Below are 107,716 nucleotides of genomic sequence, written 5' to 3'. Positions count from 1 at the left end.
CCATTTTTAAAAACTTCCGGATTAACAAACCTTTGGAATAATGAACTGTAACCCTAAAATCTTATCAATGTGGACCTACTCTTGCAAAAAAAAGTATCATATTTCAAATGATGAAAACCTGTAAAACTTTTTAAAACCATTTTGAGTTTCTTCGTTGTTTAATGATTAGATAAAGTAATTATTAAAAAACGTTATTTTCATGAACGAATGAGAAAGGATTTCATTAAATGAACGGATTAAAATGTGGAAGAACCCGCACCATAATTGCTATTTGTTTATTCAGTTTAAAAAAAAAAAATGGGTGAGGGGAGGGGGAGGGTGGCGTTTTCCAGAAAGTCGAGATTGTCTGTGTGAACTATAACAAACCTTTTTCTGGTATAAAATTTAATCCACGACAATGGAAAATCTAGCGACGAAGGAATCAATGCTGGAGTGAGAGCCCCCCCCCCCCCCATCACACACACACACACACACACACACACACACACACACACACACACACACACACACACATACACACACACACACACACACACACACACACACACACACACACACACACACAGGGAACAAATGATATAAAATGTGGTGTTGTTTGTTTTCTAAATTGGCCTATAGGTCCGTCCCCGTCACACAGCTGCACCCCGCTGCACCCCGCAGCTGTATGTTGGCATTATCAACAGCGCCCTCTGCCATCAAAGTCTTCAGATTCTAAAGAAACAAAGCAGTTTGTCAGTATAATCGTTAAAAAGATATCATTTGCATTTTGTGTACTGTGGGAGGAAAAAACGGAAGAAGATAAAAATGCAAAAAGAAACAAAAGGTACGCCTGTAAAATGCTTAGAAAAACAGAAAATATCCGTTACTCAGTAAACCATTTCAAGGAATAAAGTTTCATAACTTTGATTTTGTTCTCCCATGGTTGCTTGATATGGTGTATAGGCCTATCAACATTTATTTGTTAAGTATACTAAGTACACTGTACTAAAATACACACACACAAACACATAAACGCGGCACAAACATTTGACTTATTGTCTTCTAATAATTTGTTGCTAGAACAGGAGGAGATTCTTGCAATTGATGCAGATCTTATACCGCAAATCTTTTCACGAAGTCGTACACACTGACGCTGGCACCATGCAGGAGGCATATGAAAGTAGAGCACCACATGCCATGAAGAGTACTGTTATTGTCAGTATGTTGGCTAAAAGTGTGCGATAGCAGAGCTACCAAGTCTCACGCATTTTGCGTGAGACTCAAGCATTTAGGGTCTGTCTCACGATCTCACGCATGGCACCCATTTTTCTCACGCATTTGGCGAAGTCTGCAACTTGAGCCTATATTTGGATATGGAGCATAGCTCAAAAGATTAAAGTGATACAGCTGTAGTTGCAATTGAGGGTATATTTCCCTTACGTCTTTCAAAATAAGTAGGGCTAAAAATTGAAAAAGCTCCCTACCGTGGGAGGCCACAGGGGGAAAAACCCCTCCTAAACCCTCGCTTGCGCGCACATTCGCGCGCGGAGATGCCGAGCGATGCAGAGTCATGAAAATCTCACTCATAAAAATTTTTTGAACTTGGCATCCCTGCGATAGCCAACAGCTGACTATGATCTAATAAAATGCCTAGAGCAGCGTTGATAATGATACTCTCGTTGTTGTAAATCTGTCACTGCCATTGGCTTCCTGAATGTATACAATGATGGAGCCAAATATAACTCTCATATAACATGATTTCATAGGTCCAAACTATATTTCCTTATTACATGTGTATTTCCTTAGTTTTGTCACCCATATTGTGAGAACCCTGATAAAATGTGAAAAGTTTGTTCGCAAAAACCGATAAGTCCATATCTGCCAAATGGAGATATTTGCGATTAAAGGTCAAGAAAAATAAAGAGAATAATAATTTTTTTTTTTGCTTCTTTTGACCATAACTTCAAAAATGTACCTTTATATGTAGTGACCAATATATCATTTAAAAGGTATCATTTTGTACTTTTTGACAGAGACCATACTTCAAAATCTTCAGAAATGGACTTATTGGTTTTTGCGAACAAACTCTTCATGTATAACATGGTAACTTTGAGGGTCCCATTCTGTTCCTTTTCATTCTTTTGTTTTAATCTCAAATATAACATGATACCCAATATAGAGATTAACAAGGGAGTTTCAGTGGTCCAAAGCAGTTTGTTAAAGGTTCCCTGGTAAAAATACTAATGTTTAATTGGTTATGTGGGGATTGCAAATTTGTGGCGACACATTTGCTCCTGCGACAATTGCTATAATGTTACTTTTTTCCCCCAAGGACTTTACAGGGTTAGGGTTGTGATAGGGTTTTAGGTTTAGTTTGATGTGAGGATTAGGACTAGGGCCAGGGTTATGTTTGTGGGGGTGGGTAGAATTTGTTTGGCATAGCATGCAAATATTTCATGGGATCAATGCAAAATATGCAAATGAAGAGTTTGTTCGCAAAAACCGATAAGTCCATTTTTGAAGATTTTGAAGTACGATCTCTGTCATATAGTACAAAATAATACCTTTTCAATGATATATTGGTCACTACATATAAAGGTACATTTTTGAAGTTATGGTAAAAAAACCCAAAAATTTTCTTATTATTCTCTTTATTTTTCTCGACCTTTAATCGCAAATATCTCCATTTGGCAAATATGGACTTATCGGTTTTTGCAAACAAACTCTTCAAATGCAAATGTCAGCAAACCGCAAATTACAAGCCAATCTTGCAGTCCCTTCCTTTTCCAACAACTTTTCTTTGACATAATTACATGTCTGTACAGTAATGTCACAATATATGATTGTATTTCCTTAACAAATATTTTCCTTTATCATAATTATGTTATGAGCTGGATTGATTTCATATGATTATGTATGTAAATGCTTTACTGTAATTATATTCTTGTTGGGAATGAAATAAATGAAATGAAATGAAATGTCAATGGGGTTTCAGCAATACAATAGTCTTGAGAATGTAAATATTAAGTGTGTAGCTTAAAAAGCTTGATGTGTCAAAACATGATACAACTGAAAAGAATAAAAAAGGCTTGCACACACTGCTGAATGCTTGTTTGAAATCAGGGCTTTATTGAAGAACCATAAAACATACCATTCCTAATTTCAAAGATACTCACAGTAACTTTAAAGGGTAGAATCTTGCTAATCTTCACAAACACATGTAGTACCAGCACAACATTGGAATACCATTAAATGATTTCTCTTCACAGTATAATGATTGGAATTTGCACGTCATCAATGAATACTGATATACACTACTGTGCAGCACAATGTTATTGTATAACAATACTGCAATTGAGGCTAGAGGAATGGCCTACCTCCTGTACCTGCCAACTAATCCTGCTGAAAAACATCTGACAAACATTTGCATGTCTCAGTACCGTATGTCCAAAAAAAATTACAACAGGACCCTTCACAATGATAACTTTAAAAATGAAGAGTTTGTTCGCAAAAACCGATAAGTCCATTTTTAAAGATTTTGAACTACGGTCTCTGTCATAAAGTACAACATAATACCTTTTAAATGATATATTGGTCACTACATATAAAGGTACATTTTTGAAGCTATGGTCAAAAGAAGCAAAAATTTTCTTATTATTCTCTTTATTTTTCTTGACCTTTAATTGCAAATATCTCCATTTGGCAAATATGGACTTATCGGTTTTTGCGAACAAACTCTTCAAATAGTGAATCAATCCAAATACAATTCCAGGGTATGAAACTACAAGTCATTGCCCACATCTTGCACAAAACCCCAGTCAATTTGCTTCAGTGGTCAAAGAGAAATGAGGAATTTTGTAGAGGATGTGAGGAATCTCTTCCCTCGAAGTTCTGTCTATTGTTTTCACACAGTAATATGCAGTTTCAAGTACTAAACTTGGAAGAATCAGACTTATGACATGCTTTACAATAGTCCATATTTCTCTGTGACCGCTTAACCAAATTGAATGGGGTTTTCTGCAAAATGGAGCTAAGATGTTATATTTTAAGACCCTGAAGTAGCATTTGGACAATTAAATCAGATTGGGTGTTATCAATGCGAAAATCCGATTGTAATTTTTTTGGGGGACATACTGTACTATACATTGTCTCTGAAACACTCACCAGAGTATATACATTTGAAAAGATCTAAAACACTGCACATAAAACCTACTTTATGCGTAGATATTGACTGAGAGAGAGAGAGAATAAAAATGTATACACATAGTCAACCTCACCTTAATTGAATCCAAGGGAACTGGAGAAAACTGATCGACATACATGTACACGAATTTCAGCTTGGAATTAAAACAAGTTCATATCCATCCGCATTCAAATTTCTCTTTGACTAAGCCAATCTTTTGACGTGTGTGAGGTCAGTGTCGGCAGTTGACTGGATAATCTATAATATTATTCATTACACACATTCCCATCATTACTGAAGAAAATGACATCATTGAATTATCCTCTTTTGTAGTACATCCAATTTCCAGTCAGAGAAAAGGTCAATCAAAACTAACAGATAAAAGTTTAACCCCTCTGTTTTTGCTCTTGTTGATGCGATAATAATTTACATTTTACAGCTGTGCAGCTTAACAGCAATGGCACTAAAAGTAATCACTGCAATGTACACATGTTGATTACAATCTAACCCAACAGTAGAATCATCAAGCCAATGCCAACATACAGTATGTTTTAAAAACCCTGAATTCCACATGTCTCATTTCATTAAATCCGAATTTCACTTCCCTTTGTTTCAAGGGAAGAATACAATCAGTTAAAATGGACATACAAAATTGAAATCACAATTTGATGGCCTATTAAATTGCAGTTAAAACCTGTAGCTGACTTCAGATTCAAGTCGATTAATAGGTATTTAAATGCAGTAAGGTAGGACCCTCACTGACATACATTTCTACATCCACTTTGATAACGAAGCTCAGGAATATTCTCTCAAAAAGCATATACACAGCATTAAGTTATTTTCCATCTTAAGTCATTTCCTGAAGTAAAATGCCACAAAAATACTGTGTATTTCCCGCATTGATACTGAGAGACTGTAATCAAGTGATGTAAATTCAGCATTCTGTAATGTCATATGCCCTGAGTTTTGTATGTACCTGTCATAAGTGTGCACTATACTACAATGGACTACCACAACAAAATCAGCATATTTTTGAAAGCTAAAACTTCTGTGGATTACTCCTAATGCTCTTTTTTTTGTTTATTATAGATTCAGGATATCATCACTGAAAGGGAAAAATGAATGCATTATACTGAGAAATTGAAAACCCAATTACAAAAGCGTAAGACTATGAGCTTGTGACATTAACCCGTTGAGGACAGTTTGATTTTGCTACAACATGTATTTCCAACAGATACCTGTCAGAGTACACTCGGGACTCGTCCTCAATGGGTTAAAGGGGAAGGCTAGTAACTGATCAGTGGGAATCAGTGGAAATGTTGGGAGATGATTGTTCCAATCCTTATGGGATTCATTCAAGAGTTCATTGTATATCTATTATTGTGTGAAAATGATTTGCTTCAGAACGGTCTCATATTCAAGTAATGTGCAGTTTAATGCCCCGTCACTGTACAGGCATGCTAACCTGGAAACATTAAACTGCACATTACTTGAAGATGAGACCATTCTGAAGCAAATCATTTTCACACAATAATAGATATACAATGAACTCTTGAATGAATCCCATAAGGATTGGAACAATCATCTCCCAGCATTTCCACTGATTCCCACTGATCAGTTACCATCGTACTAGCCTTCCCCTTTAAGATAGCATATCTTTAGTGACAAGGTGTTTCACGAAGATTCTACATGTGAGTATACATTTTTGAAGTACTGATATTTGCTGATTGTGTACTGCGACAATGAGAAGACTTTGTCCTTTAGAACCTTAGGGCAGTATTCCCCACAGGAAAAGGTAACTTTTTTTTCTCCTTTTCTTTAACACCAGTTAGGTGCTAGGTTAAAAACCATGATAGGCTTCTGCATGGCATTGCATTGAGTTGCACATTTACAATGATCGTTAGGTAGCACCCTCAGCATACTTGTTTGTGTGTATGTGTGTGTGTAATTTCTAGAGGTAACATTGTTTCTTCAAAAACACAAATATTTCATACACTATATCATATGCCTTCCACAGCTGCAACATTGTATTCTTGACAAAACAAAACAAAACAACAAAACATGACATGGCAAAGTTTCATTCACTACCTTCTTGCATTCAATGATCTGGCATTCATTCAGGAATGATTTTAGGAAGTACTTACTACACATGTACACGTACATACAAACATTCACTCTATACATAAGTAAAAAGAGATAATTGCAAAGTTGAGTTAGAACACGAACAAAATGCAGGCATGGATGCCTTGTTGAAGAATGGATGCTCAAGTTATCTCTGGAATGATTTTTATTTTTATTATTATTTTTTTTACTGCTTCCAAAGTTGACAACTGCTTTCAAAGCCATAGGTTCACAAAAATTAACTCGAGCTTCACACACTTTTAAAACCTGGGCAGATAAAATTCTCAAATGGCATCAGTAAAACCGTTATTCTCGAATTATGCATGCTGTATTTAGAATGAGTCATAAGTTCAATGCAGCATTTTACCACAGGAAATTTACTGCTGCATGGATATGCGCATATATACCAACAGAACAGAGACCCCTCCCCCCCCCCACCAAAAAAAAAAAAAGAGGAGGGGAATGACTGATGCATAGCTCAACAATGTAACTATATTTCCCCATTCAATTTGCACAAAATACTCTTACATGGCAATCTGCTGATCAGATTGCAAAGATTCCATGACCAATATCATAATTGATACCAATCTTTAAGATTCTTTTTCACTCTCCATTGCATAACAATCACTGTATCCTTTCAGTTATTCTAAGTTTCCTTTAACCCATTGAGGACGAGTCCCGAGTACACTCGGGCAAGCGTCTATGGGAAATGCATGTTGTTGCAAAATCAAACCGTCCTCAATGGGTTAAATATTGATTTCAACATATGAAATTTCAAGTATTACACAGGGAGTAAACATCAATGAATGACTGAAATTCACATCGCACACGATTAATACTGCCCATCTAGCTTTTTCAGTGAGGGATGTACATGTATATTAAAGTAAAATCACACCTTCACCTTCATGTGTTTATGATCTCATTTTACAGTGGGGCTAAGTCCAGCACTCTATACAAGAACTCAAGGTACATATTGTATGTACTTGTAAACTCACCAAGAATCATTACACATAATCAACATGACAATTAGAGCAGAACAAAACATACCAATTCCTAAATCATACTTGGAAAAACACTCTGTACGTCTGACATACTCCATTGCATCAACAGTTATATTGGCATTCATTTCAAAGTACGAAGTCATACATACCATTTGCTAAAATATTATTCTAATATACATTGCATAAAGTACATTTATCACTAAACAAGTTATAAAAGATGTTGACAAAATAATCTTATATACTACATGTATATAATGTGTACGCCAAATATTTTGTGAGGTTTTTATTTCCGTGAATTTTGCAAGTCGGGTGCCATTCTTACTCCATGTACCCAAAACCAATAGTAGAGCGGGGGACAATGCTTTTGTGACGGCTGCACCGCGATTGTGGAACGATCTACCTCGGTTCGTCCGCATTTCCCCATCTCTTGATGTCTTCAAAAAGAATCTTACGGCTTTCCTTTTCAATGCTAATCCGTGAATGAATTTTGTTGTGAAGTGCTGCGAAACCAGTCATTGACTGTGTAAGGGCGCTATATAAATGATCTGATTGTATTGTATTGTATTCGCAACATTACCATAAAAACACACAAAAATATCAACTCTCATGCTGACATGAATGTGACGCCCACGCATACATTTCTCCATTCAGTACTGTACTCCACAATCGTGAATTTAACCATTCGCGAAATTGTCGGGAAATCCTCATTCGTGAAAAACTAGACTCGCTATAAAAAATATATGGCATATGCAGTACACAGGAGGATGGCATCTATGACAACGTATACAGGGAAACTTGTTGAATGAGGACCTAAAAACTATGATAATTACCTCATTATAAATCAGGTTTCTCACTACATGTATATCAAAGGACAAAAACAAAGACATATAAAGAGTTGGGACTGCAAAATTACCTTGTTAAATGAGTGTGGTGTTATATCCCCCCCCCCCCCTCTCTGTAACAAGGTTCTACTGTATTCCCTTTGTGTGACCTTGTATCACAAAATCTTGAAAAAGTCACAAATGTTGATATTGCAGCAAAACCCCCAAAATGTCTTTTGAGCCAAAACTCTGCTGATTTCGGGTATGGGGCATTTTCAGACAGAGTTACCCATTTCATTTATCCAAATTCAAAGTTTGGAAGCATTTACGTTGTGTGATTTTAACAATTTATCTAGACCCATTGTTCCGGGTTTCTAGTTGATTTTTCTCCAATTTCAACCAATAAGGTGGATGAAAATACACAGGCGACCTAACAGAAACTAAAAGATAAACACCTAATATGAAGCAACTTTGATACTTTGATATAATCATACTTACTACATAAAGTATGCAAACATGATTCTGCTTCACAAACAATCAAGGGTGACTGTGCACTTATGCAGATCTTTAGTAGAATTCCCTGAAGTTTATTTTTTTCCCCCATAATTCATCTTTGGAGGGAAAGGATCATTCAATTCTGGTGAGTTACAAATCATATCTTAATCTGAGAAACTCCTCTCTAAAACAAATTAGAGGTACTTCAAAGACTGCATCTGGCCTGGTGACTTTTCATGGATTTTGTGATGTAGTGTCACATACTATAGGCCTACACGTTAAAATACTATATGCATTTGCAGTACATTAATTTGAGTGTACTTCGCACTGGCTAGTGCAGAGACTCCAACCCCAAGCACCTTCTGATCTGGAGATTCTCCCGCCTGAAACCCCTAGCAAACGGGAAACTCCAACTTGCGCGAGCGCAAAGTCCCTTGTGGTCTAGGGTTCTAGAGGCTCTCTCGCGCTATTTAAGGCTTATTTTTCAACATAAAATGAAATTAAGTAAGAAATCATTTCAAGCGGGAGAATTAAATCTCAAGCGGGAGAACAGGAGATTCTGCAAAAATGGGCTTTCGGCAGGAGATCTCCCGTGGAAAGCGGGAGAGTTGGAGTCTCTGCTAGTGCATTGATATCTTTACAATTTTCCCTGTATATATTGAACAGGCTAAACCATGACCTTCATTAGTGATGCCTCCCCAGTACATGTATGTATGTAGTATATGTAGTATGTGTGTATGTGTGAAAGTGTCCTGGTTAGTAGATGTATTCATTTGAACGCATGTGTGTACTGGTATGCTAGTACAATGAACATGTACTATGCAGGCTTTACATTTGAATCGCTGAGACAATGCATCAATTTTCATGCAGGGATCTTTTTTTTTGTGTGTGTGAATTGCATAAAAACATACAAGTATTCAATTGCACAGCAAGAATTCAAGAACCCACAAATACAATGTATGTCTTTGAGCCACTCAGCATGAAAAATGTTCATGTACACAACTTTGCTATCATATAATTCAGTACAATCAAAGCAGGTACATGTATGTACCGTAATGTGCAGAAAATGCAGCAGGAATATCGTACGCTACAGTGTCATTGATTTTTCTAGAAACCTCTAGGTGCATTCCACAATTTTTGTCATGCACTGAAATAACTATGCAAGTCTTATTTGTAGTCAGAATTTTTACCTAATTCCACATAAGTCTGGCTCTAATACTACACTCTTCCTCAGATCATACACCTGTATGTTGTAGTTAATAGAAATTGAGTAAAGATCTCATCCAGTGCTACTAAAGGCACTCAGTATCCAGTGCCAACCACATTTGCTTGCAGACTTGTGCTAAGGAACAGCAGTTTGCTCCAGAAAAAAAAAAATAGCGAAGGCTGTTCCTGACAGCTGGAACGATTGCCTGAGGTTTTCGCAACACAAAAGCAGCTAATGTGTGAACGTCAATCTGAGTACTGAATTGTATTTGGTAACAACAAGTGATTTGAATAGCTTGTTATTACACTCGACTGTAGTAGGTCAGCCAGCGAAAATTGTGCATAAATTTGAATACGTTAGTAACCACTAGTACTTTGCAAACTTGTTATTCTACCTCAAGATCCTCACTCTGTTGGCGCTTGGTAAATATTTAATAATTTGGACCAACAATTCTTTATTAAGTGGCTAAAGCATACAAAAGTAACTCATAAATGTTAAGGTGATATTATTAGTGATCTGTTGCACTGCTCGCTAAATAATATGAATATATAACAAGATTTTGCCAACACACAATTTAAAACTTTATATGATACACTGTAAGAAGTGAATATATAATATAATCTTATAAATCTGAAAACTCTTTGAATAAACAAAATATTGCAATCTTATTACTTGAACTAATTCTAATAGTACCCTTGAACAATATTGCATAATTGATATGGACACACATAAATCTATGCAAGAATGATCAATATTTACAGAAATTTGCTGAACCTATTTAATAGCATTTTACCTGTATACTTGTATTTACAACAGTCAATTAAACAGTCAAAATCCTGAATATAACAAGAAAAAATTGATAGCGCAAAATAATTGATCTTTTCGACGTTGTTCCTGACGATGTTTGACTCTGCACGCTGCTGCCGCCACACACATCTGAAGATTTTATTGATTTGTTGGTGCAGTAGATCCCACTGTGCAAAACACTGTGTATAAATATGGTGCTAAAAAAACTATGTGTAAAACACTGTGTATCACACAGTGCAGAGTTCCCTGTGCATGACATAGTACACCATATGACACCAAAGAACAGTGGAATCCACGTACTGCCATACACCCTGTGTTACTCTGTCTTTGTCGTGTCTGGTGTCCATCTCTCGAGGAAGGCACGGCGGATGCTGCCAGGAATCTGCTGGTGGGTCTTGATCAGGCTTTCCACTCCTTCCCGCGCCTGTCAAAGGTCAGAGTTGAAAGGTTAAAACTATTAAGGCCTTTGGGTAATTTCACTCCAGAAGAGGTTATCATCTTGTCATCAATATACATAAAACTACTACAACTTGTACCTTCTGGTTCAACAGAAGATTTTTAAAGATTCCTTATGTTGGGGGGGGGGGGGGGAGTTTGGGCCCCCTTGGGCCCCCCAGGTGGGGCATGGTGCCCATTTGAACAACTTGAGATCCTATCCCCCGAGGGATGCTACCTGCCAAGTTTGGTGAAAATCGGTCATGGGGTTTTCAAGAAGAAGATGAAAGTGTAAAAATTTTACACACAACGCACACCGGATGCCGGACGAAGAGCGATCGCAATAGCTCACTTGAGCCTTTGGCTCAGGTGAGCTAAAAAGGCTTGGTACAGTAAGTTGCCTAGGCACATAAAAGGTTAACCGTTGAGGACGGACTGACCTTGCTATAACACACATTTCCCATAGACACCTGCCCGAGTATTCTCGGGACTCATCTTACAGGTGATAAGGCAGGGGAAATCCCTGTTGCTGTACTGTGCATTCTTTGGGATATACAATGTACAAGTAATAATGTGTATTTACAGTAAACAAACACCCAATACTCCTCTTTTCTTACTCACTTTCTGCACAATGTCGTCTACACTCATGTCAGATGTCACCTTAATGGGAGCTCCAATGTACGTCCTGAGGAAAAAAAAATAACCAAATTGAAAATTTGTCGTATCTCTCATAATATTTTGTAAACCTGTAGTCTCAGTTCACTACTACTGAATAGGAAAACCTTAAAGGGATTGTACAGTTTTGGTTGAGACCTAATTTCAGGTTTCTAACATTTTTTTTTGGTGAAATGAGAAAGCTCTTATGAAATATGACAGAGCATGTAATTCTATGAGGAATTCAACGTTTATTTGATGAAAATTGGTTTTGAAATGGCTGAGATATCCAGAAAGAGCAATTATAATAAAGTGTGGGACCCACACTTTATTACGATCGCTTTGTTTTACTTTGTTTTTGGATGTTTCAGTCATTCCAAACCCGATTTTCATCAAATAAACTTTGAATTCCTCTTAAAATGGTATGCTCTGTACTATATCATAAGTGTTTTCTTGGTATCTCTTAAATAGTTAAAAGCCCAATTATCATGTTCACCAATACTGTACCATCCCTTTAATTAATACATTATATTAGAAGTTGGAAACACAATTATAGTACAGCAGATGGAATTACTATCAATGAGCAGGTTACGATGTACATCAAGATAGCTTATCTATAGTGACAAGGCATTTCTTTTTGTTTGTCTGCCTCTCCGTCTCTTTCTCCTTGTTGAAATATTAAATTTTACTTACCTGAGCTTGACCGGAAATCCCCCATAGATTGGAACCAGTGGGGCCCTAGTCTTCTCATACAGCCACCTGAGAATGCCCCGGCCCAGCCTGGGTGTGCGGAATGCTTCGCGGCAGTTTTGAGTAAAGACTGGAATGATAGGCTAGCCGGCAAAGAGAAGAAGGATGCACATTCTAAATTATGTGTGTGGTGAATTTTTCTGCAGCAATTAATTACAACTACAAAGTACAATGTAGGTTACATTCAAGAATGGATTAATGTCATATACGTCATATATTTCGCGAATTTTGCGAGTCAGATGCTATTCTTGAAAATAACAAAATGCAAAAATATCAACTTTGATCCTGACATTCAGTGTAATGCATGCCTAAATTTCTTCATCCACTGCTGTAATCCAGAAAATGTAAATTTAGTCACTCGCTATTAAAATATTGGGAAGTCCCAATTCACCAAAAAAAAAAAAAATTAACTTGTTAATAATGTGGCATATACAGTACTACCTGCTGATGAAAGAGCTTAGCAAGTTGAGACAAGTACTTGGGCACGCAAAGGGTTAATCTATATGGCAAGGATTAATTCAGTTCTTATACCACACTTATGAGGAATACTATAGGACATTACACACAACACCACATGCAAAAGATATCACTGATGAATTGGCAAGCAGTGGTATACATGACTTTCAAATGGAGGTCCCGAGTTCAAATCCCCTTTGGTGCCCAAGTTTTTGAAAAAGGTGTTCTCACCCACCATGACATGTCCCTTTTGACCCAGGTGTATAAATAGGTACCTGGCGATGCAAGGGTAATGAAAAATGGCAGGGCCCTCTCGTAGTGCAGTGGAAAACCTGAAGAGACTACCCTTGATAAAGAAGACCTTACATGTATATCAATTATCACTATACTCTTACCACTTGAGATTCCTTGGCAACGATGGCAAAACCTTTCCTTTGGTACCACAAGAGGGGGTAGTTGCTGTCACTGAAGTACGCCTCCCTCGTTCCGCCAGGAGCTATCGCCATGAGGTTACCTTCCTTCAGAATGCGTACACACTCCTCTCGGCTTCCGGTTGTCACGGCAAAGATTCGCCATAGCAACTTCAATCCTGCAAATGTGTAGATCTTATTTTTTATTCACTTTTTTAAGAAAAGGAGGAAATGATTTTGAATTTTGTTACGCCTGACACATTCACTACACGTACAACAAGGAAACGTAGAAATTACGCATTTTGTAGCAAAATGTACAATATAGGTCAAAAATCAAGGTCAAAGGTCAAAGAAGTCAAAGGTCAAAATTCTGCGTAGAAGTTTTGAAGCCCTTACCTAGTGCCATCACATAAAGCAAACGGAATCAAAATCGGGTTAGAAATGGCGGAGTAGCATTTTGTAGCAAAATGTACAATATAGGTCAAAGGTCAAGGTCAAAGGTCACAACTGAAATTCTGTGTAGAAGTTTCAAAGCTCCCATGTAGTGCTATCACATAAAGCAAACAGAATCAAAATTGGCTCATAAATGACAGAGAAGTAGCAAATTGAACATTTTGATCACACACGGACGCACACACGGACGGACGGACACACGGACGGACGCACGGACACACACACGTACGGAGCCCGTTTCATAGTCCCCTGCTCGAACTCGTTCGGCGGGGACAATAAAACTTATCATAAACCTAAACTTTCATTGACATGTTAAAAACATTAGTGAGAGAGCAGTATTTTTTACAAGGTATGACATAGCCAACACTTACGTATATATTGGCTATGCCTATGTGTGTGGGTGCGTGTGTGTGTGTGTGTGTGTGTGTGTGTGTGTGTGTGTGTGTGTGTACAACCGTGTATGTGTGCAGGTATTGCCCACACAATACACAATTTAGTACCAAGGTAGTCAACAACCCTTGAACAATCTGCTTACCACTGGTTCTTAATCCCCATAAAATACTGTCTTGCTGACTGACAAATTTGTGGTAGGCCTACAAGCCGAAATATGGACACATGTAATACACTTGTAGTAATTATTGACTGATAAATCACAGAATTTGCATTCATCACTGAAGAAGGGGAAAAAACAACAGCAACTCATCCATGGCCAGCCTGTGTGCAAAATATCAACCCCTGTATGTTGTGACTGCCTAGAATCCTTGGACTGCCTACTCTACTTCAAACAGCAAAAGCACAGATTACAGATAAGTGCTCGCTCCATCCAAAGTCCTTTGGCGTGTATGTATAGCAATTAAACATTGCAAACAACAAGGAATGCAGATATACATGTTTATAGTGCACAGCCACACCCCCGCAGGAGACCAACATGCCCGAAGTACCGGTATGTCAAATTTGTTTATGTTCAACATGCACTTTGTCAAGACATGCACACAGTGGTACTCTTTTATCAATGAGTATTCTTGGGCATGTATATTCTCACTGCAACACTGTTCATCATAACCTCCTCATGTAAAAACAAGAGAAGGTGTAGGATATATTTCTATATGGGGGAAAGAAACAATAAACAGTGTTACTTTGAGGTGTCAATTCAATTTTTCACATGAAATATACACAAGGGCAACCAGGTTTCTGCAAGTCTCCTAGCTGCAGCTGTTGCCCTCCTCTAGAGGCAAGGCCTCCTCCCCGGTCTAGTCCCTTGGAGGGAACTTAAGCCATAGGTTACTTGCATACCATAGGCCTACACTGCTTTATTAGTGGCCACATACAATATGCTGTAAAATAAATCACGATACAAGATACAGTGTCCTACAAAAATGATAAGACTACCACCCAGCGCTTTTACAATTTATAACATAATACTGTGAATGCCATATATTTAGCGTCTAATTTTTCTCGAACTGGGGATTTGCATCAATTTTGTGAGTGGTTAGATTTGTGATAGTGGGGTAAAGCAATGAATGGAGAAATGTACTCGTGCAAGTCACATTCATGCTTGGATCAGAGTAAATATGTTCATGTGTTGCTATAAATCTAAGCACCTACTTTTCTTTTGGCTTGTTTCATTGTAAGGATATCTGAAAATGAGTAGCACCCTAAATAGTGAATCCAGTTTTTGATTTATGCTTGTAATTTCACACATACATGTTGAAGGACAACAATACTACTTTCTTTATTCTGATTTAAAGCACTAAATTGATCTGTAGAAGACCATTATTACCGATTCAACTTCCAACAAGGAGCAATACTGAGACCACAGAAAATTATAAATACAGAAGAATAAAATGTTGGGCTTCTTGCCAAAACCTTTGCAAGTTAATAATAATCTAATCAGATTCTTGTTGTACAAATTGTATGAGAGTCCTTGTCATAATTAAGACACAAGCTAAGTTAACAAGCTACAGAATAACAGAGCATTAATAATTAATCAACTTTAAAGGCAAAGATCAAGTTGTCTATGCCTTGACTGTCTGAGGTCAGAATGACCTGATAATATTTTGGCAACTGCGGGCTTAGCATCACTGACACATAAGAACACGGTCTTGGTCAAAACAGTTTTTTTCTTAATTTTGAAAATTAAAAACCAAAACAAATCTTGACATAAAGAGGGCATAGTAGGGTCCAAAAAAATTGGGGGTCCTATAAATGTCAACTTTAGCTTTGTTGAATGCACATGATGATTTCATCCTATGATTTTCATACCCTGCCATGACCTCCAATCATATTTATATAATTCATATCTCAATGTGGTCTTATCTATCAGACCACCATTCACCCTGATCTGCAAGGCACAATAATTTCCCGTCCGTAGGTTTGTGTGCGATATTGTGCTCATCTGACTTATTGACACAGAAAGGGTTAAAGGAAATGTTGAGCTAATGCACCGAGTAAGCTATACCTTATGCTTTGTAGGTATGATATTTTGTGAAATGGGACTTAGAAGACAATTTGTAGTGAAGTTGGCAATTGAGAACCACAACGAAACCAAAATGAAAAAGAAATATTATCAGTTTTCAAGAGAAAAATGTAAATAGCAATTTTCCACCACTGTGAAGATTTGCGGAAAAGATACAGCGAAGTACACTAGCTGTATTGAATATGAAGTGAGGATACCTGGTCCATTAATCTGGTTCTACCAAGTAAAGCTACTGAAGATGAACATCTTGGTTCATATAGACATAGAGCCTCTATATACAGGTGGCCACTAAGACAGGTTTGGCTGTACAAGTACTGACAGTATGTTCTCTGATACCAGTCGTGATTGATTGGACCTCTATATTGAAACCAATAATGACTACATGACCAACAAGCTACTGAGGTTTTCATTTGGACTTTTGCTAATATATGGCCTGGCCACAGTTTCAAGAAACTTTCTGTGAACCCAGCAGTGCTTTGCCAACATCATCTAATCTCACAAAGTAGTAGTGGCTTATAAAACATATGTGACCTGCTACAACAAAAGGATCCGAAAGTCGAGGGAGGTCGGTCTTCTAGAAATGACATGACAATATTCCCTTTGCACTCTTCCGCTTAAATTTCATATATATAACACCACTCCTAAGGAACTCGGTTGAGGAAATATTGATGATTTTATGAGAGCATGCTGAATGGTCTAGGAAATCAGTGCTTCCAGAAAACCGCCTTCAAAGTTTTCTTTCCGACGCGATCATGATCAAGGAGAGGTAAGACAGTTTTCACCTCTTGACAATACAAGGTCCACTCATAGCAAACTCCACGATGTTCATTCAAGCTTGGCGCCAGCAGTCTACGCACGACCAATCAGTAACAAGGATGCCATGCACTGACCAATAAGATCACTCCCTCGTTGCTAGGAGCCGAGCCTACCTGCGGCACTAAATCCAAATCTTCGGACATGTTTCTGTTCCATTGAAAGACAGAAATCATGGCCAAGAAAAATGCTTATTTCTTTCCTTTCCTTTGATCATTTAGCTTTGAAATTTTGGCAGATGATAGACAAAACATTAGGTCTACTACAACATTATACCAACAACAGAAATTTGATGGTTTTGACCGACTTTGATGATCTGACTTCAAACTTGATTTTCTCGGCTCAGCCATCAGCGACTTTCGGATCCTGTTGTTGCAGCGGGTCACATATGCAGTGATAAGGGGTCCTCATTCCAAATCCATCCTGGCCTGTGGATCCTTTGGTACTCAAGCACTCACCATGCAGTTTGTATACGAACCGATCAGCGACCGTGTAGACAGCTCGATGGTGCCAGATCCTGATCTTGGAAATGATGAAGTACACGTCGATGGGGATGGTGCCATGGTAGTAGGCGAGGATGGCCCCGCCCTCTTTGGGGAGATTCTGGGTACCATGCAGCTCAAAACCTGAAAACGATACAGCGTATTAAACAGGGATGATAGTTAGAATGAAAGAGAGGGCCTGGAATATATCTACATGACGCTACTTTGTACACCAAAGGGCCAGAACTTTGATACTATTCGGACCTAAATCCAGGTTTGGCCTGAATAGTGGCATCCCTGAATACACAAAGAAGGAAATTTATGAATTAAAATTGGTGAAAAGCAGAACAGGAGCTCAGTACTTAATGGAGGCTGGGCACTGGGTGAGTACAAATCAAGTTATGACAATTCATTAACCCTATTCTAACTGGGGGGTCAAATTGACCCCCCCCTCGACATTTCGCGCCACGATTCCGCAATGCGCAAAGATTTTGCCGCGTCGTTTCATGACTTTTTTCATTGAAGTCTTCCGCATATTTTGAGACCAAATTTGCGACGTCCAGGTACACTGTTCTTAAGTTACGCAATATTTTGCATATGCATGTCAACCCAAAAACAGCTCAAATTCATGATTTCGTGTGCAAATCCAATGCAAATTGTGTTTTTTTTGTTTAATTGATATAGGGTGCGTTCGAGCGCTCTCCTAAAGCGAACTGTACCGTACCGTACCCGCGCCAGAGGAGCGTTCGAACGCTCCTAAAGTGTACCGTACCGTACTGTACCGAGCCAAAAGTGGACCACTTCCCGATGTGCTCCAAAAGCGTACCAAAGCGTACCAAAAGTTTGTTGTAAAGCATGCGCGTATCAAGCGCATACGTCACAATGCAAAAACATCATTCTCTTTGTTCGGGACAGCTGTAAGTAGTTCAAGCGAGAGGTGAATGACATTCTTGCTGTAAACAAGCGTGACCTTTTCTAAAAATAACTCGTGAGGTACGCTTTCTCCACAGAGCGCTCGAACGCACCAAAATTGGCATGGTACGGTACGGTACGCTTTAGTTCAATTCGCTTTGGTTCGCTTTAGAGCGCTCGAACGCACCCATAGATTAGATTATTTCAACTTTTGAACATTGAAATTAATCAATTCTAATGTAGATAAGCTTGAAAAAGTGCCTGCAACAAATTTTGGCAAAAAAACAATAGAAAACAAAAGGTCGAAAAAACAATAAAATACATAAGAAATTAACAAAACAATGAAAAACAAAAGAAATTGATTTTGATTGTGCTATTTTTTTACAAGAAAATTGTTTGATGTGTCTTGAGGAACTCTGACACAAAAATTTAGCAATCCTTCATTCTTTTTGATGGAGTTATAAGTGAAAACATGATTTCATGCGTAAATTTGCATAATTAATTTATTAAAAAATATAAAATCAACATTTTTCTATTGTATGACCATGTAATCTTTAGTTGACATCCGGCTCTATGTTCAGGCAAAATTTTGTGGCGATCGCGTGATCGCCTGCCGAGATCTGAAGGAGGGGGGGGGGGGGGGGGTTAAATTGACCCCCCCCCCCCCCCCCCCCCCCCAGTAAAAACTTGGTCTCAAATAGCCCAGTTAGAATAGGGTTAAAACTGAGTGGGTAAGGGTAGCTTTGAGAGTAGTAGCAGCAAAGAGATCCAAGGGGGACCTTTGAATTTGATATGAATTTCTATTCAGATTCAGATCCATTTTCTCTTTGTCCACACTTTTCTACAATTTGCCTTTCTCATATGAGAGTCAAATGATCAGGGGACACTACAGGGGATGTGATAAAATGCATATATCTCCTCAGCACATCAGAGTAGGGTAAATGCTATTAATCACATGCATAGAATACAGAAAGAGAATTTGAAGGAATACCTTGTAATTTGTAATACCATTTCAAAACTCAAAGACTAAATAGGAAAAGAGTAAAAGAAAAACAGGAATGGAGAGAGAGAGAGAGAGAGAGAGAGAGAGAGAGAGAGAAAGAGATAGATGGATAGATAGATAGATAGATAGATAGATAGATAGATAGATATATAATAGATATAGATAGATAGATAGATAGATAGATAGATAGATAGATAGATAGATAGATAGATGGAGAGAAAGAGAGGGGGTAGAAACACTTGGACAATGACAGTGCAGATACAGGTTAGGGACTGCAAAACTTGAGAAATCTTACAACATGCATTTCCAGAAGAGCACAGAAATCATATAATTTGTTCTTGTTTTTTTATCATTTTTGCTTATTGCCAAAGATATGGTCCTGTAAAGATGGTGAATACTTTGGGGTGTTTAGTGCCTTACAAGACAATTCATCCATTTGCGAGACTTTTCCCAATTTTCAACCTCGCTTACTGGCAGTAATTTGAATTCAAAGGGTCTACAGGAAATCCTTTAACTTATGTGAATGTTGACAGACAATATTATGTACACAAAGAATTGATATGTTTGTCTCCATCTGGATATAATTTTTCTTTGACTTAGCCAATTTTTCAACTTGTGCGAGATTGACATCATAGGCAAGGTTGTCTGTTTGTTGCTTTTGCATTTAGTGCCTATTCGACATGAGACATCCTCCTTTTCAGTGGGGTGGCTGTTCATATTGTTTTTGAATTGGAAAGTTAAGACACTCCACATAAATATTGAGCAGAACCTTCTGGGGGGACCTCTTGAAGAGGCCATTTTGGTTATCATGAACTTAACCATATGTGTACCCAAGAACTTTAAGAGCAGTTACTTGAGAAACTATTTCTTTAGCATTCACTTGATACCCTCCCCCCCCCCCCAAAAAAAAAAGCCATTAAGTATTAAAGTTTGATGAAAAACTCAGGCATAACAATGCCACACAGTCTCGTGAAGATCATAGTGATACAATGTGAGCTGGGAGGACCAGTGTAATTTCTACTCAATGATAGTCAGCGTTGGGGCAGGTGTGCAGATGTGCGTGATGAAAACAAACGGTCAGGTACGCCTTTTTTTTTGGGGGGGGGGGGGGGGGGGTCCAGGGGTGCACAGTCAGGGCTAACCCTCCCATTCTCATACAACAAATTGTTTGTGCACAACGCCAGCAGCACTACGAAGCGGTGGTACTAGAATGATTAATGAATTTACCAAACCAAATCTTTCCGAGCAGGTCCCACGCCCAGACGACGTTGTTCCGCGCCCTCTCGTAGACCTCTGCGGTGTAGACACCGGAGGTGTGGTCTTCATTGATCTTGTTCCAGAATTGGTAGAGGTGTACGTAGAAGGAGCTGATGTAGAGGAACCCAAGAACCAGCAGCGGTATGGTGTTCAGGACCACCACCACAAGGAGAGTTTTCAGAACTACCCAGTATATCAGCCACAGCGAGGTCAGGATGAGGTTGATAGCAAAGCCAAATCCCTCACCACTGCCAAGATGAATGAATTAGAGAAGGAAACTTGCGTTCAGGGCCCAAATGTTGTGAATTAAAGAGGAATTCTTATTCACAGAACAAATCATGTTATATACAGTAGGGCCCAATTTTTTTCTCTCTCTTCTTTCTTTAAAATACAAAAAAAAAAAAAAGTCAATTTCATCCGTGTTTACTACGAGACTTCCAGGAGACTCTTAAATTCCTAATAAAAGAGAAGACAATGGAATAAAGGTGGAGGCATTTGGGTACAGTGGAACCTTGTTATGAAGAGGTCAGTGTTTGTAACAAAATCCTCTTATAACACAGTGATTTTGTAGGTCCCAAATTTTCATATTCCTTTGTTTTTATACCCTGATATAGTGAAAAACCTGATACAACAAGGTACATATACATATGACATGTAATTGTCATGCTTTTATGGCCTCATTATAGTACGATTTCTCTGTATATATGTTTCCAGGACATCAGGTGGCATGCAATTAAAGGGAAAATAAAGACATCTTTTACATTCCTCTCTTAAATCTCACTGCTATGCTGATTTTATAAATTCACCTCCTGATGAAATTTCATGGAAATGCCAGCATAGTATAAAAACTGTTGATTACACCAGTAACAAAATCGTCAAAAATAAATGCCATAAAGACTGTAACACACTTGTTTATACAATGGGTTGAAACCATTTTAAAATATGTTTTCTCAGAATATTTTTGTGTAAAAGCAGGCCTTTGGTCATCAAAAAATATCTTTTGTGAATGTCACATAAAAACAGTTTTATCTTTTTATTGACCCCAAAATAAAATTAAATGCAAAGAAAAAGGAACTCTGGTATGAACACTTTTTGAGGAGTGATTGCTTGAACTAAAGGCAAGTTTTTTGGAGACCAATGACAACAAAAACTGGATGATCTCTGTTCAGAGATCAGCTTTACCTGGTTCCGTTCAAGACCAACTGGTCTGCATCCAAACTGCCACAACTGGTTTCAGAAGTGCATTGCTGCGAATCCATACTAGCACAGAGGCAAACTCTCAGGTGGTAGGCAGCTGCGCTTCACAGAGTATTCGATAAACTAAACAAACTGGTTCGGCCGCGACACCGTCGACTGGACTGGGCAACATAAAGGGAAGGGTTCTTCAATTTACTCCATTAAATCCCAGCACTTCACACACTTTGGCTGTCTCTGGCAAGCACTGCATACCATGTCGTTGCAAAACGCACTTGAATGCCACGGCGTTGCCTCACTGTATAGCAGTCTAAACAGTGCGAACTCTTGACACAGTGACTGCTACATTGTTGTGTTCTGGCAAAGTTAAAGCTTTCAAAGATCAGTCTGAGCTGATAAACAATCTCTTGATCCAGTCTGTGGACAATCCAGATACCATTTTGGGTATGTTGTTATCTGTAAAGGACAGACATGATAGCCTTATCAAAATCCACCTGTAGATTGTACAGTAGATTCAATAAACAAATCCTTATACTCATTAACATACACTGTAGGCTGATCCTTTGCGAGTTGCTACAGCTTTGGCAATGACAATCAGTTAATCTTTTAAACTTTGACGAAATGTTTGTTTAATTTGTCAAACAACATAAACTTTGACCATGCACCCTTCCCATGACGCCCTTTGCTTGTATCACTTTACTGACTAGAGGCTTTTATTATCACAGTTCCCAGCTCACAGCTACAGGTGAATGTGATAAGAGGAAGATATGGCACTGATTCTAGCAGTTCATGCAAGTGAGCACTTCCGTCTACCCAAACTCACTTCGACCAAACTCGTCTTAAAGTTTGTTCCACCATCTCTTTTGGTCAAAGGGGAATGCAACATGAACATAAAATATGTGGATTGAGCAATTGCAGAAATAGTAGTAGAATACATCAACTGAGTTTGAGGAAAATTGGACAAGCTGTTCAAAAGTTATGATTTTTTTAAAGTTATGAACTTTTTAAAGTTTTTGTACAGCCTGTGAGCCATTGCTGGATTAGAACAAGAAAACTAAAACAATTTGTGATGTCACAGTTTGATGAGAATATAAAGCGACATATAAATGTTCTAAGTAATCAAAGACAATCAACATATTTTCATTTTTAAGTATAACGAAAGAGCACTTGGCTTAGCTCTTTCAGAAGGTAGGGGGAATTTTATTATCTTCAACATATATCCCAACTGGTAACAAGTGGAAGGAATGTTTACTTTTCATAAAATATGATATTTTGTAAATTTTCAGTGTTTTTTTTTTTTGTGGTACAGTTGTCCGATATGACATCACATATTGCTGTAATCTTCTCATCCAGCAATTGTGGGACAGAAACTTTTAGAAATTCAAAATTTTTGAAAGTCCAATTTTCCTCAAACTTCATTTATGTGTAGACATTACAATAAGTGATTGCTGCATTCACTCAATCCACTGCATTTGGGTTTTAGTCCCCTTTAAATCCTGTAAAAGGAGTTCTGTACCTATGAAAAAAATATAACTTACACTGCAAGCAGATTTATCATGCCAAATGAATCACAGTAGGTCATACAAAATTGTAGGCAGCCTACCTCATGACAAGCCAATACATAATTCCACTTTGCACATGAGTAGAAAGAGATCTCTTGTAACAAGCATCTTCATTTTAACTGAGATTATAAGCATCTGTGATGCAATGGTTATTGTATGCCATGATTTTGAACATTTATATCTATCTGACAGCAAGGAAGTATCAATTAAACCCTAGTATCTGGCAATATTAATAGAAAAAGAAAGTTTGATAACGCATTCAATTAAAAACAATGAAGGTTTAACAAGCTGGGGTGGTTGTCCTGTAATATGGAGTGCTCTTAAAAATTCAGAAGGTAGAATGTTTAAATATCAACAGGTATAATTTGGCAGTTTAAATTTTCCGCCCACTGGCCATCCCCCTCCCCCTTTACATCTTTGGGGTCGCAGGGTCCACATGCACAGGAAAACACTACATCCAAAGGGAAGCACTGTTCCCTAAATCTTTGGTACAGGGGTTCTTTTCGCTTGACAAAATTCGGTCCAAGAACTGAAAAAAAAAAGACGGACGCACCATATTTGACTTTTCATAAAGAGGAAATCCGCCCCACAAATAAACTCTAAACGAAAGAGAGAAAAAAACAAATCTCTACAGAAGGTTCCAGAAATGACAAAAATAGGATTAAGAATAAGGAAGATATGACATTTTGAAATTTCACATTTTTTCAGAAAACATTTCTTGACCAGTCCTTATGAATATTCAAATATGGGTAAAGTGAGTTGATGTCGTACCCTCGTAATTTTTCATATATATAACATGAAGTTCAGAAAAAGTTGTTATTTTCACCTACAATATTTCAGGTAAAAGCATATTCCAATACCAAAGTATACCAGAGTTAACATTTGTTCCTTTTTATTTTGGGTGGTTTTAAGACAAGTTTTCGAGATACAGCTGAAATATGAGATTTTTATCATTTCCGTACATAAAAGGAAGAATAAGAAATTGTGAGAGCATGACAACATCAACTTGCTGATCTATTTGAATTATAGTGACTAGTCAAGAAGTGCTTTCCACAAAATTTTTGAATTTCAAAATGTCATAAGTTCCTTATTTTTATCTGATTTGATAATTTTTGCAGTGTTCTGCAGGGAATTTTATTCTCTTTCTTAAGAAGTTGATAAAATTCTGGAGTGAACCTATTCCTTTAACAGGTGGTGTTTTTCTATTACTCCTTTTCTCTTTTGTTTTGGAGACTTCTGAGAAATTTCAAAAGGGGGTCAAAACATTTGTTTCCTCAGACTCTACCCTTTGCCCCTTAATTTCAACCCATTTTAAGAAACAAATATGACACCTAGTTAAACTTGAGATACATTACTATATCATATAGCATCTTCAGTGTATTGGGGCTTACATTTATCAGGCTGCAAACTTTCAAATTGTCCTTCTAACAAGATTTACCAAATGTTAATAACAATTTATGTTACAAGATCTTCCCTTTTTGTTGCATGAGTTCTGAAATTCCATTTTGAATAACTCTTCATAACAGCTTACCTCATATGAGGGGGGGGGGGGGGTGGTGTCTTGTTAAGGGTTGGAATTAGAGCTCATGTGGCTCACCTGAAATAGGGGTCCATAGTGTTCCCGATTGGGGGTGGGGGGTTATATCTCAAAGGCAAGCAAAGCTATGAAAGGGAGGTTCAGAAATTTTTGGTACTCATCAAATAGCAGTCCTGAGATGGGGTGGTTTCAAAGGGCTGGAACGAACATTAAAGGGTGTGTACAGTTCTGGTCGAGGTGAGGATTTAGCATTTAACGTTTTGCGAGATATTCAGAAATCACTAGTATCTATGAGATGCCAAATCGCATGCAATTCTAAGGGGTATCAAAAGTTTAGTTGATGAAATTCGGTTTTGGAATGGCTGAGATATCCAAAAACAAGGTGAAACAAAGAGATCCTAATAAAAGGCGTGGCCTGTCGCCTTTTATTATTATAACTTTTTTTTGGGTATCTCAGCCATTTGAAAACCAATTTTCATCAAATAAATGTTGAATCCTTCTTGAAATCACATGCCCTTTCATATTTCATAGGAGATTTCTCATTATCTCACTTAGGAATGTTCAAAACATGAATCCACACCTCAACCAGTACCAGTACTGTACAGTCCCTTTTAAAAGACAAATTCTGGATTGAGTGAATAATGCAATATCAGTAAAACACATCAATAAAAGTTTGAGGAAAGTCAGACAATATGTTTCTGTGCAGTCACTACTTGATGAGAAGACTATCACAAAAATAACAGTTTATGATGTCACATGCCCAAGAATGATAAGAGAATTCCACAAATTGTCATTTTTGGAAAAAAAAGTACATATGTCATCAGCTTGTTACTGACGTATGTTTATATGGGTAACATTATTCCTCTTGCCTTCTGAAAGTGGCAAGTCAAGTGCTCTTTATCAACGTTTATCATGTGAGAAAAGTGAAAATATGTTGAATTTTCTGTATTTTCTTGTAGACTTTATATAATTCTACACATGTGAGTTTAATATTGTGACATCGCAAGTTGTAGCAGTCTCCCATCTATGTAGTGATGGTGGCACCGAAACTTCAAAAATTCCTAACACGAACAGTAAAACTGAAGGCTTTAGAGGTTATTACTTTCGGTCTACAAGGGTAATTTAGACCAGAGAGAGAGAGAGGGATGCCCTATATCGGATGCCCTCAGATGCAGACTCAGTCAGCTTCAGTAAGTCACTCACGCTCACGCCACCATGCCACACACACTGTCAATGCAGAATATATTGCGAGTGTCATCAAGCAACCATCCCCGCCCCGTAAACTGAATATGACCGGCTGCCGCAGTGGCCAGTGAGCCGCGGGTACATGCTACCATCTCCAGTTGTCTTGCGTGATGAAGCCGACGACGGGGCCCATGTCGACGTCGACCTCGCCCGCCGTGAAGTGCACCGCAATTGGTTGGTCCTGTTGTTGCTTCTTTTCGATGCGATGCGACGATCGATGAGGAGAAGAAGGCTACCGCATAACCTAGCTAGCTAGCTACATGTAGCTGAGCCGGAGCTACGCGCATGGATCTTGATCATTGAACATGCACAAGCGCAAGCAGAGGAGGATCCCGAGAAACAAAACAGCTGCTGTGAATTAGTCTTGTCGCATGTCCTGTCACTAAAAAAAAACATAGAGTAGACATCTATCTGATGGTGCTAATCCGATGTAAAATATACAATGATTTAAAATAATTTTATTGATCACTCCAAAACTATCAAAAATTTCCTTACTTTAAGGCCCATGATATTTCTAAAGGTATTCATGAATTAGAAGTATTTTCTGATATATCCTATTGTCCGTATCTAAGTCTAAGTTGTATATTTTTTTTTTCCTGCACCTCTCACTGCACTGTTCATGTTGTGGACTGAGCTGAGGACCACGCATACATCATGCACTGACTGGCGAATTTGTGATTGATCAAGTGAGTGGCGGCTCCGTACGCAGTCGACGCGCTTGTACACAGACGCATCATCGAACCTATGGCATGGTACGTGGTATGGATAATCGCTTCGCAATAATAAGATCGTATCGTACCGGGCCGCCGTGCGTTGAGATGATGTACGTGGTGTAACGGTGCCAAGTTATGGAAACCGACTTCAGGCAACTCTGTAAATTGCAAATTCCCCGGTAGCGGGAGCTCATATTGGATCCATAGGAGTTTCTTAGATGGGGCAGTGGTATGGAAGGAGGCAATCAGCAGCAGAAAAAGGTAATTCAGTCTTGAAAGCCCCAGAAGTTACCAGAATGCTAAACCACATTGCACGAAGACAATGCTTTACTTTGTTATCTCGCAACGGTGTGCTGTTTCGTCTCCCCGCCGCAACGTCCCCGCTCGTGTATCCATCCCTAGCCCAGTGCGCGCTGACTATCACAGCCAGTTACCGTATGTGCAAGGGTGAGAGCTACCTTGAAATCACGCCCACGTAGTAATTGCACTGTAAGATAGATTTCAAATTTTCATCGTGCATTACCAAGAATGATATCTTAGCTGTGCAATCTGATCATTTTTGGCAATTTTTGTAGGTCCAGCTTCTTAATCTAATCGACCACACCCATAGGTGTAGTTGCGATTTATTCCCATAGGAAAGTACGCGACGTTGCGAGATGGCCTAGTGGCCTGCTTGTGTGTGACGCTGATGATGTTGTACCTCGCTCGCACCACCGGTACCGTAGCTGTAGCTGGAGGTGGTAGCACGATGTTGTCCGGTGGTGGACTGCTGGTTGGTGCGTGATGATGTTGTTTTGTTTGATGTGATAAGTAGTCTGTGGGTGGGTGATATGAGGTACAGCTACAGTTGAGATGGTGCAACCTTGTAAAACATGTTGCAGAATTGTTAGTTGTGACTAGTGTAGTGCACATGTACTGGATGCATTCACTCAATTCAGCAAGAAAAAAAAAATAAATAAAGATTTGTCAAGAATTTCAGCATCTACCTGTATAGAAATTTTTGTCAAGTAGTATGTGCAAGATGGTCCACACATTGAAATGTGAGTAGGCCTACAACGTTATGTGGCAAACTCTGAATGTGAGATAACTATACACAGCCCAGTCGCTGTACATGGTACGTCGTAGCGTAACAGCGTCTGGTCGGGCTAAATGTGAGATACTGTAGTGGATATGTGCACAAAGCGCATATATATCACTTTATTAGGTGTGTAGGGCCTACTTTGTTACTTTGGTGTAGAGACGTAAAACATCTGTTTATGTGCCCCTTGTCACTGTTTGTCTCTAATATGGCTTTTATTTCAGTGGGGTGTGATATTTCGTGACTTGCGTCATGTTGTGCTGCTTATATTCAATGTTCTGTCTCATGTTTTACGTACAAATTTTCTTAGCAGTTTGATGAATCCATTCATTAAATTTAGCACTGTATGTCTTTCACATGTTTAAATACATTTTATTTCGAGCATGTCACCATCACCAGCTCTCGCGGATGTGGCATAGCATGTTGCTGGCTTTTGAGGATGTTGCACTTGAGAATTTGAGCATGTTACAGTCTCATGCTCAAACCCCTTGTGGACCACCTGTTCATGTGTTGCGTTCATCATGTGTAACCCGTTTACATACAGTTTGACCTTTGTAGAGCCATTCAGACCAATAGTGCAGTGCTACATACAATGTATGCTCATGTAGAATCTACCTCAAACAGCTGATAAAATTGCAGGTTATGTTTCAGGAAGAACTTAAGCCTTTATGTGCTTGTCTGATGCTGGGGGCATTTAGTTCAGTGGCTGTGGGAAAAGCCCCCTGACTATGTTCCTGATACTGTAAAAGTAGATATTTTCGCGCGACTAATTTTTCGCGCTTGGCCGGGTAAGAAATGTTTCGCGTGTTGTTAATTCCGCGTAATCAAGACATCACGCACAGGGACATGTGGCAAGCAGAAATATTTGTGTGCTTTTATTTTCGCGCTAGTTTCTGGTTGCGCGGAATGCGCGAAAAATTCAACACTGCGAAAATTTCCACTTTACAGTAGTGCATAATCGTACAGTAGATCTACATGCAGGTTTCCTATGCCTGCACACCCTGGGATGTTTTTTAAGTTGACTCCTTCTTTCACAGAGTTCCAGCCCAACCTGTGAACTGCCGTGGAGCCCCACTGTACCAGAGAACATACAATTTATGAGAAGTACTAGTAGTCATCTCTTATAGACAGATGTGCATGAGGAAAAAGAGCAGTAGTTATCTTCTGTCCTACTGTGTAGATACATCATACTCTTTTATTCTACAATATGTGCAGGAGTTTGCTCATATTACACAGCAATACACAATAAGGAAATGCTTCAAATCATGAGGATAGAATTATTAGACTTTATGAGAAAAGAAAAGGACTGGTTTCAAGTTTAGTGTTCTGTTCACGTGAAATGGGTGGAGACCACCAAGGTTACATCAAACTTAACAATTACTATTTATATTGGTAAGGGGATGATGGTATACATAATGTGTAGTGTTGGTTGAGATGGGGCTTTAGGTTTCCAACTTCTTTGGTGAGATTTATGAGAAACCTCTTATGAAATATGAAAGAGCATATATTTCTCTAAGAGGATTTCACAAGTTTATTTGATGACAATTGGTTTTGAAATGGCTGAGTTACCCTTTTACAGTACATACAAAGCAATCCTAATAAAAGGTGGGATCCACCTTTCATTAGAATTGCTTTGTTTCACTTTGTTTTTGGATATCTCAGCCATTTCAAAACCAATTTTCATCAAATAATCCTTGAATTCCTTTTATGCTCTTTTAAATAACATTTCATATATGGTTTCTACAGTATCTCGCAAAAAGTCAAAAGCTGAATCCTCATCTGAACAAGTACTTTACCATCCCCTTAAATGCAATTCAAATGACCCAGGGTCTTTCATGCCAAGGAATGTCCACAAATGGCGATATTTGTATTAAAAGAATTATTAACCCTTTGCAGCTGATGTGATATATTCTTTCTTCTGTTGCGCTGAGTCTACTGAATATGTGCATGTATCCTGCACAGTCATCTGATTGAAAACCGCCTTTTCTTTCACCGAGTACGAAATTTTGTTCCATTGCACGAGGAAAGACCATACGCTATTTGTTTTTAAATACAACACCTCAAACGTCAACAGATGTGGTCCACACAGATTCTTGAATTTAGCACAGAAATGGCAACCATTTTCCATGGAAGACGAATGAGTAGCCGAAAAGTCACAGTCACCATATACATACATGTACGTACGCGAAGCCGATCGGTTGAAGTTGTTTACAAAAATGAGTGACAGAAGTACAAATTGTATGTGCTGCGTGCTTGTAATTGTTGAGTGCGCACGGAAAATGTTTGTTTATTGTGACATCAGAGCCGTGCGATGGAGCAAAAACTTAAAATCAATCGTGAGTTTAACATGGGAGTCAATGGAAATTGGTGACGTCAGCCTTGCGCTATCCATTTTTGCTCAAGCAAAATTGCACGGCTGACAGCCACTGCATGTGATTGAACTTTTAACTAAATGTCACGTGATGGGCAATCGACCAATTGGATACATTCTTTCTGGGTGTTGTATACTGCATGTGATGTCGTGTGCAAGCATTTCAAAGTGCACCTGAGTGGGTAAATCTCACATATCTGGTCATTTTCAATTTTCCTCATTATTTAACGAAAATGAAATTCTGTGCCACGATTAGTCATGTGTGTCACAATAGAATATATTTACAAATTTATATTTGTCAATGATGATTTCATTTTGAAGCCACTTCTGCCTGTTGTAATTTTATGCAAAAGTTTTTACAAATGTACATTGTACCCTGGTAACTTTATGATTGTCTTTGTAACTTTATGATAGTCCTAGCATTCTTATGCCTCCGTCCGAAAGGTGCCGGAGGCATTATTTTATCATGTGGCTTTCAGGACAATGTAATGATATTATACACTGCCAAAAGAACAAAGGCTCACAAGACCTATTTGTACTTGTATTTTCCAGTGAAAGAAATACACAAGATTGAAAAGTACCGGGTTTGTACTCTGAGTGCGGGGTGCACGCTGAAGTATACTGGAGGTGGCATTTGCCTGTCTGAGAGAAACCAAACCTCTTGAATAGAAAATGTCATGAAGTGGCTAATCAGTGATCGTCGTAGCGCAATAGGGCAAGTAATGAAACAGTTGTGACCATGCATAAAGTCATTACTTAACAAATTTACTTATGGAACCCTTGATGTAGCGTACACATTTGTGCATAATGGTGTACAGAACTTGTACATTATGTTATCTTTTTATGCCCTTTATTCCATCCTTAATGGAAAATCCTTCACAACTGTTTCGCTTCATGCAATTTATGAAAAAAAGATACTTCATGGACCTCTCTTTGAAATGTACAAGTCAAGGAGCTATTATTCTTAATTGTAAAACAGGAAAAACACAAGATTAATAAAATGTACATAAAAAAAAAAGCTACAATGTACACAAAGTACACATGTACTTCAAGATCACAAAACAAGATGCACCTACAGTAACTGCACCTCTGTATTCAGCTATTCTGAAAATATTTTTTTTTTGCGGCATGAAATTATCGCGAATGGGAGTCGACGATGATTTTCATAACATTAAATTTTTGTGAGTTGCCGCTGACATTCATGACTTTTGTGCATTTTAAAGATAGCGAATTTTGGCTCTTGCAAAAGTCATGAAATTAAAATGCATATTAAATGTGCAAACATTTCTTGTTTTACAGTATCAGTCCACAGTTCAATACAGAAGGTAATCATGGGACAAGTTTGTGAAATAAAATGATTTTAATTGCTGTTCATAATTGTCAAAACGTTTGGAAAAAAAATCATGAAAATATTGTTATTGTATTTTGGTTAGAAAAAAAGAAGAAGAAGAAAAAACAAACAACAAAAAAGTAATTCTCCTTTACACCTTTCAGTAACTCTCTTGGCTAGGGCCAGGCCCGAACAAAGTCATAAAAATTTTGAGTTTATGAATGGGTCAGGCCAAAGTGGCCCGCACCAGGCTCGGGCTCGGACTATTTTGGCCCTGCTGTAAGCTACAGGTGTACATGTAGCACCAGGAGCGGGCCAGGCTCGATCCTGGCGCTGTTGGAAGAGTTTATGAACGATAGCAGCACCAGGCTCGGGCCAAAAATCCTTTGCACTGTCAAAGGTCACAATTACCTGGCCATGCCTCCACCAGAGCGCGCTTTCAGTTACCATGGTAGTTATCCCTTTCGTGGCCGACTACGTGAATTGGTCATCATAAAAGTAGCGCAGCTCTGCTACGTGTATATTTACTGAATGCAGTTTTTACTGCTTGGTGCAGACTAATTTGGTAGCTTGGGCCAGGAGCTGGCCAAAAATGCATGAGTTACTGAAAGGGGTATTACAGGGCTGAGTTGGCATTGGGATCACCCCTACAATTTGGCTGCCATGATGGCAGTGTGTAAGTGTACATCTCACAAACATGAGATGGCGCTATGCAACAGTGTACACCCAGGGGTATGACGATACCCTGGGGTACAGCGCGGTGTATCCTATTACCCCTGAGCTGATGTTTAAATAGTTTCAGTTTTCAAATCTGTTCATTCTTTTTTCTTTTTCTTTTTTTTTGTGTGTGTACATGTAAGTGTAAATTGAGAGGGACTTTCTCCTCCAGATATTCTGTATAAAATACAGTGGACTCCCGTTATAACAAAGTCCTCGCGACCAGCAGTTTTCTTTCGTTATATGGAACTTTTGTTATAACCGAACAAACAAACAATAAAACATTGGAGAGGATAATGTCGCGACCCTGATTTTTATTTTGTTGTAGCCGAAATTTCATCATAACCATGTTTGTTATAATGGGAGTACACTGTGTTGATCCAAATTGAGGTTTATTGCTGATGCTTTTGGATTTTCAAAATCTCTACTAAAACAGTAGATCACTTAAGTTTCAGTGCCGCCGTCGCTGGATGAGAAGACGCTACAACTTGTGATGTCACATGTGTAGAACGATACAAGGAAAATATAAAGAAAATTCAACATATTTTCACTTTTTTCACATAAAACTATATAGCACTTGACTTGCCTCTTTCAGAAGGCAGGGGGAATAGTTCATACTCTTAACTTACATCAGTAGCGAGTCGAGGGAATGTGTACCTTTTTCAAAAAATGAAATTTTATGGAATTCTCTTTTTATTTTCCCTATTTATATAGTTCTATGCATGTGACGTCATACACTGTACAATAACTTAGTCTTCTCATCCAGCAGTGACTGTGCAGAAATCTCAAAAATTCATAACTTTTGAATGGATTGTCCAATTTTTCTCAAACTTTCACTAATGTGTTCTACTTATATTGCTGTATTCACTCAATCCTTACGTGTTATGAAGGTGAACCTGTCCTTTAATCACATACTCTGTACATGACCAGGGAGAAAGCTCAACTGCTACGCCTAATTCTGTTGGTCGCCTTGACCAGTGGAATTGCTACTTGTAGACCTACAACTCACTCTGCCATCAATGCAAAATGTTTAAAATACATGTTTCACAGCAGCTTTTTCAAACAAAGCTCTACTGATTGATAAGAATGACTTTCACTACCAAATGTTGGATCATACATGTAGCAACACTTGAAAATGGAAAGATGCAAGTTTGAAGTTTGAATGGTTGTGTAATTCATGAGGTGCTCTTGCTGGGCCATGCATCTTGATGGTGGCTCAACTCTATATAATACACGATGACCTCCTCACTCTGTTTGCTTCTCTTGCAGAGCAATGTACAACAGCAAGAAGGCTGTTGAGACAGAGATAAATGTTAGTAATGAATATATTGAGCCTCAGGCTCTCATTTGCCTTGGTTTTCTTCCCATCCACACTCAACAGAACATAATCATGACATTTACAGTAAACGTCCCACAGTATGGATACATGTAGGTGTCAAAAAATGGGTTCCCTCCACACCCAGTTATGAGGGTAGCAAACGGAAATTATACCTCATTCAGCAAAATGTTAAGTGAGCATTTGCTCAGAGAAACAAATCAGCAATCATACCTGGACTGTGGAAATTATCATAAAACAAAGCAATATCTTTACACCGTGCCCCGGGAGATTTTCTATGTTGCGCGCTAAAAATTTCATGAGGTGAAACATGACGCTGTTGTCATAAAGTTTGCATTCGAGTATTAAAGCAATGCTCCAGAAGCAATGTGCCAGATTCCATCATGTCCTGCTACAGATTTAGGGTGTAAGGGATGGTATTGTTACATGTACAAAGGCTCAAGTGACTTGTATTGCGATCACTCTTTGTCTGGCATCTGGCGTCTGTCATCCGTCGTCCGTCGTGCCTCCTGCATTGTGCGTCTTGTAAACTTTTTACATTTTCATCTTCTTCTTGAAAACCCCATGATTGATTTTCATCAAACTTGGCAGGTAGCATCCCTAGGGGGATAGGATCTCAATTTGTTCAAATGGGCACCATGCCCTTCCTGGGGGCCCCAAGGGGGGCCCAACCCCCCCCCCCCCCCATTAAGGAATATTAAAAAATTCTCTTCTCTAGAACCAGAAGTGATAGAGCTATTAAAGTTGAAACTATAAATTAGTACATTGATGACTGTAGTTTCAAGTTTGTTCATGGCAGAATCAGGGGTGCCCCCCGCCCTTGGGACCCAGGGGAGGAGGTGGGGGTCCTAATGGGGCCTAAATTGTATATTTTCATCATTTTCTTGAAAACCCCATGATGAATTTTCACAAAACTTGGCATGTAGCATCCCTAGGGGGATAGAATCTATTCCATCAAATGGGCACCATGCCCCACCTTGGGGGTCCCAGGGGGCCCAATCCCCCCCCCCCCCAAGGAATCTAAAGATTTTCTCTATAGAACCAGAAGTGATTGAGAATACAATGAGTCAGTGTATTGATGACTGTTGTTTCAAGTTTGTTCATGGCAGAATTAGGGATGCCCCCCCCCCTTGTGACCCAAGGGAGTGGGGTGGGATGGGTCCAAATGGGGATGTAAATTGTACATAATTGTTGAAAACCCCTTGATGAATATTCACCAAACTTGACAGGTAGCATGCCAGGGGTTAAGATCTCAAATTGTTCAACAGGGCACCATAATTCTTCTCTAGAACCAGAAGTGATAACACAAGTTTGTTCATTGCAAATCCAAGGCTCCCCCCCCCCCGGAGTCGGGGGAGGTGGGGATCCAAATGGGGACCTAAATATTTATCTTCTTGCTCAAAACAGCGCAATGGATTTTCATCAAACTTGGCAAGTAGCATTCCTAGGGAGTTAGGATCTCAAAGTGTTTGAATGGGCACCATGCTTTCCTTGAGGGCCCCGGGGGACCAAACCTCCTAGTAATGAACAGTATTCAATAATATTGTTCTCGAGAATCAAAAGTGATAGGGCTTTAAGTCTTTTTTTTTTTCAAAACTGCATCTATAGTCCATAGTCCCCCTCCCCCCCACTCCAAGTGTCCAATGTTCTCAGGTAAGAGTCTACAAGAATGCATGGAAGGTGAACTTGCAATACTCAGGTGAGCTCGAGACCCCCCGGGTCTCTTGTTTTGGTTGAGATGGAGATTCAGGTTTTAACTTTTTTGAGGTGGGTCCCTCCTTTTATTAGGACCACTTTGATTTGCTTTGTGGATATTTCGGCCATTTCTAAACCGATTTTCATCAAATAAACTTTTAATCCCTCTTAATAGAATTGTATGCTCTATTAAAGTGGTCGCTAGTTATCATGCAAAAAGTTAAAACCTGAATCTCCATCTCAACCAAAACTATACCATCCCTTTAACGAGATGTTGGAGTATGTAGCTTTAATAATGAGTGATACAGAGACATACTGTATAAGTATTGAGTCAAAGTGTCCATTATTTGTTCCTCAATAATTTTTTTTTTTTTTTTTTTCATGGCCCATATGAAACTTTGATTCATGGTGACATGTTCTTGAAGGAAGGGTAAGTGTAATTTTACCCTTTTCAGGGTTCGAAATTGGCGATGGTCCGCTGGCTATTGGCCACCCAAAATCATGTCGGACTAGCTAAAAATCATAAAATTCTGAAGTAACTAGTTCGTCTGGCTAGCCAAAATATTGCTTCAGTGTCAAAATTGATTCTAAGTAGTCCGCCTGGCTAGTTAAAAAAAAAAGTTAAGTGCGACCCCTGCTTTTAGATTGTACTTTCATGGAAGGTTGGAAAGTTGGAATGTAGGGTGACTCTTTGAAAGTAAGGGAAAAAAAAACAATCACACCATACAGTGGGCTCTTTTACTCTAAAAGGAAATTCTCATTGTACTGTCATGCAGCAGATAGAATTGACAATTTACAGATGGTCCGCGCAGTGACAATACCAGGATGGTGGAGCAGTGACGAGTGCAGTGTAATGGTGGTGGGTCCTCTCATCTCTCGGTGTGGGCAGGAAGGTGTTGAAACCCTTCATTAAGTGATAACACCTACCCAATAAATTAACGATGATGGATAGGGAATGACTAGCGCCCCTCTCTGTGGCCCCATAATAACCTTGGACACACCCCTGACTGACTGACCGTTATGCCTCCCTCTCTAGTGCATCGGCTGTCACATACAGTACTGGCAGAAGATATATTGTTGATGATCACCTGCAAAAGTGTGTCAGCATTTTCCGTCCCCGGCTGCGTCTGCATCGTGTGTGCTGTGCGCGAGGTTGAAAATGAAGAAGGGAACACACCTGTGGTAGTTGCTGCAATAAAGTCAACTTTAGGAGTGACAGTATCGTTTTTCTTCGCTAACCCCTAGAGCTCACTGGCTGTCGTTTGGAATTTAGGTTGTTAAAGCCAGGTGGAGTCCCCCCTTCCCCCTTCTCCTGCGCAAGAAAGTACCGAGGTTAAAGCTCGGGCTTATTCTGCGAGATTGCAAGCCTTGTGCTTTAATGCACTTGTGCAGGTGCGGGCACACAACAGGAGTTTTAAGAGAGTTCTAACCCTGGGTCGTATCTAGAGAGCCTGAAGCTAAGAGCTCTCGGAGACTTGATCCACATGCTGCTTGCCAGGAAGCTGCCCATTTGCCACATTGCATTTGAGAGAGATTTGTCAGAGGGAAGCCCGCCTCTTGCTTGTCCCATTAGCTGCTTAGCCAGGTTTTTTTTTTGCTTACCACTTGAATGGGTGAAGATTTTCTCCATAAACCATGGAAAAGGTCATCATGTGTTACCAGGTGTCTATGGCATTGTACAAGGTAAGAATCGATGGATTAGGTGGCATTTCTCTTTACGAAAACCTATGCATGTAATATGATACTTAATATTTACGGCGTAACTATCAGAAAGAAAACTTGTACGTGTAGGCTTATTCCAAGTGCTAATCAATGTGTTTCTGTAATATCATTCCGATTAGGCCTATAATGTACACTGCTATAGAATAAAGTATTGACAACTACACTTTCACAATCAAATCATGTTTGAAATTGAATGTAACCTCAAAGGCATTTGTCTTGTGTACCATATGAATAGCTTGACTTCATTCTAATTTCATTTGCCCTGCTACGATGTAATGATGGCTGAATGTTTTTTGGTGATTACAATTCTATAATTTGAAGCTACAATATATGTGATATGTTTTTATGTTTTTTTGCAAACTGTTGTATACTGAAGATGTGCTGTCAATTTTTTTTTTCTTTCATTAAATGTGTTTGTATACACTGCAAAAATTCACAGAAAAAAAAAATGCATTTTATCAAGAGTAGAAATGATAAATGTGTCGGAACATTTGTAAATGTCCGTTTGGACTAACAGTGTTTCATGGAATTCATAGCTATTCTGGGCACATGTATTTAACCGTGGCATAAAGTTTGACTACAGACTGAAACCTTTGGTCTGGAGCTCTTATTCTTCACATTTGAATTTTTATACAAATGTAGATTTGACTAAAATAGGAAATGTGCTATTTGATAAACATGTTTCTGTTAATCTCTCTAAGAAATTGTTTACTGGGATCAGCATCCTGGGGAAAAGGCAAGCCCAGAATTAGCTGTTGTAATGTTTTTGCAACTTGTAGAAGTGGAGTTTATAAAGGGTTGAAATAAATGCGACAAATGCTGTTCAAATATTACTTTTCTTTCACAAATGCACCAGTACAAGTGCAATGCAAAGTTGTGTAAAATGAACAAGGATAAAAGCACCCTATTAAAGGAAAAGAAATTGACTATCACAGTTTAGATTGTATCTTTTTTCATAGAGAATGCAGTTGCCGCAGTCCAATGCAGGCATACTGCTATTGGTATAAAATGAAATATCTGTACTGTATTAGAAAAACAAGGAGATGGGACTTGATAGAAGACTACAGTGTAAAATATGTTTATAGTGGAATGGATACCCACATTGTTGAGTTTATAAGAAAGAAGATAGGAGGAAGGAAGATTGGAAGGAGAAAAAGAAGAGAAGAAGAAGGAGAGAAAGATGATGTAGAAGAAGGCAGATGAGAAGGGAGGAAGAGAAGGAGAAGGAAAAGAAGATGAGGAGGGGAAGAAGGAGCAGTAGAAAAGAGGAGGGAAAGAAGAAGTAGAAAAGAGGAGGGGAAGAAGGAGAAGTAGAAAAGAGGAGGGAAAGAAGGAGAAGTAGAAAAGAGGAGGGGAAGAAGGCGAAGTAGATAAGAGGAGGCAAAAAAAAAAAGAAGAGAAGAAAATGAAAAAGAAAGAGGAGAATGAGAAAATGAACAGAAGGAAGAATATAAAAGCAAGATGAAAGAAGATGAAGTGTAGTAGTCAACGAAAGATTCTTGGCTATGATCAGGCTGTATGAGGCAAGCGAAGTGAGGCGAGCTGTAAAGGGGGTGTGTCCCTTGTCCCTTGTCAGTCATCGAGAAGCAGTTACACCCAGGCAAGCCCAGTATTATCGGCCTCAATGAAACACGAAGGGAGACACCACAAACAATGCGACACGCTGCGAGTGACACACGCCGTAAGCCGCACTTATTAAGAAAGTAAACCCCTCGGAGATCCAGAGTGGAATCGACAGAGTGTGTTGAATAATTCGCTCTTAAAGGTGACTTTGTGTCAACAAGAAACAACACAAACAAACAAAAAATAGTTCGAGTAGAATGAGGACTAGGGAAGGAGCAACTACAATAGGATTTTATGGTTGACATTTACACTTTATAGCAGTCAGATTGTATGAATGTATGCATAATTATGTACACATTCCCCCTGCAAATATGAGCAGGTTAAAGGACAAGTTCACCTTCATAGACATGTGGGTTGAGTGAATGCAGCAATATTAGTAGAACACATCAGTGAGAGTTTGAGCAAAATCGGACAATCCGTTCAAAAGTTATGAATTTTTGAAGTTTCTGCTCACTCAAGGCTGGATGAGAAGACTACTATAGCTTGTGATGTCACATGAGTACAACGATATAAAGAAAGAATAAAGAAAATTCAACATATTCTAACTTTTCTCGCATAACAAAAGAACACTTGACTTCTCTCTTTCAGAAGGCAGGGGGAATAATATTACCCTTAACATATGTCAGTAACAAGTCGAAGAAATGTGCACTTAATTCAAAAAGTAAAGTTTTGTGAAATTCTCTTTTTATTTTCTTTATATGGTTGTACGCATATGACATCATACAATATAGTAGTCTTCTCATCCAGCAGTGACTACACAGATACTTTAAAAATTCATAACTGTTGAACGGATTGTCCGATTTTCCCCAAATCTTCACTGATGTGTTCTACTAATATTGCTGCATTCACTCAATCCACATGTATATGAAGGTGGACTTGTCCTTTAAAGGCATAATTTACCATTTGCAGATGAACCAAGAACCCAGCATTAGTGCTTCAAAATAGTTAAAATGTGAATTAGGGATAGAAACAACCAATGCAAAAATTGGAACCAGTATAATCAGTGTTAAGTATTGTTGAACAAAATGTGAACAATAGTTATAAAATTTTTTCCAGATTAAACCGTCTACAGTTATGGCTTAATGAGAAAAATAGTGATATCTCCTTATATTTCAGGCTTTATTGCAAATATTTTATATGGTAGGATGTTTTGTGATACAACTGACCTACACATACAGTTCGACCTGGATTATCCGGCCATGTTGGGACTGGCGCTCATCCGGATAAGTGAATTGGCCGGATATGGGAGACACAATGTTAATGTATGTACATAGCTGCCATCCAAGCTGCCGTCCCAGTGCACTGGCAGCTAGGCAGGTAGCGTACCCCGCAACGGTGGTTCTTATGGTGAATTTATAGATCATGACTGCTTACTTTTATGATGATAATGTGGTGTGAATTTATGTTTATAGTTCTGTCGGGAATATTGTAGGTAAATCGTGTGAGCTTTGTAGAAATTTTCATTGAGTTTAAAGTCACTGTTTTTTCTCAATTTTTGGATGAAAAAAAAAAGTCCTTCACTGCGTGAACGCATCCGGATGATAGAGATTTCCGGATAAAAGGAGGCCGGATAATCGAGGTCGAACTTTATATGCATCAAAAGTGATATCTTGAACATTTTTGAAATCACTGCTCCCAAAGGAAAACAGGACCTTTAAAGGAGACCTCTGGATAATTTTCAGACCTACATTTGAACAAAGTTCTATAAATTGATCACACTAGGTACAGAGTTTAAGAATTTATAGTGATTGAGATGAGGTATAAGAATGTTTTTAAAATTTATAACAAATCACAATAAACAAGGATGATGACATGGCAGCCTCACTGTAAGAATGCATGAGTGGGACTCAAGGAAGCAGAACAAAAGAAGAGAGCAATATTCTACACAGGTAAACTTGTTATGTAAAGCAAGTGGTATTGTATGGGAACTGAACACATTTCTGAAATATGTGAGCCTCCTGTGTCATCATCCTTGTTCAGTGTAATTTGTTTTTAGGTTTTTTTTTTCAGATTACTGGTTTTCTCTGCTCAAAAACCACAATCAATTCCACAAATCTATACAGGAAGCTGTTGATTTATGTAGGTACTGTATGATGTGAAATTATGAAAATCATCCACACGTCCCCTTTAAGGTTTCAGCCGTGATTTAAAAACAATATAATTTATAAACAATACCATGGTGTGTTTTGTGTTCCTGTCCATAAAAGATTTTTCATTTGGAGTAGAGTCATACCTAATGTTCAGTTTGCATCATGCAGCATTTTACCTGGAAAAAAAAACACACACAAAAAAAACACCCTGTACTTCATATTGTTCTGTCATACATATGTTAATGTATAAACATAAAGAGTAAAAAAAATTACAAATTGTGCATGTTATGGTAAAAGTTCTATAATTTTGAAATAAACATGTACAAATGTATTTAGTGTTACTATAGAAATAGGCCTATGATATGTGCCAGTGACTCTTGAGGTGATGAAGATTTCTTTTTTTTTTTTTAATTCATGTTTTAATATCGTCCGCCTTATGCCAAAAGGGCACTAATAGTGTACAAAGTCTATGGTGTTAAGGGCCTTTTGGCGTACAACATTATAAGGTCGACGATATACAGTACATGTATATTGTATGACAGTGATTAGGTGTTTCAGGAACGTGCTTACAAACAAGAACATTACGTGGTGTGAAAGCAGGCCATGTCATTGCATCCAAGGTAGGACTGCTACAGTAGCCTGCCATTTCAGGCATTTTTTTTTACACTAATAAATCACTGCTGTGGAAACACACAGCAATAAAGGCATGGTTGGGTGGTAATTGTGGAACACAAGGTTTAGAAAATCCCATTGGCTACCTGGTGATTCACACCAGCGCTGATTCTCTGCACTGTCAGTGGGTAATTCCCTACAGTCCATTTCACACGACAAAGGCTAACTGACCTAATGCCCACTTCACATCCACTTTTTTTACCCATTACTTTTTTCCCCCCTTTTCTTCTGCTCTGAAGGTGTGACTCTGGCCCTGTATGAAATCTAGCAAGGGAAAAACAAACCAAAAGATCACTCCACATTCCTGATTGACTGATAAGAATCAGTTTTTATGTAATTGTGAGTCTTCACCTGCAATATGGAAATTTTTATTGTGGTGACTAGAAAAAGAAATTGTTCTCTGAATCCCTTGACAGAATTACTGCAAGTCATCAGAAGCATATTAAAAAGTGAGATTTTTAAAAATTATGATGACAGGCGGAGGTTGGCAAATTTATGTAAACAGATGGTCACCCAAAGCAACTGATATTCAAATACAGTGTGTATGAATTTTCATCATGTATCTAAAGAAATGATGGCCACAGAGTCAAAACAGGCTGAAAACAATGTTACATGTTTAGTGGGCTGTAACTACTTGTATGTTGTATTCTCACAACATTTATTCATATGGTTTAATATACCTATGAATGTGTACTGTAGGCCTATGTGTATTTATAGCATAGTTGCAAATTGAGCTGCTATTGCCCCAACCTAAATCTAAGAAAAAATACAATCATTGAACAGTTCAAGAAAATACTGTAGGTACATCCTATAGACATTGTCCTAGGTGCATCCTTAGACAGATTGCAATACGTATAATGTAATGGTTAAGCAATTAGAGGTCAAATGTTTCATACACCATCAAGATACCAAGATCTGGGCCCTGTTTTATGAAGAGTTATAATTGATTATATAGTTGTTTCTAACATAAGACTATGGCAGCCTGTGTGTTATGGAAATTTATATAATCGATTTTATCTTTTGATAAAACGGGGCCTTGTAAACAGAGTCAGATGATGTAGATAGAATACAAAGCTTGCTTGACACAAATGTGAGATTCTGTTATGGCAGTTTCAACAGGGAGAATATAAGAGAGACTAAAACTCACTTTTGGGCAAGTAAACTGAATGTACAATTGCCAACTTAAAATGTACCCAGGGACTATGCCCTTAAATTTGCATTGGGGCAAGTAGGATATACATTGTACGATACCTCATATATTGTCACCTGTCCGGCAGAAGGACCCTAGCATGAAATTTTGACCTCCAAATCAATTTTTTTTTTGTGACGCACTGAAGTTCTACAGAGTTTTAAAAGGTCTTTCATACAATGTAGGATTTTTTTACTTTTTGAGCGTGCACACCTTTAGGCCCTTCTGCCAGGCAGGCAGCGATGTGAGGATGCCCTACAGTATATGAACCCAGAGCCTTTTGGGAACTCATGGGTAGATATAAAAGTACAGCTCTGGTTGAGGTGAGGATTTAGCTTTTAATGTTTTGCAAGATATTCAGAAACCACTCTATGAGATGTCAAAGAGCATGCAATTCTAAGGGGTATCAAAAGTTTATTTGATGAAAATTGGTTTTGAAATGGCTGAGATATCCAAAAAGAAGGTGAAACAAAGAGATCCTAATAACAGGCGTGGCCTGTCGCCTGTTGTCATCACTTTTTTGGATATCTCAGCCATTTGAAAATCAATTTTCATCAAATAAACGTTGGAATCTTCTTAGAATTACATGCTCTTTCATATTTCATAAGAGATTTCTCATTATCTCACTTAGAAATGTTATAAACCTGAATCCCCACCTCAACCAGTATAGTGCGGTCCCTTTAATATGGTTCCTTGATTAAAATCAGTCTTCATGCGCTGCCTACCACAGTATGTTTAAAAATCGCGACTCGTGCACGACTGGTAGAATAGAAAAGTCCATCTTCAAATATGGGCACTATGATAACAGACCTGGGAGGTGGAAGAGAGACTTCCACCTCCCAGGACAGACTAGGAGGTTGGTCAAAGAAGTCTTTTAGTGTTACAGCTTAAAATTCTTTTCTCGATTGATTGATTGATTGATTTTATTTCAAATTCAAACAGAGTAAAAAACGGAGATACCGTGTCATTACATGGAATTGGGTGGCTCGCAAGAGCCTGTCGTGTTAGCGTTTTCCAAAGCGTCGCAGGGTTTCCAGAATATATGCGGAGTTGTGCCAACCTTTGCAACAATACACACAGTCTTCCCCCGACAACGTCCCTTTAATTCGGATTCACCAGGTTGCACCTTTCCCTTCCCTTTCCCTCTTGTGGATGACTTGTTGGATGTGAAGTGTTGCAGCTGTGGATGGATGTTATCCAAGTTATTGGAATTGTGACAAATTACCGTAAACCCCACAGCAGTCTGAGTGCCAAGCATAATCCTCGTCATGTCACATAATCTCGAGAATCTCCCGGCCTGTTCACACTTTCCATCATTCTCGCCGAGTGGGCTATTAGAATGCATTTCGTAGCCCGTCTTCCTCCCTGCTGGAATGTCGCAACACGTACCCCAGAAAGAAAGTCAGTTTGCATACCAGCACTATTCATAGTAGCATCACCCCTTCGTGACACTGGCATAAACTTGTCTGACGTGCCTGACAGTTGGACAGTCATTTTTCATGCCACACTCTTTGGCTCGAATTCACGAAGGTGGTACAAATGAAACCATGGTTTAAACTATGGACATAAACTATGGAGTGCCAAGTGTCGCATGGAATATTTCGTTACGAAATTGGTCATTTCGTCGACAAAATGACCGTTTCGTTAACGAAATTATCATTTCATGGACGAATTGTTCATTTACTTACAAAATGTCATTTCGTTACAAAATAATCATTTCATCGACGAAATGACTGATTTCGTAACAAAATATTCCATGCGACACTTGGCGCTCCATGGTTTTTGTCCATGGTTTAAACCATGGTTTCATTTGTACCACCTTCGTGAATTCAGGCCTTTTCGTCTACTCTGTATTCCTGCTGGATGCTGTAAACTCACCTGCCCACCTACAAAACAATACAACTAAAAACTGGCTCTCCAGCAAGTAAACAAATGGGCACGCACCTCATAGAATATAGGGCCCTTGCCCAATTTCCCATTAAGCAAGTGACATGGGAAAATGTCTTTTCTAATGCCCTGCTCCGATTACCTTTCTGGTGATGACGATCAAGAAGATAAGAAACTGAGTGTACATTGTATGTATGAGATGATAGTATGACAAGAATCATGCAATCATCCCACACCCAAAATGGCACATTGTTTCACATTTTCTGAAAGGGCAAATTGAGTTCATTTTTAATTCATGTCGATAAACAGGGTAAAGTTGAAACAGACAGAATGCTGACAGTTTCACAAAATCTTGTATAAGAGCTGAAAGTTCTGAATGAGACAGGTCCTCATGTTTTTGATGTAGTGTTATTGGACCCTATCACATGCAAATCAGTCAGAATGAATGCTGTGGTGCTTTACCAAAAATTTTCACTTGTGTGTAATATTAAAGTATTAAAATAAAACAGTAGTATTTTTAAGTAATACCATGGAAAATCTCCTTAATTAAAAGGTCATTGAAACCCTTGATTCATGTGATGGGAAGCATGTATAACCTTTGTTTGAACCCAGTTATGAAAGAAAGAGTAGCAAAAACTGTAGCAGTGCGAGACATCGCTGTCCCATGAAAATAATATGACATTTTAGGGTTTGTCTAAACACGTTAACATTTGGACCTGAGACACTCAGATGGGTGACAAAGAGCGTGTTTCTACTGAGCGACGAAAATTCGAGGTGATGCCAGCCGATGTGTGGTGATACCGGCCGATGCCGGCCGATACCGGCCGATGCGTGGTGACACCTCGAATTTTTCCTCAGTAGAAACAGATCGGGTAGTGGCCGATGCCGGCTGATGCGAGGTGCTCCGTCGTCCATCTATTGAGGTGGTCGATGCGTGGTGACGCGAAGGACGATTCTCAGTAGAAACACACCGGGTAGCGAAATTCGTGGTGTATCGGACGTCTAGAATTTCTCCCCGCGCTTTTCAATCGGTTCATCGAACACACTCCTTCGACACATGTGTACAAAATACGTGTGTACACACAGCGACCGTGTTCGCATCATGCTTTGTTTTGTACCAACTCGCTTGTGTATGTGTTATAGGCCCTATACGTTACGTTACATGTGAATTGTGGCATTCATCGTCTATTGTTCGTGTGATTAACAGCCTAACTTATTGCATTACTAAGCCCTCATCCACTTACTTGATTTTACACCGCGTTATTTCATTTTATATTGTCTCGAATCGTGAGGGTACCACATTAGTATGTCGCAGCCTTGAGAAAATCTCAACTGGACCCTCGATCTCCAAAGATTTCTCATCAGTCAGTGGCAGGATACCAGTATAGTTCGGGGTATATTGGATGGGAAGACGAAGAGAAATGGCTTATCAAAAAATAGCCGACGCAGTTGTAGCAAAGCAGGCAGGGTTCGGATCGTATTAACAGGCAGTGCGCGCGTGACCCAAATCTGTGACTTAAAAATACCTGACTTCCGGAATCGCCGCATTTGCACGTCACCTTTTCATCACCTCGTATTTTATCGCTCAGTAGAAACAGCTCGAGTGGTCGTAAAATACGAGGTGCTGCGTTGGACAAAATTCGTGGCGATGCCAGGGATGTGAGGTGCTCTCAGTAGAAACACGCTCAAAAGCTCGTGATTCAGTCTTCCAGACGTATCTCACATTAAACTCTTCAGAATTTTTCTGTCATGAAATTAGCACTGGATTTAAATGCTTCCTTGATGAGCCCTTCCTTGCTGTCGTCTCTAATCGTGTAGGCAAACGACCACCACTTTTAAGTGAAAATCTGCAAGTTTAATAAAAAGAAATCTTTCAGATCAACATTACTTGGCATTATAAACATCAGAATATCGTCACTAAAATGCAGACTTGTTCATTCATCAATATACTTGTAAAAGCAACTTGGTATTTCAGCTGTCATTCAACCTTGGATCCCCCACGCAGACAAACAAATGTACAGACACAAGCAAAAGAAAAAAAATGGGTAGCATTTTTGCATCGTGAATATTTTTTTAACTGAGATATCACCGTGCCATCAAACCCCTACCCGGCATGAAGTCACAAAACCTGTTTCTGTGATGCTTAGAGGCAAGTGCAAATTTGCCAGCGTCTTGCGAGCTGTAATCGAGGGTGACAAATTGCTCTAACGCCCTAGAACAGTTGGGTGTGTGAGCCAGCATTTGGTTTCTCTTCATTTTTGCGCCCAAATCATGAACTATCTTGGCATGCAATTTTGCGATAATTTCCCCCAAGGAAATTGCTCGAAGCATGTCCTTATGTACGGAGCTGTGCAGCTCCCGCGTTGCACTTTCTTAACTGTACCTTCTATAAAGTCGTTGTTGTTTTTTCAGATACGTGCTCCTCTAGTCTTGTTAAAGGTAATAGTTTCCAGTTTATGATCCTTGACTTTTCAAACTTTATCTTCATTAGATATACAGCATGTATCAAATATTTCATCATGCTACAAAATGTATGAGGAGATGTACAATGTAGCTGTTACAATAAGAGAAATAAAGTAATGGTTTTCACCCCTCTCTTTACAGCCACAATTGCCTGTGTTTAGGGTATTTTCCACTACCATGCAAGAGAGAAGAGAGTCAGATTTGTGAATTGAACAATGTTATGACTGTGAATTCAATATGATGATGATATATTTTTGCACAACAATTGTCTTTCATTGGAAAGGAAGAACAAGAAACATATTCAAGACCTCCCACAATACTTTTGAACGAGGGAAAGTACTGCTGTAACAGTAGCTGTGTATGCTACAAGTTGCACAAAACGACTTTTATATTCTAAAACAAAATTTGTTATAGGTCAGAATAAGGTGATTTTTGTGAGAAGGTGAAAATATCAAAATTGAATCAACCTATGCTTGAATTGCTCAAGTTATTTAATAATGATTTTTGTTTTTGTCAAGATGGAGTCTATATCAATTGTGACCTTGCATTTCTAGAAATGTTCCTTCTCATGAAAGGTTCCCAGTGAGCTCATAAATAGCTTTAACAAAATACTTTGCAGAACAAATATGATTCTAGGACAGCAGAAAATGAAATACAGTATCAAGACAATAATAGGCCCTCTCATGCATCAAAATTGTCATCTGTCACAGTTGGTATTTTATGAAATATGTGTAGAAACTTGATTTGATTTTTGACATCCCTGACATTCCAGCCAGAAAACTTCAAAACTTAGAAAACATTAGAATTTCAATGAAAAAGAAGAGCAGCACATACATTGCATGTGTATGCTGTATACAGCAAGCAAAATCATTTCATGAACAGGATTATTAGATAAGACGAGGATTGGTTTAACAGGTACAAGCCATTTAAATTATATTAAAAAGCCTTGTAGTTCTCAAGAATGATTGTCTATAAAAGCATTGCTTCTCTGCGGCCCACTGGTGGGCTGCAAAGCTCTCGCAGGTATACATGTAGGCCGCAATGTTTGCCAAAAATGAAATGAAAAGAGATTCATATCTCATCTTTGAACCGGGCCTCCAAAATGTAGGAGCCATGAAAGTAGGTCTTGGGTTGAAAAAAGGTTGAGAAGCATACAGCTTCATGTCTAAAGCACTCTCGGTAGAGTGTCTTGTGTCGTAATATAGACTTCAGATTCTGCAATCTATTGGGATGGGGGAGGAAATTTTGACTTTTTGTGATTATTGAATGTTTGCATTCATTTTGTTACTGTCTGTCTGTCTGTTTGTCTGTCTGTCTGTCTCTGTTTCTTTCTCTCTATATTTTTCTCTCTTTTCTATACTGTTTCCCGTTGCATACATGCCCCATTTGTGCGTCAATTTGTAACGCTTGTCGTCCGTACCAGAAGTTGTATATCTCCGCTGCCCTAGTCCCAGTAGATCTCGGCAACCTGTATCTTTGATTCAAGCTGGCATGCCTTGGGACTAGTGGGAGGTACAATGGGAAGTCGAGGCTGAGATTAAAACAAAATGCCTCTCTCAGACACACCTTAATAATATCAGATTGGAACCATGTGTCTGCACTAGCCACGTAGGCCTACTGTACAGTACGACAGTGTTATGTCCAGCTCCTCGGCATTGGAAACATGTGAGAAATCACCTTTAAAAAAGTCTGTGTTGTTCGCATTGGCTTGCATGGACATTGAGTCATGAAACAACACAAGGCAAACATATCAAACCAAGACAGCAACAAAGTCCCCATCATGTCTAGACTGTGTTTGAGGCCAGTATGGGCAGTAACCCTCTTTTGCTAGCCCTTAAAGTTTTTTTTTGTTTGTTTGTTTTTTTTTCAAATTTAATAAAGATCTCTTTGATCCGGATTCTTGTAGGTCAATCAGTGTGTATGCATGACTACAAAGGGATTTTGAGAAGTGTTGAATGCAGACAACACACATGTATTTGAGTTCTTTCATCTTTACCTCCGTCCAGGACTTGTTTGTTTGTTTGTTTGTCTGTCTGTCTGTGTGCAAAATAACTCAAATTAGAAAAAAAAAGTTGTGAATGGCTTTAGATGGAACTTACAGGAAAAGTTGATAATGACCCAAGGAATAGATGAATAGATTTTGATATTGATCCGGATTTATACCATCTTGATCCAGGATACTTGATTATTATTGTTATTATTTTTTTTTTGCATCAAGGATTATCATTGCCAACAAACAGGGTCAAGGGAGTTCAAGCTGCACATTTTTGATGTGTGTATACAGGCACTGAGTGCGTGTACAAGGCAGAGCATGTAGTACAGTGTAAGCTGCTGATGAGGTAGACGCTTGATACCAAAGAGCTTTGATAATGAGTGGTGGTAAGAAAAAACTTCTTTGGCTCTTACTCAGTCTGAAACACAACAAAAAGCTTTATAAAAAGTAATCTATTATCATTGGAAAATAAGGGCAATTTTCAGCATGCGTGTATGCGGGTTGAAGTGAGCTGCTTGGCGGAGGTCTGTACTCTCCAGCGCTTTTCTAGTTTTAGATGTGCTTAACATGATTTCCAGGTTCCTCAAGAAAAGAAAAATATATATATATTTTTTTCTACTGAGCTCCTGTTTTATTTAACCTAAATACTGAACTATTATGACCAAAATCAAAGTGCCGCACTCAAAGCCTTTTTATATCCCCACCCACCAAGCTTTCCCTAAAAAAGGTGGTCATGATTTGTGGTCAAGGCCCAGATGTCCATCTGGCCATCCTGATGTCAAATACAAAAACGAGAGAGAATTCTCAAAATGTACACTTTGGGCCTCATTTGATAGAGGTTAGGGGTCAAAGGTAAAGGAAAAAATTTGAGATGGAATTGTCAACACAATAACTCTATGCGCAAGTGTAGTATTATCATAGTTCAATATTTTGCTCTCTACTGAGCTTTTCCTGATTAAAAAAAAAGCTTTTGGTGTAGGCCTATACATATGTGTAAATATTGTCTTTTATAGCTCTCCTACACAATTTACATGTGCTTTTACAATTTGTATATTTGTCTTTGTTCATTAACATGTTCTATTTAGTGAATCATATAATTTGACGTATGATTTTATCAATTAAGTTTATTTACTTAAAGTGCACAATTGTACTTTGTCTATGGGCACTGTGTGTGAAATGTTTAGTAGCAGTATTTTTTTTTGTCTATTTGTTTGCTTTTTTTCTTCTATTCATTGCTCCTGACATGCACTGTGCTGAATTTTTGATAATGCTTTGACAAGACTATTCAGTTTTGCAACCTTTTTGAGTTGCAATGAAAAAAAAGGGCATTTTTTTTTCATGAGAGTGAGAGCTGTGAGGTGTCTTCATTGAGGGTTTGTAATGGTTGTGAAAAGTGGAATTTTTGAATGACCATCACTTTCAGTGATTTTGGCCAAAGTAGACAAGCATTATTGGATAGGCCCTTTAATTATATATATATGGCATTTCATGTGGGAGTTCCACAGAAAATAAAATGAGGATATGATGTCCTCATCATAAGGTGATGTAAAACTAGAAATGTTTGTGTGCATAAAATTTTTGAGAAGTTTTGCTGAGAGAGAGAGAAATGAGGGTAAGATAGAAAAAAATAAAGAAAAGGAGAATATTAAAGCAAGGTTTGTTTTATTGCGATATGATCAGCCATCTGACATGTATTGTAGACTTGAGAGCATGAAGGGCGGTACCGCTAATACACGCTTGAATCACGGAACAGGTTTCTACGAATCTTGCAACCTGTTCACTGTTTACGAGACACCTGCTCTTTTGCAGGGTATGGCTCCTTGGATAGGACGCGTCTGACACCCCAGGTGTTAGCCTGCCCTCAAGGCTTTAGCCAGAAACTGGTTGTTGTCATCATATTTATTGTGATATAGCGTATAATGATGGGCCTGCTTTTCTTTCATGTGCGGTGGAACCGATACATCATGCACAGATTAATTGCCAGTGCACCTGTTTGGAATCATTTCACCCGGGGCCCCAGGTTGGGAGATGCCTGTACATTGAACTCCCAGGGGATGAATGTGACAGTGGGGACCTTGCTCATACACATGTGCCCAGCTTATCATGGCAGTACAATGCGGCCTGTCAAAATTATCTATGATATCAAACCAAGGGCATACAATGTACTTCTCCTACCATAGTTCCAATCAAAACTAGTAAGTGCCAGGGAGAAGACAAGATAATTCTGCACCTTCTCAGCTGTTTCCGGTTGAGATAAAGAGAAGGCAAGATGAGAGATCTTTTATCTTCTTGCCTTCTCTTGGGTTTTAGAAGTAGACAAGAAGACAATAGTTAGGTTCACATGCTGCTCCTAAACTTTAAGTTTAGGTCAATGACAATAGTTTGTAGTTTTAATAGCACTGTATGGACACACTCGAAAGTTAGCACTAGACATCTTTAAAGGATTTACGCTCTCTCCACGAGCCACCGGGGGAGGGGGGGGGGGGGGGGATATGGTCATCTAGCAAAGTCTCTGCACTTCCGTTGTATTCATCGTGTGAACCCGTGTCATAAATTCACGTGTGGAGCTACAGAACAATAATCATCGACAGTTAAGTTTTCGACCTAAACTTCAAGTTTGGCAACTGCGTGTGAACGTGACTAATATTTTGTAGATCTTTGTGTCTCCTTAACCTCTTGAGTCCGAGGAGGTGAGAAGGCGAGATATTTCATTTGTGGATTAAAGAACCTTCAGAATAATGAACCGTATTTCAATGTCAGATAAACAAACCTTCAGAATAACGAACATTGCCCATATTAAGAGACAAGATGATGCTAACAACGCTTCTGTTGTCTTTTTTTTCCTCCAGACTGGTTTCAAGCTCTTTCCAAGAAATAGAACCTCCACATCATCCAGAGAGAGTGTTGCCGCCACCAGCGCCCCCACAGGCCAGGCAGAGCCCAGGAGACAGCTGAAGACCCTTGAGCTCACACCGCCCGACTTCAAGGTGGATCGGCAGATCCTCATCGACAGCTACCTGGACATTGAAGTCAAGGTCAGCGGGGGTCAAAGACAAATGAAATCAAAGTCACATTTATACTTATATTCAGATCCATGTCGTACTTTAGAACCAGTACTGTCTTGTGATACACATCCTGATCCTTTTATAACAAGGACCTCTGTCATGTGAGTGATGTCCGTTTTTTACATCTTCATTTTGTGCTTTTGATTTTTTATAAACCTGAATAAATGGTAGGTTTGAAAAAATGTTGGCTGTTAATATCAATTTTCCATTATCTATGACATGCTCCTGTTAAATGGTAATGGCAGTGAACAAATGGAATGCTATATTGTTCATAGGGTGCCATGAACATGTAAACTTGTGTAATTGCTATTTTTTTTGTATTTAAGATAAAATTATACATTGCTGTTATTTACAATGTATGTCCCCAAAAGGAATATTAATGGTAATGATGTTTCCTAGACTAATCCAATTCAAGTACAATTTCACTTGAATTTTCCATGTCAGGAACATAGCAGTTGCTGTGAAACTTACAATGAAAAAGGCATAGACTTAAAGGTCTTGTTTACCTTTGGGAACAGTGATTTAAAAAATATTCAAGATATCACATTTGATTCATATGTGTTGGTCTGTTGTATCACAAGACATCGTACCATATAAAATTTTCGAAATAAATCCTAAAATATAAGGAGATTTCAGTATTTTTCTAAGCAAACCATAACTGTGGACGGTTAAGTCTGGCAACATTCTTATCTTATCTATTGTTCACATTTCTTCTATTTAACAATGCTTAACATTGATTATACCGATTCAAATTTTTACAGTGGTGGTTTATATCCCAAACTCACATTTTGGAACTATTTTAAAGCGTTTTTGCTGAGTTTTTGTTTCATCTGCAAATGGTTAATTATGCCTTTAATCAGCTTTCCTCAAGTAAACACAATTTCAGTAACAAATCATAATCAAGACCTTAAACATTTTTTTTTCAGTCAACCAAAAGATGAATAATTCAAACAAAACAAAACGAAAATATTTGAAAGACTGATGTATGGAAGGAAAACATGCCAGGGAGGATACAAAGACTATTAGTCTCTATTCTGAGTGTACAACAACTGGGTGGTGCCAATGTTTTGGGTTCATTGTGAGTAATAAAGCAAACTTGAGGTTCTTTTTGGGCGGAAAGGGAAAAAAAACATGTCTGTCCTTGGATATTGGTCATTGTTTGATCAATGGTAGCACTGCAGACATCTTGACTCATGTATATAGGAAGGCACTTCTTTTTTAATGGACAGATGACATCGTCTTTGCTTTCTTGAGCAATCGTGAGCATGGCTCGTGTACAGGAAACAGCAGTGTTCTTTCAAGAGCTTGCTTGGCAGGTATCAAACTGCGATGTTTTATTATTTAAGAGAAGAGAAGTCCTAATGTATGTGCAGACGCTTTTCTACGCCCTTGGCAAACATGGGGGGGGGGGGGGGTCTTGCAAGAACTGCCTGTAACATTTTGTATATGATGGCAAGGCATTTGATATGTGTGTCTGCATTGTATAACGAAAGTTAATAGTGTGTATATGATACCTGCCTTTGTGTGTTTAAAGGGGTCATGGCTTGTGAGGAAATTCTCTGTGTGAATTTCCTGATTGTACTCCATAGTTCACCTGGTGGAAAAATATATTTACAGACAAGGCAGGTAAAAAACAAAACAAACAAACAAACAAACAAAACAACAGCAGTGAAGAAAAGGCCGCTCGGTCCTGGCTAATTGGACATGTTTCTGTTGTTCATTACTTTTTCGCTGGCTGTTATTCCATTAGTAGGACCTTTTAAGAAAGCGATAAAACCTACATGTAGTGAAGTATTTTTTTATTATTATTTATAAAGCACAAATCTCTGCTACCATTTCTAGTGTTGAAAGTGCTGATATCATTTCACTTCCTGAGGAATGAAGAAGAAAATATTTGTAAAAAGCCACTGCATTTTCACTAAAAAAAAGAAAAGAAAATACCACTGCATATAAAATGAGAAGTGTAGGTAAATACAACCGTCATAGAAATTTAGACGTTAATTTTGATGACTGATATGAAGTTATAGTAATTGTATACTGGAGCTAAAAGATGCTTTGAAATTGTAAAGTGTCAGTGACACAGGGTCTTGAAATATACATCAATTTATCCACAACACACTCGTTATAAAATGGTGTGGTATTTGAATTTGGTATGACAGGTTTTCTTTTTAGTGTTAGGATGTGGTACTTTTGAGCAGATGCTACATGTACTCTGATACATAAAAAATCAAAAACTTTATCTGAACTTATTTAAATTTTCCTAAATATCACCTCACCTACTCCTCATACTGACTAGTAATCAAAATAATGGCACACAGATTTATGGACGAAGTTCCGTCAGATGTCGCCATGCTTTCTATATTATGCAGTTGTGTTGTAGTTTAGAGGGACATCGTTCAAGATGGAATATTGAATATTTGCACCCTAATCTTTATAACCAGTTTGATTAATTCACCAAAAAAACAATGTGCGCTGGTTAGGCATTTGTTTAGCTTCAAGGCTGAGATTGATATTATTGGAACAGCATAGAGAGGGGAAGAGGAATGTTGGCACAAGTTCAAACGCAGGATTAAAAGTCTAGGTCTGACTTGGATGTCGTTACACCCATTAGATAAGAGTAGGAAACTATTAATTATGCCGGGGGAAAGGTTGGATTTCTGTTGGTGTGAAAACAATGATGAATCATTGAAATGTAGCATTGAGCAGATGGCCAGGCTGCATTTTATTTGCATTGCATTGAAGTGTGTCTGAAGCAAGGAGTAAAACTGCATATTTCTGTCATTAGTGTAGCAGGGCTGCACACTAACCCATTTTTTTCTACTGGTCCGACCTGTCTGTTGGACCAGTAGGTACTGTAAAACATGATATTTTCACGGCATGAAATTTTTGCGAATTGGAGCCCACAGCCTTTTTCGCGAGTTGCCTCTAACATTCAATGCATATAGTGTAGACAAGAAGTTTCGCGTGCATTTTGATTTTGCAAATTTCGCGAGAGTCAAGGTTCACGAAATTGAAATGCACGCAAAATGTCCTCATTTTACAGTACTCAGTTTTTCTATTTTTCACTGGTCCATTCCAGAAAAAGTTACTGGTTCGATAGTGTTTTTTACTGGTCAGGGACCGTTTGACAGTGCCAGTGTGCAGCGTCGAGTATAGGCTGATATACTGCAAGTACTCTAAAAGGGGAAAACGATTGAAAAAATGAAATTAGAAAGATTAAGTCAGGTCAGTAGACAAGTATGCTTTTTTGATACTTGAGATAAGTGATCATTAAGTGCTGATTTACATTGTGTAAACATTAATTAAGGGTTGTACTGCATGGAGAATCTAGAAGACTCAAGGCCAAGTGATGGTTTGTAGTCCAGTATGAAAAATGATATTGAATAGTTTAAGAGAGAGAGAGAGACAGACAGACAGACAGACAGATTTTTTTTTTTTTTTTTTTGGGGGGGGGGGAGGGGTTACTTGTATACAGTATCATTGAACAGTCTTTTTTTTTTGAGGAGTTACAACAGTGCCCTCACCAAATATTGATTAATGACTGATAGGACAAATGTGAGTATACAAAAGCCGCATGAAATCATGGTAGGGTCCAACAAAAATAACTTTAAATGCATGAAGTTTCCACATTGTGTGACTGAGGTACAGAGTATCTAAAGGAAGAACAATTTGTCGTTAAAAAGGTGTACAAGAGGAGACTTGGATGTTTAATTTAAGAACTGGCCAGAGAAGAGGGGGCAAGCCCATCCTTTTCCTTGTAGGAGATGGAAGCATGACAGAAACTTTGCCTTGGATTCACTGAGAGAGAGGGCTCAGTACCCCCCCCCCCCCCCCCCCCCCCCCCCCCCCCCCCCCCCCCCCCAAAAAAAAAAAAAAAAAAATCTGTTTAGGGTGGGGGTGAGGGTCTTTCAACAAAAAGGAGGGAGTACTACACGTCTTCATTGAGAATACACTTTGAATAAATATTGTTGCCTGGTTCACTCGCTTGTTCAGCAAAAAAAAAAAAAAAAAAAAAAAAAAAAAAAAAAAAAAAAAAAAAAAAAAAAAAAAATGGTCTATACTGTAGCTGCCTAGCACCCTTCGTTTTGGTGATTATTCCGAAGATTCGTTAATCTGAAAAATGAAATAAGGTTTGTTATTCCAAGGGTTTATTATTCCAAAACATACTTTAATTCCATAAATACCTAGAAGCTTATTAATCTGAAAATCGGTTATATAGGGTTCATGAATCCAAACATTTGTGACATTATTCTGAAGATATATATTATTCCAAAAATTAAAATACAAACACACATTCTGTATTCCAAAGGTCCATTTATCTGAAATATCAAATAAGGTTCATTATTCTGAAGGCTTGGTAATTCAAAAATAAAATAATATTCGTACATCAGACAATGAAAAAAAATTGCGTACTAATAAACCTTTAGAATTATGAACCTTTAATACTTGTTTTGGAATTAACAAAGAACTTACCATTTAGCAAATATTTTTTTAATTTTTGGATTAACGAATCGTCGTAATATTAAACTGCATTTCAATTTAGGGGATTAGAAACCTAGAATAATGAGCCTTCAGGATAGTGAACCTTCAGAATAATGACACTTCAAAATGTTTGAATCATACAGAGGATATTCTCTTCTCCATTTATAAGTCAAAGTATTCTGAAGTATTCAATTTTGTATCCAGTGGTGGTAGACGATTTCTTCGTCTCCCATGGTCTTTTTGGTGCATTTTATAAACTCTCTGTTTCATCGACAATACCCAGTTTTATCAATTTAGAGGAATTCATATCTGCCAATGCGGAATATAGCCTTAAGTGAACAATTCTGTTCAGGGCAACGGTGCATTGCCTGTGATAGTGTATACTTGTGGATATTTGGTATGAGTATTGTCTGTCTACACTTAGCTACACTAGTAGGGGGAAAAAAAAGAAACTTCCCAAGTTAGCATCAAATATCTTTCTGGGAGCAGTCAATTAGCGCTCAACAAGAGGGGTCCTCTCTGGTGTCAGGGAAACCACTTAGAGGCGGTAGGAACAAGGGGTTTTGTAATTCCTGGGAAATTGAAAATGTTTCCTTTGAGGATATTGGAGAGATGGTTTGTATAATCAACCTGAGCTCTATACTGTAGATTGCCATGAGCTAGGGTGCATGCTGAAAGTGGGTGGGAAAGAGAAGTAATGTCTAATGAAGGCCCTGACCCATACAGATAGATTTAGAAATAGATTATTTTAAAGATGAATAGATAGATAGATAGATAGATAGATAGATAGATAGATAGAATAGAATAGAATATAGGTAGATATGATACATAGATAAATAGATCTATACTTCTATAGATAGATCTAGCTACTGTCAATAGATGGAAACCTCTTAGCATACATACATGTACTTGTAGATTGATAAAATGGCTGGACAGATAATTAGATGGATGGATGAAAAATAGTGTAGTAGCTATAACAAGTACAGTGTATGTTGCTACATTGTATGTTAAATATCTTGATATGAAGTTTCCGCTCATATGTACTAGTGAATTGTATGTCAAAGTATTTGTCTCTTGCGTCTTTCGAATTTAAACAAATTTGTGCAGTATACTGTCCTTTGATACAGATAGCTGGTACAGAAACTGATAAATGGAGGCAAAATGCAACTTGGATAAACTATGCCACCTATTTTGTCACACACATACGTACATAGAGACATTCTGGTAGATAAATAGGTAGAATGAAAGAGAATGCAAACAGACAGACAGATACAGTAATGTTTCTATGGACAGACAAAAGGGATGTGCAATACAGGCTTTTTAAAATGTTGGTCAAGTTGATTTGTACACTACTATAGTCTAAACAAAATAATGTGTATTAATAGTATACTACTCCACATACACTCGTAGTATTGATACTGTTGTGCAGATTGAAAAAAATACCACATTGTGTGTGTGTGTTTGTGTGTTTGTGCGTGTTTGCTTTGTATTGTAGTTAGCTATGACAAAGGACCTATTTTTTTTTCCATTCTTAAAGATGAATCATTATCGTTGTCTTAGCATGTATGACACGTCTTCGCTACAAATCAAATGTTACCAACCATGATCTGGCATTCCGGTTACACCTTATCTACTTCATTTCCCCTCACAGTTTCTTGGGGAGCTGACAGATATCCCTTTTGGGCTCGACCCGACGAAGCGCACCGAAATACTCAGGAATATAGATTCAGCAAGGGTGAGTCATAATGTGTTGAACTTCAGTATGTTACGTATTCACAATAACAGGCACCGCATCGCTTGTGTGCTATTCTTACCTGCTTCTCTGAAGAAATAATGGAATATGTAATGAAAATTTAAGTGCATTTCCCATGTAGTCAATTCTCATCTGTGTTTTTACAAATTCATGCAGGGCATACCAGGTATTCAACGGAAATAGATATAGCTTTAGAAAAAGGGATAAGGATTCAGTACTGCTGCTGGGAGTCCAAATGTACTTTATTTTTGGTTTAGATCAGTTTACTGAATAAGTCTACACAAGTGATGCCTTTGCAAAGAGTCTGAAGATGCATTTCTGCTAAATTGACATTGAAAATGACAAATGAATACCCTTCCAGCTATCAAATACATGTTTGTATTTTATGTCTCCCTTATTCAACTTCATTTACTTTTAATATTACAGCTTTGTTGCAGTTTTGTTATCAAATTGGAATTTGTTTAAGAATGTCTCCTGTCTGGATACATTTCTGTTTTTATCAGTCTTGATTCACATAGTAAATATATATTTAATGCATCTTACTCTCTCTCTCTTTCTATACCCTACATTTGTTGTAAGTGAAAATTGAACTCAGTTTTGTACTTTTTATTCTCTGATCTGTGAGAAGTGATGATGACAAAGCTGAGACCACTCTTTCACGATATTTCTCCATGCACTGCATTCAGTGTTTAAATGCATAACAGATAGGTCAACCCTAAGCCATGTGGGTGTGGGGCCAATTGAAGGGAAATGAGCAATTTCAGATGTTTCAGCCCAGATTTTTTAGGAGCCAGCGGGACTCTCCATCTTATATTTTACAAAAGGGGTGTTTTTATTACCAGAAGCCTCTTAGCCAGTGAATTCAAGCCCAATCTGCTCTCAAGTCCGAGAAGGTGAACACACTTTAAGCAGTAACAGCAAAGGGAAATACAACTATATATACTATGTACTCTCAAAGTCTGTGTGATTTGCAAGACTGTGTGTGTAATACTGTATACGCTATATATTTCGCGTGGGTTTTATTTTCGCGAATTTCGCGAGTTGGAAGCTATTCGCGAAATTAACAACACGCGAAAATATTGCCTTCCAAAATGAATCACTTGCCTTGATGATACAAACATTTCAGTACTAGTATACCATGTCACGGCTTACCGAACAGACCATACTGGCTAAGCTTGTTTACGCACGTCCACGTCTCTAATACGAATACTGTAGAGAGCCAATCCATTATCGCAAGGGGACCACTCGTCAGAAATCTAGCGCGATAGACTTAACCACTTCAAAAATGTTGAATTCTAACTTACTAGTTCGCAGAGTTTGGTAAGTTTTTTTCATGCAGTGTATAACTAGTATCATTCTTATTTGCTAGTAAGTTGAAAATTCACACTTTCTTTGCCACTTCATATTTTCTCTGGTCCCCCAATCGCGAATTTAACCACTCGCGAAAATGTGTGACAGCGGCAATTCGCGAAAATTTATGTACGCGAAAATTATAGCGTATACAGTATATTGTTGCCATTTATGGTTTTTATGTCATATGGAATCTCATTTCCAAGAATATGCTACATGTCAATTGTTGCCATGTATACAATCACCCTTCTTCAACTGGAAATGAAATTATACACGAGAAATTGAGATGGTACTGTAAAACGAGGAATATTCGCGTGCATTTTAATTTCGTGAATTTCGTGAGAGCCAAGATTCCCGAAATTAAAATGCACGCGAAAGTTCTTGTCTGCACTATATGCACTAGATGTTAGAGGTAACTCGCGAATATTTCATGCTGCGAAAAAGGCCGTCAGCTCCAATTCGCGGAAATTTCTTGCCGCAAATTTATCGTGTTTTACAGTATATACACAAGATTTGGGAAGATGGTGTTCATGTTACACTTTGATTCTCTTGTTCATATTGACAGGCCTAAACTCACATAGCTTTCAGAGTTCAATCAATGAATTTTCCTCATGTTTTGTTTTGTATGATGTGTGCTCCTATTCAGAAAAAGGGAATCTTACCATGGAACAGTCACTCGAGTCGTTACGATGCAATCATTCGGTTATCAGCCAGACAAATCAACGTTTTACGGAAAGACGAGGTACATGTGAGTACTACATTTGTACATTATGAGAAAAGGGAATAAAATGGCATGATAAAAAGATTAAGATCAATATTAAGTAAGGTACTGCCTTGTATTTTTGCCAACATACATTTCCAGTTATTCTGCCACAGGGCATGACCCCAGTGTAAGTTTGGTCATTCAACAAGGGGGAGGCAATTTGAAAAGTATACATGCAAACAACAATGGTAATAATTTTCAGAATAGCACAACCTCCCTCTCTACCTCTGAAATTTGTGGTGGAAAAAAGAAAATCAGTAGCATGTCTCGAGATTGTCCTGATATTTTATTTTCAATGAAAGGCTACCTTTTGATATAATCCCCAGCTTAATTTTGATAGCGGCAATGCACACCACACACTCTAAATCTGCACCAACCTTGATACCGAATAGTTCAACTCAGTTCATTTTATTTCGAGTAATACAAGTAGGGGGAAAAATCAACAGTATTGTACAGTGTACACTAGTGTGTGGTGTGTGTATGATATCATAAGCTCTAGAAATTGATGAATGCTCTATATCAAATAATGAGAGCATTCCAGATCAAATTGTACCAAAGGAATCTCTTTTGATATTTCTGCAATCATCGGGAAGATGGATTGAATTTCCAGTCATTAATTAGTTGATCCAGATTCCATTTGGGAATTGTCAAATGCTAGCTTTTATTTTGCCCAATGCATGAAATCATGACTGATCCTCTACTGTGTAGCTGGATAGACTGCTTACGTCTTATAATAATATGTCTCATAATCACTTGCCTTGAGCTTTTGTTTGTGTGTTTGTTTTTTGTTTCTTCTTCACATCTCAAGTCTTTTTCCCTTTCTGTGAAGCTATGTAGCATTCACCTGATTTGGATTAAAGTGTAAAAAATTGTCAAGATTTTACTTTCCACCACAGCGTCTAATGGAAACTTTGTATTTCTTTTGTTATCCCTGACTACCCCCTCTGCATTTGTCCTATATTCTCTATGCTCTCTTTCTCATCTTTTCTGCGCTCTTCTTTTTTCCTGCCCTTCTCTCAATCTCACTATCTTTCGTGGCACTCCTGCAGACGTTGCTAGTAAGAGCCTACATTCACAACATTGTCTCAGTCAGCTATGTACGAGATGATGCACAGCATCTGGTCGTCATGAAGACAGGTATGTTATCAAGGGAAAACTCTCTTCCACCTCTCTGATCTGGCCATGGAAAAGTGCAAAGAGTCCCCTTAGTCCCGTATGTTTACTATGGTGTAAGTTCTGATGACACAATACTTCTAAAAGGCTCACACATTCCCTTTTTTTTTTCAAGTTTTTTGCAGCCTACTGTGCCTTATCATCAAATAATCACATACAACCTGTATGTATTACAAAATTGGATCATGGTCATGACACAAATGCTTACTTTGGAATATTCTTGTAAAAGTAAAGAAGATCCAGAAGGTTAAAAATAGATGTGAACATGAACACAAATGAAGAAATAAACAGGAATGTGAACGAATGCAATGATCATCAAAGCTACATGTATTGTCAATAGGATTACAAAAAATAAACAAACCAACCAAAGTATAATTTTCTCGTTTGTATTTAGACCAGGTGGTTCCAGCAGTAAAATATAAGTAATGGTGATTGATAGAACTGTTGTTAGTGGGTTGTCTCTGCTTTCAGAGTGACAATGTGTTTCATAGACATGGTCAAAACAAATGTGCGGGTTATAATGATCCACCTAACCAGTTCAAGTGGAATCACTCTTCTAGTGTCTACAACCTTGACGCCCAATAGACAATACCAAGCTTTCAACTGTAATTTGAATCATTACAACTCTTGGGCAATCATTCTAGGTGGGGTCAATGTGATGGTGCCCAAGCACAGCAATGCAGTGGGTGGTAGCATACATTGTGTGACATAAAAGGGAGGAATATTACGTATGCCATCTATTTCATGAGTTGAATGATTATCAAAAATGAGTGGAATATGCCAAAATATTGCCCTGCAAGACACAAATGCAATATAACCTGTACCAAGTTAGGAAATTGCAAAAAGAGCTGATAATTATTTGTCATTTTGCTGCACTTGTACTCCAAAGTTCATTGACCCTACCTGCCAAAATATAAAAAATCCTTCATAAATTCCCCCAAAATTCTCGGATCATTACCAAAAGTTAATCGTTTGGTACTTGTGTCATTCTCAACCTTTCCTGCAAGTTACAAAATGTATATCCCAATCCGTTCAATTGTTTTTGAGTTATTTTGCGCACAGACAAACGAACGAATGAACGAATGAACGAACAAACCAACGGTAACGAAAACGTAACCTCCTCCCTTGGCGGAGGTAAAGATATCCACTCTCAAGATTGTTCTACAAGTTTTGATTCACAAAATGTGCTTGTGAAGTGTGTAGCGCGTGTATCAGATACTGATACAGATCTATACAGATAATGACATGGTGAATTCTGGGATTGTTAACACTAGGATCATACATCAGGCAAGAGTGATGGTGTGGTAGACAAAAGAAATGACCACGAAAACAACAACAAAAGGATGACCTAGATAGACTGATGTATATAGGAAGCGTGGGAACACGGCTGTATTACAGCATGGCCAGGATGGGGATGATTTACGGGCGATTGACTGATTAGTGCACCACCCTAATTGCAGCAATCGTTACCTCTTAAACGCAGGTTGACCACAGTGTGCGACCAACAGCTCAATCAAAATGGCACAGAAGATTAATTGATTATTAAAGAATGACAGATTCGGACCGACGTAGCACATACTAGGCAGCATTAATGCACAAGATGTAGAGCAGCTATGTTTTGTTTTTGTTTTTGTTTTCTTAGGTGTATGCCTTCAATGATGCGTATCTGAAATGCACAATATGCCCAGATTTCGATAGGAAGTATTCAACAAATTTGTTTTATTAGTTCTGTTACGTTGAGTTGCAATAACGAGCACTTCTGACGTGACTTCTTCACATTGGAAATGCTAAAAATGTATTTGAAATGTATAAAATTCTGTTGAACTGTCTGTGTAGTCTAAGTTTTGAATTCTTTGAATTCTCTGAAATCTGTAAAAATTTCTCTTGCTCCTTTGAAATTAGTGTGTTATTCTGATGATAAAGATTTACAAAGAAGGGAACAACATAGTGTTGTATATACCAGCTCTCTCCAAGATCCCGTTTACAGTGCAGGGCCGGGCCGAGCCGCGGCCAAGCCCGGTCTCAGTTGCGGTACTCGGCCCCCGCAATTTTGTCCGTTTACAGTGCCGGGCTCGGCCTGGGCTTTTAATTCAAACCTTGTAAACAAACACAATTTGGTATAGTCTGGTTTCCAGACCCTTTGCCAATTGGACTCTGCAGCGACAAAGTCGCCACCTTTGCCGAAGGCAAACGCCTTTGCAGGACAAAACCTCCTTAAACTACATGTATACTAGTTTTCGACGTTGAGAGCGTTAATATCCTGAATAGCGAAATAGTACAGGCAGAGGGTCTGGAAGCCAGACTAAATTTGGTACGGCATTTGGCCCAGTTTGCGTTTACAGTGAGAAAAGGCCAGGCTCGGCTGCAGCCGAGCCCAGCCCTTTCACTCACTGTAAACGGGTTCTATTACACACCGTAGCACCCTATATTTTAGCAAACTGTGAGGTTCATGAACTCTTGTCCGATGGAAGCATCATGATCATACATATGACTGTAGCTTTAATAGCTGCTATAAACTTTCTTGACAGCTCGCCTCAGGCAACTAAAACTCACTGTCAGGCAAGTTGATTTGATCGGTCACTTGCCCATTGAAAGTGCAGAGTCCTTTCTGAAATATCCACTTGGAGAAGTGGGAGAATATCTTTTATGATGCCCTGAAATAATGTTAATTTCATTTTCCTGTGAATTGCTATTGTAATTGAAACAACTCTCACAAACATTAAAGATAACTGGAGTAACAAACATTATGCACACACTGCCTTTTCAGTACACAGAATTGCTGTTAGCAGTTTTTCTTTCCAATATGCATGGTAAACCATAGAATAGCAGTTGATTGTATTACAGTCCACTGCTAATTTGATAGAGTTTGTGTGTGTGTGGGGGGGGGGGGGGAATGGGCAGAAGGTAATATATATGTTTCAATCTAATAGTCTTGTATGGATTGTACAATGTACATTGTAGAATCTGTGACAAATACATACATGTTACAGTTTAGTCTATGGTTGCTGCTGTGTTTGCAAATGAAGAGTATGTCCATTCATATTATATTAAGAAAGAGAGAGAAAGATGGGAAGAAATAAATGAAAAAAAAAAGTATTTCAAATTAAAAACTAGATCTGTCGTCTTTGGGACACGATACATACATGGTATAAGTTTGAACTTGATAGGCACAGCACTTTCTGAGCTAACCTCTGCACAACTTTTGGGGAGAAATAAAGAAAGAAGAAGAAGAAAGAATCCGTACAGATACAGAAGGTGATCCGAGAGGATACTCGGATCACCTAAAAACTGACCAAAGAATGCAAACTCCTGTTCATGCCTGCTAGGGAGATCATCTACCTACGGAAAGCGAGCCTTGTCAGAGGAAGGAATACATATTGTGACATATCTGTGGGAATGAGATCCGATTGATTGCTTTAGCACTGGTCCGAGGCCAGAGATTGCTTGATGTCTGATGACCGTTGAGGGCCTTGCTGTCATTAAAGTGACCTCTGTCTTCCAAGACATGGACAGATGGCATTCCAAGAAATACATTGTACACAGGATGTACAGTGTACATGATGTAGATGTACTAGCATTGGTCTATAGGGCCCACAGTGTGCTATGCGTATGGTGAAATTGTGATGAGCACACAGTGTGAATGGCTGAGGGTGTATTGTTGTATGCACACAGTGTGATATGCCCACAGTGTGTTTGGGATACACATTTACTAGCTGCACACACGTTTTTGACACAGGTTTAGCTTACATGTATTATGCAAATCAAAATGGTTCAAATTTTGACCTACTGGCATGGATATTATAGAGTACTGAAGTGCAACATCTTAAGCCATTCATTGCCATGGAAACTGGTTCTTAACGACTTCACATAGTCCAAATATCTGTAAACAGAGTCGTTGCTAGCCATGCATTATAAACAAAAGACTGTGACATCATCACTCTGGTACTCTATACATGTACATATACAATTTGTAGAACGCGAAAGCAAAATCATCGGTAAAAATTACCCCCATGTTATGGTATCATTTAAACGGTGTGGAACTCATAAAAACCAGCTTCACTCTGAATATGACCAACCTATTCAGTTTTATTTCAGATCCAGACATCTAGCTCACAATTGGCCAGCTGACACAGCCCACCAAGTATTACCCAAACTTGCCATAGATTGTACTCAGAATAAGAATAAGTTAAAAGTGGTTGTGTGGCCTGTATTGTTTTTTCCCCCCTTTTGTGCCCCTTCAAATATTTCTAGTGCTTAACTTTTTTTTTACTCTCAAAATGTACTGATGGGTGTAGACATGTGAATGTTAAGTAAACAAAAGAGAAGAGAAGCCGCATTTTAACCTCTTTAAGCTACATAATTACCACGCATTAAATGTCACCACATACCTGTTGAATTAGTGGTCAATAGTTCAATGAATGCCAGGTATGTTTCTGGTGGGGATCTTGCGCAATTTTGCACTAATGAGTGCCCCTCCCACCTAAAGCTAATTACACAATCTGCATTCTCATCAGCCTCCATATTGCATTTTTTCTCTGCCGTACTTCAAGCAGAGATTACAATGGGCTTATGTGCTTAATGCTCAACCTAATGTCTTAATTCATTACTCACCAATGCCAGGCTGTTGTGCATCAAACATAAACCCACAATTGTATCCCCCCCGTGATGTGATTCTTCCTGTCCATCTCGCGGCCAGTGGTCAGCCTGGATCACTGGACGTTGCGTAATGCACCACCTGTCCACATCTGCTGCGACTGGGATGCCTTTCTGTTCCCCAGTCGATGACGGTCAGCCGCATCCCAGGGAAATTTTGAAGCTCTGTCAAAACTCCATCATGGTTCTTGTTTTCCAAGTAAATGAGTGATAATGTTGTGATGCATCAGAGCATTTGATGGCATCCATCCTTAATGCCCCCCCCCCAAAAAAAAAAAAAAAAAAGGTGGGAAGAGGAAAAATATAAGGACATTTAATTGTCAAATTAAAGACCAAAATGTTGAGGGGAGTGGAGAAAGATACGTGAAAATGACTATATACATTGTAGCATTAGTTTATCCTCAGCCAAACCACTTATTTAAAGTTTATTTGTCAGAGGGGAAAGAGGTGGCTGGCATTGATTTTTGCTTGTGAATATTTAAACTACATTTTATTTTAGAGGTAATGGGTCGGATACAGTGGGCATTTGTTCTTGGTTGCTTTATAGTGACATTTAGGACAAAAAGATCAGAGAATGGTAGAGTCAATGTAGTAGATACAGAGATAGAAATAGACTGTATAAAGAGAGAGAGAGAGTTAAGTTTCATAAATGTTTAATAATTTAAACAAACAAAAGCAAGCAAAGAACCACTGAACAGTTTAGTGTATGACTCTGCAAAAGCACAAAAAGTGATCAATGATCACAATTCCAACATTTTAGGGCAGATACAATGTAGTAGTGAATAAGGTTTGAAGTAGGCATACATTGTGTGCAGTACATGTAACTTATACAGTCATGACCCAAAAATGGTTTCGAGTCTTGCACGTAATCCCAGGGAAGTGTCCCTCGTAAATGTTGCAGGTTTCCCTCTAACGCCACATTAAACAAAAATGAAAAAAATGAAACAAAAAATCTCAAAGAAGACATCACCTAACACGTACTTTGAAAGTTTCAAAGGTTACAATCACTGCGGTGAGAATCTTTTATTGTGATGCACACTGCCTAGTGGCAATGTGCCCAGAGTACTCCCAAGGGGGAGGGGGGGGGGGGGATGAGTGGAGTCTGGGCATTGTATGTAGGTGCCTGTTCCATTCTAGTGACCTATCGTAGGCTATGATGCGATGTAAAATGTATTGAGGACCGCAACAGACATCACAAAGCTAGCTAAAACAACAATGATAACAATCTTCAAGACCACCAAGGAAACCAAAAAAAAAAAAGAAGTTATTATCAAACCTCCCTTTCAGAAGTCTTTTTTCTTTTTTTTTCTTTTTTTAAAGCTCATGTCATGTACATGTGTATGTATCCAACATTGTGGGAAGCTACATAATGTAGAAGTATACTGACCATAACACAAAATTGCAACTAATATGGTAGAAATACCACAACACTTAGACTTGTGTTGTTGATGTAACAACATTTCAGGATTAGGAATGCTACTGTATTGCAGTCCTATATGACGGTGTACTAACTGCTCTGCAAATAAAAGGCAATTTTTACAAGAATTGGGAACATTTTTCAAAAGGGAAATAGTACACATATGCCACCTTAAAATGGCAGGAGCTGTCGCTTTTGAATCAGCCCAGGTGATGTGGGACTGATAGGGGTGCAGGTAGCGGTTCATGTTCATGTTCTTGTTTTGTTCTGTTTTGTTTTTAGAAAGTATACCAAGGGGACCGCTTCCAGGGAAAGGGTGCATCACAGGACACACACACACATATACACACAAAACAAAAAATAACAAGGGTGGTTTCATCTCATAAAAACCGGAAGACGCCCTCCGCACTCGAAGTGCGTCTAAGGAAGTACAAGAAATGGTTTCGTTTCCTAGTCATCGTTCACCAGGAAGGAGTATGGCTTTGAAATTGGATGTGTACATTTCTTTTCCAACTGCAGTTGTGGAAAAGGTGAAGGGTTCATGAAAAGCTGTTGCCAACTAAGGAAGTGCATACACACAGACACATGCAAATATACATACATACATGTATATACTGATATGTCTTAATATCATTAAGCAAATACAGTATCATAGTACTGTAGTTTCATATTCATGGGTGCCATTTGTATATATATATATATATATATATGTATATATATTGCAAGTTTAAAACATTTCAGTTATGATTACACTGTACAAATGTATATTTGAATATACATGTTTTTGTTGTACATCATGTATCTTGCAAAATATATATACAGCACAAGTATATTTCTTGTTTCCCCCTTTTTTATTGCCAATATATATTTTTTTTTATTGCCAATACTTCTAAGTATCTATCAGGAATTGATCAGAAATCAACAGGACTTTATGAATGTTTCTGTCTCAGTTCTGTTCTCTCTTCAATATGCAGTGCTCATATGTCCATTATGATAATTTTATCGTTTTTACCAGTGGAAGCTTATTATGCTGTAAATTTCCAGGTGTTGAGATGAAATTGCTTCAGAACGAAAATAAAAATTGTGTCAGTAGGTCTTTCATATCTTCATGTGAAAATGATGATAATGTGTATGTGTTCATATAGGCCCTAAACTTTGATGAGATAATGTGCACATGTAAAATACATCTTTATTAAACATTCAGTGCAATTGTTTTCATCATTGAGTATTCGTCTGAACTGATTTGAAGGAAATAGGATAAAGATTGCATTCTAATAACATACTCTACTGGAAATCAAGGTCTGTCTTTAAACTGATGCCATGTTTCACTTCTTAACTCGTTAAGGACGAGTCCCGAGTATACTCGGGTAGGTGTCTATGGGAAATGCATGTTGTAGCAAAATCAGTCCGTCCTCAATGGGTTAATATCCTGTGGCTGATGGTGGCACACATGGAAATATGGTGAATATGACTTAACGGAATATAAATGTAGCATGTCCAAATGATTAATAGGTGACAGATTGAATTCAGCAGTTTAATAGTTCTTAATTTGATATACTCTATGCACATGTATATGTGTAGAAATATATTCACATCGATGTACCTATGTGGCTGTTGAATTCTCCTCTGCGATATGATAACTTTTGTAATATTCAGATATATTCTTTTCTGTTTGCCCCCAACAGCTGCTGAGAGCCAGCAAGAGAAGTGTGAGCTGGTCATCTGGGAGTGTGTATCAAAGGTATGGACAAAGAGAGCATGCCCTTTAAGAGTTATGGTTTACATGTCATTAATGTGGCTAGCCTTTCTTCAAGTCTGTTATTTTTTTTTCATTGTACAGTAGCTCATCAGCACTAACCAAGCTGTGTAAAATACATGACACAAAGGAATTGCCAACAAAGGCGGGAGACTGCACGCAAAGGCAGCTGTAAGAAGTACATTGTATACCAGGGAGGGGTACAACAAGAGAAGCACATGTGTACATGAATGCTATTAGTGAGTAGTCTGCCCTCACTAGACTCAGATCAGTCCTAGACTTTGAAATGATAAGAAGTGAACAAGCCTTCCAATCATTTCCTTTCTTGAAACCAGACTATGTGATTGTTTCAATGACTTCCTAGAAATCTCCTCTCAGCTGCGTCTGACTGGAACCAAGCATTGCAAAAAATGTCTTGCCCCCCCCCCCTTTTTTCTTTAAGGAGTCCAAGAAGAATTTGCACAATGGCACGTGTGCCTCATTAAGGACAAGGAAATTTGCAGTCCTCAGAAATTGTTCGGTCCGTGTGTCCTTGATCTATCAGTTCAAAGGAATGTAATTCAATCCTCCGCCATCAGTCTTCACGAGGAACACTGGAAGTGACTATGTTTCCATGCTGCTGTGAAGCTACAATCCCATGACCGGTAGTAGCCGCATGGTATCTATGTACATTGTACATCTGGGGGCTATTAAAGCAGAAACATTTGCCCAACATTAACCAGGGCAAGGAAAAACTTATTTCAGGAGAGGTGATTTTGAAATAATTTCATGATGATCATAAGGAACTGGCCATCATGGGATACTAACTGATAGTGGACGAGCAAAAATCAAAGTAGAAAGGAGGATTATTTTGTCAGGGTTAGCAAATTTTCTAGTTCCTAGTCGACTGAAAATTTCAGGACCTGCTGGCTGGATGGGGCCAGTACCGTTGGCTTTATATTTATATGTTTCACAGACTCTGATAAATATCTTAGACCACAGGAAGTCCTGGTATGCTCAAGTGATAATACATGTATAAAGACAGATGTAGGCCCTTATTAATTCTCTGAGTAAAGCACAACCATCACATGAGTTGTATTGTATGCCGACAAGTCAGATCAGTGAGTAGGACACAGTCTGGTCCATCCAAAAATACAGTGAGGGATGAAGCATGTTAGAAAAAAAAAAGTTGGTCCGAGACTTACATTGCCATCCAAAATATACTTTTTATTATTTGTGTTTTATTTGATTTTTCCTGTTGTGTCATAGAAGAAGACCTTTAAACATTCAAAGAACAGAGTAAGAGATAAACTTCAGCAATAGTCATTGAGCTGCCACTCGACAGATATTGATTTAATCCCATGCTTTCTCTTCTGTCCTTCCCCTTTAATTAAGACCGAATACTCACCCCTGTTAATTTCACACCACCGGAGACGTTACGATCATATTTTTAGTGTGTGGAAGGATGGGAGGCTCCTCAAATTGGCACCGTCCCGAGGATCATCAAATTGGCACTGTCCTGATGGGGTGAATTCCAGTGCCTGTAGGGATGGGATGTGCAGTAATTGATTGGTGTCACACCCTGCGTTCCCCGTGCACTAATTGACTCCGTCAGCCAAGCTACCCCTGGTACTCCCATCTCTGCATGCTGCGGCCCTGTAGCACGTACAGTAGCTCAGAGAGCCCTGTACGCTTAGAACTAAAAACTACCTGCTTGCAGCCAGACATGGCATATCTCAACATGCAATTGCAACAATCCCCAAGACCGCATTAAGGTCTATCACAACTTCTATGACAGATATTTATCTAGATGCAATGTGCTGTATCTTTGTAAAAAATAAAAAAACAAAAAATCTAAACAAAAAATCATTAGCTTGATCCACAGGCTGTCTCAGTCTACTTTTTTCCACCTCATATTGTCATTCATATCTTACTATATGTCAGCCCCATGCCTTTAGGCCATCACTTTTTAGCGTAAGTAAACTATGAGGAGCCGAATTATTCTTTGAGTGCAAGAAATCCACCCCCCCCCCAAAAAAAAAAAAAAAAAAAATGCTATTAAGCCATTCTTTGGAGTAAAATATGTTCATATATGTTCATATATCACCCTGGCTTGTTTGCTCTGCTCAGATGTCCACCACATTGTCCCATCATCCTGGCCCCTGACCAATTGCACCTGTTTCAAAGTTTGACAAACTGTTGCTTGCCTGGCAGAAGGACCCTAGCAAGTTTACATCTTGCAAGCGTTAGAGCCCTTCTGCCGGGCAGGCAACGATAGCACACTACAACTGTATATTGCTTGCGCACACTAGTCTAAGGAGTGTGTAAAGGGACTCCGGAGGTACGTTTATAGGTCGTAAGGAGAATGCTTTGGTTTTATGGGCAGGGCTCTGGTTGAAAGTTTGGGAAGATTCCAACATTAGATGCCAGTCAAGAAATAAGTCGGGATTTTCACATTGTAAAATGGTTATTGTCTAAAATATGAATTCAACAGTTATGCAGCTTTTTATGTCAGATAAGACAGAGCTCGTGACTTGATATTATTATTCTTTTGAATATGATTATAACCAAATTGATATATCTGTTACCTCGCTTTTGAGTTTTTTATGCTGATATATTTATAATTTCTATTACCTGCCATATGTTAAAATGAAACCTGTTATGATAATTTGGAATTCATTATCCTTTCTCTTTTTATACTCCCCTATTCTTTCCTGTTGATTATCCTGTGTCCTGTTCTCTTTTTATTTTGTCCTTCTATCTCTCTCTTTCTGTCTATTTCCTACTTTCTCTCATGGGGTCCCCACAGGAGAAGGCTGAGGAGATATGTGCCATTGTACAGCAGATTTTCGAAGTCGTCTATACGGAGATCACCATGAAGCAGTTCGACCTGTCCCTCATCCAGGCGGCGGAAGCATTCTCGATACGAAGCAGTAAGTAGAGTAGCCTGCGACCCATGAGTCTCTCTCTGCGAGCCATGCTGTCGTAGATTGGAAAGTTTCGTCTTTCCTCCAGGCAGAGTGTGTTCTTCATGAAGGCGGATAGTGATGGTTATCAAGTCGGATGAAACTTTGAAGAGAATAGGAAAGCATAATTTTTTTTAATGTATGGATATCACATGAATTTGTTTAAATACAATAATTACAAGAAATAAGTGTAATGCAAAGTACCTCATTATACATTTGACAGTGGAAAAGAAAAAACTAAGCTAGTACATAAGGTATCTTAAAGTTTTTGAACAAAATTATTTGTATTGCAAAATACTGTGAAAAGGTTATAACATTTAAAGATCAAGATATTAAACAGAGAATTGTGGCAGAAAATATCTGTGTGTATGCTTTCCTCATAAATTAGCAAAGCAGTTTTCATGCCCAAGGCATAGTAAGGTTTGGATCTCAGATTACATCAGACCCAGCCTAATATTTTTTTTTCAAAATAGGGAATTCGTTTTAAGCACGAAAAGCCAAGGATGAATTACAGCCCCTCCTGCAGAAGGGTTCAATACTCTGGCAGAAATGAAGAAATGTCATAACAAAATGAGATCGCTGCAAAACTTGCATGTAGGAATTTGATTGGTAGTAATGTGAGACACAAAATCGAGAAAAAATGAAACTGGATACTCACACGTGGGTGATTCACGGCAAAGCGGTGTGCTGCGGCAGGCAGTTATTTGAAAATGGGGCATTGTTCACGTACGTAACTCGCAGCTCCTCTGACCCAGATTCGCGTGGTTCGTGTGACAGATCTTGAAGAAATCTATAAGTACGGGGTTAAGACCTGGAAAGGATATTGAAGTCTAGATGATACATGATACGGGTAACCGTCCAAACCCATTAAGGCTTGACGAGCGGTATCTCCAAGAACACTGGAGATAGACAGAGGATGTGATGCAAAGATGTGATGATAGCTTCGGAATCGGGTTGGGAGGGGAAAGAGAGAGAGTTTAGGGTGTCAGGTAACAATACACAGACACGGCCTCTGCAAAGGAAGTTTTCACAATATTTCTTTCCCGCTGTGCGATTCCTGCAATTTGTCGCACTTTCGGGTCGAGGAAGTTCAACCATTTGTTTCTGTCTGATCCAGTTTTCCTCAATCCCCAGATTGCCAAGTGACGGAAACTCGCCACTTTAAGCATAACATGTATCCATCGGAGTCACGCACAAAGTACGGAGAGGGGCTTTTGAAACTCACACACAGTTTGTCCCCAGCCCCCCACCCCATCCCCAAACCCTTCATTGCCCTTGGAAGAAAAATGTCATCTGTCAAACTTGCTTTGGGCAGGAGTTTGAAGCCTGCTTTATGGTATTGGTAAACAACAACAATAGCAAATCACAACATCAACTTATGATTTCTTGCAAATCATTTCATTGGGAAAATATTTTTAAAGCTTGACCAAGTAGATGCATTAAGAGTATTAATCCATAAGACACTAATACATTTAGGATATCTGAAAAGGACTTGGCTGAAATTCCCACTAAATTCTAACATACAGTCATTCAGAAGAGAATACCCACCTTCCCTCCAAACTTATTTGAATGAAAACATGGAAAGAAATGTAACATGTCTGCAAATATTTGCAAAAATGGGCAAAAAAAAAAACAAACAAACAACAGCATTTGAAGCTTGTATACACATCTTTTTTTTTTTTTGCGAACAAACCCAAACCAACTTTGAACCCCCTGCATATGAAAACCAGGTGTGTCTTGTATGCTGCCTACGGAGATTCAGAAGCTTAGAGAAAATGGCTTCATTCATGTATTGATAAATGCTTCATGTGGGATGTCATTGGAGAGAGTAATGGAGTATAATTCAAACGACGATGGCTTGGTATTAAAACTGAAAGGTCTCTTGAAAGTATAAGAACCTCTTGGAGGTCGGTTGGCCAGAGCCAAGAGGCCGTCGCGGGATTTTTTCTTTTTTGTGATGGACAGCAAGCTGAATCGTCACAGGGGACCGACGGTCAATGGGGCATAGAGAGTCAGTCAATGTCCACACATTGCGAAGTATTGCCATGGAGAAGTCCGACAGGGATGACCCGAGCCGTGTCGCAACAGATTACCGTCGAGCGAAGAAAAGCCAGTCACAATACGGCGATGAATGATCATATAATTGCATGTGAGGGAAATGCGTGCCCGAAGCAATTTTCTGCTGCTCGCCCTAGACACGGTTGTGGCCAATCTTTTTTGTTAACGATGACCACGCTGACTTCAGAACGCTCTTGGAAATTATGAGGAAGGGCTTGGCTGTATTTCTTTTACTCGTCGAAAAAGTTCTTGGGTTGTCGTATTTTGGTTTTCCTCATCTTTTTTGTTTTCAGAGAAGGAGGAAGTAAAAATTTTGTGCGTGCGCCACATCTCATCAGTGGCAAGTAGGTGATGGAAACGTTTCTCGGCGGAGAATAGCGAAGAGATGAGAGGAGGATCGTTGGAAGTCTTCAGCGTCGATAGGTGTGTCCTACTGTGAGGGCATTCAAGAGAAACAAGGCTCCCCGGTCACTTCCTCCCCGATGGCTGTGGACGCTAATTTGCGTTTCCGGTCAGCGCTCGCTTGTGACATTTCCCACCGACATTTGTTTCGCGATGGGCCCCTCGGGAATATCAGCGAGTCCAGCCTGGTCTCGTAACCCCCACCCCCATTTTACTCGCGAGGCAATCGGCTGCATGAGAGTGCGTGGGCTGCTCCCAGTGGAAGGCAAAGGAGATGACTGTCTAATATTTGGATCATATTGAATTGTAACCCAAAACATTTGTAAGCATATTGTAGTGACGTTCCTACTGAGCTGGCTTGATTTGAAGTCAACTTGAAGTTTATTCTAGTCGTTGATAGTGGATTCCCAAAAGATTAGAATTTAAGTTACAGTTAGTGTGAACACTCCCACAGTGTACCAACAGTGAGTATCTTGAAAATAACTCAATGCTATTGTGGTAAGATCATGGATATTTTGATGATAAGTGCTCTCCTGAAGTTTATTTTAGTCAGTGATAGTGGATACCCCAAAGATTAAAACTTAAGTTACACTTAGTATGAACACTCACATAGTGAACCGGCTGTGAGTTATCTCGAAGATAACTCAATGCTCTTGTGGTAAAATCATTGACATTTTGATGATAAGGGCTCTTGTGTCCCCTGCAGAACGCTGTCATGGCATGGTGGGTCATGTGAACACAGTTATCCACAGTCTCTTGGTTTGGTTTTACCCTGGCACATTCTGTCAAACTCATGCCAAGTGTGTAACACCTTGAAATATTGGCATGCAAGCTAGCCTTAACACTGCGTGTGTCTGTTGTCAACATGTGTTTTCTTACAGCAGAAACAAGTGTTTTACTGGCTTTGGTCTTGTTTGTAGCAGGAGCTGCACTTTCTGTTTTATTCTGAAAACGAATCAAAGTTTCACCTCAAATGCACACTATCTATGAAACTGGGGTCATTGCAAGCCTCAGACTCGAGTTACAACTTCCATCCTTATCTACAATGTAGTGGTGCACAGTGACCAGAACTTCAAAGAATTATCACCAACAATGGTAGTTATCATTAATGATAGGGTACTGTGTGAACATACATGTAATTCCAAAGCATGCTTTTTACTGTGAGTAATTTGGTATTTTACATTTTTTAACATCTATTTTTCACTTGCCTGTAGTTGTTCGTTTTATTATAATTCTATTACTACAGATGAGCACACAAAAAAAGATAAATTTTTGTATTAAGTGAGAGAGAAAGATAGGATCCAGGTTTGCAGAAGGAAGGGGGAAACAAAGATGATGGTCACTTTTACTTTAAGTCCATCAATTATTATTATTATTTTTTTGAAAAGAAAACTCCAAGATAAAGTATTGCCAGAGTTTTCAGTCTATTGTTTAAAGAAAATATCAGAACAAAATATCAACGTGGTGTGTTCCATTACCAGGTGTACGAACAATATTGATGTTGTTTTAATAGCTGCAAGTCGTACATACCTGAAATATCAGGGGACAAAGTTTCATCTTCGGTAGAGATTTTGACCCTCAAATTCATATTACAGATATATATGTACTGTACATACATACAGGGCTTGACATGGTATAATTTCTTTTTTCTCAAATATTTGAGCAAAGCCAATACTTATCCATTCATGAGGACAGGCAAAGACATATTTCTCTTATCATGTACCAAGAGCAGGTCTGAAGAAAAAATTTTCTAGGGACAAAAGAGAAAATTGATGAATTTCTGTGTACAAACCAAATGGAGAGCTGCTCAATTACTATGTCACACAGAGTTGCCAATTTGCCTAACTCTGTAAAGTTAAAAGGGTCGTAATTTTCTTTATGTATCTGGATTTTCCTTTGCCAAATTTTACTGATACTTCTCTGATTTTTGTTTGTTTTTATACAAAGAACATACGTGTACATGTATTATCAGGATGGAATTTCTCTTTAACTCTCGAGTCTTTTTTCCTCTTCCTTTGTTATTCTGTGCTAACAAAGTCAGTGCACTAAAAGCTTCACAAATAAGAGTGACTAAATCTAGATGAGGGTGTGCACTTCTTAAGACAGGATACCATTGGGGAAAGAGGGGGAAAAAAGAAGAATGAGTAAAACAAAGCAACGATGATCAAAACGAGAAAAGTCAGCGCGAAACAATGATTATGAGTGAGTGCTTGACGCTGATGTCGCCGCATCATGCCGCGGCGGTTGATTCACTCACCCATGAAGGAAGACATCAGATTAGGGGGGTACTCCCCGGAGGCGTGCTCGCAGTGGAGACCTGTCGCTCCGACCGAGGGACGTGGGAAGGGTGGCTGACATGCTTATTTTCCGACAACAAATAATTGCTGAGGAGCATTGTTAATGGCTTCCATATTGTCAGCTGGGCCGGTCCACGAGGGCAACAATTTTTTTTTTAGGACAACCCAGCCCCAATGTTGTTGACACAATGCATCCGATAATTGAAAGAGAGAGTGTGTCAGTTATAGTTAGGAATGAGAGGACGTACAATAAGTTTGATGTCCAATACTAGCTTTTGTCGTGAACTGAAAGCAAGGAGCTATGTTCGGGAGAGTCTTTGAGTCTTTACTGATTCCAGCATTCTTAAAGGATAAGTTCACCTTCATAAACATAAGGATTGAGAGAATGCAGCAATATTAGTAGAACACATCAGTGAAAGTTTGAGGAAAATCGGACAATCGATGCAAAAGTTATGAATTTTTAAAATTTTTGTGTTGGAACCGCTGGATGAGGAGACTACTACAGCTTGTGAGTCATATGCGTACAACAGTATAAAGAAAATGTAAAGAAAATTCAACATATTTTCACTTTTTTTCGCATAATAAAAGAGCACTTGACTTGCCTCTTTCTAAAGGCAGGGGGAATGATATTACCCCTAACATATTATGTCGGTAACGAGTCAAGGGAATGTGTACTTTTTTCAAAAGATGAAATTTTGTGAAATTCTCTTTGTATTTTCCTTATATTGTTGTACGCATGTGACATCTAAGTTATTCATACCATGCAGTAGTCTTCTCATCCAGTGGTTACTGCATTAAAACTTCAAAAATTCATAACTTTTGAACGGATTGTCCGATTTTCCTCAAACTTTCAATGATGTGTTCTACTAATATTGCTACATTCTCTCAATCCTTATGTTTATGAAGGTGAACTTGTCCTTTAATTCTACCAATGAATAGGAAATTCCTTTGCTGGAAAGTTACTCTCACACTGTGGTCATGATGCTACAATGTATTTCTGTTTGTACCATTATCCGGTCCCATGGTTTGATATGCTGTGATGGTGGCCAGCCGGGTCCTGTTCACAAAATCTTTTTGGAGTAACCGTCATCGTTTGACATTTGTGTAATTTAAATCTCAGACTTGATATACATAGGTGGCTCTGAGCTGTGATAATGATACAGTAGATAATCAAAATTTAGTCTGTATTGATGTACAAATAACAAGATGGCACACATGTATTTCCCATGAATCATTTGCAGGCTCTGTCAGTGTATTGGACTAAACACTCTGTTGCAGTGTTCACCAAAATCCTAAGCATAATTTGGAAAAAGCAAACAAACAAGCAAACAATCCTTACATTTCTTCATAGTAGTTTGAAATAAGAAATTAACTTTATAAGAGTTTGTATAAAAATGTAATAGCAGTATTTCAGTTGGAGAGAAAAAATCCCCAGATAATCTATTCAGTGACAGATAATCATTTTTTTTTTATTCACGAATGTAGTTTTGCATAAACATACAAATGTATCTTTGGATACTTGAATATATGCTTGACCTTCAACAAGTTTGGAATTTGTTTGATTAGTGAACACACACTGTACATGCACTTGTAATTTGCATCTACAGTTATTTGCTTATTTATTTATTTATTTATTTATTTATTTATTTGTTTATTTTGTTTATTTATTCATTTATTATTTATCTATTCATTTTTGGTTTGCTAAAATGAACCCTTTTCTCAAAATTGAAATTGTGTTCTCCAAACTTTTGCGATGGCTTAACCTAACTCAAGAAGAAGTCATTCTACCAGAGTCTTTATAGTGTGAATTCACTTTTACTTTTGTATCTTTCTCTCTCTCTCTCTCTCTCGCAACAGACTCGACAAATCACCAAAGACCACCGCTGCCTGACATGTATCAACCGCCGGGGTAAGATGCCATAAATGACATTCATCAAGCACATATGAAAGCCCCCGCTAGTGTGGCGATTCGTGGGTGGCCTGAGTTTATTCACAGTCCCCCTAGAGCACAATAAAAAACGCAAATACAATGTAGCACCAGTCGGGGAATATGAGCGAATGCTCATCGTCGAGATTCTTCGGCTGTGTGTGTACTATACACAAAGATCAGTGATAAAGCTGTGCGCAATTTGTAATGGGAATCCTCAAATATATCAGAGCTGGGCCAGCTTTTCTACATCCGTGATATCTCCACCCTAAAGGGTCTCTAAGGAAGCTGAGTCTTGTTATTTTTCTCTTTTTATTGACTCCATGTGAGTGAAGGGTCTGTATGGGTGTGGTCTGAACACTGTTTGTCTTGGATCTTTCATTTCTTGGCAATTCTCCAGGCAGTCGTATGGTGATACATGCCCATCAGATGTCGGAAACAATGATATAGGATGAAGTGTGATGGCTCTGATGAGATGTAGGTAGAGGAATACAAACTAGATCATGACTATCACTCGCTGCTGCCATGAGGGGCAATGTTTTATAGTTGTCATGTGAATCTATTTATCTGTTCATCTATCTTTCTATTGTTATTACTCCTATTCTTCTTCCTCCTCCTCCTCTTCTTCTTCTTCTTATCATTATCATTATCATCCTTGTCACCTCTGCCAAGGAAGTAGGTTACATGTAAGTAATCATCAGCATTGGTTTGTCTGTTTGCAAAATATCTCTAAAAGCTGTGAGCAGATTTGAATGAACCTGGCAGGAAAGGTCGACAATGACACATGCAACAGATGATGAAATTTTGGTAGTGATTTTGGGAATTTTATGGGTTTTTGAAGGATTTTTTCATCTTTTGCTATATGAGGTCCATGAACATGCAGGAGTTCAAGCTATGCATACTGGAGGTTTACATACACGCACTAAAGCGCATGCTATGTTCAGGCAAGGTGCCGCGCAGCTAGAAGCTGATGACGTAAGCACAAGGCTTCTATATTTGGAAATAAAATTGCGTGCGTGTACTATGGGTGGAAGTGAGTTGCTTGCTTGGTGGAGATCTGCGCTCTCCGAGTGCTTTTCAAGTTGCCATTTTTAATAATATGATCATTAGCATTCTCATTGGTAGTATTGTTGTGTCATCGTTATCATGTCGTAAAGACAACTCCTCGGGCGGGGCCATTTCTGTAGCCTTCCTGTAACTCATCCTCACAATAATGAGACTTATTGTCTGATAGAGCAAACAAAAACAAACAAAAAGAATGTACAGTATGAGTAATTTCACTTCCATCTCAGAGAATTTTGCCAGCCCATGATTGATCTTTCCTGTTCGTCTTGTTATTATTCCAGGGACAACGATGCCATTGCCGGTGACTACAGTGCAGTCGGAGCGAGCTCAAACAGTGCTGAAATCATCAGTGTGACGGCCAAAGTCTTATTACAAGAGTACATTGAGGAGGTAACTTGTTTGTGTAATGATGACAGGCGCAGTGGGCATTTTATCATCATCATCATCATCATCATCATCATCATCATCATCATCATCATCATCATCATTATCATCATCATCCTCAACGTTATCATTCATTTATAATCAACCTGTTTAAGTTCTACTGAGTTTCATCACAACAAGAATAATGCCATGATTCTGAAGTGATAAGTTCCTATTGCTTGTGAAATTTTACATATTTTGGCTGATTATTAAGTTCTTGATGGTGCTGTGGAAACATGGAATACAAGTGTATATGCAAGGATAAAATTCATGAGAAATTATAACTTCATGCAAAGTTGAGTCTCAAGTATTCATGAGGGAGTTTATACTGCAGAAATGTTGGGATTTATCTACCTGTGAAGTCTGTAGTTCAAACATTCAAGAGGTATGAATTTTATGGAACTCGATTCTTTGAGCTTCAAGCCAGAGCGTCGCAGAGTTTTGTACTGCAGCATCGGCCCCAATAGGCCTGCCAACCAGATTACCCTGAACAGGATTAAGACTCATCTATGGTATGGGTCTTTGGCAATTATCCCCTGGATAATTACACCAGACCCTTCCCGTGGCCCTAACCCTAATTCTAATCCTAAACCTAATCCAAACCCTAACCCAAACTCTAGCCCTAAACCTAACCCTAACCCTAATTTTTACTCTAACATTATCACTAACGGGGGAAGGTGTAATTGTCCTCGGGAGGTAATTTCCCTGATACATTATGGTACTTTCTATTTCAGAAAGATGGCAGAACACATACAATATGTAATCTGAACTGTTTCTACGCAAAATGATTCCCTCCCTCAGCTGAGAAGCAAGCTGAACGGCGAAGAGCTCCAGCGCTTCGCAGCGATCCTCAAGGAGTACCGCCAGATGGGGTCCATCGAGAGCTTCTGCTCCAGCCTCCAGATGCTCTACGGCCCCGACAGGAAGTCACTATTCCCAGGTAAGTGTCAAGGGGTCAAAGGTCAGAGGTCGAAGCTTGTCCAGCAGGTGTTGGGTTTAAGGAGTAGTAGCACTTGTGGTGGAGGTTTGTTCTGCAGAGCTTCAAAGATTGCTTTGATGGAGTGGTAGCCATGGTAACCGTGTAAACAAGACTGCTTCATGCGTAAAGTGCTTCGATCCCTAGCAGCTTTGGACCAGCTCTCATATTTCCTGGGTAGCGCCCTCTACTGACCATTTGCGTAGAGCAAATTATCTTTTCTCTCAGAAATTATCTTTCTCTCAGAAACATGATGCTCTTACAATATAATCCAGCCTTTCTTGAAATGCCCTATGTGTGTGAACCAGCTGTGACAATGGGAATGACTCACAGTGCTCAATTTAAAGGAATCGGAATACCATTTTTGAGAAAAGACAGTTGTAATTTAGTGTTTTAACTAGCATAAAATAGGCAACCAGTAAATTATTCCATAGGGATTCATATACAGAACTAACAAAATTTAGTGCAAAGTTACATTACGTATTGAATTGAAAGTCAGATTAATGGGCTATAAGTGGTTTAATTTCAAGCAAAGTTTGAAGAAAAAAAAAGTTAATTAGAAGTAAATTCAAGTTTGTCCAGATCATTCCCCTATTAGTAAAAATAATGAGGTGTTTTCACCTTCTTTGTATTAAACTGTATGTGTTCTTCAGCTTAAGACTACAGAGTCACTCATGGCTGTAAGTTTCCAAATTTACATCAAGACCCTTCGAGTTGATCTGTAATTTTTCAAAATTGTAGGATACAAAAATATGACAGCATCCTGGACTGTTAATAATAACATGAAACCTGCTTGAGGTAGTCAAGCAAATCACAATTTACCACTGTATTTGCCAGCACTCCAAGTGTACTCTCTTGTGAATAACCACTGTCTACTCTGAATTTAATCACTGGTGTTAAGTCCCCTTGCACATTTCCCCATTAACCATGCTGCTTGAGCCGTGAAGTCTGTGTTTACACCAACAATAAATTTTAAAAAGAAGAAGAAGAAAGGAATGACAGTGTGTGTATGGTGCAGCACACTGCTCTGTGTTTGTCATCGTTGCATTATCAAAAATCGAGTGAAATGATCAACTAAGTGTGTTTAAATAGTAAACACAGATTCACACTTGTAACTACACTTATGATGCTTGCACACAAACACACATATGCACAGTGTTAAGTGTTAACAGTGGAAGGCATTCTCGTGGAAACTAAAACCCCCTCGCAGGTTTCTCTAGGTGTAATTGTTGTATGCGCTTTATACAACTCGTCATCACAGGTGTCAACACGTCAATTTTTTATTTTTTTTTTAGATGTATTGTTGCAGTCGATATAGTTCAAGTATCATGAAGAATCAATAGTCATTTTGTTAGGTTTCTGTTATGTAATCAGTGAAGCTCTTTTTCTGTCTTAATTATTTAAATGCTTGCTGTTTTAGAACATATCTCATTGGTCATATTCTGGGGGTGATAGTAAAGGTTTATTAGTGAATGATATCAATTGTGTTGGACAAAGTTTGTCTCTTGCTTTATGTGTGTAGAAACGTCTGTGTATGCTGTATACACATGTCTGTGTGTGTTTCATACGCGTGTCTGTGTATGTTGTGCGTATGTGTACATTTTCTGTTGTGTGTTTTGTCTGTGTACTTCTTACTATTCAAAAGTACAGAAGGCTAATACCACAATACTAACACACTGCCCACTATACGGGCAGCCATTTCTCTGTAGGAAAAAAAGTGTGACGCTTCTTTCAATCATGGCCTTGTCTTTTGTCCTGACAGAATGCCGTACACTTTCACACCTGCCAACTGTTTAGTTTTAATCTGAATATTCAGATTTTTCACTGAAGGAATATGCGTTAATTTCAGTGTGTTCTTTTAATATCCTTTATTTTCACTCTTCTTGTGTTAGGGTGAATAAATCAGGATTAACATTCTGTGAACAAACAATGTGCTATGCTGAGTGTTAGGTTTATCTTGCAATGTCAAACTGAGCAAAAATGAGGAAGCATAGAAAGTGTAGTGTCTAGTGTCTGGTCATTGCTAATTATAAAACATTTGAGTTATCCTCTAGGGTGTCAAAGTGTGTGTATTGTGTTACATGTTCTCTATTGGCCTCCCAGACCCCAGCATTTGGGCTGTAAATAAATTTTATGTTGCACTAAATATATAAGCATTGATACAATGTATTGGTATTAGTGCATTCAGGTGCAATATTTCAGCAGAGCTCTTCTGTTAACACGTGAAAGATGGGTCTCGAGAATACTCAGGCAGGTGTCTATGGGAAATTCATACTGAAGCAAAATCAGTCCATTCTCAACAGGTTAACCCACAGATAACATCCTGTGTGGTTGCATGGGAAGAGAAAAGTGCAAATTATTCAGCGAAGCACTACAGATTTATGATGAAAATGATGTACAAGGCGCAATTTACAGTGTACATATTGTATTGACATGCCCACTCCACAGTTAAACCAATGCTATGGACAATTAAGGCTTTTTTAGCTCCATGCAAATACGTTTGCCATTGTGTTTGTGTGTGCCTGACTTTACTTGTTTGTCTATGTGTTTGTTTGTATGAATGTACAGTTTTCTTACATCGTAAAGAAGGGGGGGGGGGGGGAGAACTCTTGAATATGAATCAAAGTTTTGGTAAAATTCTATAAAAGATATTGCTCTTTTCATGATCATAATAGTGTATACAAGTTAGTGTAGGATACTGTCTATGAAAGTAAAGCACTGGTAAATGAACGTCTTGCTAGTAAAATGATGTATTGTAAAGAAAAGAAAATCACAAGAAGGGCCAAAAAGTGCTGGGATTGCTCTGATAGTGAGGGTTACTATTAAACATGTACAATATACGTGTACCACATTGTAGTTCACCTCAGATATGCAAGTACACTGTATACTGTTAAAAAGCCTATGGTTCATCCTGCATTCAAATACATGTACATTATCTTTACTTTTCCTTATACAGTGCCATTTGAGCATTTACTATGTAGGATTAGATATTTTCTTATATCTCTCTTGTATGTGTATGCTATCATAACTGTGTGCTGCATATATTATCAAATTTATAATATGAATCAATTCATCGACACACATCTGTTGTTTTTTGTTTTTTGTTTTTTGGTTTGTTTTTTAGTCTTCAGCAATTGTTGCACTGTATATTTACTACAGTTTCTTCTGAGTGTCTGAAAGTAATGTTTCATACTCTCTTGTGGAAGTAGATCCAATTACTCTCTGTCAGAACCTTGGCTAACCAATTTGTGCATAGAAGTATGTACTCTGATGTCGCTTTTTTTTTTCATGATAACATTTTCTTTTGTGTGTTTCTGTACAGTAATCTATCGTGTGAGTGACTGTCGCTTTGATAGCAGAAGTTAGAATGTTGAGCTCTTTCATAGTCCAATCACTGTATTATAATGATCATTTACAAGATCTCTACAGGTGTATCTTCATTTTCTCCTGTCTCAAGATTCTAATGTCTGAGTTTGAAGTGAACGCTTCTACACACAAGACTGTTCTGTGTGTTCCATGAAGCCAGATCCAAAGTTAGATGTGGTGTGTGTATGTGATTGGCTTGTAGCAGATGCTAGATATTATTCATCATAAAGGTACACTGTTACGGCATATATATATATATGTGACCCGCTACAACAAAATGATCCTAAAGTCGGGGGAGGTCGATTATTTGAAAATTGCATGACACAATTCCCTAATCTTTCTGCTTTAAATTGATATATAACACGTCTTATAAAAATAATCGGCTGCGGAGATATCGATGTTTAAAAGAGAGCATGTCAAGACGTCTGGGAAATCACTGTTTCGAGAAAAGCGCCCTAAAAGTTCTCCTTGCGACGCAATCACAATCAAGAGACACGCAAGGCAGTATTCACCTCCGGACAATAGATTAAGCCTTAGCAACCCCCGAAATGCTCATTCATACACAGCGTCGCCGGTCTCCTCACCGACCAATCAGTGACCAGGATGTCAGGAGAAGCGGCTAGGCATAGCGCAACCCGCCCGCACGCACCAGTCGACTGGGCAGTGTGCGAGCTTCACGCTTCGGTTAGCGGCAAGCAGCAAACTGACCAATGAGATCACTCTGGTCGTTGTTAGGGGCGGAGCCTATGTGTGGCGCTCAATCCAAATGTTCGAACCAGTTTCTGCTTCGTTGAAACGCCAAAAAAAACATGGCCCAGAAAAACGCAATTTTTTTTGTCTTTCCTTTCATCATATTGCTTCAAAATTTCGACAGATGATAGAAGACATTGTAGACTCTAATAATATGTCAAATTCAGAAAACCGTAAGTTTTGACCAATTTTGATGCTCTAACTTCAAACTCCATTTTCACGGCTTCGACCGTGCGCGACTTTAGGACCATTTTGTTGTAGCGGGTCACATATATATATCCACACATCTTTTCATGTAAAGTGCAATACAGTTTATATTTTTGCCCGTGGCAACTATTCAAAGAATTAGAGTTTCTTACTAGTGCAATTGTGATGCCTCTGACACGTTTATGTGTAGTAATAGGCAGATTGTGGTATTACTTTTTTTAGGAGGGATATCTACAACAATTTCTTGATTGTGAATTGATTCAATAATTGGGTGATAATCACACATCTTACAAACTAACTTTGTCATCTTGGTGTAAGTGTGAATGAAAGGGATTTTGATTGACAGTTTAGTTTGGAGGTGGACAGACAGTGTATGCACCTCTGGCGCCAGTCACTATCAATAAATAATTGCAGTGATTTTTTTTTTTGATTTTTTTTTTTAATTCTAGCAATGCATACTTCCAGGATAAATAGTTTACAAATAATCTACAGTTTTATATCAAGTCTGATTTGGAGTTTTCAATCCCGTCACAGGTTTTGATACAAAGAGAGATACTGTGTTGATATCTAATATTTATATCTAATATGTCAAAACTTCGTTTCTTTCACTAATGAAGATTTTCCTCTTTCTTGGATTATATTTCTACGTAGCATCATGTGTACATCTCTGGTCTTCATAACACGCTAATGGTGCAGGTTTCTCTTCTAATTCAGGCGCGCGCTCTCTCTCTCTCTCTTTCTTTTTTTCCAAACAGAGCCTTTAATCCTTTTCATTTGAATTGTAGACATGGGTTCATCATTTGAATTAACAATAACTTTTCTCTCATTATTCAATTCATTTATATATGTATGATATAGCAAACTGAATGCTCTTCTTGTAGATTATCTTCAATATCTTTGCTGATTTGTTCAACGTTTCTTCTGCACATTGACGAAATGGGACTCTGTATAAACCATAACATGTCGGAGCAAAGGGCACAGTAATTCATATCTGACAGCTTGGCTTTATGTGTACTCTTTTTAACTGTCATCTTTTCTTTGATTTGCATACTGTATTTGCATTAAACAACAAAAAAAGATTTAAAAAAAAAGGGGAGCTGAAACCTCATCTTGAATGTGGTTGATAAAGAAATCAAGGCTCAAAATTGCCCCCAGCTCTCTAGCTAGTGGGTATCTTAAAAGGATGGTATAGTGTTGGTTGAGATGGGAATTCAGGTTTTAACTTATTACGAGATGATTAGAAACCATTTATATGAAATACAAGAGAGCATAGAATCTAAGAGGAATTCAAAGTTTATTTGATGAAAATCGGTTTTGAAATGGCTGAGATATCAAAAAAACAAAGTAAAACAAAGTGGTCCTAATAAAAGGTGGGACCCACGTTTTATTAGGACCTCTGTGTTTCTGGATATCTCAGCTATTTCAGAACCAATTTTTGTCAGTTAAACTTTTAATTCCTCTGGAAATGTATGCTTTTTAAAATTTCATATAAGAAGTTTTCTAATCATCTTGTAAAAAGTTAAAACCTGAATTCCCATCTCAACCAAAACTATGCCATCCCTTTAAATTGTGGGATGACATTGTGGACTACTCAAAGTCCTTGAAGACCAGGTATATTGGTACATGTTTTATAGATTTGATTGCCAAGGTAACCAAAAAATAAAAGGCAGAAAGAGATAAAACAAACCCAAGTAATGCAATGGATACCAAACTACATGTAAGACTATGGATACCAAACTAAGACAATGGATACCAAACTAAGACAATGGATACCAAACTAAGACAATATTACAGAGAGATCATGTCGCCGACCGATTAAGAATTATGTCGGCTTAGTTTGGATCAGGGGGGCGTTTCATCAACGAGTTCGTCGGAGTTTTCACCGACAAATTTGCTATCAGCCAATCAGACCAAGGATTTCATTAGCTTTTGACAGTTGTCAGTATAAATCCTTGCGTCTGATTGGCTGATAGCAAATTCGTCGGTGAAAACTCCGACGAACTCGTTGATGAAACGCCCCCCAGATGGAAACTTGGTTGCTTTTCACGTCATTGTTTGATAGTTTGATGACAAGTGGTACTCAATCACAGAGTAACAGTTCATCTTCCAACTGTACATTGGAAATCAACTTTCCATATTTTCGAAGGGTAGAACAAATTCATCTGAAAGCTGTAGGGGTATTTTTATTATATTTTCTAAACTGCTGTTTCTTGTGAGGCAAGTACATCGTGATAGGCAGATAGTACAATCGGAGCTGTCTTCTATGAATTCCTGTGTCCAAGCTTTTCCGTTTCCATATTTTCTTTTTCACCCGTATCTTGCTGGAAACCTAGGTACTTCATCGTCTTTCTTTCTTTTCATTTTACTAACCATGAAAACCAAGTTATCTCTCTTCCTGTGATTAATAACGAGAACATTTTATTTCTCTTTGATATATTTCTCTCTCTCTCTTAGAATGTGTTTTCATTCCTAGCAGTTCTAGCAGGTGGATGGGTTTTTGTCGCCATGTCCCGGCAGAGATTTACAACTTTTCTTCATGTCTCGCTCTTCTCCCCATCAACGAATGAAGGGGAATTATTAGTGGGGCTGTGGTAGACTTTGCCAGAATTGATGCGGGATATTTTTGGAAATGGGATGAACTTTATAGTAGAATGCGCATCTTTCTTTTAAAGTCATATCTTTCATTAGAATTTGCTGATTTCCACTACATACCTTTCTGCTTTAAAATTTACACTGTATACATGTACAAACATTGTTACTCATGGTTCCCTTGCCCTGCCTTTAATATAGTTTAAGAGTAGACTAAATGTATTGTTTTTTGGGTGGGTTTTTTTCGTCTATTCATTGCCTATCCATAATTCCTTTGATCCATTGCTCCGTTTAATCCACCCATAGTAAGACTATTAGCTTCATTCTGTATTCAGTTGCTCTTGCTCTTCAAAATGTAAAGCCCATTAAACAAAACCAAAAAAATGCATTATATTACTTGTGCTACGGTATGATATACAGCCTTGTACTATTTTTCTAGCATAGCTCATTTACAGGTAGCTGTTGTCATGATTTTTAGTGCCAAAGAATGCTGTTTGTAAATTTCTATTCCATTGCCTGTAGGAAGAATGTTATTTTCAAATACTGTAGGAGTTTCAAATACCTTAGGAGACCATGTGATCTTTTTCATAAACCTCAATATAGTTTAATTTTGTAATGCAGATACACAAGTATGATTTGTGAATTAGGCACCACTGGTACTGTAAAAACAGAAGCACAACTAATTTTCGTTGTTGGTCAATTTCGGTGAGCATCACATGAAAATTATAACTTCGCAGTGGTGATTTCCAAACATTAATTTTGATATCTCAAAAATAGAACCCAACCAAGAAAATGCTCCGATGTTATTTCATAAATTCAGTTGGAACATAAAATTTGTAAAGATTTCCATGCCATTTAATTTTCTGTGGTATACATACATGTACATATACATGCAGTGGACAACATGACATGCTAACAAAGTAGACATTCAGATGATTTGCTCCTGTATTCCATCCAAAAAAAAAAAAGTCAGAGAAAATTGATTGGTGATAAAAAAAGAGAAAACTCGGCGATATGTAATGTAACATCTTGCTTGCATGTCACAGTACTGCCATGAATGTTTTTCATTGCATCTTCAAATCTGCCTGCCGCCAATTGTACACTCTCAAAGTTTACTTTACAATTCATTTCTTTTTTTTAATCATTTGCTTTTACTCATTACAACCCACTGCACTCGCACAGGCACCGCAACAAGTATAAACTCCATGTGTGTCCCGTGTTTCACAAGTTCTTCACTTTAGAGTCTATGTTCTTTCCACACAATGCCATGCTATATGATTCACATATTTTGACTATCAATATTTGTTTTATTGCTTGTCGCTTGAATCATGTCTGCCCTAACTTGTTCGTTTGTTTGTATTGCACAATTCATATTTTGGAATCCAGAGATACTAAAAATTACTATACACATTCATAAAAATCATATACAGAAGAGTTGACTTTTGCATAATTACTCTCCTTGACTTTGATAAGTATTATTCAAGAGGCTTGCATTTAAGCAAATGGTGCCAAAATCGGACAGAATTAACAAACTGCTTTTTTAATCATACGCATGATAATACTAACTAGTACATGTAGGCCTTCATAGTATATTATAATCATCCAACTTACTTTTACTCATACATCATTTCAGGTTGCACCAGTAATCACGCACAGCAAGTCTTACTTTTGCTGGCTTTTGATAGACAATGCTAGAAAGCTTTCAAGGCTATGTACTGTACATTGCACCTTACATTGCTCGTAGCTATCAAACTGCTTTTAGTCCCAGTAATATGTTCTGGTGTTATAACGGTAAATGGGAAGATCCATCAATTTCATATATGCAACCGGTAGATATAACAAAATGTTGTGCAGCCTGTAAACATGTACATGTATGACTGCCTGTGTTCTTTGTTCAACTCTTTGCGAGTTGCTAGTTTCATCCCCACTTTTGTCCCCCAATTCATTCAAATCCCAGCAAACAACTGCCATACTTGATTTAGTTGCATGCATGTGCCATGTATCCATGCATTAAACAGATCACTGTTTTTCCATTTCCATTATGATTGAAAGGGTTATACCATACAAGATTATTGAAGTATCTTTCCAAGCATGATCTAAATTGATACAGAGAGATCTTCCCCCACCCCTTCCCCCCCCCCCCCAAAAAAAAAGAAAAAGAAAAAGGAGAAAGAAATTACCCTATTTCAGCTGGATTGGTATTCATTTAACAGCTCAAAACCCACTCCTCTATTATGAGTTTTGTAATGACTCCAATAAAGTCTATTGGCAGGATATTGTCATTTTGAGAACTTCTTTTTCTATTCTGTTGGAAGTAAATAGGGTGGAGCTTATGAAATATATTTTCAGTCCACTGGTATGATCTACATTGTAAGTTTGTTTTCGGTTTTTCTTGAACACTGTTTAACAGAGAGAAGTTGCATGTTGAAATATTACGAAATATGATATTACTCACAAGAAATATGCAAAATGGAAAATAAATTTGTAAAAATCCATGACACACACTCTCCTTCATGATAGCAAATTACTGTCTCCTTTCTCATCACTAAAGTGCATGTTTATTTACCATGTTTTTCTTAAAATTATATGGAGCATCCCAAAGCATTAATGCTCTCTAATTTTGACCCATTTGTAATATCAAATGCTGAATATAGAATTTTATTTCTCAAATACTTTGCCAGTAAGTCTCTGTAACTCCATGTAAAATTATAAGCCAGTGGACTATTTAGTCTCTGAGATATTACAAGGGAAGAGGTTGATTGCTCTGCCCTACCACTGGATCCAAAACTTAAATTTGCCAGTTGAAATGGGGCCTTCAGTCCTGCTATCCATAGTTGTGTTTTCTCTTTGTTGTTTGAGCCATTGCCTTGTGAAACTTATACACATGTGTTCTGGAAAGGTTTTCAGAAGGTAGTGGAACTCCAGACTTTTTCGCAAAGGTCCAGAAGTATTTAGGGGGATTTCCCCTTCACATGCTGTGTGGGGAAGAAATATGCATAAATTTGCATAAATAATTAGACTGGCAAGTCTACCACAGCTCTGACAATACCCACCCACTCCCTCCCTTCCCTCCCAACAGGAATGCGCATGTGTCTGATTAGCGAGCAGCACCGAAATTTCTTCGACACCTACATGCTCGACAACGACATCGAGGACCCGTACGGCAGCCGTAGTCGTGCCTCCATCAGCAACCTCAGCGACGACGCCGACTCCACCATCAGCGGCAACTCCGGTCCCTTTACCCGCTCGCTGCTCTCCGCCATGGGCACCATCGATCCCTTCTCAGTCTCGCCGTGATTATTAATTTAAAAAGAATGCCTGCATCCTCATTAACATGTCATAATCCATTCATGGCGTGCTCATGAATCATTCATGGTGTTCATGAATCATTCATGGTGCTCATGAATTATTCATACATTCCAGGTTACAGTATGCAGCTGTAGTGTGTACATAGTGAGAGACACAGGGAGGGGAGAGACAACAGCCTTCTCTTCGCTTGAACTTTGACCCGGAGATCCAGAAGCTGCTGTGGCTAACGTTCACTCACTCAAATATTTCTAGTTCCCTGTCAGATCAAGAGTTTTCCATACATTGTACTCCTCACGACCCAGCTGTGCATGACATCAATATGTAACTTTCTGAACAATCAAAATTTGTTCGTATTGCAACAGATACAAGAAGAATTGATATAGAAAAAAAAATCATGCGTTGTATCATTCAAATGACTTATTGTACATTATGTTTTATGTTTTTATTTCATGCATTAGGAATTTCACATTGCACAGAATGTGCATAATGTGATTATAGTAGCAATAGCATATGGAATGCCATTAAATGTCAATATTTACATTTCATGAGATTTACTAGTGAAAATAACTGGAATGCAATTTAGTTTGAACAATCTCATGACGATTATTGATAGTGCAGTCTTCTTTTTTTTTTTTTTTTTTTTCTTTTTTCAAGTAAGATCCTTCGGTTGATGTGATGTTGTTGTATTTAAAGGGATGGTACAGTATTGGTGGAGATGAGAATTGGGCTTTTAACTTTTTGCGAGATACCAAGAAAACACTTATGAAATAGAACAGAGCATACCAATTTAAGACGAATTCAAAGTTTATTTGAAGAAAATCGGGTTTGGAATGACTGAAACATCCAAAAACAAAGTAAAACAAAGCGATCGTAATAAAGTGTGGGTCCCACGCTTATTAGAATTGCTCTGTTTTTGATATCTCAGCCATTTCAAAACCAATTTTCATCAAATAAACGTTGAATTCCTCATGAAATTACATGCTCTTTCATATTTCATAAGAGGTTTCTCATTATCTCACCAAAAAATGTTAGAAACCTAAAATTAGGTCTCAACCAAAACTCTACCATCCCTTTAAGTGTTTAAAGGCTACTGTATACAACCATGCCAATATGCAGGCCTCTCTGGGTTAGCTCATTCAGATAGGTATGGAACATCATTTAATTATAAGTAAAACTTGGTTTACATACACTGGGAAGTTTAATAGACCACATATGGTTTAAATACAATGTGTACATGCAGAAATGCACTAAATGCACATTACACAGAGCATTAGTAGATATCATCCACTCGGTAGTAATTATGGAACTGTCAGAAACACATGAAGTGATGAGCCATTATGCGAAACATATGACTGGTCACATGATAGCTCTTTCCTAATCACTTGATTGGGATCTATATCACCATTTCATAGCAAATAATAACTCAAAAACTGACTCATACATGTACATTGTTCCCATCTTACACTCTTGTAAAATATTAAAGTTTAGATGTTGTTTAATATGACATCCTTTTCATGGCTGAAGTATTTTTTATTTTGTTTCTAACTTGCTGTGGTAACTTTTCATCAATTTATCCCATCTTCCCCCCCCCCCCTAAAAAAAAAGAACAGATTCCAGTATGTCATGCCATATCTGAGAAATGATCAGATGTGACTGGATTTTTAGCTCATTTGAATCCAGTCCATCTTTTTTTTTTAGTTTTCCATTTGTAACCGTGCATTTCAAAACCACCAAAAAGTTGCCAGATATGGACTGCTAGTTAAGGGCAGATTCTAAAAGAGCAGACTCTAAGCTTTAAAATGATGTGTAACTCAATACAAATGGACTCTCCTCACTCATCAAAATGATTGAAAGAAAGTACATCCCTTGGAAAAGTGTTTGCTGAGAAAAGAGGCTTTGAAGTTTCATTTCCATTTCATCTATTTTTTTTTTTTTTTTGGGGGGGGGGGGAGGGGCGTCCTCATTTATAATCTGGTCGTGGGACGTATTGCTGGTTTTGCAGTGCATTAGATTGTGTGCCAGTTAATGTTGATGACAGTAATTGCAGATTTATTAATGTGTCCTTACATCTGCTGGGAAAGAATATAGTACAATTGCCAAGAGAAAGTGCAAAATTGTTATCTTGAAAGTGAAATCAATCTAAATTTGTAAATATTAGGTACGATATTAAAGTTTCAATCATGACCATTAGTTGGTTCATGTTTATGTATGTAATGTAAATTCATTTTTATTTTTGCCCTGTTCTGTCTCTTTATCCTTGTAGATTGTTAGAAAAGCTATATATTTCTGGTTGGACTACTGTAAAAGTGGAAATTTTCGCAGTGTTGAAATTTTCGTGCATTTCGCGCAACCAGAAACTAGCGCGAAAATAAAAGCACACAAATATTTTTGCTTGCCATACATTCCTGTGCGTGATGTCTTGATTCCGCGGAATTATAAACACGCGAAACTCTTCTGACCCGGCCAAGCGCGAAAAATTAGTCGCGCGAAAATATCCACTTTTACAGTATTGCATTGTTACTTTATCTCTTACACTTTCCAGCGGAATTATGTTTGCACTTTTTTTCCATGATTCTTTTTAGTCATTGATTTGGTACTCAGCTGAGCAGTTTTTCTAAAAATTATTGCTTGTTGTATCCCATATCTCTTTGTTTTATTGTTTTCTAGGGGAAGAAAGCATCCGAACTATATAATGTACAGTACTAAAATATAATTGAGAATAGTAAATTTTCGATAGAATAATACTCGCAGCATTCCAATTGTATAACTATAAAAAGCTATTGATTCCTCAGATGTGAAGTCATGGAGATTGTAGTCCCGGTAGCTGTTTATGGGTCCTAGTCTTGTAAATGCTTAGAACTCCCGAGTCTTTAACGTTTACTGTGAACATGTGCATTCTGTAGTCCCTGTATTAAAAGACCTATTTTGTACAGGATAGCGTTGAGTTCCTTTCTGAGTAATTTTTGCTTGTGTGGTAGGTAAGATGATCAATAAGAATGTACTGTAAGCCAGCTCCTTCAAAAGCATCTTGGGATACAGTTTCAATTTCAGTTTCAGTTCAGTTTATTTTCATATTTCTCAAAAACATAACTGATACTTTGTAGTAACACAAAATACATTAAATATTCTCTCCCCCACTGATACTCTTCTAGCATTCAAAATTGGCTTTACATTGGGACATTCAAAATAACAAACTAATGTGAATGGGTGCGTCATACTGAGTGTGACATCTTTAAGAGCATGCAGATGGATAATTCCTCAGAGGAGGATTGTGTGTATAATATGCTTGCAATTTGTATGGGCGTGTCTGATGTGATATTGTGGTCCAATTTTTCAGAGTGCTCAGAATTAAAAAGAGCTAAAAGATGAGCGAGTGTAGTGTAACCGTGTTTGACTGTGGCATTCAGTAGTACGTTACTGATGCATATGAAACTGAACTATATAGTTTAGTTTTCAGGTTTATTAAAACTCAATCACCCTCCTGGGGTGTGCAAATACAATTTAACTGCTGTGAGGAGTCATCCAGGCATTTCACACTGTGGAACAGTAGTTCCTCACTTTTTTTTTTTTAAATTTTTTAATTTCCTCTCATTTCAATCTGACATTGTATGAGGACAAATATGTTGTTTTTATTGTTTTGTTTTTAATGGGGCCTATCAGTTTCTTGAAGTTCTATGATCAATTTGGCTAGTTACACATGTGTCTGTTAAGAAGAGATTCCTATTATCAATTAGGCTAGTTATATGTGTCTGTTAAGAAGAGACTTATTTTCTCCATGTGAGCAAGAATACAGTTATAAAATCAAACGTACATGTAGGAACATATAAGTTGTTGGCCAGCTGTGACATTGCCTTGAAACTGTAGTGAAAATACCAATAAAAATGGATTTGAGGGACAGATACACAATTTTTTTTTGGAAGAAAAAAAAATAAGATTAATGATTAATTGCCCAAACTCTTCATTGTTTTTTTGAAATTTCTAAAAAATTCCTAAAGTTGCCCAGCTAATTGCAGAGACATATACACTGTGTGTTTGGGCATTTAGATTACACTCCCGATAAACATGCTGATATTCATATCCAATTTGCCATTGCTTGGTTGTTCAAAGGTCACTGTACTATCCAGTATTTACATTGATACCATAGAGCATTATTCTCATGTGTCTTAGTGCAGTATGTGATGTGCGGTTAGTGTTGCAATACGGCATTGAAATGCGATATGACCAGAAGATAATTCAGAGTGTAGAGAAGAGTGCGTATTGCTTAAAGTGCATTTCATTTTCTATGCCTGACAATGGTTATCATAAGAGGCACGTTTGTTGACTTTTTGTAGGTTTTCAAAACAATGGTGTTGAAAAGAGTGTTGCATGGCGTGTCATAGAATGTGAAACTGGCAGAGGTTCATTTGTGTGTGTGTGTGTGTGTGAGAGAGAGAGTGTAGACTTTAATAATAGTGCCCATTATATTCATCTATGATCCACAATGACCAAAAGAAAAATTTGCAGGTGTGATTGTGTTCATGAGAAATAAAGATAGCATTTGTTTTTGTATTCTATTTAGGAAATCATAAAGCTGAAATGTATGTACAGTAGCTGTCTTGATTTTGTAGTAATATTAGTTTGTTTTTTAAGTTTAATTCATTTTCTTGAGTTTGCAGTTGGTATCTTTATTCGTATGACACACACATACAAATCTGTAATGAAAGACACTGGTCCTAGCAGTCATGGTGATATCAAATGACATTTTTACCATATTTTGGGGTGGTTTTCTTGAATTTTAGTCGGTGACGATTCAGTGAAAAAGTATTACATATGAATCTTTAATCGTGCAGTTCCAAAACAAGCTGTGGAAGTATGTTTCTGAACAGTGAGAACATAGTTATGCACTGTGAATTCTGCTTAAAGGGGAAGGCTAGTAACTGATCAGTGGGAATCAGTGGAAATGCTGGGAGATGATTGTTCCAATCCTTATGGGATTCATTCAAGAGTTCATTGTATATCTATTGTTGTGTGAAAATGATTTGCTTCAGAACGGTCTCATATTCAAGTAATGTGCAGATTAATGCTCCGTCACTGACCAGGGACGCTAAACTGGAAGCATTAAACTGCACATTACTTGAATATGAGACCATTCTGAAGCAAATTATTTTCACACAACAATAGATATACAATGAACTCTTGAATGAATCCCATAAGGATTGGAACAATCATCTCCCAGCATTTCCACCGATTCCCACTGATCAGTTACTAGCCTTCCCCTTTAAACTCCAATCCTGAAATACGGATAATATATGTCTAATGAAAAAAAAAAGAATTAGGCAAACACTGAGAATTAAGAACAAGCAAATGATCCCTTCAGCATAACTGGTAGCCCTAATGCAGCATGAATGAAAAAAAAAAGGAAAATGAGAATAGGTAGAAGCACTTATTTGTCCATATAGCAGTGTCATCCTGTAATTTCATGAACTTGGTTATTTTTACATGTATGTTAATTTCTCTCTGTTTTTTTTTTCCTTACCTGCAGACATGAGGCCATACATTCCTGAGAAGGACATTGATTACTTTGAGCGCTTTCTTGAGAAACACAACCTGCAGGACAATTTTAATTATTACCCCGGAGGTCGCAGGTCGGGGCGAACTGCTAGCGATGCCTCGTCGACCTCCACGATAGGCGGGGTGGACAACGGCGTGTACAGCCAGTCCATCCCCTCGGACATGGACGATCTTGATCGCGCTCTCATGGATGTGTGTGAGCAGGTGGATAGATTGGACGCCAGTATTGACTCATGATGTCCAAGCTCTGTTGGGATTGAGAGCCCAGACGAAAACTCTTGCCGGCAGTGGCCATCGACCTTGTGACTGACCATCGCGGGGTACGGATCGCATTTCAAAGAGATATTCAAGATAAGTGTGTGTGTGTGCGCGCGCCACTTGCGGCATACGTCGCCATTCCGAGGATTGGAGAAATCTGTGGTGTAGATTTCCGACTATTCCATACACAGCCTGCAAAGATGTATTGCCCTATCATAGTCACCACAAACTAAACTCTGAATGGTTCACAGTGACATGGAATAATCTCACCCAATCTTTGTCAGATAATCCAGCGGTGTCATCGTCAAGTAGCAAACATGAAGCTTTCTCCTCGACCAGAGCAAAACTGTGCAGCATATTTTGTTTTTTGTTTGTTTTCTTTTGCTTTTATTTTCCCTGCTTGCTTTCAATCTCATTCTCATTGTTCCGTAGCAATCAGTTATGAAATAATATCATAACTACTCGTCAACTCATAAGAGGGACAAGATTTCCTCCTAAACCCTTGTAATGCAGTGCTTTTACCCATCTTCAGAGCAACATGAAGTGCTCCTCATTGTGTCAACTCATTAATGCCAGAAATGTGCTTGCCTCAAAGAAACAGTATGCCAATAATGCTTATTGATGTTATGTGCCATAATCAATGTGATATAGACATAAAGTATGTACATTGTAGTACATGCAATCCCACTCTGTCTTATGTGTCAAAGGTAGGAGTGACTTCAGTTTCAGTAGCAATGAATAGGACTTTAAACAGGGGCAAATCCAGGAATTCCGTAAAGCCTTGTACAAAATTAAAGGGGGGGGGGCATACCCCCCCCCCATTTTTTCTTTTTATCTATTTTGTTTTAACAAAAATGAAAGGTGCGTACCCAGTGTGCCCCCGCCTGGATCCGCCACTGTTGATATGTAAAGGTTCACTAAGATTCACTATTTATACATGTACCAGATTTTACATGTTTTGTTATGATTGATATTAACTTTACATTACACAGATGAAATCCCCCTTCCCCCTTCCCCCTCCTCCAAGTTGTTGAGTCTATAAAGTTCAACTTGTAGAGTCTTCCCAAGCCTGTTGAGGCCAACTTTGCTTGAAACTCATCAAGATTTCTGTGGTGTAAACCTTGGATGCTAGTCCAGTCTGTTTAAAGACCAGGCCAGGACTGTATGCCAAGTTATGATAGCCTCCCTACTGTATCCAAAAAATTTTGATTCATTAGTGTTGTACATCAATTTACTGTAGCTAGGTACTTCTCCTTGAAAGCTGATAGTAATATCTTGGCTTGCTGCAGTGTTGTTGGTTTTTTTTTTATCATCACATAGTGAGCAGTTGTTTTGAGTGAAAAATTGTAAATTTCAATTTATCCACAGACTAAAGTAAAGAGGATGATATTCATACAAAATACCAGCTGCTAGAAAGGAAAAAAATTATTTAAAAATCAGGGTTTTTTTTTTTTCAATTTGTGTTATATATACATGAGTGATTATATATATATTTTTTTCTAATGCAAGTTTTCTTTTAAAATACGGTAATGAAATCCTTCTCTAGACTTATCCAATTGTCAAAATTTGCTCCATCTCAAGAATGTTTGTGCATGATTGGTAAGACGTAGTGTGGCTGAAAAACTTAACCCTTTGGATATGGGAACTGGATGAACCTCTTGTTCACTCTATGGAAGATTTCAATCGCTTAGAGGTGATGGGTTAGGCTTGTAAACTGAAGTGTCTGATACAAAACAAGATCGATACGTGTGTGAAAATTTCATCACCTCTAAAAAGTATTCATCAGTGCGCCTTTATTTCTTATTCCAAAGTCTTTATCCTTTTGAAGCTGTGCCCATGTAATCATGACATTCAAGATAGAGTGGACAAAAAGAAATTAGATAATCGGTGGGTAATCATAGCATATCATTCTAAATTGGTATGTTTTAGAAATTGCAGTTTGTTGCCCAAGATCTTTTAATGCAGCCACAAAATCTCCAATATTGGACAATTGTAGAACAATGTCTTTGCCATTATGAGTAAAACTTGTTATGTGAAATTAAGAATTAATGAATTATAGAATCACTACCTGGTACCTACATGAATAATTATGCAAATAGATACTAAGTAAATAGGTAAGCGTTTGAATAAGTACTTGATTAAGTATAGATTCAGACACATAGACATGAAAAAGAAAATACAAAATCAATCCAGTTATTTCTGCAGTGTGGTTTCATCAAATCGCTTTAGCTGAGAATTGAGGGAATTTGTAATATTTTTGGTGCACTCTTTGATTACCGGTATTAGTATGCAGGCATGATTATTAGTCTGTCTCGGATGTGCATGAAATTATACACATGTCTACAATGAAAACAGAATGTGCCCTTAGAAGTAGACATAAGTGTCTTTCTACCCAATTTTCAGTCTTAGTGGACAGATTACTAAATGTTGGAGAAAAGAGAGAGAGAGAGAGATAGCATGCCACTTATTTTGAATTTCAAACTTGTTCTATGGTTGTCATACTCCGACAGAATCTGTTTATGCACTCCAAATTGCATCTAGACTAAGTTGGATGTAAAGCTTTTGCCTTTGTAATCTGCAATGATGATATGCATATCTGTGTTTTTGACACCCTGAAAGTCTCTTGGCAGTGAAAACTTTTGACAACAGTTGATCAGTATTTTTTTTTCTTTTTGGTTGTGAAGCAAACAGTAACACCCGAATTACATCCATGATTTGATTCTTTCAATCTAACTGATTATATTTGCTTTGCATGCTACATTTGGTCATGAAACTGAGGTATGAGATGTGTGAAATCATGGATCCATTTCACTCACAGCAGGCAAAGAGCAACCTGAGCATTATTTCTGTAATGTAATTTAGTGTAATGTGTGTAAAATTGGCCACACTTAAGCATTGTCTGTATATTCTGCATTATAATTTTGTATTTTTCCTGTACATACTGTATTTATTTATGACTGCCTCCTGTTTTTCCCCGAGGTTCTGTCTAGAAGTACAGATATTTATATACTCTTTCTGTTCATTGTTGAACACCTCCGTTCTTCCTTTTTTTTTCTTTTTTTTTTCAATGAGTTTTATGTCTTTAGTTTTAGATAATCATACTTGAAAGCTTTTGTATTGTTTGTCTGTTCGAAATAGATGAATTAAAAGACAAAGATCAGAAGGAGGTTGAAAGTGCTGGGTGGAGTTTGTTGAAATGCATGCCATATGCTTGCTGCTTGTGTCAAATTTAAACCCCCGCTTATATTTTCCCTGTGATTAGTTTGCAGAAGCAAGATTGTGCTTGAGGTTTCTTTTATTCAATGTGATGTTGTCTTTACATAAATTTCTCTGAATGCTTTCTTGTTTTTGTTTGTTTGTTTGTTTGTGTAATTGTAATCTTTTCCTAGAGAGCTGCAGTAGTGACCGACACTAAGTTCTAGCTTTTCCAAGTGAAAATATGTATGCGAACATCTCTTTATTTATTTGCTCAGCAATGAGGAAGTGTAGAGGAAGAAATAATTTTTTTTTTTTGCATTTCTGTAATGAATGGTGTAAAAAAATAGTACTTTGCATTTATTTAACAGGAATGAAATGCTGGATTAAAGCCCCTCAAATTCTGACTTTGTTATGTACCCAGAAAGAGAGAAAGTGTGCTAGATGTCCGTAAGATCCAACAACATTTTTAGTCTGCCTGTCTGGATACCAGCAGCTTGTGTGGCTAACTTTTGTCTTAATAACTTAAATGATTGTATGCAAATCTTTACTGGCCTTTTGAATGCAATAATATATCAAAAAAATATACAGCATTTGAATGTTATGTCCGTGACATTTGTATGGTTGACCACTTTGTTGCTATTGGTCTTCTTGTGTTTACCTTCCCATATCTGTCCACAAACTCGTTGAGAGAGAAAGTTGTCATTTTTGTCATTGTGCTATTATGTACACCTTGTAGTGCGTGCATTTTTATTTTGTTTTATGTTTTTGTAGGTGCTGCTTGTTTATAGTGATTCAGGATGTATGAAATACATCACATCAAATAAGATCAGCTCATTGGTCAACGATGAATAGAGGGCAGTTAGACACTTTCAATATGTAACGCCATAGCGAGTACCGATGTAACAAATTTGCCATAAAAGGGGCAATTTTGTGTTATAGGCAGTCAAAGAGAGAAACACATTTGAAAAGGCCATTTTATTTTAAAATATTGTCACTGTGAGCATGAGTTTTTTGGGTCAGTGACCTCTGTATGGGGGAGTTTGCCTGTGTCAGTAGCTTCAATGCATTTTTCAAAATGACTGAATGCAGTCTAGGGGCCTCATGAAGCATTTTGTCCGATATTTCTTTTTTCTGACAAACTGTTATATGCTACTAAAATCCTTGTGTCAGATTGGCTGAAAGCAAATTTGTCTGATAAAGTTGTTAAACAAAGCGCTTCATGAAATGATCCTCGGATCCCCCCCCAATGTCCTATTGCCCTTTTGTCAGCTGACCTTTCATCAGTTGACCTTTCGTCAGTTGATCAACAATGTGAATTTGTCGATCTCCAATCCGTTGATCCCCCCCCCCATTTCTTCTCCGTGCATCTGATGTATTTGTATATATATGAAGCAGTCCAGTGTGAATCCAACACGGGAGCATTGTATCTATATTTTGTATGTTGCCAATACTGGATGAGTAACATCAAATAAATCTATTGACCTCAACACCGAGTTTTTGTTGATTTATGAATGTTTCCTGTTTCGTACAATTGGTATTTTTGTTTTATTTTGTTGTCAGATATCAGCAAATATATCAGAACTCCCTTTCATCAGCCTGTGAATATGTGCACTCATATAATATATATATATATATATATATATATATACATATAATATATATATATATATATAAATATATATATATATACATATAATATATATATATATATATATATATATACATATATTGATATATATATATATATATATATATATATATATATATATATATTGATAGTCAAGAGAAAAATTGCAAATGCATTTTATCCAACAAGTAAATTTTATGTTATTTATTATTTAATCAATAAGAATAACTAGTTGGCTAAAATGCATGAACCTTATTTTCTCTTAACCATCAATGCGTAAATGCCAATATGTGGATAACAATATATATATATATATATATATATATATATATATATATATATAATATACATGTATATTCATTTGATAATTAAAGTATGCTTACACATTATATTATGTTATATAAATGAATAGATAATACATACATATAATATTCAAATTCACTTGTGTGTGTGTGTTCTGAAATTATCACCTACATTTCAATAATTTTCTTTGTTCTTCAGCAGCTTTAATTCAAGTATCTCAAGTTGATAAAAATAGATATATCGGTTTGTGCATTTCATGTGCTGCAGTTCTTTATCAAGCCTCTTCAGCGTTGCCCCTGCTCTGACCTCCAGAGGGCTCCACCATTTTTATTACCCTAGAGTTGCCATTTACCCATTTACAAACCTGGGTTGACAGGGACATCATGGTGGGTAAGAACATCGTGTCCAACAATTTTGTCCAACTTAAGGACATAGGCACTTGACATTATTTGAACTCGGGATCTCTAATTGAAAGCTACGAGTCTTATCCACTACAGCGCCCCACCACACTGTCCGACTATTATATACACCGACTGCACAGGCGAAACAAACAGCAGAGTTGGGCTTTAACACTGGGGTCGCAACCCCCTATCTACCGGGGGTTCATGACGTTTGATCCTGCGACATGAATTGCTCCCATGAAATATCTGCACGCTAAGCCGAACTTAACCACAAACATAACCCTCATACTACGAAACCTAAAACCCTATCACAACTCTAACTCTAACCCAAAGTCCAATTAGAGAAAATAGCAGACCGGGAAATTTGTCGCAAAGCAAATGTCGTGTCACCAGCACATTGCTATATTTTGCGTCAAGAATTGCTGTAGTAATAATTATGGCTTGCTTTGCTGACGGTCGGTGTTGTTTTGTTTTGCCTATAGCAAATAGATTAATAATACTCACCGTTCATTGGAGGAGAACTGACAAGCTTACTTATAAGCTAGAGAACAAAAAACATCTTATCATGCACAATCAGGCCTATACATTTTCAGTTACCATGGTTACAGAGATATGCTTATAATCCATGGTCTCATTGTGAACATTATCAAGGCCAACACACATGCATGACATGATTTCGATTTACAATATTTCCAATTATTCTTGACCAAGTCTGTCTGTTTTTTTTTTCAATATAAGAGCGCTTTGAATAAAAAAATATATCTATTATAAGTTTACAAAGCATGTGAAGTATAGAACATAATTATCATATCACGTCATGTGGACCAAAATGTATTTACAATGTTGCGATTTGGGGTGACGTTCGGTATTCTGAAGGTTCGTTCTTCCGAAACTCACAAATTCCCTATATACCCAAATGTTCGTATAATGCGGAATTGAAATAAGGTCAATCCGAACAGATTATGCGGCGTTGTTCCCAACGGGAAGGTTCGTCAATTGGAAAATAAAGTAAGGTTCATTCATCTGAAAATGAAAAGAAGGTGAGCAGGCCTCCTTACGAAAATTTGGAATTATGAACCTTATTTCGTTTTCGGATTAACTAACTTTCGAAATAACGAACCTTTCACTTAGTTTGAGATTATGAAACTCTCGGAATAACGAACCTTATTTTATGTCGCATTAAGAAGCCGTATTTCATTTTCGGATTAATGAACCTATATACTGAATAACGAACCTCCGAAATATATAACGAACCTTATTTTATTTTCGGATTAACGAACCTTCGGCATAACGAACCTTCCAAATAACAGAATTACGAACTGTTGCCTTTTAATTGGTATAGGGTCATGAACTTTTAGCTATAAAATCAATCCCTTTAGCTGTCATCCGCCGGTAACCACAAACACTGTCAGACAAGACAGTTACTTTATCATCATTTTTTCTTTCTTTATTTTTCTTCCTTCGTGGTGGTTCCGAGTACTAAACTGCTGCTTCAGTGGCAACGTGAATTAATTTCATCCTCAAATCAGCCTCAAGTCTGCCAGTTGCACTTCTGTTATGATTTTTTTTTTTATAGTTTGGTTACACTAATAACAGTCTGCCCAATATACATAAGGTATACTAAAAAAAAAAAAGGGGGGGGGGGAGGAGACGGATCACCAGCTGAGGGTATCCACTTGAGTACACTCATCCGTGTACTTTCAAGAGTCTCAAGATATTGTTGGCTTGCACCTGCCACTAAGGTATAATAACTAAGTACTAGCTTAATTAATCTGTAAGTGGGCTTGCCTCCTCGGGTCGGACAAAAAGGATATTTCGTCTTCTGTTATAGTCACTATACAGGCCCGGATGCATATCATATGAGGTCCAAACATCTGGAAACAGCACACAGGAAGATCTGCGTGGAAGAATTTGCACCAGACTCAGAGCCCCGTATTCTACTGTAGACCAAGGTTTAAACCCATGCATTTTAGACTCACTTTAGACCCACTTTAGACCACACATTGGTTTAAACTCGGTTTAAGTCTTTAGCAGAGATACGGGCCAAAGAGTTTAGGGCATATTAACAAATTCAGTCAACCAAACCACAAGCCACCGATGACTCGCAATAACGAAAGCCTGAGAATTGTCTTTCTTTGAAAGAAGTTTTTTTTTTCCTAAGCAATATTTCTTTTTTAAGAATTTCGTTCAGAATGTTTCGTGTGTCATTTATTTTCAGACGCAAATTATGTTCGTCTGCATGTTGACTCTGTTTATATACGATAGTGCTGCATATCTATGTTATCCATCCATTTAGTTTAGATCGTAATTGTATGTTGTGTCATCAGGCCTTTGTTGATAAGATGTTTATGTGGGACAAGACATGCTACTGACAAGAAGAGGCGACAAAATTGAGAAAATTTGTTATGACCATCAAACTGAAGTTGCTCGAATTAGAATCCCACGACATGCTGGCATTTTGACTGCACAGAAGATTAGATTTCAGAGTGTTGATCTCGACACTATTGTCTCCAAAGTTTAACGTGGGATAAAATGTAATATCGTGTGAACGGCCACATGACAATGCCTTGCTTTGAAACAAAGAGTTAAAAGAAAAAGAAGGCTGTGTTGATGGAGTGACTCTTTATTGTTTTTTGTTTTATGCGCTTTGTTCTGGTTTTGATTGATAATGGTTGGATGAGCCGCAAGCCTTATGTCTATGGCTTTTTTTTATGTGTGTGTGTGTATGTATCGCGGTATATTATATTTCTTTGCGAACACAAACCCTGAAATTCTTATCAGATCCCTCTGGCCGATCTTTATTACTTCTTATCGGCAACTTACCTCTGTAAAGATGACCTCTTGGCCTTTTATTTTCTTCTTGCCTATATAAACTCATCATATTGACTCCTTTGTCACTCCATCAAAAATAGCGAAAAATGTTATTAAATTACATAGTAGTCGATTTTGAAATACCCGTAAATGGAAGGCGTACAGGCCTACCATTCGCAGTGCTTTGATCAGATGATTCAATTTGGTTTGCATACAATATTCTTGATTTTCACTACATGATTGCAACAGAGCACTGAATGAATGGAGCTTAAGAGAATATACACTATAGTAATCTTTTCCTTGAAATACTAGTAAAAAAATGCCTAAAAACGCACAGGCCAGTTTCAGCAGCTGTGCAACCTTTTGCCGGGGAGGGCGGTATTGCCTTTAGCTGGATGATTTTAGTTTACCTTTTTCCCCCTTTTTTCTTTACCCCACTTGCACTGTTTGGTGGTTTTACCCACCACGGTTTTACCAGGAGAGTCCTCTGCTTCCAAAATTATTGCGTACGGTATTCGTTTCTAGCCACAGCTGCAAAGTTTCGATTTGCACACAGTATGAATACACAGAAAGTGATTTGGTAACTGTTGTTTCGAGATGTTTAGTGGTTTACAAGTATTCATTCACACGCATCAAAATTATTATCCGAATCTCTGATGGGTCAGCGCCATAGAGATGTATACTAATAATCTCTATGTGAAAGTCCTGCGTGGATCGCGCGCAGACGCCGCCCGCCCGTCCAACAGTGGTCCAATCCGTACCGGATAAGCAGCAGCACGCACCGGATCCGGTTGCACATCATATCGGTCCGGTTCCGCACATCATCCGATCGTATACTAAGTACATGTATGGTTGGGGCACCACCTATCGACAGGGCACCTTCCCATCGACACCCTGCGTATCATGGCTGTTTGCGTATAGAACAAAAAAGTACGCGCGGGATTAAGTGTCATTAGCTATAAAAACAATAAAAACGAAGAAACGAAAATCAAACTCAAACAAACCAAGCTAAAAATTACACATCCGATCAGTAACGACGCATGGCTGTGAAATTCACGTGTATTACCTATGGCCTGTGAAATTCACGTGTATACCTATGCTGTGAAATTCACGTGTATACCTATGGAGGAGAGGGGGTGTCGATCGCAAGGTTCCCTTTTTAGCTGCGCGAAGAAAACGGAACGCACGCACTAAAATTGCGCTATTTTAAAACGGAGATTCATAATCAACGAGACGGTCACGACATTCAAAACTGCAGTATTTATGGCATATTTGAGGTAAGAATTAGGCGGATTTGTATTATATTTTTAGAATAAACAAGCTACAGATCCTTAGGGTGTCGATACGTGGTACCCCCAACCCTACTCTCAATCACGTTGAACTGCGCAGTCGATCTACTAGTAGCCTTTTTGGGAAACAAAATCTGCATCCCTTCTGAAGAAGAAAGAGATACATCGACACTGAAAATAGTAAAGGGCACAATAGTTTCTGTCGATTGGGGAACTCACGTGATGTCCTGACACATCCAAATTTGGGGACTCTCTCGACCTAAAGACTGGCTAAAAGGGGACAAGAATTTGTGGGAATCTGGATAACCAACTCGACGAACACATCTCTGAGGGGGCTTACCCCAGAACTCCGGGATCGGGATCAACGGGACGCCCTGTACAAGTGTAGCTACTGTACGGCGGAGTGGTTGGGTCGCCGCAC

The 107,716-nt window shown here is 38.2% G+C and overlaps 2 protein-coding genes across 4 annotated transcripts; one reads left to right on the top strand and one right to left on the bottom strand.

Annotated features, from left to right (window-relative positions):
- Positions 1-10,819: 10,819 nt before the first annotated feature.
- Positions 10,820-22,660, bottom strand: LOC139744334 (DGAT1/2-independent enzyme synthesizing storage lipids-like). Its single transcript, XM_071654775.1, has 7 exons — positions 21,898-22,660; positions 20,686-20,963; positions 17,520-17,687; positions 13,305-13,498; positions 12,397-12,536; positions 11,671-11,734; positions 10,820-11,038 (listed from the first exon to the last, which is right to left on the bottom strand). The coding sequence occupies exons 1-7, from the start codon at positions 21,972-21,974 to the stop codon at positions 10,931-10,933; spliced, it is 1,029 nt and encodes a 342-aa protein (XP_071510876.1). The 5' UTR covers positions 21,975-22,660; the 3' UTR covers positions 10,820-10,930.
- A 4,360-nt stretch (positions 22,661-27,020) lies between these two features.
- Positions 27,021-97,645, top strand: LOC139744348 (cerebral cavernous malformations 2 protein-like). Of its 3 annotated transcripts, none has more exons than XM_071654792.1 (11): positions 27,021-27,227; positions 51,982-52,167; positions 58,331-58,414; positions 60,429-60,530; positions 61,595-61,682; positions 69,474-69,529; positions 72,333-72,456; positions 79,104-79,155; positions 80,520-80,628; positions 81,463-81,601; positions 91,629-92,082. In XM_071654792.1, exons 1-11 carry the CDS (start codon positions 27,198-27,200, stop codon positions 91,844-91,846), a joined length of 1,188 nt encoding a protein of 395 aa, XP_071510893.1. In that variant the 5' UTR covers positions 27,021-27,197; the 3' UTR covers positions 91,847-92,082. The 3 variants fall into 3 exon arrangements, with proteins under 3 accessions (XP_071510893.1, XP_071510892.1, XP_071510891.1); XM_071654791.1 differs by lacking the exon at positions 91,629-92,082 and adding an exon at positions 97,380-97,645 and having other exon boundaries at positions 27,022-27,227; positions 60,429-60,524; XM_071654790.1 differs by lacking the exon at positions 91,629-92,082 and adding an exon at positions 97,380-97,645 and having other exon boundaries at positions 27,022-27,227.
- The last annotated feature ends 10,071 nt before the right edge of the window (positions 97,646-107,716 follow it).

Source organism: Diadema antillarum, unplaced genomic scaffold (genome assembly GCF_040938485.1).
Source record: "Diadema antillarum isolate AM-2024a unplaced genomic scaffold, OU_Dant_1.0 seq00001161_RagTag, whole genome shotgun sequence".
Classification (NCBI taxonomy): Eukaryota; Metazoa; Echinodermata; class Echinoidea; order Diadematoida; family Diadematidae; genus Diadema; species Diadema antillarum.
The sequence above is the reverse complement of the archived record's forward strand: the minus strand, read 5'-3'. Positions and strand labels throughout refer to the sequence as shown.

Coding starts and splice junctions, on each gene's coding strand:
- LOC139744334 (XM_071654775.1), bottom strand. CDS start 21,974: ATGGATTCGCAGCAATGCACTTCTGAAACCAGTTGTGGCAGTTTGGAT. Junction 20,964..21,897: donor TTGGTCTTGAACGGAACCAG/GTAAAGCTGATC, acceptor TCATCTTGGCAG/TGGTGAGGGATTTGGCTTTG. Junction 12,537..13,304: donor TTGCCAAGGAATCTCAAGTG/GTAAGAGTATAG, acceptor TTTGCCGGCTAG/CCTATCATTCCAGTCTTTAC.
- LOC139744348 (XM_071654790.1), top strand. CDS start 27,198: ATGGAAGGAGGCAATCAGCAGCAGAAAAAG. Junction 69,530..72,332: donor TCTGGGAGTGTGTATCAAAG/GTATGGACAAAG, acceptor GGGTCCCCACAG/GAGAAGGCTGAGGAGATATG. Junction 79,156..80,519: donor GACATGTATCAACCGCCGGG/GTAAGATGCCAT, acceptor TTATTATTCCAG/GGACAACGATGCCATTGCCG.